General features: G+C 44.2%; 4 protein-coding genes and 1 long non-coding RNA gene across 7 annotated transcripts in view; 2 read left to right on the top strand and 3 right to left on the bottom strand.

Moving 5' to 3' along the window:
* Positions 1-571: 571 nt before the first annotated feature.
* Positions 572-36,660, top strand: RIPK1 (receptor interacting serine/threonine kinase 1; the record flags this gene model as incomplete). The annotated part of the gene is made up of 10 exons (XM_059179130.1): positions 572-753; positions 1,523-1,679; positions 4,652-4,789; positions 6,118-6,346; positions 8,106-8,255; positions 18,996-19,072; positions 29,402-29,498; positions 30,370-30,933; positions 32,125-32,268; positions 34,541-36,660. Coding segments are annotated over 10 exons (2,025 nt in total), but the record flags the coding sequence as incomplete, so codon positions are not given.
* Positions 36,661-40,251: 3,591 nt separating this feature from the next.
* Positions 40,252-75,927, top strand: BPHL (biphenyl hydrolase like). 3 transcript variants are annotated; one of them, XR_009354888.1, is made up of 8 exons: positions 40,252-40,490; positions 46,867-46,970; positions 49,168-49,334; positions 50,730-50,883; positions 62,843-62,974; positions 66,306-66,429; positions 66,788-66,899; positions 75,619-75,927. XR_009354888.1 is itself a non-coding variant. In XM_059179132.1 (8 exons), exons 1-8 carry the CDS (start codon positions 40,384-40,386, stop codon positions 75,716-75,718), a joined length of 927 nt encoding a protein of 308 aa, XP_059035115.1. In that variant the 5' UTR covers positions 40,252-40,383; the 3' UTR covers positions 75,719-75,927. The 3 variants fall into 3 exon arrangements, 2 of the variants coding, with proteins under 2 accessions (XP_059035115.1, XP_059035116.1); XM_059179132.1 differs by having other exon boundaries at positions 66,788-66,826; XM_059179133.1 differs by lacking the exon at positions 66,788-66,899 and having other exon boundaries at positions 40,254-40,490.
* Positions 75,928-76,431: 504 nt separating this feature from the next.
* TUBB2A (tubulin beta 2A class IIa) lies at positions 76,432-80,568 on the bottom strand. Its single transcript, XM_059179134.1, has 4 exons — positions 80,417-80,568; positions 79,034-79,142; positions 78,595-78,705; positions 76,432-77,687 (listed from the first exon to the last, which is right to left on the bottom strand). Exons 1-4 carry the CDS (start codon positions 80,471-80,473, stop codon positions 76,627-76,629), a joined length of 1,338 nt encoding a protein of 445 aa, XP_059035117.1. The 5' UTR covers positions 80,474-80,568; the 3' UTR covers positions 76,432-76,626.
* A 47,142-nt stretch (positions 80,569-127,710) lies between these two features.
* LOC131834464 (tubulin beta-2B chain) lies at positions 127,711-130,894 on the bottom strand. The gene is made up of 4 exons (XM_059179135.1): positions 130,724-130,894; positions 129,788-129,896; positions 129,385-129,495; positions 127,711-129,028 (listed from the first exon to the last, which is right to left on the bottom strand). The coding sequence occupies exons 1-4, from the start codon at positions 130,778-130,780 to the stop codon at positions 127,968-127,970; spliced, it is 1,338 nt and encodes a 445-aa protein (XP_059035118.1). The 5' UTR covers positions 130,781-130,894; the 3' UTR covers positions 127,711-127,967.
* Positions 130,895-141,950: 11,056 nt separating this feature from the next.
* LOC131833242 (uncharacterized) overlaps positions 141,951-143,515 on the bottom strand; it is a 7,109-nt gene continuing 5,544 nt past the window's right edge. The window contains exon 4 of the long non-coding RNA XR_009354367.1: positions 141,951-142,765. This is a non-coding gene — a long non-coding RNA (uncharacterized LOC131833242). The remainder of the gene's footprint in view (positions 142,766-143,515) is intronic.

A 143,515-nucleotide genomic window follows, 5' to 3' on the forward strand; every position in this document is an offset into this window, starting at 1 on the left:
GAGAGCGAGCTCTTATATCTTTTATAAGGACCCTGATCTCACTTGTGAGACTTTCACTTTCATGACCCAATTGTCTCCCAAAGACTCCACCTCCTAAAAATATCACAGTGGAGTTAGAGCTTCAACAAATGAACAAATGACAAACGTTCAGTCCAAAGCAGCCCCCATGTGGGACATTGCCCTAGGCCCAGGGTCTGTTCTTTTTTTAGTCATAGAGTTAATTCTCCTTTCTCTTGGGCCTGTCTGTGCATCTGAATGATGTTTGTGTTATGCTATCCTACACAGATAGGTCTTTTGCAGCAGGGAGGTTTTAAAATTTTTGTTTCTCCATGTTGCCAGAAATGGAAGCTTAAAGGAATAAAACTTGTGGTTTTCTCTGATTCTTGAAAATACGACAAACAGTTCATCTTACAATGTCTGTCCTCAAAAAAAAAAAATTTAAGGCACACTAAGCACGTGGTAGAACTTTGCATGTTTTTTGGATAATGACTCTTTGCACTGAGATGCCTTCTTGTTTTTGTTTTGTTTCACAGGGCACAGCTCTGAGTGGGAAAAAGTGGTACATTTCTGAACATTCTCAGGATCCACAAGGAAACCAACCATGTCCTTGGATGACATTAAGATGAAAACTAGTGACTTACTGGAGAAGGAGTACCTGGACAGCGGGGGTTTCGGAAAGGTGTCTCTGTGTTTACACAGATGCCATGGACTCGTAATACTGAAAAAGGTGTACACGGGCCCCAAGCGCACTGAGTGAGTCAGGAGCAGAGGCGGTTGGGCCAGATTACAGCCTGGCCATGGGAAAAATTACTGTGGAGATGCAGGGCAGGGCAGTGGATAAACATGGCCCAGGCGTTAGAGGGAGACAGACCGTGGTGTGTCAGTGGGCACAGTTTTTGTCCAATAACGCTGAGAGCTGGTTATTATTACCCCTGTACTGCTAAATGGGGATTCTGAGGCTGGTTAGCAAGAAGCTCCCAGCTAACAGACAGTGGAAGAGAAGCGAAGAGAAGGAGTTAGAGAAAGGGAAGGAGATGAGGAGTGATGAGGAAGGCAATGAGATAGACCCCTGTACTTGCTGCAACGTTTTGGCGGGGACCAGCCCTACCTATAGAAAAAAAAAAAAAGGGCCATTAATTAGAAGTTCCAGAAGCCCTCTCTTTAAAGCAGTTGGTAGATTTGTTTTACTTCCCTCTTTTCTTTTCAGAGTTGTTACCAAGAGAGGCTGCATTTTCTCTTGTGCCATCTGCTCAGGCTGCCTCTCCTTGTGGCTCTCCGTGTGCTTTGCATTCATTCTTTCTTTGCTCTGATGTTTCTCAAACGCTCACTACCCATCACTGGGAAGGACTGAGAAATTCCTCTACCTGTGGATGCCCACTGTCTGGGCCTGGAAGAGATCAGGGCACGCACAGGCATCAACACCAGTGTGTGATGCGTTGGAGGCGTGCACTGCATTTCTTGGGGGCACAAGGGACAGGGGTGCGAACTCTGCCCATCTTGACAGCACCTTTCTGTCCCACAGGTACAACGAGTCCCTCCTTGAGGAGGGCAAGATGATGCACAGGCTGAGACATAGTCGGGTGGTGAAGCTGCTGGGCGTCATCATAGAAGAAGGGAACTACTCCCTGGTGATGGAGTACATGGAAAAGGGCAACCTGATGCACGTTCTGAAGGCGGAGGTAAAGAGGGCTTCGCTGCGTGCTCAACCCGCACCGTGCCCTAGGCGCTGCTCTTCTGTGATGGTTCTCACTGTCATAGTTGTTGGTGTCAAATAACCCCCTTATGAGTTTGAATTTTCTGAAGTCAATACCGGGTGAAAAGGTCTCAAACTTTCCCTGCCCAGAAGGTGGTCTTGCTTTCCTGTCAGTCATTGCAGATAGCTGTCTATACCCCTCACTTTGCGGGGGGGGGGGGGGGTCCTCCCTGTGTCTTAGTGCTGGTGCTGGCCTTGGTCAGCCAGTACAGCATCTACAGTTCAGGGGTAGGCACTGTCTTCCAGAAGCCCGTGGTCTGACCCGAGGCAGATGCCTGCTGGGTAGCCAGGAGCTGACCGACTGACTGAAGGATGTATACTAGACATGACTGTCTGTGGAGACAGAATCTTAGTGATTGCTCTTTGATGCCAACTGAGAAACCTAGAGGCTTAATATAGAACATCAGAGGCAACAACACTGGATAAGTAAGACTTACAATAAAAGAAAAATTGTGCATGCAAACCACATCACTTTAATAAAGCATTTTTTAGCGTTTATTTACCTATTAAGGACAAGGCCTCGTGCTAGTTGCTGGGGAGGCAATAGCAAATAGAGCAGACACATACCACGGACAGTTGAGGAGGGAACAGTATGGCGTAATGGGGTTTCGGTAGACATCTCCCAGCATGCTGTTGGGAACACAGGGGAGAGGCGCTCGCTTTCGTGTGGAATAGATAAGAAGGGATTCCAGAAGGAGGATGCTTGAGCCAAAGCCTGAAGGACAAGCAGAGATTTAGGAACATGTGTTCCGGTGAGAGAATGGCAAAGCAAAGAGACTATGCCAAATTTGGGACACTGCAAACAACTGGATTTGGCCAAAGCATAGATTGCTTGTGGGAATGGTGGGCTGTAGCAGTCTGTAGGGCAAATATCCCCCCCTTTCCCCTCACCCTACAGCTCTTCTCCCTCACCCTACAACTGCCTGAGGTTATGTCCGTTCTTCAGGTCTTCAAAGCCCCAGACATCTCTCGCAGACAGTTGTGGGAAGGGTAACAGGTGTTCACTGATACACATTGTGTTATAATTGAGTTAGACTGTTCTTCTCGCCCAAACTAGGCGAGACCAGCTGCTGCATGAAGTAAGTAGGCATCTTGATTGGGAGATAAATCCTGTGTGACACCAGGTGTCCTGCAGGATGATGTGAAGATAAGGTGGACTAGTTTGGGCTCCAGAGGAATTCAGGAGGGTGTGAGGGAGAAAAGCAGAGCAGGGAATGTGAAAGGGATTTCCTTTGCTTGCTCAGAATTTGTTCCGAAGGTCAAAGTTATACCAAGGAAGAAGGGAAAATCTCTGACTCTTTTTTGGATGGTGGTGATCATTGTGGGTTTTAAATATGGTTTGGGGGGATTCACTTGAGATTCTAACTTCCGCCATTTAAATTTTGGTGTTTACCAACAACCAACATATACATAAATTTTTAGGAGACAGCCCGTTTGTAAACCAGAGACTGCACGTGTGCATGCACACACAGTTTGCACTTTTCAGTGTTAAGCAAAACTAATGTTTTGGAATGCTCTACATTAACATTGATATTTGTGTAACTAGAATAGAATTGTTCAGTAAGAATGACTTGCGAATTTACAAGGACCTGAAGTATCTGATAACAGATTACCAAATAACTAGTAAATTCACTTCCGCATTCTTTTAACATCATGATATCTCGCATGTTAATCTTTCTATGTTTGTAATCAGTGTGAGCACACTGAGAATCTCTTGTATTCTTTTTTCTCAATATTATTTCATTTACACACTGCTGTGACATTGTTCATCCATTTAGTATATAGTAGCATATATTAATGCACTGTGGAAAATGCCTGTTTTTTGTTTATTTATTTATCCCTTCATTCAACAACAATTCTAGGCACTATGCTAGGTAGTAAAGATGCATATATTCTAATCATTATTGTGTTCCTCTCTCAAGAGGCTTAATTTAAAAAAATTTTTTTTAAGATTTTATTTATTTACTTGAGAGAGAGAGAGTGAGAGAGAAAGCATAAAAGGGGAGAAGGTCAGAGGGAGAAGCAGACTCCCCATCGAGCAGGGAGCCCGATGCGGAGCTTGATCCCAGGACTCCAGGATTATGACTAAGCTGAAGGCAGTTGCCCAACTAACTGAGCAACCCAGGCACCCAAGGGGCTTAATTTTATAGCATTTTAATATATTACCATATTGGCATGAAAGTTTTATTTTTACATGACAAAACACAGCATTAATACTGTTAGCATGTGGAAGAAATCTTTATTTCAAAGGGGGCCTCTTTTAAAATGATGACATTGTTGCAGATCATGATAGAAGGACTCCTGGTAGCTACAGATGGACCCTAACCTGTGGTTCCACTTAAGATTTTTTTTCACTTTATCATGGGCAAAGCAATGGGCATTCAGTGGAAACCATACTTTGAATTTTGAATTTGGATCTTTTCCTGGGCTGGCAGCATGCATTACGATCCTCTCTTGTGAGGCTGGGCTGTGGCAGTGAGCCACGTGATGACATGGGGGACAACTGATATCCTCACAACCATTCTGTTACTCACACAGCCATTCACTTTCTCACCTGCTGTTCAGTATCAGTCAATTACATGAAATAATCACCAGTTTATTGTCAAATAGGCTCTGTGTTAGATGATTTTGCCCAACTAAGGCTAATGGAAGCATCCTGAGTAGGCTTAAGGTAGGCATAGGCTAAGCTATGATGTCCAGTACGTTAGATATATTAAACACATTTTTTACTTACGATATTGAGAATGTATGATGTGTTTATAAGGATATATCCCCACTGTATGCTGAGAAAGATCTGTATATCCTCTAGTTCAGGTCCCACTACTTTGGAATAAAACAGTTGCTTTGGCCCATTTGACTTACCTTTCCTTTTCACAGACTTAATGTCACTTGTTTTAGGTCAGCATCCCCCTTTCTCTAAAAGGAAGGATAATTATGGAGATCATTGAAGGGATGTGCTACTTACATGGACAAGGCATAATACACAAGGACCTAAAGCCTGAAAATATCCTCGTTGATGATGACTTTCACATTAAGGTAAATCGTAATCTGAAGGTTTCTAGAAGATTGGGGTGATTTGATTTTAATTCTCCATTGTAAATCCACTTCTGTACCTGGTAGACCTCTAAAGGAAGACCTTATTCAGCTTAGAGCTGGCAACAGTGGAGCCAGTGGAAGGGTCTGCTGAGCATTGACAAGAAAGTTATGGACTTGATGGAGTTCATATTACTTATTTACTTATTCTAATCTACATTTTTTATCAGTTTTTTAAAATTTTAAACTGTAACTTACTCCATTGTAGTAAAGGGAACAAGGGGAAGAGGTTTTCCTTTTGTTTACTCAAGAGCAAACTTAACTAGGTGGAACGTCACATCTAATTGGTTTTGGCAGCAGGAATCCAAGCATGAGAATCTGAAAGGGGAAGCAGCACTTGGGGGAGAACTCAGGAACTGCTTACGCAGGCATCTTTCCACTACAACGTTCTGCTTCTAACACTTCCTTCTAGTCTTGGACAGATTTTATTCCTACAACATTGAAAGAAGCTTCCTTCTTTACATTAGTAACATCTTTTATGTATCTCCTGTGTTACAATCTTGGGATTTTAGATCATCACACGCCAAAACCCATACCCATAGGCTTGGATTCCTAGAGGTGAAAGTGAAACTCTCATCTTTGATCTCTTCTTAACTGTATTGTTCTATTGTTCCACACTTTTGCCCTTGCCTCCTCTCTCTGTTCTGTGTCTGACCTTTGTATTTTTCATCTTGCTTTCTTCTCTGTTCCCCCCCACCCCTTTCCTATCCCATCTTCTCTTAGGTTCAGGCTACCCACTCAAAACAACTAGCACTGCTGTCCTTCTCAGGACTTTGGAGTCCTTAGAATCTTGCATCCATGGGCTTCAGGACACCCTTTGGGAAAGCTAAAGGTGTGGTATGTTGTCACCATTGGCTGTACAAATTTGCTGAGAAGAAAATACGTTTTCTTCCTAGCCCCCAAAATAGTTGAAAAAATATGCAGAGTAAATGAGGAATTCAAATAAACATGTTTTGCTGTAGTTCATGTCAGAAATGACTTCTGCTTTTTCTCTCCCCTCCCCTGCCCCTAACCCCACTAGCAGATTCCATGGTTTTATTGCATAAGACTCTGAGATACCAGAATTTCACATGGACATTTCTTAGGGGACATTGTCCAACTAGTTGAAGAAGCACAAAGTTTCTATGAATTTGTTAAGAATTAGCTGCTCTACCTAGTGGAAATTTCTGGAAATCCACTCTACCTCCCATCTATTAGTTAACCCCCAAATTTAAAGACAAGTCTGATTTGCCTGTGGCTCTCACAGAATAATCCCATTTGCTCTCTTGCAGATAGCTGATCTTGGTGTTGCTTCCTTTAAGATGTGGAGTAAACTGACTAAAGAGGAACATAACGAGCAGAGGAAATTGAATCGAGTCTCTAAGAAAAACGGTGGAACCCTTTGCTACATGGCCCCTGAGCATCTGAATGACATCAACGCAAAGCCCTCAGAGAAGTCAGATGTGTACAGCTTTGGCATAGTACTTTGGGCAATATTTGCTAATAAGGAGCCCTACGAAAGTAAGACATTTGTAGAGGAGTGAGGTGTTAATCAGACCTGCTGAGTAAAATAGCGGCCTTCAGTGAAGTCGGTTAAGACTTATCATGTCTGTTCATTTCACATCTTTCTCACCCACTAGACCATAAGCTACACAGGGTCTGGGACCATATCTGATTTCTTCAGTGCTACTTTACCAGTATCTGCCCACACAGTGCCTGGAACACAGTAGGTGCTCAACACAATGAGGTTGAATAAAAGTAATTTCAGTTTGGGAATCAGGGATCATAGGACAAGTAGGAGACTTGATGATGTATCTGAGTTCGGAAGGTGCCATAAAATTCCGGGATTCTTCCTGGACAAGAAAGCTTGCTTGCTTCTGCTTATGAGACATGTACTTCATACTTGATTCATTCACTTGCTCCCTTACTCGAGAATCATTTCTTTTCAGTACTTACTGTGGGCACTTTAATTCAAATTAAGAATGAAGAGGTGAGAAAACACATGGTTCATGTAGGAGAACAGATACAGAAGTAGTCATTCTTTAGATTAATGGATATTCTCTGGTCCCATTTTTTTGGGGTGATTATCAGCTCCCCTGGTTTAATGATCACCCATTGCCAAGGCCTCTAAAATCTCTTATATTTAGCCCTGGCCTGGATATCCACTTATCTGTTATGTCCATTACACTTACCAGAGGAACCCCAAAGCAACATCCCCTAAATAAACTTATCTTCTACATGTTCCCCTTGTAGTCCACTCAGCTTTGCTCTTCTCATGTTCAGAAAATGGCATTACCATCTACCTACCAAGTTGCTGGACCAGAAACCTTATGCATCCCAGTCTCAGCTTTACCCCTTGTTTCCCACATCCAATCAGGCATCAAAATCTATGAGTTCAAGGTATTCATTCACTTCTACCCCCACCAAACTCTCTGCTGGCCACACCCTCTATTTCTGCTGAAGCCTGCTTATGCCATTCCCTATTCACACTGCAGCCGAGCTGGTCATCCTAAAAGGCAAGTATGACCATCTCTCATCTATTTAAATCTTTCCAAGGCTCCCTGGGCCTTTAGGATAAAGTTCAAATTCTTCAGTATGGAATACAATGCCCTCTCTGATATGGCTTTTCTGTCTTTCTCTATCCTTATTCCTTATCTCTCTTTTCTTAGTCCGTATGTCCAGTGAGAATGAACTACTCATAATTCCTGGGACACTTCATGATTTCGGGGACTTCCAGTCTATTCATATCCTGCTTCCCTAGCCCGGAATCCTCCTCTCTGAGTCCTCCTTCCTGATTCTTTACGTGGATAAATCCTGCTTATTTTCTTGAGTCAGCAAAGCCTTCTCTGACCTTCTAGTCACAGTTGTGTTAGAAGAACCCTTTGTACTCCTTGAATAGCAGTTAACCACTCTATATTCTCAGTCACTCTCAATAGACTGAGCTCCTTACAGGTAAGAGCTATACCATATTTGTTTTTGTATTAAAATCTGGAGTATGCCTTTGGTTTTATTTATATATTCTATTTGTTCTATCAGGTGGCCACCTTGTGATGAATTCTGTCTCTCCTTGCCAAGGTTAAATGTTGTTTGATCATCTGGACAGTAGACTATGTCAGTGCCTTGTCAGGGGGTCATTCTGCCTCTATCGGATGAGGCATCTGGACTAAAAGCACAGCCTAGGGAGAGAGATTAGCAGCTTTGTCCAAGTTCTGCCACCTCCCTACCTGAGACACACAGGACTTGAAGAGAAAGTCAACTTAAATCCTTCTTTGCTTTATAGATGCGATCTGTGAAGAGCAGTTGATAATATGCATTAAATCTGGGAACAGGCCAAATGTGGAAGACATCCTTGAATACTGCCCAGAGGAGATAATTAGCATCATGAAGCAGTGCTGGGAGGCGAAACCAGACATTCGACCAACATTTACTGGTAAGGGCATCTTTCATGACCTGAACATTGCCAGTGAGGCGATTTTTTCCTAGGAAGATGTAATCAAGAAGTTGCTTTAAGTTTTCAGAAAACTCAGTTCCACTGGTGATTTCAAATTGATTTTCTAGATTTCAAACATTTTGTTCAATGAAAAGATACCATCCCTCTCAAAAGCATGAAGGCCTACAAGGTGCTCTTATTTCTTTTTTGTTTCATAATTAACTTTTTAAAAATTGTGTTAAGATTGGGGCATCTGGGTGGCTCAGTGGGTTAAGCCTCTGCCTTCAGCTCAGGTCATGATCTCGGGGTCCTGGGATAGAGCCCCGCATCGGCTCTCTGTCAGCGGAGAGCCTGCTACCACTGCCCACACTCTTTGCCTGCCTCTATGCCTACTTGTGATCTCTCTCTGTCAAATAAATAAATGAAATCTTTAAAAAAAATTAAAAAATGAAATTTCTAAAAACAAAAAATAATTGTGTTAAGATATACGTAACATCATTGACCATGTTAACCTTCTCTTAAGTGTACAGGTCAGTGGCATTAAGTACATTCACAGTGTTGCGTGTCTCTCGCCACCACCCATCTCGAAAACTTCTTCATCTTCGCCAACTGAAACTTTGTACCCATTAAATACCAACTCCCCATTCCCCTTCCCCCAGCCCTTGGCAACCATTCTAACTTTTCATCTCTCTGAGTTTATTGTTATTTCTATTATTACATAAACAGAAAGGTACTACTCTGCGTACCTCATGTAAGTGGAATCATATAGTATTTGTCCCTTTGTGCCATGCTTAGTTCAGTCAGCATAATGTCCAAGCTTCCTTCATGTTATAGCCTGTGTCAGAAGTTCTTTCCTTCTTATCACTGGATGGTATGTATTCCGTGGTGTGTATAGACATTTTCGTTACTCATTCATCTGTCGATGGATACTTGGGTTGCTTCCACTGGCCTCTTTGTCTCTTAGCTTCTATTATTTCTTCTCTCTCCCTTTATGTAGCTGACATAATTGGAAATGTATGTTCTCATTTAGATTGGGCCTGTAGTAGAGGAAGAGGAAAAAGGACATGGATGTTTTGTCACATCCTTGCACTTCTTCCCACTCCCCTAGGTTACCTAGGATCTTGCTAAGATCCTAGATGCAGAGGAAACATGGAAATTAGAGGAAAGACAATCAGTTGAGCAAAAAATAAATAGCAAGAAGTCACTTAGGAGCCTGTTTCTGCTATGAGAAAACAGAATTAAAGCCCCGCCTACAACTACTACCAAGGATTAGAGGGTTAACTTTGGTTTATTTGCTTGTTTTCTTACTCTCTTAGTTGGTCAATCTTCTCCTGACTTGGTCTTGTCTCTTGTTTTATGCCTTTTTCACTTTTTTAAAATTAAAGTTCTTATTTTGAGGTAATTGTAGATGTACGTGTGGTTGTAAGAAAAACACAGAAGGGTACTGGCTGCCTCCATTGGTAGAGTGTGGGACTCCTGATCTCAGGGGTTGTAAGTTTGAGCCCTAGGTTGGGTAGAGACATTACTTTAAAATCTTTAATTAAAAAAAAAACAAAACAAAACAAAACAGGGGCACCTGGGTGGCTCACTCAGTTAAGCCTCTGCCTTTGGCTCGGGTCATGATCCCAGGGTCCTGGGATCAAGCCCTGCATTGGGCTCCCTGCTACGTGGGGACCCTGCTTCTCCCTGTCCCTCTGCCTGCTACTCCCCCTACTTGTGCTCTCTCTCTGTGTGCCAAATAAGTAAAATAATATCCTAGGGGGGAAAAAAGAAGAAGAAAAGAAAAGAAGTAACATAAATATTCCTTATCCTTTTACCAAGTTTACTACAATGATAACATCTGGTCAAACTATAGTATGGTATTACAAGTAGGATATTGGCATTGATACAGTCAGATACAGAACATCTCCATCACCACAAGATTCCCTTATATTGCCCTCTTATAGCTACACCCACTTTCCTCCCCAGCCCCACCCCCCTTCTTCACCTTTGTCAATTACTGATCTGTTCTCCATTTCTATAATTTTTTTTGTCATTTCGCAAACATTACATAAATAGAATCATAAAATACTTTTTGGAAACACTTCAGGATTGACTTTTTGCCACTCAGCATAAATCCCTGGAGATTCGTCAAGGCTGTTGTGTGTATTAATGATTTGTTGCTTTTCCTTGTATTGTATGGTGTGAATGTACCACAGTTAGTTTATTCTCACCTCAAAGGAAATTTGTTCCCAGTTTTTGGCTGTTAAAACAAACACTGCTGCAAATATTCATGTTACAGGTTTTTATGTGAATATAAGTATTGACTTCTCTGGAATAAATACCCAGAAGTGAGATAGCTAGGTTGTACAGTAGTTTCATGATTTTTTTGTGTGTGGGGAGGGTTTTTTTTTGCCACTGTTTTTCAGTGTTTGTACCATTTTTTGTTCCTGGCAGCAGTGTCAACCACCAGTGATCCAGTTTCTCTGCATCCTTGCTAGCATTTGATATTGTCACTATGTCATTTTAGCCATTCTGATAAGTATGTAGTGAAATCTCACTGTGGTTTTAATTTGTATTTCTCCAATGGCTAATGATATTGAATATGTCTTTTTTTGTGCTTATTTGCTATTTGTCTATCTGCTTTGGTAAAATATTGCTTTACTAACTTTTGCCCATTTTCTACTTACATTGCTTGTTTCTTTTTAACTATTGAATTTTGAATGTTCTTTATATATTCTATATAGTATTCCTTCATTGGATATGTGGCTTGCAAATATTTAATTCCAACATGTAGTGCTTCTTTTTAATCCTCTTAGAAGCATATTTCACAGAATAAAAGTTTTTGATGAAGTCTAGTTTATTAATTTTTCCTCTTATGGATCGCACTTTTGGTGTCCAACCTAAGAACACTGTCAGGTTTAGCTTTCAAAGATCTTATAATGTGTTTTGTTCTAAAATTCTTAAAGTTTTACATTTAAGTCTGTGTTAAGTATTTTTTTCTATAATTGTCAAGGAAAATTTTTAATTGATAACCAAAGAACAATAGCACAGAACTAAATATTTGATTTGTCTTTCTTACCTGTTACTCAATTTATATTTTATTGGAAAAATAACACAATCCATTTTGAGTGAATTTTTATATAAGATGTGTGGCTTAGGTTAAATCTCATTTCTTGCCTATCAATATCCTCTTGTTCAGCACCACTTGTTGAAAGTCTTTCTTTCCAGGCTCAGTCGGTTAAGTGTCCACCTTCAGCTCAAGTCATGATCCTGGAGTCCCAGGATCAAGCCCCACCTCAGGCTCTCTGCTCAACGGGGAGCCTGCTTCTCCCTCTGTCCCTCACCCCACTCATTTATTCTCTTTCAAATCAATAAATAAAATCTTAAAAAAAAAAAAAAAAGAAAGTCTGTTTTTCCTCTATTGAATGGCTTTTTCTTCTTTGGCAGAAATAAGTTGGGAGGGCGCCTGGGTGGCTCAGTGGGGTAAGCCGCTGACTTCGGCTCAGGTCATGATCTCAGGGTCCTGGGATCGAGTCCCGCATCGGGCTCTCTGCTCAGCAGGGAGCCTGCTTCCTCCTCTCTCTGTCTGCCTGCCTCTCTGCTTACTTGTAATCTCTCTCTGTCAAATAAATAATAAATAAAATCTTTAAAAAAAAAAAAAAAAAAAAAAAAAAAAAAAAAAAGAAATAAGTTGGGATATTTATATGCACTTATTTCTGAGTTCTCTATTCTGGTCCATTGATCTGTGCATCTATCCCTCTGCCAATACCCAGTCTTAATATAATGGTAAGTCTTAAAACCGAGTAGACTGATTCCTCCCATTTTTTTTTTAATTTAAAAAGTTCTTTTAGCTATTTTAGTTCCTTTGTCTTTCCATATAAAATTTAGAAAAAATCTTGTCTATAAAGAAATCTCACCCCGAGTTTGATAGAAATTATGTTAAATCAGTATATCTATTTGAGGAGAATTGAGATCTTTACTATATTGAGTTTTGTAATTCATGAACACAATATGTCTCTTCATTTATTTATATCTTCTTTGATTTGTTTTATTGGTGTTATATAGTCTTTAGCAGACCAGTCCTATATATTTCTCTTTTTTGAGCAATTGTAAGTCAGTTGTATTTTAAATTTAGGTGTCCATTTGTTCATTGCTAGAATATTGAAATATAATTGGTTTCTTTGTGCTAATCTTATCTTATGACCTTATTGAACTGACTTATTAGTTCTAGGAGTTTTTTGGGATATCTTCTTTAGATTTTCATGTCATCTCCAAATAGAGACAGTTTTCTTTCTTCCTTTCTGATCTGTATGACTTTTATCTCCTTTTCTTACTTTATCACATTGGCTAGAATTTCCAGCATTATCTTAAATAAGAGCAGAGAGAGCAGACATCCTTACCTTTCTCAGTATTAAAAGAAAGCACTCAGACTTTCAGTATGAAGTATGTTAGCTGTAGATATTTTGTAGATACTCTTTATTACTTGATGAAGTTCACCATATTTATTCTTATTTTTCTGAGAATTTATCATGAATGCGTTTTGAATTTTGTGAAATGCTTTTCCTGCATTGATTGGTATGGTGGTATGTTTTCCCTTCTTTTAATTGTTAATATGGTGAATTACACTAATTGTTTAATACCTAACTAGCCTTGCATCCCAGGAATAAAACCTATTTGGTAATGGTGTGTGATTCTTCTAATATATTGATAAATTCCATTTACTAATATTTTGTTAAGACTTTTCCAAGTATAGTCATGAGGACATTGATCTATAACTTTCTGCTTTTTGTATTATCTTTGTCTGGTTTTGATATCAGATTAATATTGGCTTCACAAAATAGACTGAGAAGTTTTCCCTCCTAATTTTTGGAAGAGAATGGGGGTAAGTGATGTTAATTCCTTTAAAGTTTGGTAGAATTCTCCCAGGAAACTATCCAGGCCTGGAAATTTCTTTCTTTCTTTTCTTTCCCTTCTTTTTTTTTTTCTTCCTGGAGTTTTTAAATTGAAAAGTTGATTTCTTTAGTAGTAAAGGAGCTATCAAGATGATCTGTTTTACATCAGAGTAATCTGTTTTATATCAAAGTAGTGTATCAAATGGTTTGGTAGTTCTACTTGTGGTAGTTTGTATTTTTTGAGGAAATGACATTTCAATTAAGTTATCAAGTTTATATATGTAAAGTTGTTTGTAGTAGCTCTCATTATTGTTTAGATATCTGCAGTGTTTGTAGTGATATCCCCTGTTTCATTCCTGATACTGGTTATGTATGTCTTCTGTTTTCTTTTGTTAGTCTTCCTGTTGATCTTTTTAAATAACCAGCTTTTTGTTTCATTGATTTCCCCTATTGTTTTTGTTTTCCATTTCATAGATTCCTGTTCTTCATCATTTCCTTTCTTCTACTTTTTGTTTGTTTTGTTCCTCTTTTTATAGGTTCTTAAGGTTGGAACTTAGATTACTGATTTTGATTTGAGACCTTTTCTCTTTTCTAATGTGTGTCTAATGTCCTTCTCAGCACTGCTTTAGTTATGTCCTGCAAATTTTGATATATTGTTATTTTCATTTACTTCATTGCATTTTTAAATTTTCCTTGAGACTTTCCCTTAGATCTATGCATTATTTAGAAGTATGTTGTTTAGTTTCCAGGAGTTTGGAGATATTCTTGTTATCTTTCTGTTACTGATTTCTGGCTTAAATTCATTTTAGTCAGAGAATATGTTCTATGTGTTTAACATCTCAAATTTATTGAGGTTTATTTTTTGGCCCAGAATATGGTGTATCTTGGGATATGTTCTGTGGACACTTGAAAGGAATGGATTATTCTGCTGTCTTTGGGTAGAGTGTCCTGTAAATCTAGATTAGATCCTATTGATGATGTTGTTGAGTTCTTTTATGCCTTGGCTGATTTTCTCTCTAGTTCTTTGAATTACTGAGAAAGAGATATTCAAGTCTACAACTATAATTGTGAATTTGTCTATTTCTGCTTTTAGTTTTATCATCTTTTGCTTTATAGATTTTTCCATCTCTGTTGTTTGGTGCATATATATTTAGGATTGCTGTGTTTTGATGGAGTGATCCTTTTATCATTATATAAATGTCCCTTTTGTATCCAGCAATGATCTTTGTTCTGAAGTCTACTTTTTTGGATATTAATATAGCCACCCTTCTTTCCTTTTATTAATATTTATTTATCTTTCCCCATCTTTTTACTTTCAATTGTGTATAATCATGTGAAGTGAGTTTCTTGTGACAGCATGTACTTGGGTCATGTTTCCTTAATCTGTTCTGTCAATGTCTGTCTTTTGATTGGTGTTTTTAGACCATATTAATTTAGTGTAATTTTAATATGTTAGAGCTCACATTTGCCATTTTATTTTGATTTTTATTTGTTCTTTGTTTCTCATTTCTCTGTTTTCTTTTTGTTGCCTTCCTATGCATTCTTGAACGTATTTAGAAACCCATCTGAATTTATCAATAGTATAGTATTTTTTTTTCTTTCTTTTCTTTTTTTTTTTAGAAAGAGAACATGCATGTATGAGCAGGGAAGGGGCAGAGGGAGAGAATATTTTTTTAAAGATTTTATTTATTTATTTGACAGACAGAGATCACAACCAGGCAGAGAGGCAGGCAGAGAGAGAGGAGGAAGCAGGCTCCCTGCTGAGCAGAGAGCCCCATGCAGGGCTCGATCCCAGGACTCTGAGATCATGACCTGAGCCGAAGGCAGCAGCTTAACCCACTGAGCCACCCAGGCACCCCGAGGGAGAGAATTTTAAGCAGGCTTCATGCCCCAGCACAGAGCCCAATGCGGGGCTCTATCTTACAACCCTGGGATCATGACCTGAGCTGAAATCAGGAGTCAAACACTTAACTTACTGAGTCACCCAGGCTCCCCTGAACTTATCGATAGTATATTTGAGGATAGTTTTTCCAATGGATACTCTAGGTGTTAACATTGTCTGCACATAATTTATCACAGTATATTGATGTTATTTTACCAGTTTGAGTGGAGTATAAAAACTTTACTTCCTTTATTTTCCTTTACCTTCCTCTGTATAAAATTGCCTTAAATATTTACTCTACATATATTTAGAATACATTGACATTGTTACAGTTTTGCTTCAACTGTCAGTGATAGGTGGTGGGTATTATGGAGGGCATGTATTGCATGGAGCACTGGGTGTGGTGCATAAACAATGAATTCTGTTACACTGAAAAGAAATTTTAAAAAAACGCAGTCCTTAAATTAAAACAACAACAACAACAACTCAAAAAGAGAAAGAAAGCCTATTGCATTTACCCATGTTTTTGATTACTGTGTTTTGGGGTGTTTTTTATAGTACTACTTCTGACACTAAATGTGTCACAACTAGAATTCAATTAAATCTTGACATTAACCACCTGGAGTTATTATTAGACTCCACAGGTTTAAGGGCTTAGCCCAGCTGTAAGATTGTCTCCACTTTAGACACCAGGTGCAGATAGTATGCCCAGGTTACCCACACTTCTGCTCCACAAAATACAAATTTGAGAGTCCTCATAAAACCGTCTTAAGGTTCAATAATTCACTAGAACTCACAGAACTCAGGAAAGCATTTTATTTACATTTACTGGGGTATTATAAAGGATACAACTCAGGAACAGCCAAAGGAAGAGATTCATTAAGTTATTGGTGGTGGGATTGGTGTGCCACATAGCTCCCATGCCACTTTCCCAACAGTGTACTCAACGTAGTCACTACTGGAAGCTCTCCAAACCCCATTTTTTAGAGGTTTTCATGGAGGCCTCACTAGGTAGGCAATATTAATTAAATCACTGGTCATTGGTGACTGAACTAAATCTCTAGTCCCTCTCCTCTCCCTGGAGGTCAAAGAGCGGTACTGAAAGCTCCAATCTTATAATCATAACTAGGTGTTTCTGGTAACAAGCTCCCATCCTGAAGCTATCTAGCCTCTCTACCTCATCCCTCTAGCCAGGAGCTGTCTCATTAACATAGAAAAGACATTCTTACTGCTTAGGGGATTCCAGGGATTTTGAGAGCTCCCTGCCATGAATCAGCTGAAGCTGGGAGAAAGAACAGATATTTATTTTTTAATTACACCACATGTGTTCTTTCTTCCTCCCTGATGTTCCAAGGTATCATTTTTTATCATTTCCTTCTTGTTTAGGAAGTTCCCTTAGCCATTCTTTTTTTTTTTTTTTTTTTTAAGATTTTATTTATTTATTTGACAGACAGAGATCACAAGCAGGCAGAGAGGCAGGCAGAGAGAGAGAGAGGAGGAAGCAGGCTCCCTGCTGAGCAGAGAGCCCGATGCGGGACTCGATCCCAGGACCCTGAGATCATGACCTGAGCCGAAGGCAGAGGCTTAACCCTCTGAGCCACCCAGGCGCCCTCCCTTAGCCATTCTTTTAGGGTATGTCTGCTAGGGACAAATTATCATAGTTTTTCTTCATTTGAGAATGTCTCGAGCTTACTTTCATTTCTATAGGATTTTTTTGCTGGGTATAGGATTCTGGGTTGACAGTTCCTTTCTTTTAGGACTTAATAAATACTGCGCCACATACTCTGGCCTCCATGGTTTTAGTTAAGAAATCCTTTTTTTTGTCTGGGTGCTTTCACAACTTATTCTTTATCTTTCAGAGGTTTAATTATTATTGGTCTTGGTATGAATTTGTTTGGGTTTATTCTGTTTGAGTTTTGTTTTGATTTTTGAATCTATAGGTGTATGTCTCTTCCTAAATTTGAGAAGCTTTCAGCCATTATCTCTTAGAGTACTTTTTTCAGTCTTTATCGTTTCTGAGATAGGGATAACAAAAATGCTAGATCTTATGTTATAGTTTCACTTGTCCCTGAGGCTCTCTACACTTTTTTTCCCACAGTTTATTTTCTTTCTCTTGATCAGGTTGGTTTATTTCTTTCATTCTGTTTTTCAGCTGACTGATTGTCCTTTTCCCCTTTATTCTGCTGTTGAACTCATCCATTTTGGTTTACTATATTTTTCAGTTCAAAAATCTCATTGAACTTTCTTTTATATCTTGTTTCTTTCTTAAGACTTCCTATTTTTTTTAAGATTATTTATTTGATAGAGAGAGAGAAAGAGAGAGAGAGCATAAGAAGGGGAATGGTGGGCAGAAGGAGAGGCAGGCTCCCTGCTGAGCAGGAAGCCCAATGGGGGACTTGATCCCAGGGTTCTGAGGTCATGACTTGAGCCGAAGGCAACCACTTAACTGACTGAGCCACCTAGGTGTCCCTCTTTTTTCATTTGTTTTAAGCTTATTTGTAATTGCTTATTGAAGCATTTGTATCGTGGCTGTTTAAAAAGTTTTAAACAGTGAATTTTACTATCTCTGGTATCTTGGCATTGGGATCTATTGATTGTCTTTTTACCTTCAGTTTTAGATCTTCCTTGTCCTTAGTGTGATGAGTGATTTTTCTTTTGAAACTTGTACATTTTCATATAATGTTAGGAAATTCTGGATCTTCTTCAAGCTTTCTCTTTTACCTGGCCATTTCTGACATGGCTTTGGCAATGGAAGGCGCTGCCACCCTGTTTGACAGGTAGAAGTCCAGGTTTTCTACTGAGCCCTGTTGACACCTGAGTTGGGGCGGGGGCTCTTTATTTGTACTGGTCAGGGCGGAAGTTCCAGGGGAGTCCACCTGGTCTCTACGGACACTGCAGTGGATGTGAAAGTTGTGACTCCCTGTGGGGCCTCTCCTGACACTTCTCCATTAGAATGGGTGGGAGTGCCTTATTACTGCAAAGTAAGGTTTTGAGTCCAGTTTACGCTCATAGTCCATTGATACCGTGGAGTGGAGGGGCTCGTTACCATCTGGCAGGAAGGGTAGCCCTGGTTTCCCATTTGGCCTTCTCTGACATCACCCTGGGGGGGTATTGGAGTATCCTGTTACTGTTGCATGAGGTTGGAAGTCTTAGGTCTCCTTACTTGGCCTTTGCTGGTGAGTTAAGAGTGGAGCCACAGTGTTTTCTGTGATATTTGGCTGGAGAATGGTTATTGACTAAAGGTCTTCTGTCTTCCTAGGCTACCCCTTGCTTTGTCCTTTGGCTAGAAAGAGCAGGTTTTTGTTAGGGGTTTTTTGTTTGTTTGTTTGTTTTGTTTTGTTTTTATTGTTTTGTTGTCAGCTTCCTTGTCTGGGATCTTAGAGGCAAAAAGAAATCCTGGTGAAGTCATCACCATGTCTTTCCGATCCCAAAGTCCCTAGTTGGTTTGCTCTTTCCTTTCCTCCTTTCAGACTCTTTTTTATGTTTGTTTTCATGTGTGATATCAAGGGGGTTCTTGTGCTTAGAGGGAGAAATGAGGAAAAGTATGTCTACTCCATCTTCCTGAAAGTGGAAGTTGCCTTTTTCTTTTAAGACTAGCAGCTTTTAAGTCTTTATATCAAATCCCTATACTAAGTATTCTGTCCTATAATAATTCTGATTCCAGAGAGAGAGAAACAAACAGTCTGTCCACCCCTGTTGACTTGGAGAGGAATTTATATTAGATAGGATTTTGTGTTACAGCTGCAGAAACATGCTATTAGGCAGCATCTCCTGGTTTCCAGTGTTATTTTGTCCCTCCTTCTGTACCCCTAGTTATTAGGCTTATTAGTCTCTTCATGTAAGTTAGTGATCTGGCATTAAAATTTTGTTTTACTGCTCTGTCCACAGATTAAGGTAAGTAATTCAAAGATAATAGATTACTAATATTTAAATTTTACTTTAGAAAATACCTAAGAAGTTTAAAGTACTATTTTTTTAATACAGGCCTTGAAGAAAAATTTAGGCCTTTTTATGTAGATCAATTAGAAGAAAATGTAGAAGACGATGTGACAAGTTTAAAGGTAGGTAACCTAGCAGGTACTCAATGCATTAACAACATATTAAAGCATATATATTATCAATCTTGAAAATCAAAGCAATATAATTTGTTACCAAGCTTTGAGGTAAGCGAGCTTGATAACCACTTGTAACAAAATTAGCAATTTTATACAGAAATCATCAAGTTGGCATATTGGACCCATTCACTGGAATAGAATTAAAAGTACCATAGGTGGATTGGTCATTTTGAGGAATTCTTGAATGACAGAAAGCCAACAGAATTATATTTGCTGAGTCATAGAACAGAAAAAGAAAATGCTAACCCGGGAGGAGTCAAGATGGCGGAGAAGTAGCAGGCTGAGACTACTTCAGCTAGCAGGAGATCAGCTAGATAGCTTATCTAAAGATTGCAAACACCTGCAAATCCATCGGCAGATCTAAGAGAAGAAGAACAGCAATTCTGGAAACAGAAAAACAACCACTTTCTGAAAGGTAGGACTGGAGGAAAAGTAAATCCAAAGCGACGGGAAGATAGACCCCGGGGGAAGGGGCCGGCTCCCGGCAAGCGGCGGAGCAACGGAGCACAAAATCAGGACTTTTAAAAGTCTGTTCCGCTGAGGGACATTGCTCCAGAGGCTAAACTGGGGTGAAGCCCACGCGGGGTCAGCGTGGCCTCAGGTCCCGCAGGGTCACAGAAGGATCGGGGGTGTCTGAGTGTCACAGAGCTTGCGGGTATTGAAACGGGAAAGCCAGCTACAGAGACAGAGCCGACAGTAAGCTCACAGCTCGGGGTTACCTTGAACCGGTCGCAGGCTCGGTGAGCTTGGAGCGCGGCCGGAGGTCAGGCAGACGGGAGTAGCTGGGCGCTGTTCTCTGAGGGCGCACTGAGGAGTGGGGCCCCAGGCTCTCGGCTCCTCCGGGCCAGAGACCAGGAGGCCGCCATCTGTAGTCCCGTCCTCCGGAACTCTACAGAAAGCGCTCAGGGAACAAAAGCTCCTGAAAGCAAACCCGAGCGGATTACTCAGCCCGTATTACTCAGCCCGGCCCCTGGTAAGGGCGGTGCAATTCCGCCTGGGGCAAAGACACTTGAGAATCACTACATCAGGCCCCTCCCCCAGAAGATCAACAATAAATCCAGCCAAGACCAAGTTCACCTACCAAGGAGTGAGGTTTCAATACCAAGGAGAGCAGCAGAATTCCAGAGGAGGAGAAAGCAAAGCATGGAACTCATGGCTTTCTTCCTGTGATTATTTTAGTCTTGCAGTTAATTTAATTTTTTCTTTTTCATTTTTTTTCTCTTTTTCTGCTAAAATTTTTTTAACTTTTACCCTTTTCTTTTTTAACGTTTTTTAACTAGTTTATCTAATATATATATTTTTCTTTTTTATATTTTTCTTTATTCATTTTCTTTTTTAAATTCTTTTCTTTTCTTTTTTTTTTCTTTTTCTTGTTTTTCTTTCTTTCTTTTTGAACCTCTTTTTATCCCCTTTCTCCCCCCTCACGATTTGGGATCTCTTCTGATTTGGTTAAAGCATATTTTCCTGGGGTTGTTGCCACCCTTTTAGTATTTTACTTGCTCCTTCATATACTCTTATCTGGACAAAATGACAGGAAGGAAAAATTCACCACAAAAAAAAGAACAAGAGGCAGTACCGAAGTACCAATACAGACATTGGTAATATGTCAGATCTAGAGTTCCGAATGACAATTCTCAAGGTTCTAGCTGGGCTCGAAAAAGGCATGGAAGATATTAGAGAAACCCTTTCGGGAGATATAAAAGCCCTTTCTGGAGAAATAAAAGAACTAAAATCTAACCAAGTTGAAATCAAAAAAGCTATTATTGAGGTGCAATAAAAAATGGAGGCTCTCACTGCTAGGATAAATGAGGCAGAAGAAAGAATTAGTGATATAGAAGACAAAATGACAGAGAATAAAGAAGCTGAGCAAAAGAGGTACAAAGCTACTGGAACACGAGGGGAGAATTCGAGAGATAAGTGACACCATAAGACGAAACAACATTAGAATAATTGGGATTCCAGAAGAAGAAGAAAGAGAGAGGGGAGCAGAAGGTATACTGGAGAGAATTATTGGGGAGAATTTCCCCAATATGGCAAAGGGAACGAGCATCAAAATTCAGGAGGTTCAGAGAACGCCCCTCAAAATCAATAAGAATAGGCCCACACCCCGTCACCTAATAGTAAAATTTACAAGTCTTAGTGACAAAGAGAAAAAACTGAAAGCACCCCGGGAAAAGAAGTCTGTAACATACAATGCTAAAAATATTAGATTGGCAGCTGACTTATCCACAGAGACCTGGCAGGCCAGAAAGAGCTGGCATGATATTTTCAGAGCACTAAACGAGAAAAACATGCAGCCAAGAATACTATATCCAGCTAGGCTATCATTGAAAATAGAAGGAGAGATTAAAAGCTTCCAGGACAAACAACAACTGAAAGAATTTGCAAACGCCAAACCAGCTCTACAGGAAATATTGAAAGGGGTTCTCTAAACAAAGAGAGAGCCTACAAGTGGTAGATCAGTAAGGAACAGAGACAATATACAGTAATAGTCACCTTACAGGCAATACAATGGCACTAAATTCATATCTCTCAATAGTTACCCTGAATGTTCATGGGCTAAATGCCCCAATCAAAAGACACAGGGTATCAGAATGGATAAAAAAACAAAACCCATCTATATGTTGCCTCCAAGAAACTCATTTTAAGCCCGAAGACACCTCCAGATTTAAAGTGAGGGGGTGGAAAAGAATTTACCATGCTAATGGACATCAGAAGAAAGCAGGAGTGTCAATCCTTATATCAGATCTATTAGATTTTAAGCCAAAGACTATAATAAGAGATGAGGAAGGACACTATATCATACTCAAAGGATCTGTCCAACAAGAAGATCTAACAATTTTAAATATCTATGCCCCCAACGTGGGAGAAGCCAACTATATAAACAAATTAGTAACAAAATCAAAGAAACACATCAAGAATAATACAATAATAGTAGGGGACTTTAACACCCCCCTCACTGAAATGGACAGATCATCCAAGCAAAAGATCCACAAGGAAATAAAGGCCTTAAACGACACACTGGACCAGATGGACATCACAGATATAGTCAGAACATTTCATCCCAAAGCAACAAAATACAAATTATTCTCTAGTGCACATGGAACATTCTCCAGAATAGATCACATCCTCGGTCCTAAATCAGGACTCAACCGGTATCAAAAGATTGGGGTCATTCCCTGCATATTTTCAGACTACAATGCTCTGAAGCTAGAACTCAACCACAAGAGGAAGTTTGGAAAGAACCCAAATACATGGAGAAATCCTTCTAAAGAATGAATGGGTCAACCGGGAAATTAAAGAAGAATTGAAAAAAATCATGGAAACAAATGATAATGAAAATACAACAGTTCAAAATCTGTAGGACACAACAAAGGCATTCCTGAGAGGAAAATATATAGCGGTACAAGCCTTTCTCAAGAAACAAGAAAGGTCTCAGGTACACAACCTAACCCTACACCTAAAGGAGATGGAGAAGGAACAAGAAAGAAACCCTAAGCCCAGCAGGAGAAGAGAAATCATAAAGATCAGAGCAGAAATCAATGAAATAGAAACCAAAAAAAGAATAGAGCAAATCAACGAAACTAGGAGGTGGTTCTTTGAAAGAATTAATAAAATTGATAAACCCCTGGCCAGACTTATCAAAAAGAAAAGAGAAAGGACCCAAATAAATAAAATTATGAATGAAAGAGGAGAGATCACAACTAACATCAAAGAAATACAAAGTATTATAAGAACATACTATGAGCAACTCTACGCCAACAAATTTGACAATCTGGAAGAAATGGATGCATTCCTAGAAACATATAAACTACCACAACTGAACCAGGAAGAAATAGAAAGCCTGAACAGACCCATAACCAGTAAGGAGATTGAAACAGTCATTAAAACTCTCCAAACAAACAAAAGTCCAGGGCCAGACGGCTTCCCGGGGGAATTCTACCAAAATTTTAAAAAAGAACTAATCCCTATTCTCCTGAAACTGTTCCAAAAAATAGAAATGGAAGGAAAACTTCCAAACTCATTTTATGAGGCCAGCATCACCTTGATCCCAAAACCAGACAAGGATCCCATCAAAAAAGAGAGCTATAGACCAATATCCTTGATGAACACAGATGCGAAAATTCTCACCAAAATACTAGCCAATAGGATCCAACAGTACATTAAAAGGATTATTCACCACGACCAAGTGGGATTTATTCCAGGGCTGCAAGGTTGGTTCAACATCCACAAATCAGTTAAAGTGATACAACACATCAGTAAAAGAAAGAATAAGAACCATATGATACTCTCAATAGATGCTGAAAAAGCATTTGACAAAGTACAGCATCCCTTCCTGATCAAAACTCTTCAAAGTGTAGGGATAGAGGACACATACCTCAATATCATCAAAGCCATTTATGAAAAACCAACCACAAATATCATTCTCAATGGAGAAAAACTGAAAGCTTTTCCGCTAAGGTCAGGAACACGGCAGGGATGTCCATTATCACCACTGCTATTCTACATAGTACTAGAAGTCCTAGCCTCAGCAATCAGACAACAAAAGGAAATTAAAGGCATCTAAATTGGCAAAGAAGTCAAATTATCACTCTTCACAGATGATATGATACTATATGTGGAAAACCCAAAAGACTCCACTCCAAAACTGCTAGAACTTGTACAGGAATTCCGTAAAGTGTCAGGATATAAAATCAATGCACAGAAATCAGTTGCATTTCTCTACACCAACAACAAGACAGAAGAAAGAGAAATTAAGGAGTCAATCCCATTTACAATTGCACCCAAAACCATAAGATACCTAGGAATAAACCTAACCAAAGAGGCACAGAATCTTTATTCAGAAAACTATAAAGTACTCATGAAAGAAATTGAGGAAGACACAAAGAAATGGAGAAATGTTCCATGCCCCTGGATTGGAAGAATAAATATTGTGAAAATGTCTATGCTACCTAAAGCAATCTACACATTTAATGCAATTCCTATCAAAGTACCATCCATCTTTTTCAAAGAAATGGAACAAATAATTCTAAAATTTATATGGAACCAGAAAAGACCTCGAATAGCCAAAGGGATATTGAAAAAGAAAGCCGAAGTTGGTGGCATCACAATTCCAGACTTCAAGCTCTATTACAAAGCTGTCATCATCAAGACAGCATGGTACTGGCACAAAATCAGACACATAGATCAATGGAACAGAATAGAGAGCCCAGAAATAGACCCTCAACTCTACAGTCAACTAATCTTCGACAAAGCAGGAAAGAATGTCCAATGGAAAAAAGACAGCCTCTTCAATAAATGGTGTTGGGAAAACTGGACAGCCACATGCAGAAAAATGAAATTGGACCATTTCCTTACACCACACATGAAAATAGACTCAAAATGGATGAAGGACCTCAATGTGCGAAAGGAATCCATCAAAATCCTTGAGGAGAACACAGGCAGCAACCTCTTGGACCTCAGCTGCAGCAACATCTTCCTAGGAACATCGCCAAAGGCAAGGGAAGCAAGGGCAAAAATGAACTATTGGGATTTCATCAAGATCAAAAGCTTTTGCACAGCAAAGGAAACAGTTAACAAAATCAAAAGACAACTGACAGAATGGGAGAAGATATTTGCAAATGACATATCAGATAAAGGACTAGTGTCCAAAATCTATAAAGAACTTAGCAAACTCAACACCCAAAGAACAAATAGTCCAATCAAGAAATGGGCAGAGGACAGGAAGAGACATTTCTGCAAAGAAGACATCCAGATGGCCAACAGACACATGAAAAAGTGCTCCATATCACTCAGCATCAGGGAAATACAAATCAAAACCACAATGGATATCACCTCACACCAGTCAGAATGGCTAAAATCAACAAGTCAGGAAATGACAGATGCTGGCGAGGATGCGGAGAAAGGGGAACCCTCCTACACTGTTGGTGGGAATGCAAGCTGGTGCAACCACTCTGGAAAACAGGATGGAGGTTCCTCAAAATGTTGAAAATAGAACTGCCCTATGACCCAGCAATTGCACTACTGGGTATTTATCCTAAAGATACAAACGTAGTGATATGAAGGGGCACGTGCACTCGAATGTTTATAGCAGCAATGTCCACAATAGCCAAACTATGGAAAGAACCTAGATGTCCATCAACAGATGAATGGATCAAGAAGATGTGGTATATATACACAATGGAATACTATGCAGCCATCAAAAGAAATGAAATCTTGCCATTTGCGACAACATTTATGGAACTAGAGCGTATCATGCTTAGCGAAATAAGTCAGGCAGAGAAAGACAACAATCATATGATCTCCCTGATACGAGGAAGTGGTGATGGAACATGGGGGCTTAAGTGGGTAGGAAAAGAGTCAATGAAACAAGATGGGATCGGGAGGGAGACAAACCATAAATGACTCTTAATCTCACAAAACAAACTGAGGGTTGCTGGGGGGAGAGGGGTTGGGAGAAGCGGGGTGGGGTTATGGACATTGAGGAGGGTATATGCTTTGGTGAGTGCTGTGAAGTGTGTAAACCTGGCGATTCACAGACCTGTACCCCTGGGGATAAAAATATATGTTTATAAAATATAAAAAATTAAAAAAAAATTAAAAAACAGAAAAAAAATAAATGAATAAGTCACAGGAAAAAGAAAATGCTAACCTAACACAGTTACAAGTGTTGGCTCCTCCCCCTGGTTCCCTCACACTAAGCAACAGATGGGAGCCAAATCTGCCTCAACCTGAAGTGGATTTGGTGTCTGAGGCCCAAGAGGTATGTCAAAGGTTGTTAACAGCTAAGTAAGAGAAGCAAAGACCTTCCCTACATGCATACTTAGGAAACAAGTTGCTGGCATAAGTCTTACAGCAACATGCTGCTATAATCATGAGGGGAAGACTACAGTAAATAAAACAGACAGGTATATGGAGTTTTAAAATCAAGATACAAAATGAGTCAAGAATTACCACTTTTGAGGGATACCTACTCCAAAAGGAGAGGTATCCAATGGAAACTATTCTTGGGCATCCAAAGGCCATCAGGAAGGACAGATAGTCCCTAAAGCTAAAAAGCATTACCATAGTAGTCAGGAATATTTCATAATGATAAAAAGTTCAATTCACCAGGAAGGTAATAGCAGCTTTAAATATGTATATGCCCTTAATAACATGGTTTCAATATATACAAAGCAAAACTTGACAAAACTCAAAGGAGAAATAGACAAATTGGAGATTTTAATACAGATTTCTTACTGATAGAACAAATGGACAAAAAAATTAGTAAGGATATAGAAAATTTGAAGAACATGATTAACATTTGACTGAATGGAAATAAATAAAACGCTGCATTTAATAACTGCAGAATGCTTACTTTTAAAGGCTTTTCAGGAACATACAGAACATACTTTACAATTGACCATGTCTTGGGAAATAAAACAATTATCAACCAATTTAAAAAGATTGTAATCATGGGGCATCTGGGTGACTCAGTGGGTTTAAGCCTCTGCCTTTGGCTCAGGTCATGATCTCAGGGTCCTGGGATCAAGCTCCACATTGGGCTCTCTGCTCAGCAGGGAGCCTGCTTTCTCCCCTTTCTCTGCCTGCCTCTCTGCCTACTTGTGATCTCTGTCTGTCAAATAAATAAATAAAATGTTTAAAAAACAAATAAAAAAATAAAAGATGGTAATCATATAAAGAATTTTCTCTGATTCTATTTTAGTTATACTCTGATTTAGTTATTTAGTTATGCTCCAATTTTATTTTAGTTATCTTAAAATTAGAAAATCTCGTGTGATTAGAAGTTAAGAAATATATTTTTTAAATATTTTATTTATTTATTTGTCAGAGAGAGAGAGCGTGCACAAGGACGCAGAGTGGCAGGAAGAGGCAGAGAGAGAAGCAGGCTCCCTGCTGAGCTAAGAGCCCTGTGTGGGACTTGATCCCAGGACCCCGGGATCATGACCTGAGCAGAAGGCAGTGGCTTAACTGACTGAGCCACCCAGGTGTCCCAAGAAATATATTTTTAAATGCCCTGTGGATCAAAAAGGAAATCACAATAGAACTTAGAAAAATTTAAAACTGAAGACTAACAGAAACACTACATATTAAAACAAAATGAAAATATGACTAAGAAAAAAACTTAAAGGAAATACCAAAATGTTAATTTTGTGCTTGAAATGGAGGCAGTAAATGTAGTTTCTTTTTAAATATAATTCTGTATCTTTTCTATATTTTCAATAATGGATAATACCACTTTTATAGCAAAAAAGAATTTATCTCCTTTTTTTTTTTAAGATTTTATTTATTTATTTGGGAGACGGACAGTGAGAAAGAGCATGAGAGGGGAGAAGGTCAGAGGGAGAAGTAGACTTCCCATGGGGCTGGGAGCCCAATGCAGGACTCAATCCCAGGACTCTGGGATCATGACCTGAGCCTAACTGAGCCACCCAGGCACCCTCTTTTTCTACTTTTTTATATTTTGGTAAAATATATGTAGCATAAAACTTGCTACCTTACCCATTTTTTTCTTTTCTTTTTAAACGATTTATTTATTTTAGAGAATATGTGTGTGCACATGATGGGGGAGGGCAGAAGGAGAGGGAGAGAGTCTTAAGCTGACTGGGTGCTGACAGTAGAGACTGACACAGGGCTCGATCTCATGCATGGAGATCACGACCTGAACTGAAACCAAGAGTCAGTCGCTTAAAAGACCACACCACCCAGGCACCCACCATCATACCCATTTTTAAGTGTACAATTCAGTAGCATTAAGTACACTCACAATCTTGTACAAACACTGCTAGTATCCATTTTTAAAAATCCCAAACAGAAACTCAATTCCTATAAAATAAGGGTTTCCAGCCCCTGGGAATGCTTAATTCCAGTTTCTGTCTATGAATTTGCCTCTTCTAGGTACCTTACAGACATGGGGATCAGACAATATTTGTATTTTTGTGTTTACCCTGTTTCACCAAGCATAATGTTTTCAAGGTTCATCCATTTTGTAGCCTGTGTTAGAGCTTCAGTCCTTTTTAAAACTGAATAATTCTACATTTTATGTGTTTATCACAGTTTGATTATTGATTCAACTGTGATGGATACTGATTTGTTTCTACCTTTTATCTATGAATAATGCTGCTATGAAACATTGGTGTACAATTTTTTTTTGAGCTCTTCCATTCAGTTGTTTTGGGTATATACATAAGAGCAGATTGCTACATTGTGTGATAATACTATGTTTAACTTTTGAGGACCCATCAAATTGTTTTCTATAATGGCCCTGCCATTTTACATTCCACCTGCAATGCACCAGGTTCCAGTTTCTCTACATTCTCAAAAAGACTGTACATTCTCTGGGTTTTGTCTTGTTTTTGAAATAATAGCCATTCTAATGAGTGTGAAGTCATATATATCTTACATGATGGTTTTGATGAGTATTTTCCTAATGACTCATGATGTTGAGTCTTTTTTCATGTGCCATTTGTATATCTTCTTTAGAGAAATGTTTAGTCAAATCCTTTGGTCATTTTTGAATTGGGTTATTTATGTTTTATTGTTGAATTGCACGAATTCTTTATATAATCTGGATATTCATCCCCTATCAGAGATATATGATTTCAGATATTTTTCTCCTATTCTGTGGGTTATCTTTTCACTCTCTTGATAGTGTCCGTTGATGCACAGAGGTTTTAATTTTGATGTAGTCGCATTTATTTATTTTTATTTTGTTGCCTATGTTTTTGGTGTCCTATCTGAGAAATTATTGTCAAATTGAATGTCATGAATCATTTCCCCTATGTTTTCTCCTAATGTTTATATGGTTTGGGCACTTAAGCTTCAGTCTTTGGTCCATGTGAGTTAATTTTTGTATGTATTAAGGGTAAGGGTCCAGCTTCATTCTTTTAGGTGTGGATATACTGTGCTCTGCCATTGCATGGTCTTGGTACCCTTGCTGAAAATCAGTGGGCTATGCACCGGTTTATTTCTGGGTTCTCTATTATCTTCCATTGGTCTCTGCCTGTCCTTAGACCAATACCACACTTTTTCGATAACTGTAGTCTTATAGTAAGTTTTGAAATCAGGAAGTTTGAACCCTCCAAATTCGTTCTTCTTTTTAAGCTTGTTTTGGATATTTGGGGGGGAAAAGTTTATTTTTTAAAAAAGCTTTATTCCTTGTAAGAGCTATATGAAATCTCTACCATTTGAAAAGATTCATTTTTCTTATAAGAATTTTCTGGAACTATTTTCTACTATTTATACTAAAGTATACATTTATGCTGTTAATTACAGAAACAGTATCCAGACCCAGACCAGAGTTCATTTGTGAAGAGAATGCATTCTCTCCAGATTGACTGTACAGCAATACCTCCAAGCAGGTCAAATTCAGGTAACATCCTATGATTGAAAGTAATGTATTCACTTGCTTGTTCATGCATTCACTCTCTTCTAGAAAATACTCTTCATGACTGTAAAGAAACAGAAGAAGCTATAAAATTTAGGCCCTGCCTTAAAGGAATTTATAATGTATTTGGGAGTAATATACATATATTTGAAATACTAAATAACAGTGTATTCACCAAAATCACAAAGCATCCTGAACCTAAGAGGCCTAATATACCAGATAGGGAGAAAGCGACGGCTCAGGAACAAGAGGGGACATGTGTCCTTGAGGTCCTTGAGGTCAGGGATAATAGATCCAGAGAACAAGCAGAGAAGTTGATCTCAGATTCAAGGAGGGATACTTTTTTCATTATAACAAAAGGAAAAACAGAGTATAAGATATTGAAACCACTTATTAGCTATCTGTTCTAAGGCAAATTAACCTCTTGTAAACCCTGTCCATCAAATCATGATAATAATTGCTCCTACTCTTACAGGGCTTTTAAAGAATAAAAGAACCCATGGGAAGTACTAAACACCAAGCTGCTCCTGTTCTCATTTTGTAGCCCTGCATCACACCAAGGAGACAGCCACCTTCTCTGCTACAAAACAAGTCCCTTTCTTCCTTGGTCATTCCCATGAAACTCACGTTTGTTGCCTGTTAAAATTTCTCCAGCACTCTTTCACCACCATGCAGGGACTTCTACAAATTACCTATATAGCTTATAGGAAGAGGACCATCAAGTAAATGCTTTTTTATTTGTTGTCAAAGGTTTCAGTATTTTATTTTGAGATACAGATGTGTGATGGTGCTCAGCTTTTATTTTACTTCTTGTTGCCTTATGAAACTCTTTCCAATGCTGATCATTTCTTTTCAGCCCCAGAACAGCCCAGCTCACTGCACAGTTCCCAGGGACTTGGGATAGGTCCCGTGGAGGAGTCCTGGTTTGCTCCCTCCCTAGAGAACCAGCAGGAGGAGAATCAGCTCAGCTTGCAGAGTAAACTCCAGGAGGAAGCCAACTACCATCTTCATGGCAGCCGCATGGACAGGCAGACAAAACCACTCAGACAGAATGTGATTTATAATAGAGAGGAGGAAAGGAGACGAAGGGTCTCCCATGACCCTTTTGCACAGCCAAAACCTTATGAGAATGTTCAGAATCCAGGAGTAGGCCTTCCTTACTCTAGTGCAACCAGTCCTGGTAATGCACTACACCAACCAACAGGGCCAACCAGCCAACCCCAAGTACTGTACTGGAACAATGGATTGAACAATCCATTCTCTTTTGGAACAAGACCACAGGATCTGGGAGCAGCAAGTTCAAGAGCTTGGTATGGGCCAAATCCAAACCATATGCCAAGTGTGCATAAAACTCCAGTGCCTGAGACCAACCTACTGGGAAACACACCCACCCTTTCATTCGGCTCCTTCCCATCAAGAGGTAAGCAGTTTTTTAGCTACACCATTTTTAAAAAATGTTTCTGAAAATAAAGCTCTCTTGTAGACTGTAAGTTGACAAGGGTGAGTTGCTTGTGGCCTTCAGCTACCAGATGCAGTATGCAACTATAGATAGTCTCCATGAGATCACTTGGCCTCAGTTTGGGTGGGATTCATTGGAGCTGCCCACAAGTATTGGGTTACAAGTCCTTGTAACCAGTAGGTATCTTCTTCTATAATCTGCATCACAGTTATACCCATTATACCCAATCTCTGATGGAAGTGAAGGTCACTGCTTGAGTTCTTTTACTTGCTTGCTGTTTTCTGAAGGTTAAGAAAGAAGTCTTGGATATTTTAATTTTTATCTTATAGAACTCAAAGACCACCATTTGTGATGAAAGCAAAATGTTGGGCTACCGTCCCCACCATTTATCTCCAGAGCTCTTTTCATCTTCCCAAACTGAGACTCTGTACTCATCAGACACTAACTCCCCTTTCCCCTCCCTCTAGCCCCTGGTAGTCAGCATTCTACTTTGCATCTTTATGAATTTGACTACTCTGGGGTACGTCATGTAAGTGGAATCATACAGTCTTTGTCCTCTTGTGACTGGCTTATTTCACTGAGCACAGTGTCCTAAAGGTTCATCCATGTTGTAACATGCGTGAGAATTTCCTTCCTTTTGAAGGCTGAATAATATTCCATTGTCAGTATATAACACATTTTGTTTATCTGTTCCTCTGTTGATGGACACTGGTGACTTCCACTTTTTGGCTCTTGTGAATAATGCTGCTATCGATATGGGTGTATAAATATCTGTTCGAGGCCCTGCACTTAGTTCCTTTGGGGTAGATACCCAGAGGTGGAATTGCTGGATCTTAAGCTAATTCTGTTTTTAATTTTTGAGGAACCTCCATACTGTTTACCACACCATTTTGTATTCCCACCAGCCGCACACAGGGATTCCAGTTCATCCACATGCTTGTTACTTTGTTTGTTGTTTTGTTTTTTATAGTAGTTGTCCTGATGGATGTGAGGTTGGTTCAGCTACATTTTAAAGAAGAAAATTTCAAAGGTTGGCATAGGATAAAGAATTTAATATATGTCTGGAGTAAAGCTCTGCCCTTTTACCATGTTGTATTTATTTCTCTTGCTTTCGATCTAGCTATACTTAGCTGTGTGTTTCACTCCTTTCAGATGAGTCTGTGAAATGTTCCATACGCAACAGTGCTGGCATTCAGATTGGAGACCATAATTACATGGAGATTAGTGGAATGAGTTCAGTGCCACTGGACATGAACTTTAAAGAAGAGCCAGCTGCTAAGTACCACGATATCTTTGGTAAGATTTCCTTTAAGGACCTGTTGTCTAGCAGCCTTGAACTTTCGTACTTGTTTAGAGGGGTATTGTGGAATCCTGAAATTTCCCTGATTATTCTCCCTGAAAGTTGCCCCATGTTTTCTCTATAACATGTCTCTGTAATTTCTGTATAATTCCTTTGTGATTTATTTATATTTATTATGTTTATTATTACAATATCTAATTAACTGATTTGTTAAGAAAATTAAATGAGTCAATATGTATAAGGAGCTTAGAACACTGCCTGGCACGTAGTAAGGTCTATGAAAGTGTTGAACTCATCACCATCATCATCACCATCATCATCACCATCATCATCAGGATCAATATCACTACTTAGACCTGGGAGAGGCAGCTCCCTCCGATCTCATCAAAGAAGGAATAGTCTTCTATCTTGTCAGAAGATAGAAGACTATGCCCTCAACAGCACCTCTGTAATAAAAACAAGAGAGCTTTCTCTTAGAGGGTTCCACTATGTAACTTACATGTAACTTATGTAACTATGTAACTTATATGTAAGTCTTATAGGGTTCCACTCATAACATTAATCCCAAAACACAAAGGTGGGGGTGGGAGGGGGGAGGAACACAGGCATGAGGCCCAAACAACAGGATTTAAGAACCTGGTCTTAAGATTAACCCCAGGATTGGTAAAATGTTTCTATCATATTTACTGGATAGTAAATATTTTAGGTTTCACTGGCTCTGAGGTCTCTGTTGCAACTACTCAGCTGACATTGTAGTGAACAGCAGTCACAGACGATAAGTGCATATGTACATGGCTGTGTTCTAATACAAATTTATTTATTTATTTATTTATTTATTAAGATTTTGTTTATTTGACAGACAGATCACAAGCAGGCAGAGATGCAGGCAGAGAGAGAGTGGAGGAAGCAGGCTCCCCGATGAGCAGAGAGCCCGATGTAGGGCTTGATCCCAGAACCCTGGGATCATGACCTGAGCCAAGGGCAGAGGCCTAACCCACTGAGCCACCCAGGTGCCCTCTAATACAAATTTATTTACAAAAACAGGCAGCAGGCCAGATTTGGCCCACAGGCCATCGTTTACCAATCCCCAGCCTAATCCAATTGAAGACTAGGCCGCCGTAGAGAGGAGGTTCCTTTTTTTTTTTTTTTTTTAAAAGATTTTGTTTATTTATTTGACAGAGAGAGATCACAAGTAGGCAGAGAGGCAGGCAGAGAGAGAGGAGGAAGCAGGCTCCCTGCTGAGCAGAGAGCCTGATGCGGGACTTGATCCCAGGACCCTGAGATCATGACCTGAGCCAAAGGCAGCGGCTTAACCCACTGAGCCACCCAGGCACCCGAGAGGAGGTTCCTAAGTTTTCAGGTGACACAGGTTCCTTTGAGAATCTGATGAAACCAGGGTCCCTCTCCCAGAGAGGTATTGACAAAACTTGGCAAATATCTTGGGAGGTTTTTGGACTGCTGCCATCCAGTGGTGGTAACAGAAGCTGCATTGTGGGGTGCTAAGAAAAGAATGGGAGATGGTGGTGGGGGAGTAGAGCAGGAATGAAATGTCTTTTTCCTTATATTTGGTTATTGGGGTGGGCTGAGGATCAAGGAAAATGTGTGTGGTGGTGGTTTTATACTTTAGTTTCTTTTTGTTATTTTTATGAAGGCCTAAGGAGAAGGGACCAGTAGAAAGCGAGGGTATGGCTGTAGGAGAAGAGAAGATAGCACTTAGGGTAGAGGAGAGAAGAGTCCCAAAACAGACCTTGAAAAGTAGATACTTCATTCCTTAAAAGACAAGGGAAGGCAGTGTAATTGAATGAGTTCACCCTTGATGGTCTTGGCTTCCCTAAGAGGAAAGTGAATTGTTGGGTGCAGGGGATCGAGAGTTGGATGACCTTGATTCTGGCCAGATATAGGTAGACAATACGAAAAGGAACAAAAATGGTGTTTTTCCCTCTTCACATCAGGAAGGTCTGATATTAACAGGGCCACTGGATAAGGATGTATAGAACAGCTTCATAGCCAAGCTGGGCTTTCATTCCCAAAGCCATCAGCTGTGGCTCAGAGAGGAATCTGCTAGGAGGAAGAGGTTCTCTATTGTCTTCACATAAACACCCCAGATGGGCTTCCAGAAACATAAAGTATCACCTCATGGGTCAACAACTCATAATTAAGAAGTTATCTTTATTTTACTGTCTCCCGATACTCTTTATATGGGTTTTTGAAACTAGAATGTTCAAATGGATTATAGCCTGATACCTTCTTCTCTTTTCTGTTTGGCAGAAAATATCACTAGTCTGACTGACAAACATCTGGACCCAGTCAGGGAAAATCTGGGAAAGCAATGGAAAAACTGTGCCCGTAAGCTGGGCTTCACTGAACCTCAGATTGATGAAATTGACCATGACTATGAGAGAGATGGACTAAAAGAAAAGGTTTACCAGATGCTCCAAAAGTGGCAGATGAGGGAAGGTAATAAGGGGGCCACAGTGGGAAAGCTGGCCTATGCGCTCCACCAGTGTTCAAGAATAGACCTCCTGAACTATTTGGTACATATCAGCCAGAGCTAACTCCTGGAGGGGCTATGGCAGCATGAGGTCATCTCCTCGCCAGTAAGTAACCCACTGAAAGTGTGCTGCCTCCGATCCTGCAGAATTCTTTCCTCACTGATATAGGTTCTCTGCATGAAAATCTCCCGCATTCCATAGCTGGAGAATGGGAAAGAAATCTACAGCAAACAGCTTACTAACCAGGAAGACCTATTAATGGCCAAGGCCCAATCCAGAAAGAAGCCTAATTGGGTTTTGAAAGAGAGAGAGATGTTTGAGAAAGATAATTTTCTTTCAGTTCATTCCATAACCTTCAACAACACCATTCATTTACTTTTCTGGAGTTTTGTTCCAGCAAGAAAAAAAAAAAATTCAGGGGACACAAACAAAGTCAACCTTCTTATTTTATGCTCTCTTTTCCATATAGACTCCTGTTATAACCAAAGTATGGTGAAATTGTGAGTTCTCTTCAACTAGGGTTTTGTTTTTTTTTTTTTTTGGTTATGTTTGTTTGTTTGTTTTTGTATTCTAGCCACAGTTCATTCCAAAACTATAAGATCTTTTAACTTCAGTATCAAATGTTGTGTTAGGTAGTACAGGCTTCAAGAATTACATATAGTCTCCACTCCATAAATTAACTGAAGGGATTTTCAGTACTAAAACAGAAAAAAAAATAATAGAGAACAAAAATATCAGAATTTTCCAATGGCTGTTGCAAGGAATTGCTACTAATTGTGGTGACTACATCAATTCTTAATGAAGTGTTTAAGTTCTTTCCTAGCATTCTGATACTTTCCCAACTTTTGTGCCCTGCGAAAGGAGCATGTATGTATTGATCTCTTCATAGCTGGTTGTGACTGGAGCCTCAGGGCTGATCACTGTCGAGCAGCTTCCTCAGATTACCCCAGGATATTGTAGAAATATTTTCACTTTTTTCTGTGAGCACCTGTGATGTTTAAAAAAAAAAAAGGGTGCTTCAAAGCCTGATAATTGTGCCCCTAACACTCAACCTTTCAAAGCCCACTCAATACTCAGACCGGAATACTAGAAGACTGAAGGCAAGCAAACCATTCAGAATCATTGCCTGCACGTGGCTAAACAGAGAGGATGTGTCATTGTCATTGTGCTCAGCCCTTCCAGGAAGGAAGGAGTGATGAATGCAGTATGGTGCCTCGGGATATCCGAATAGATTCTACGGTCTGGTGGGCTGATAACAATTTTGTGGTTCTGATTCTAAAATCCCGCTAGCCCCAGCTGACAAACACATACACATACACACACACACACACACACACACACACACACACCTCTACACTTTAAGTGGGACTATAAAACAGAATTTCTTAACTTTGCACTATTGGCATCTTGGGCCAGATAATTCTTTGTTGTGGGGGCTGTCCTGAGCACTGTAGGATCCGGATGTCTGAAAGTGTCCTCTACCCACTAGAAGCCAATAGTGCCATTCTTCCCTCCTCCTGTCCTGGGTTGGGACAAGCCAAAATGTCTCGAGACATTGTGAATGCTCCTTGGAAGCGCCCAGTTGCCCCAGCTGAGAAGAGCACTGCTACAAAGTAATGAAGCTCAGTCTCTTATCCATACATATCCAGGCCCACTACTTTGTTGCCACATAGCATTAGGTCATGTAGACCAAAACAAAAATTGGATGGAGAGAGTCCCAGGCTTTGTTAGAGAGGAGTGGATGGATGACTGCTTTTCTATATGTATCCCTTGTACCTCTGTCCTAAGTGTCTAAATTCTCTAAATTCCAAAGCAATTAGATGATCAAGTTTAGAGGCAAAAATGGTATTTTTAATGGACTTTTAAAAATAAAATTTTGTACCTCAAATACTGAAATGATGTGTTTGTATAAATGAAACCGTTTGGGCTTCTTCACTTAGGTTGGCATTTCCTATATGTATTCTCCGTTTCGCCCTCCTCTGTTAGCAGGCAAGAGGAAGCTGATAGTAAAAAGAGAAGTTTCTGGACAGCTTTTTGGATCTCAGGATGAAATCACACTGCCTTGAGAGCCTGCAGCCCCACTGTCTTTCAAACACAGTCGGAAGGCTTTCCTTTAGCCCCCACTGTCTTAAAACTGGGCTGAAAAGAGCCAAATTTATATCTAAAGAGTTTCAATACAAGAAAATCAGTTGGGCAGAAAATTAAGTAAGTGAGATGACACAGACTACAAAATGAGAAGACTATCCATACTTGGCTTCAGAAAAGATACTCACACCCTAAGGTTTCTACTGGTAAATAATGCTCACTCCCAGCTCTTACAATCTTGTGCAGTCAGTGGCTTTTCCACTTGGCTATGCTTACAATATGTGTTTGGGGTCCATCATATGACATTAGATCTTCCAGAATAGTTCTTTCTTTCTCAGAAAATGTTTACTTTTTATTTTTTTAACTTAAATATTTTTATAATTTTAAATTTTAAATATTTTTTTTAATTTTAAATATTTTTTAAAAAATATATTTTTTATTTATTTGACAGAGAACTAGCAAGAGCAGGAACACAAACAGGGAGTGGGAGAGGGAGAAGCAGGCTTCCCATCAAGCAGGGAACCCAATGTGGGGCTCCATCCCAGGACCCTGGGATCATAACCTGAGCTGAAGGCAGATGCTTGGACTGAGCCACCAAGGCGCCCCCAGAAAATGTTTTAAATCGTATTTCGATGTACATTTTAATGTGTCTTATTTATGAAGGTTTTTCTCTTACAATAATATAAATAAAAGTAGGTGTTTACTAAGATAAATGACTTAGCCAGTTGCAGATAAAAATGGGCTATGTCAGCAGCAGGCTGTGACCCTACAATGGAAGACAAGCTCAACCTGACTTTATGTAAAAACTTCCTTGCCAGGAATATTGTTAATATTGGTTTCTCGCCATACAAGCGTAACCATGTCAACAAGATTATTTTAGTCACATCTGTTCTTGTTGGATTAAAAAAAAAAATCTACTAACTGCCAAAACTGATTTTAATACATCACGGTTTAAATTTCAAGTTTATTTTAACCCATTAGGTTTTAGTGTTTTAAGAGTAAGAAGTGAAAGATTAATGATTTTTACCCATTGCAGTCAGGCAGGGTTAATGTGCAATTTCACTGCAAGGGACTTAAGTCAAGAAAACAACAACAAAAGAACAAATCAAAGCAAAACTAGGTGTCTATTTGGTGAAGATTTTAGAAGTATCTGATCACAAAGAAATAATCATTTAAGTCCTAATGTTATTCTAGTGAGTTCCATAACATAATCCAAGTACAGGTTGTGGAGCCAAGCAGGCTCCACAATCTCCTCTGCTACTCTTTTGCTGGGTACAGAAGGCCTGCTTCCTAACCTCTCTTAGCCTCAATTTTCTCTTCTAGAAATAGAGCAATAAAGTTGATGTGAGGACCAAAATAATGCATCATAAGGTGCCGGCACAAAGTTATTTTTAAAACTATATGATAGTGGGGCACCTGGGTGGCTCAGTGGGTTAAAGCCTCTGCCTTCGGCTTAGGTCATGATCCCGGGGTTCTGGGATCGAGCCCCTCATCGGGCTCTCTGCTCAGTGGGGAGCCTGCTTCCTCCTCTCTCTCTGCCTATCTCTCTGCCTACTTGTGATCTCTGTCTGTCAAATAAATAAATAAAATCTTTAAAAAAAACTGTACAACAGTGTTATGCATAAAGGACTAGTTCTCAAGTATGCACTTAAAAATCAACTGTGACACCAATAACCTAAAGCCTCATAGTGCTACCACTTTTGCTTCTCGGTAGGGTAACATGTTAAAATTGTATAATTGTTTTTACTCTCATGATCTCTGACCAGAAATCCCAAATCAACATCTCAGGAAAAAATAAGAATTGTTGACCCACCAAAGGTTTCTAAAGTCAGATGATAGTAGACAGCTGAAATTATTTCTCTTTCCTTCTATGCGGGAAATTGATGTGACACATTAATGTTGAGAGAATATTTTTGCATAATCCATTTGTAGGCCAGCCTTGCCTTTATTGCTCAAGAAACTCAAATGGCCAGTGAGGATACTGCTATTACAACAGCGGAGTCTTGTGGAGGATAAAGAATGCCATATGCAAGGAAGCTATTGCTATCCTGAATAATTGGAGCCAAGGATAAACAGTGATGGTGAAACTGCCAGTTATTTCCAGTTTTTTCTCCACTGAATTGTGAATGCAGGCAATGTTTTATAACCTTTAGAAAGCTTGAATTATATGATCTGAAGAAGAAAAACACTTTGTGATAAAATACTAATAAAATTTACCATCTTAAGTGGATAGTTAAGTGGCATTAAGTACACTCACATCATCTTGCTACTACCACCATTTCCATTTCCAGAACGCCTCTCATCTTACAAAACTGAAACTCTGCACCCATTAGACACTAACTCCCCATTCTCCCATCCCCACCAGCCCTTGGCAAGCCACCTTTCTACTTTGTCTCTCTGAATTTGCCTACTCCAGTTACCTCATACACATGAAATCATACAGTATTGGTCCTTTTATGACTGGCGTATTCACTTAGCATCATGTCTCAATGTTCATCCATATTATGGCGTATGTCAGAATTTCCAACCATTTTAAAGAATAGTATTCCATTATATGTATACACACATTTATACCTTCATCCCTCCATTGACATTTGGGTTGCTTTCCGCCTTTTCGCTGTTGTGAATAACGCTATGACCATGGGTGTATAAATATCTTTGAGGCACTGTTTTCAATTCTTGAGGGTATATAACCAGCAGTGGAATTCCTGGATCTTATGGCAGTTCTGGGTATAATTTTTTGAGGACCCACCATACTGCTTTCCATTGCCACTGCACCATTTTACATGGTGCACAGTGTTCCAATTTCTCCACATCATCGCCAATACTTATTATTTTCTGGATTTTCTTCCTTTTTTTTTTTTTTTTTTTTTTTGTAATAGCTATACCAATGGGTGTGAGATGAAGAAAAATTTTATGAAGGAAAATTTTAACCCCAACATTCTTAGAAACAAATGCATTTCACCCCACCGATAGCAGCCAGCCTGAGCACCCCCCTTTCTCCACCCACCCCTCCCGAGCCCCGCCTTGCCTGGCCGCCCGCCTCCCGCTCCCCGAGAGATGGGCGGAACGGATGGATGAGGGCTCGCCTCCTTGAAGGGGCGGGTCACCGTGGCAACGAGTAAGGTAGAGCCGACTCGGACGCGCTCCTCGTGAGCCAGAGCTGGCACCCCGAGAGAAGACGATCTGTGTTGTAGTATCCGTGGGACCCAGAGTCCAGTTTCTGTCAAGGGTCAGGAATAACCCAGTGGGCTACGCGGCCGAGCACCCCGGAGTGACAAGACTTAGACTGGCGAAATGTCACCAATGAGAGCATGTCCCGGCAGAAGTCCCTGCGCATGCGTGTTCCCGGGCAGCCGAACGGAGCGGTCTTCGGCGCATGCGTGTTTCCTAGCGACTACGCGAGTGGGGAGGGGCTCAGGCAGCAAGTGGGGCGGGGCTCAGGCTTGCTCCCCCGCCGGGCAGCCGAGGCTTCCCAGGGCGGTGGGTGGATCCCGGCGCAGGCGTCCTGCGCGCTTGGCGCCACCTCTGAGCATGGCTGCGGCGCTAAACAGTCAGGTTTTGCGGAGGCTGCGGATTCTCCTGTCGGCTCTGAAGCCCGGGAACCAGGTCTCGCGTGCCAGGCCTGCAGCTGCGTTCGGGTAATGGTACCCGCTTCCCTCCGGGAGCCCGTGCGGTCTGGTCCAAGTTCTGCGGGGCGGGGGGAGAGGAGCGCGCTAGCCTGGGGGCAGGCTGGGCGGTGCAGGTGGCGGTCTGGAGCGCCGCGTCTCCGCCTTCTGGCTTTTACCCTGCGACCGGGAGCCTGCCGGAGGTGGGTGCGCGGGAGGCGGTGGAGCTAACGTCCACCTCTGCGCCTCCGGGACTGAGCCCTTCAGCCATGCATCGGCTTCAGTTCTGTGACTCGGGAGCTTTAAAGGACTTGGGTGATGGAGTTCAAGCCCTTCACTGTGCAGACCAAAGAGACCCAGGGAGGTAACGTAATTTGCTTTTAGCCGCAGACACTCTCACGCCAGAGATTAGAATTCCAGACGCTTCATTCTTATTCGATGCTCTGTCCAGTCTCTTCACACCTTCATGGCTCTGATCTCTCATGCTTCTTATATAAAAAACCAGCCTGAGAATGTCCGTGACCTATTAGCTCTCATAGTCACGGGTCTCGGGTCCGAAGTCTTCGCGTCGTCCTTTTTCTTTTTTTTTTTCTTTTTCTTTCTTTTGCTGATTTTGAATTTTAAGGTGCAAAAGAATCCCCCTGAGCGCCTGGGAAAATTCAGAATCCTTGGCCTGACTCTGAGGTTCCGATGTAGCCGGAAAGGCCAAGAATCTGCCTTTTTTTCTTTTCTGACTCCCTGTCCCCCATCCTCACATACACTTCGAGACAAAACAAAACAAAACTAGATTAATCTCTGGCTTACTGTCTTAAAAATGGGTGCCCTTGGTCCCAGGAGATACTAAGCAGAAAATGTGGCTAGAGCAGCGTGAGGCTTACTCTACTTTATTCCCTGCACACCTACTCTACACTACACACATGGGTACACGGGGCATGTATGCAGTTAACTGGTGAGGGGTCAGTTCCGTTTATAACTAGGAAAAGCCAGATCCCAAATGGGTACCTGGCATTTAGAACTTCAGTTGATCCAATGGGGAAGTGTCTCATTTGAAATTTTAATTTGGAAGGAGAAGGGGAAAATCTGACCAGCTTTAAATTTTTATGTTGTGATCAACTAGTCCCTGAGTTTCATATTTGATTTAAGTTCTTTTTTATTATTATTTTATAACTTTTAGACTTTCAGGACTGTCTTAATACAGGTGGGGAAAAAAATAGGCCAGTGTTCATAGCTGTGTTAATCAACATTGAAAAGTGGCAATTTATCCAGTTTCCTATTTGGAGAAAGATTGAAATAAGGTTACTATATACCAATACCCAAGTTAAGATAGGTTAGTTAATGGTTGCAGGAAGGCCCCATCGATTCAGTGCAAATCATTCTTCCCATAACTCTGAAAGACAGGTTTCTCTGGATTTTGAACTGCCATTTTGTAAATGCAGTTGCAACTTGATATTACATGTAATCAGAGGAAACCAGCAGTGGTATCGGTCGTCCTGAAATGAAGCTGCAGCCCAATACAAGGAGGAGAAAACACCCCTTTAAAACCTTTGCTTCTGAACAGCCAGTACCCATCCTACACTTGAGTTGTGTTCCGGAAGCTTGTTTTGTCTGTGTTTTGGAGCTCTGACTCTTTTTTATTATCTGTGACTCTCTTTTTTAGTTTGTAGTCTGTAAACTGGTTTGTTCCGGGACAAGGTTAAAAAAAAAAATAATAAAATAAATAATAATAATAATAAAATTTTAAAGAAAAAGCCTTTCATACCTGCAGTTGTATATGGAGTACAGTTCTAGTATTGATGATTTGCAGAACCTAACAACCTGCCAGAAGAAAAATGTCTTTTGAGTTCAACCTTGGGATGCTCTGCCTAAGAACCAGAGACCCTCCTTTCCCTGGCACCTGCCACCACCTTCTTTCTGCTGGCAATCAGGGTAGGTGGGGCCCCTTTGGAAGACTTTGTTCACCCATGAGGTAACAAGAGCATGGAGTCTGGTCTTTTATGTGGCTGCGTTGCCACTTCTAGCTGCACAACTTTGAGCAAGTTACTTAACTTCTCTAAGCCTAGTGCCTTGCAGTTTTGTTCTGAGCATTGGAGACAATAAATGTGAAGGGCCTGGAATATAATAAGAATTCACTAATTGGTAGCTGCAGTTAGCACTGATATAGATTTGACTATCTTAGTAGTAATGCAGTGTAAAAGGTCCAAAGTAAGTCATCAAAATTCTTTTAATTCCAAGCCCTAGGGGTAGCTGCTACTCTGTTGTAGCTGATGGTTAGTTACTTTGGAATAAGTATACAAAATAATTAGCTGAACATAAGATAAACGGAGAACATGTAGGACTTTCAGAGTGAGGATGTGTCGTATTAATTGGCTCCATTTTTATTTCTTTTTTTTTTAAAGATTTTATTTATTTGACAGACAGATCACTAGTAGGCGGAGAAGCAGGCAGAGAGAGGAAGGAAAGCAGGCTCCCTGCTGAGCAGAGAGCCCAATACAGGGCTTGATCCCAGGATCCTGGGATCATGACCTGAGCTGAAGGCAGAGGCTTTAACCCACTGAACCACCCAGGTGCCCCTCCATTTTTATTTCTAAGCAAAGGCAAAATGCCAAAGGTGCTGATGTCAGACACTTAGGTATAAATTGCCAGTAATGTGACTGGGGCCAGTTGTTGAAACACTCTAATCCTCAGGTTTATCAACGATAAAATTAGGGTAAGTGTAATGTACATCACACGGCAAAACAAGTGAGATAAGTAAGCTCTTAATAGAGTTGGTTACTGAGCTTAAGTAATGAAACTAAGTGTTAGTTTGTTTTCCCCAAGTTGTTAGATTCTTAAAGGAAACTTTCCTTCTTGGAAGGGAGTTAAGGCCCCCTCCGTCAAGGAGTTATTATCATTGTATTGCTTGTGACCTCTGTCCCATTCACATAATTGCTTATCCAGCTTCCCTGAGAAAGAGAGTCAAAGAATAGAAGATAAGGCGATTCTAGATGAGTATGCCCTCCTACAGGCTGTTTTTATTTTTATTTTTTTAAAGATTTTATTTATTTGACAGAGATCACAAGTAGGCAGAGAGAGAAGAGGAAGCAGGCTCCCTGCTGAGGAGAGCCCCCGATGTGGGGCTCGATCCCAAGATGCTGGGATCATGACCTGAGCCGAAGGCAGGGGCTTTAACCCACTGAGCCACCCAGGTACCCCTAAAACTCCATTTTTATGCTCCGAGTTAGTGAACTAATTACTAGCAGGGAGAAAGTGGTGGTAAAGATGGATGGACACCCCGAAGGAAATATTCATTTTTGGTCTTTCTGAAGTTTTATATCCTCTTTCCTGTGTGACAGTTTGGGAAATTTGGTCTCTTGATTGTGGGTCAAGTAATAATACACATTTCAGGGCCACTGTAGCCAGATTTTCTATCAACAGACACATAAAATGAGGCCTGACATACTGTCTAAGAGCCCCTTGCTAAGCTGGAGAGAAGAATGCTTCCCTCATTTCAGTGTTCTATTGATGATAAATAAATCTTATTCAGTAAATGATTTGATAACTATTTTTTTAATTCAGCAACTTTTTTTTAAATAAAATTTTTTTCTTGCATTTGAAATTGATTTGCTTTGATTTACTTTTGTTCATAAACACTTCCCTGTCCTGTTTCCCTAACCTGGAGATCCATGAAAGGTTGTTGATAGCCTCCATTAACCCCATGGTGTGGGCTGATATGACAGTGGGGCAGGTACCTCTGGTATGGGGACACATAGGATGTTGATGACAAGGCACTAGGGACATGTTATTTTTCCTTAGCCTAGCTGCGGACCTCTTCAACATTCAGCCCAAACCTTCCTCTCTGTCTGACTCCACACTCCTGTCAGGCTGAACATTGCCTTGTCCCCACATAAATATGTCCTTTGCTCTGGGCCTTCGATCATGCTATTTCTTCTTCCAGAAAAACTCTCCACACCATATTTTTTTCAAAATTTTACTCCTTTTGGAAGTTCAACCCAAATGCTACTTCTTTCACTCTTCTCCAGTTACCTCTGCTACCCCATATGGTCTCTGTCTTTCTTCTAAAACTATCTTCAAAGTCTTCTGCCTTAGTAACCTCCCTGACATTGAGTTCCTATTAAGCCAAATTCTAGACCACATGGTTTTGTTTTTGCCTTCATCTTGGGCAACGAAAAGATGGGATGGGGATAATTCGGGGATGAATTTTGGAATGGGGAACCAAAACACAAATACAGCAAAACGCAAAGGGAGGTTAGAGGTTTTTTTGCATTAGAGACTTTGGAATGATCATGAAAGCTGAAGGAAAGGATGCCTATTATGGCAGTGCCCTTGCCGGAGACCCGAACACTTGCAGACAGGGAGAGTCAGCAGTGTCCAGCCACAAAATCCTACTGTCTCGGATGTTGAGAAAGATGCCGTGGGGAGTGGGGTTCCTCTCATTGTATGTGCCATCTTCCCTGCACAACAGGATTCCTATATGCATGTCCTTGAATGCGGCAAGGAAGGGGAACCCCTCAAAAATCTTAGGACACGAGGTACAACAAAGACACACATCATCGCTAACATTAGCCATGTGAATACAGGTCATCTCTAGCTAGTTGCTGCCTCATTCCTGGGTGGTGAATATGGGAAATCCTACTAACTAGTTCTAGCCATGCTTGTTGTGCTCCTGGCCTTGGTCATCACCTTCTCTCCCTGGTGGTTTGCAGAGGGAATCTCTTGTCTCTTTATCTTCTCTCCCGCTAGACTGTGGGCAAAAATGAATATGTCAGTTAATGTTTGCAGAGGTGAATCTTTATTCCCGGAGTATTATTTGCCTTTATCTGGATCCTAGAGCCACCTTAACAGTGAAAATGAATGACTCCGAAGAACTTGGCAGTGACAGTATGATAGCACAGTTGCTCAGTGGATTTATTATTGCTCTTCATGATTTTTCTGTAGATAAGGAGCTTATAGTTATGTCAGGCTTTATTACCACCCAATTCTGTTACATTTGCAGAAATTGTGTTAAGACTTAATGTACCCGTATACAACACATTTGTTTCTGCATTCTCATTTGAAACTGGTGATGAGAGGAAACCAAAAGAGGAAAGAGAAGCTCATTTTTTAAAAGAAGTTTTTATTTATTTGAGAGAGAGAGAGAGAGAGCATGAATGGGGGGAGGGGCAAAGGGAGAAGCAGACTTCCGGCTGAGCAGGGAGCCCAATGCAGGGCTCAATCCCAGGACCCTGGGGTCATGACCTGAGCCAAAGGCAAATGCTTAACTCACTGAGCTACCCAGGCGCCGAGGACCTCATTTTTAAAAAAATGCTTAATTTCTGTAAGCATTTTGACTAATTGCAGTCAGGTAATAGGGATAGAAAATACATAAAGAAAAGGGGGACAGTGGTTAATTTAAATTCCTTAACATTCTGCCAGGAGAAGAGGAGCACCTCCTTCCAGCATCTGTCCTGGCATGCCAAAATGTCCTTTCCGCACGTCACCCAGCCACCTGGGAAATCCGTGGGGAGGCTTTTAGAGCCTGATTCAGGAGTCTTGTGTGTGTTTATTGCTATGTATCCCTGCATAGTCATTCTGGAGGTTCTGGAAGAGCCGCAGAGGAGAGGTTCATCAGAGCGGTACCCTTGATGTGGTCGGTACACGCATCAGTCCAAACAGACCTGGGCACACTCCTATGCCAGCATGTCCAGTTAGATACTATGTCATGGGTGGTGTTGGGCTAAGGAAGGTCAGCAGCCCAGGGAGCACTCTTGACACGGAAGGTTATGGACCCCCGTGTTTAATCATCAACACACATATTGCAACATGTTAAAAACCAGGCCAGCCGTAGCAGTGCAGACAGGCATTCCCTCCAAGAGCCCTGCAGTGACTGGCCAGAGAACACGACAAGCCATATGCCTAAAGGACTGCCTAGGGACCAAGGCCTTCTCTGTGGACTCCTGAGATCAGACTTGCCCCAAGGAACACTGCCATGCAGCAGAAGTCCCAGGCCACCCCTCTAGATCTGCAAAGGTCCTGACCAGTGACTCCAGGCTCTATGTCCTGGTTGCTCAACCTCGCATGTCATTGAGTGAAGCTAGTGTCCGCCTGCATTCTTGGCACCACTGGCTTCCAGCTCACCAAGTGTGAGCCCTTGAGGGTGTATGGCTATTGATTTCAGCAACCTTTCAGTACTGTCATAGGGTAAGCCCTGGGCTGGCGGTGTAGGGCATTCAAACATGAAGGCATAGTTCAGACCTGCAGTCTAGTGAGTGGTCCCCTGTTAGGTTTGGGAAACTTAAGCACAAATCAAAGGAATCCAAGAAGACTGAGAAGGGTACTGGAGGTGACTCGGGGATAGGTAAGGGCGGTTTGTTCACATTACGCTTATACTGCTAAGTAATCTTTCTTTGGGGGTGGGATTTTTCTCTTGCAGCACCTCAGTAACCTCTGCCAAAGTGGCTGTGAATGGTGTCCATTTGCATTATCAGCAGACGGGAGAGGGAGAACATGCAGTCCTCCTGCTTCCTGGAATGCTGGGTCTGGAAGTTTTTTAATGGAATTTGTGTGCTGTGTAGTCTATGATGCATTCACATTATTAGATGCCAAATATTATTTATTGATTTTAGTGCTTTGTTAAATGCTTTAATATTTGCTACAAATTTAAGTGACAGAAAAGAAAGGTAACTTTCTACTATATGTATTCTTTATTCCCTTAAATACCCAGGTGTTTTTTTTTCATGCAGTTACACCCTGTAGTTACCTATAATTTGGGAGAATGACAGGAGTCCAGGAGAAGGGTGTGGGCAGAAGGGATCGACTAACTAGATGAGCTACTAACCAACCATCCCAGTGAGCCTGGAATTGAGGGATTCCAGGATGCAAGACTGCCAGTGCTAGAAGGTGGATTAATCCCCTTGTTGCAGTTGATTATATGCTCAATTAAAATAAGAGCTAAGAGCAAGACTTAATTTAAAGCTTTTTGGAAATCAAAATTAGATTGGCATGAATGGAGCATAGTAAAGCCAACTGGATCTCGATTTTATCTTCCAGATAAGTAATTTACCTGTATCCAGCTCAGGGAGATAATATTCAGTGATTCCAGGACACTCAAATTTGGTTTTAAGGCTTTGGGTATTGTTTTAATTTAGTTAAAGAATACCAATATGTATTATTTCCTTGTGATTTATTTTCTTGTAAAAGTTAAATGCTAAAATGCCTTTTCAAACTTATATACACACGTGTGTGTGTGTGTGTAGAAGACATATATATGTGCAAAAACATATGTATACTATGTATATATATACACGAAACATTGTATACACATATAATGTATGTATTATAGCAACATTGTAGCAATGTGATACACATCTAAGTTTTGTTGTTTTTTTTCAAGTAGGCTCCATACCTTGCGTGGAGCCCAACACAGGACTTGATCTCACAAACAGGCCAAGACCTGAACTGAGATCCAGAATTGGACATTAAACTAACTGAACCACCCAGACACCCTCTCCATTTATATTTTTGCCTTAGGTTTTCTGATATTTGCCTGATATTCAGAAAGGTAGATCTTCCCAGAAAAAATCGTGGTCCTTGATATTGTTAAATACCATCTTAAAAGACATTTTGTAATAATAACTACTTTATCAAACAAGATGTTTAGTATCTGTGTGTGGCCTGAGCTACAAGCCCTTACCAGCTAAGCAGACTTTAAAAACAAAATGCTGACTCGCCCCTGGACTGGGCTCCTTAGAACCTTCCATGCCACACATGGTAGGTGTTTGCACACAGTGGCCATGACCTCGTGGGCAGGCTGGGAACTGCCAGTCAGCTCCACCACAGCCTCAAGAACGGGGTTCTACTTGTTAACATGCTGTTGTTTGAATGAAACAAGCGAATCTGATTACTCCCCTCCACACCCTGCCCTCCCTCTCATTTTAATGTTTTAGTTGAGTTTTCTGGTGCTTACTTATAACCAGAAAATAAAATCTGCAGGGCTGTTCACATTAGCCTAGTTAAAAAAAACCTGGGAATTTAAAATTCTACTTTGAATAACTTGGATCAAATCATATAAATTCGTTGACAGATCATATTAGGATCTCTCTCATTTGTAACAGTCACTTTTTATTTTTTTTTAAGATTTTATTTATTTATTTGACAGAGAGAGATCACAAGTAGGCAGAGAGGCAGGCAGAGAGAGAGGAGGAAGCAGGCTCCCTGCTGAGCAGAGAGCCCGATGTGGGACTCGATCCCAGAACCCTGAGACCATGACCTGAGCCGAAGGCAGTGGCTTAACCCACTGAGCCACCCAGGCGCCCCGTAACAGTCACTTTTTAAAAAGAAAAAAAAAATTACCCAGAAGCATACCATATTAGTAAGTCAATTTCTATGCAGTTTCATGAATTTCTTTTTTTTTTAATTAAAAAAATTTTTAATGAAGATTAACTGGGAATATATCAAAAGTGCTGAAGTAATAAAGGATCAAATGAATCCTCAAAGTAGCCACTAGGAGGAGACAAAAGGCAAGTCTGAACTCTACCAGGAAAGGAAGTCAGCGTCTCAGGAAATGGATTTTATTTATTATCACAAGGCTACTTTGCTGACTGCATCCTGCTGTCCAACTTTTGAGTAGAAACTAGTTACTTTGTTTTAAGATTGCAGTTGTTTCTGCTTTTACCTTAACATGCTTGAAATAATGAAATCATTCACCTGAGGGTAACCAAGTGGCTATTTTTAGGAAGTGGAGAGACTGATTTTGGACCCCAGATCCAGAACCTGAATAAGAAGCTCTTCACAGTGGTTGCCTGGGATCCTCGAGGATATGGACATTCCAGACCCCCAGATCGAGACTTCCCAGCGGACTTTTTTGAAAGGGATGCAAAAGATGCTGTTGATTTGATGAAGGTGGGTCTCTTAGGGAAGAGCCCAGAGGAGGGAGGAGGGCTGGGCATGTCTTCATCCATTTTTTTTTTTATTTTATTTCTGTAAGAGTAATACTGTGTAATTCCTGCAGAAAGTTCAGGGAGTTCAAATAGGTATGAATTAGGAAGTAGAAATATCCCACAATCCAACTGTTTAGAGATACTCTTGCTATGACTTTAAGACTGCCTTTCCAGTCAGTCTTTTTTTTTTTTTTTTTCAATCTAGTTAACATATAGTGTATTATTAATTTCAGAGGTAGAATTTAGGGATTCATCAGTTGCATAAAACACCCAGTGCTCATCACAGTTGTACCCTCCATCGCCCAGTGACCCCATCCTTCCACCTACCTCCCCTCCAGGGACCCTCAGTTTGTTTCCTAGAGTTAAGAGTCCCTTGTGGTTTGTCTCCCTCTCTGTTTTCATCTTATTTTATTTTTCCTTCCCTTTCCCTCTATTCATTTGTTTTGTTTCTTAAATTCCACATTTGGAATCATATAGTATATGAAATCATATAGTATTTGTCTGTATTTTGCTCAGCATAACCCCTGGACCTGTCCCCTGGTGCACAGGTGTAGGAGTTCCTTGCATATCTAGGGGACAGTGCTGGGGTGTAGAAGACACAGATGTTCCTTTTACAAGATAGAGCCAAATGACTATCCATGCTACTTACAGCAATGTATAGTCCCCTCAGCATCTTGGGCTGATATTTGTTAAATCTTTCATTTTCCAAATCATTCTATTTTTACTTCGAGGCAGCATCTCTCAGATGTAATCTTAATTCAGTTTCCCTGTCGAACACGTTTTCAGAGCCTGATTGATTTAAGGATGAACATAACCTCCCCGTGACACCATTCTCCTCCACCCCGTTCTTCCCACAGTTGCAGTCAGTGGTTTTATCAGATGCGATGACTTCATTCCACCCAGTAAATATTAAGTTTCCCTCTCTAATCTGCATGACTGTTCTCAAAGCCTTCGCTCAGGCGTGGGTGTGTGTGTGCACATGTTACTTGTCATTCCCAAGGACAGCTGATCGCTACTGCTTCCAGAGATTCTGTCCAACCAGAAGATGTGGTTCCCTCATTAATTCAAAACAATACTCTGTACTTAGGGTTTTTTTAAAAAATTAAATTTAATGAATATATACTGCATTATTAGTTTCAGAGTTACTTAGGATTTTACGATACTTATATTTACCCCAAAACTAATTTAGGAAAACACATTTGTATCATCAAATGACAGAGTCTAGCATTTTTCTTTAATTGCCAACGGCTGCTCCAAACCTCACAGCTGTATTGATTTTGATGATTGTCAGTTTCGGGATTCCTTTAGCAGAGAGGAGCAGTCGGCTGTGCTATGTGTTTCGCTGTATTCCTTGCAGACGCTGAAGTTTCAGAAGGTGTCTCTGCTGGGGTGGAGTGATGGTGGCATCACCTCTCTCATTGCGGCTGCAAAATACCCATCATACATCAACAAGATGGTGATCTGGGGAGCCAATGCCTACGTGACTGATGAAGATGAGAAGATTTATCAGGGTAGGTTTCACGAATCAGAGATGTCATGACAATGGCACCTTTGCTCTCCCCTTCTCGGGACTTAACTTCAATGTGTATTGACAAGTCAGTCCTGTCTCATCTGCTTCCAGTTCTCAACTCTGAGTTGGAAAAGTCATGAGGTCTCAGAAAAGTCCTGCAGTTCAACCAGCCTGTGTCTTAACACTTTCCACCCAGCTGTGGGATTTGCAGAAGCGACACCTTAGTGACTCAGGAGAAGGTTCTAGAAAATCCACGTTCACATTTCTGACTACTGATAGTGAACTACAAGGAGGGAGGGCTTGATGGAAAGTGTTCTTCATAACCTCATTTAAAATTATGGGAGCGTAAAAAGGAACATTGTATTCAAATATGAAACCTTATATTTTGATAAAGAAATTTTGTGCTGTTCACATCTCATAAGGTTGTCCTTCAAGCTTATCTTTGAAGTTTTTAGAAGCAAGAGAACGGGGCCTGGCAAATTACAGCCTGTGGGCCAAATCCAGCCCATCTGTTTTTGTAAGGCTAAGCAACGATGGAGAAGACCAGTGCCGTCAGGCCTAGAGATCAAGCAGGGGTGCCCCCTCCATCCCCGTTTCCTCCTCTGCACCCAGATTTGCTGCCCAGTTCTTGTGCTGGTGGCTGCTTACACACTGGTGACTGCTGGCCATTCCCCGGTACCCAGCTGTGGGATTGCGGTCAGCAAATTGGTACTTGCTTAGCCTCCAGCAGGCTGACCAAACTGAAACTTCTCAGCTCTTGGGAGAAAAGAAGGGCACATTGGAATCTGGAGGTGTCTGGGGCAAAACACAAAACTCCCCTGGGCTACTGCATCACCAGCATCTGCCAGCTTGACCCACCAGGACCCTCTTCTTCAATCTGATGGCTTTTTATTATGAGTATGTTTCTACTGGATCCCAGATGGCCAGGCTCAGGCAGTTGGGGTCAAGCGGGTCAGAGGTCTCTCACCTTAAATCTACCTACCTAATACCTTTGATTTTGCCTTTTGGCTTGCAAAGCCAAAAATACTCTCTGGCCCTTGACAGAAAACATTTGCAGACCCAGGCACTTGAATATGACAAGTCTAGTTTTATTCAGCTAGTTCTGCAAGTTACCTGATTTTAGTAAGCCATGAAATGGCAGTGTTCTGTTACAGAATCTTAGTTCTTTGCACTGTTTGGGAAAGGACAGTGAACCTCTTAAATGATGAGTCTGAAGCAGTCACCCATCCTAATCAGTACTCCTGCTTGTCCTTGTTGTATCCCTACCAGGTTCAGAGGGAAGAAAATCCTGTAAAGGGAATGGAGATGCCTGTGACAATGCCTGCCTTCTCTGTCTGATAATGCCGATGTCTGGGTCATCTTAGGGTCAGCATTTGCTCGTTGTCTTTTCCCTTGAGAATTGGTCAGATTTGCTTCTTTAGGGGTTGTAGAGTTTCTTCATTTATTTGTTGGTTTTGTACTTTGCTTAATTTGGGATTGTTTTTACTGTACTATGTTGTGACTCCATATCCTGTTAAAACTCTGAGGAACATTGATATATATATATATATTTTTTTTTGTGTGTGTGTGTGTGTGTGTGTGTGTGGCATGCAGTCAGCCTAGGTAGGTTCATACCGCAAATTCTGTTTAGCCTTCTGTGGGCTGTAGTTCCAGCATCAGGTCCATTCTTGAGGACTGGGCTACACTTCCTCGTGTCTGCCCCACACAAACCCCACTCAGGCTATGCTGGGACGTAGGTAGTGGTTCATATGGTTGTTCAGTTCTTGACGCTTATGCTGAATCCTTTTTTGCATCTTTCCCAGGCACAGAGAACTCAGGGGTGATCCCAGGACTTGAACCATTTGATCAGTTCATATGCAGAATTAGGGACCCAGCTCCTATGACCAGAAGCACAGACTTCCCTCAGAAAGACAGGTCTCAGCCTCCCCCTGATCCCCTGCTATTGTGCAGTTCATGCAACTGGAGCCATCTTTAGGGAAAAACAGCCAGAGAAAAGAGATAGAAGAAATAACAGGGATTTTGATTACTATGGTCCCCTTTTTTCTGGTACCTTCAATCAGAGAGATAGTGTTCTCTTGGGGCTTTAGGGGCCTGCCAGCCACCAGACTAGTAGTGCAGGCCCATGGACTAGAGTAGGAAGAAAGAGAGAGAGAGAAACAGTTTTCCTCAAGCAGGGGAACCTGGTTCCTGGTCCCTGGCTAACTCTAGGGGTCTTCTCCTGAAGTTTCGCTTTCAGCAACCCCCAGCCACATGTGTGATTCTCCCCTCACCTGTGTCTCAAAGTTGAGACTCGAAGGAAGAAAAGGGAAATAAGAAACTCATCCCCTTTCTGGGTCGTTACTTAAGGTTTAACTGTCCAGCCTCCTGCTTTTACCCCTTTTAGTTGCTCCTTGTTCCGTCTGGAATCCAGCTATAATCTCTGAGCTGGGGGCTCACGCCAGCTTAACCAGCACACACACCCAAAAGATACTGGGTGCTCGCTGGAGCAGACATCTTACAGCTTCTGCTATGACTAGGGGTGATGTTCTCTAAACCACTCTTTAGCCAGACTCCTCCTGAGCCCTTGAGCCAGACTTCTATCTACTGGCTGAGCACCTTCCTCCAGATAGCCTGTAACCAGTGTGTCTGCCTTGAACTCACTACCTCATAACTCTCGACTCTTCCCAACCCCAGCCCATAATTTTTGTCTCATGAGTGGGGTCAGGTCCCCCTGGGAGGCAACCCCTCCTCTCTTCCTGCCCACCGTTTTCCTGCTTCAGACCCTCGGCCTCTGAGGGCGGTTGGTCTTCCACAGAAGAGTCTCCTCACTAAGGCAAAAGCCTGGTCCTTGGATTCTGTGACTTAAATTCCTTCAGTGACTTCAGTGACATCCAAGCACCTGGGCCCGGCCCGCCTCATAGCCAGCTGCTCCTTTCCCCTCAGCCTTCCTGTGCGGCTCCCACGTTGAACAGCTGCCATTCCTGAAACAGGCTTGCTCCTTTGTGCCTCTCCGCCTCGGCGTCTGCTCCCGTGCTTGCCTACGTGCCCTCCTGTCCAGCCCAGTGTCCTCACCACACACGGCTGCTTCAGCCACCATCTGAGCTCTCGCGGCCCAGCGCCAAGCACCCAGTGGATGCTTGTGCCTCTCGGGCTCTGGAGCGCTTCACACATCCTGTCACAGGGCCGATTGTCCTGGGCGCTGTCACCCTATGACACCTTTCCCTCAGTCACTACTGTGTGAACTCCACATGTTCAGTGACTCTGACTTCCCTCCTTTATGCAGACAAATCCTGAGAAGCTCCCTCTTCACCTCCAACTCCTCTTTCTGTTACTTTCTGCTGTGTTTCAACTGTGTTTTGGCTGCCCTTCCTGGCCGCCAGGCCCTTCCCTCACACCCCACTCTTTCCCTGACTTTTGCCGGGGCTGGGAGGTGGCGTCTGACCCACCAGCCTTGTGGAACCCGGGCCTCTCTGCTGCCAAGCTCCTCGGATGCTTTATGGCCCTTCAGCTCCTTGGTCGTTCTGCGGCATTTGAAAACACACACGTGCTGTAATATTGATCCCAGCCTCCTCCTCCTCCCCCTCCCCCCCCTCCTCCTCCCCCTCCCCCTCCTTCTTCTTCCTCTTTTTTTTTAAGATTTTATTTATTTATTTGCCAGACAGAGATCACAAGTAGGCAGAGAGGCAGGCAGAGAGAGAGGAGGAAGCAGGCTCCCCGCCGAGCAGAGAGCCTGATGCAGGGCTCGATCCCAGGACCCTGAGATCATGACCTGAGCCGAAGGCAGAGGCTTAACCCACTGAGCCACCCAGGTGCCCCATGATCCCACCCTTCTTCTTGAAACTTCCTCTGGCTTGAGGTTCTCACCTCCACATGCGCAGCTTTCCCCTTACCTCTGCCTGTTCTCTGGTTCAACACCTTCCCTGCTCTATCTGCCGGCCACCATCCAGAAAGGAGCTCTCTGTTCCTCTTCCCGTTCTTACAACCAAGAAACTTCCCTCGTCCCTTGGCGTCCTCAGACTCCCAAATTCCAGATATTCAACTTCGTGTCCATTCTTCTTACCTGGTTGCCCCACTGGCCCCTTACCTTCAGTGTGTCCAAAGTTGAAGTCATAATCGTTCCTCCACACTTGCTCCTCCTGCTGCATTTCCCACCTTGCTAAGCGACAGTCAGTTGAATGTATTTTTTCTTCTGCAAAAGAATATTTGAATTATGATGCATGGAATGGCTGCTATGAACTCACATTAACATAGCTACTTATGACTCAACTTGAGGCTCAGACAAGCGAAGAAACCTGTGTTGATGGCCCCGCTGGGAGGTCTGCCAGTAAAGCCCAGCGTTTCATGTCTGCAGCGTCGTGTTCCCGTCCTCCGAGTTCTTCCAGCGTTCTGCTGAGCTCTGTCTGGAAGCCATCTCACCTTTTCCGTTCCTCCTGCCAGGCCCCAGGTCCAGGCCTCCCCATCTGTCTCCACTTAGCTCCACCAGCACTTTCCAACCTGCCCTGTCTTTACTGCCTTTCAGTCTACTTTCCAAACTGCTTGGATGGTAGTTTGCTAAGATGTAAATCTCATTATATCTTACTTGAAAACCCTCCAAGGTCTTACATAGCTTTCCAGTTAAGTAGAGTTCAGACTCCTCTGCTTTGCTCACAGAGTTTGAATGAGCCTGGATACCCCGTCTTTCCAGGTCCTTCTGTGCTGCTTGGTCTCCTCTACCCCCACGTGCCCATCCTTTTCTCTGGACACCTGGAAACTCCTGACAGTAGTAGATGGCATGGCTCCCATATTTGCTTGCTGGCTTCTGTTCTCACAGACTTAGACCTCCTCCAGGAAGCCCACCACCACTGCCACTTCCTGCCATTGCCCCTCTGAGCTCACTAACCCTCCACCATCCTCCCCCAGCCTCTTCCATCACATCTATCCCACTCTTCTACAGAGGTTGTTTATAACTCTAGACAAGAAGGCTCTTGAGGGCAAGAGACCAAATCTCATTGAAATTTGTACATGCTGTGACCCACGCTCAGCCCCCTTCAAATAACGTTTACTGGATTAATTCACTAATTAATAGTGAAGGAGTTTTCTTCTGGTGCTTAGCACAAATTATGCTCAAAAAAAGAAATGTATCCATTTTGGGGGTGATACAAATTATATCTATTTTGCATCAACAAATAGTTTGATTCAAATAGTTATTTTAGGAACTTAACTGTGAAACATAATTGCTACTTATTTTTTGGTGGAAATTATGCTTTGGGGTAAAACTGGCTTCCTCTTGAAAAAATAGTTAACAGAAGTAAGTATATAAATACATAGAATATTTTCGAGTGTTTGTTATGTGCTGGGTACTGTTGTTGCCACATTTCATATGTAACTTATTTACTCTTTTTTTTAAAAGATTTTATTTATTTATTTGACAGAGAGAGAGATCACAAATAGCCAGAGAGGCAGGCAGAGAGAGAGAGGGGGAAGCAGGATCCCTGCTGATCAGAGAGCCCAGTGTGGGGCTTGATCCCAGGGTCCTGAGATCACAACTTGAGGTGAAAGCAGAGGCTTAACTCCCTGAGCCACCCAGGTGCCCCACTTACTTACTCTTTATCTCGGGTTATTATAATTCTCATATTTCAGTTGAGGAGACTGACACAGAGAGGTTAAGGAAATTAATTGCTCAGGATCACAGAGGTAGCAGGCACGAGTGCTGGATTCAGACCCAGCCAGGCTGACTTCTGAGCCTGTGTGCTTAACCACAGTTCTTGGGGTGAACATCTGCTTGCCCAGCTACTGCTGGATTTTTCTGCCCCTTGAGATTTAGATAGTAATGTCCCTAAGAGTCTGAAGCCATGCCCCAGAATTTACATACTAATAGATCCCCCTCACTCTAGTGCCTGCTTTTACTAAGTTAATTCACTTGGAGAAATCTCTCGTTATCCTGAGGAGGCATTTACATGTTAGCAAGAAAAATGTCTTCACATTGAACATTAGCCAACTTGGATCTTGAAAGATCTTGGCCTTCCTGTCACAGCAGAATTTTTTTATTTTATAAAAATATATATAATTTTGTGGAAAATGTTACACTTACAGTACAATTAATAACATTAAAATATAATAATAAAACATTGTATTATATTAAATATAGATATATTTACATTAAATATATTTGTGTATCTTATAAATATATAAATTAAACATGAATAATATATATAATACTATATATTATATAAGGCATATAGTATATATTTAAATTTTATTTTGTAATTTATTATATAATATTTTATGTAAATTTATTATTTTATAATTGAATTTTATTTAATTGATTGATACACATAATGCAACACATGTGACCCTGTAACTTATGGACACCCATGAGCCCGCCACACATTAAGACTAATCACTGTTCGTACCTTCACTGTATGCTCATGCTTCCTCCCCAGTCCACCCCTGCCTGTAGCTGAGGCCTATGATCATCCCTATGCCTTTTGGAAAACACTTCTGTCACAACTGTTTATATTCCTAAACAATATGTAATTTAGTTTTATTTGTTTTCGGGCCATACAAAGTGACTTCATACTATGATCATCTTCTGTGACTCACTGTTTTCAATGAATGTTGAATTTCTAAGCTTCCTTCCTGATACTGCTGTATCATATTCTACTGGGCAGCAGTATTTTATTTTCCATCTCTTTTATCAATGGACTGTGGGTCTGTTTTCACTGTCACTGTGAACATTCATGCGCATGTCTCCTGGGGCCTATGAGCCGCAGTGTCCATCTGGGGTATAGGCCCATATGTGAGATTTGCTGAATATTGTCATATGCAGATACACCATGTTGCAAGTAACCAGCTGTTTTCCAACTACATAAATGCATTTCCACCACCAGCATATTAGATTCCTTAATTTACATCCTCAACAAAAACTTGGAATCATCAGACTTCTTAGCAGATGTGAAATGGTACCTTACTGGGGGACAGAATCTGCATCTTCCTCTTTCTGAGGATTGAGAATCTTTTTTTTTTTTTTTTTTAAGATTTTATTTATTTATTTGACAGAGATCACAAGTAGGCAGAGAGGCAGGCAGAGAGAGAGAGGAGGAAGCAGGCTCCTCACTGAGCAGAGAGCCCGATGCGGGACTCGATCCCAGGACCCTGAGATCATCATGACCTGAGCCGAAGGCAGAGGTTTAACCCACTGAGCCACCCAGGTGCCCCGGATTGAGAATCTTTTTTCACATGTATGCACCACTGTGGTTTTTTCTCCTGTATTGTACCTATTCATGTCTTTTTGTTTCTTCTTGTTGATTTTTATATATCAAAGGTTACATAAAAGTTTTAAAATGGTATGTTTAACAGGCATACCGTGTGAAGTCTAACAACAGGACATACACCCAAGGACCCTCCACCCAGCCTGAGACTAGACCACTTCCAATATTATGATGATGTTACTGATTTGCAGGATGTTTGCTGTTGGACAGTCTGATTATCCCCTTGCTGATTAGTAATTGCCTTGGTCCTTAGGCAGCATAGCTTGTGCCTTGTCCTTTCGCTTCCTTTACACACAGAACTAATATTAACATAAAAAAATGTTCCAGCATTCTGTTTTCTCATTAGTTTGGCATGTTTGTGTGTTTTCACTCTTACGGACACATTCTTCAGTTTCTTGACTCTCCTTTCCTTCTTTCGTCTCAGATATTCTTCCCAAGCTCACCTCTCTTTCTTCTCGAGTTATTTTTTAGAAGTTTTTCAAAGGCAGTTCTGATTTTTTTTTTTATTAACATATAATGTATTATTAGCCCCGGGGATACAGGTCTGTGAATCGCCAGGTTTACACATTTCACAGCACTCACCATAGTACATACCCTCCCCAGTGTCCATAACCCCAACACCCTCTCCCTACCTCCTACCCCCAGCAACCCTCAGTTTGTATTTTGTGAGATTAAGAGTCTCTTATGGTTTGTCTCCCTCCCGATCCCATCTTGTTTCATTTATTCTTTTCCCACCCCCCAAACCCCCCACGTTGCATCTCCACTTCCTCATATCAGTGAGATCATATGATAGTTGTCTTTCTCCAATTGACTTATTTCGCTAAGCATAATACCGTCTAGTTCCATCCACATCATCACAAATGGCAAGATTTAATTTCTTTTGATGGCTGCATAGTATTCCATTGTATATATATACCACATCTTCTTTATCCATTCATCTGTTGATAGACATCTAGGTTCTTTCCATAGTTTGGCTATTGTGAACATTGCTGCTATAAACATTCGGGTGTACATGCCCCTTCGGATAACTACATTTGAATCTTTACAGTAAATACGCAGTAGTGCAATTGCTGGGTTGTAGGGTAGCTCTGTTTTCAACATTTTGAGGAACCTCCATGCTGTTTTCCAGAGTGGTTTCTCCAGCTTGCATTCCCACCAACAGTGTAGGAGGGTTCCCCTTTCTCTGCATCCTCGCCATCATCTGTCATTTCCTGACTGGTTGATTTTAGCCATTCTGACTGCTGTGAGGTGGTATCTCATTGTGGTTTTGATTTGTATTTCCCTGATGCCGAGTGATGTGGAGCAGTTTTTCATGTGTCTCTTGGCCATCTGGATGTCTTCTTTGCAGAAATGTCTGTTCATGTCCTCTGCCCGTTTCTTGAATGGATTATTTGTTCTTTGGGTGTTGAGTTTGATAAGTTCCTTAGAGATTTTGGATACTAGCCCTTTATCTGATATGTCATTTGCAAATGTCTTCTCCCATCCTGTCAGTTGTCTTTGGTTTTGTTAACTGTTTCTTTTGCTGTGCAAAAGCTTTTAATCTTGATGAAGTCCCAATAGTTCATTTTTAAAGATTTTTATTTATTTATTTATTTGACAGACAGAGATCACAAGCAGGCAGAGAGGCAGGCAGAGAGAGAGGAGGAAGCAGGCTCCCCGCTGAGCAGAGAGCCCGATGCGGGACTTGATCCCAGGACCTTGAGATCATGACCTGAGCTGAAGGCAGCGGCCTTAACCCACTGAGCCACCCAGGCGCCCTCAATAGTTCATTTTTGAAGGGCAGCTCTGTTAATAGTGATCTCCATTTTCACCTCAAAATGTCTTTGATTCCACATTCATTCTTGAAAGATTATTTGGCTAAGTGCAGAAATATAAATGGCAGATTATTTTCTCTGCCATTCCACGGTCTTCTGCCTTCCTCGACTGCTGTTGAGAGGTTTTGCCCATTTAGCTTCTCCCCCTCTGGAGTGATGTGTCTCATCTCTGGCTGTCCCAGGTTTTTTCTCTCCTTGATGTATTGCTGTTTTACTATTGCGCGACTAGATGCGAATTCCTTTTTATTTATCCAGTTTGGGCTACATTGATTTTTGTCTGTGGACCCTTACCTTTGATCAGTTCTGGAAATCATTCTTGCCCATGTCCTCCCTCCTGTACTGCATCTCCTCTGTTCTCATGTGCTATTTCCCACTCTCCCCAGTCCGGGACTGATCGGACTTTGTGGGCCTTGCCTTCCCATCTTTCCTCTCATTCATCTTCTTGTCTCTCTGTGTGGTGGGCTCCATCTTTTCGTAAGCTTTCTCTTCCAATATTCTAGCTTTTTCATTAGCTTTATGAAGATTCTGATTGTTTTGTGACCTGTGATTACAGCGAATATCGGCTTACTCTTAATCTGAAAACACACACACACAGACCATGCGTACAAATTGATGATACTTTCCTTTCCTTCACAGAGGATTTACATTTGCTACTCTAGCGAAGCACAGGATCATACCAGGTTGGGGCCATTCTCATCTCCATTTAATCTAGAAATCTCATATTTGGCTCTACCCACCCAGTCCCAACTACCAGTTCCATTTCCCTCAAAAGCAACCCTGCCTTTTGAGTAGTCTCACCAGTCTTTGCTCTCTTCTTAGGTTCTCTTTCTCACACACACACACACCTCCATATGATAGTTTCCATTAATTGCTGCAACTCCAACAATGCAACAGTAAATTTGTTTTATGAACAATCTAGCCATAGGGACACCTGGGTGGCTTAGTTCATTGAGTACTGTCTCTTGATCTCAGCTCAGGTCTTGATCTCAGGGTCATGAGTTCAATCCCTGCATTGCGCTCCACATTGAGCATGGAGCCTACCTTAAAAAAAAAAAAAAAAAAATCTAGTCATTCCCCAGAAGGGCACGTTGCAGAGGGTGTGGTCTGCAATAGAGCCCAAAGTAGAAATACCTGTGGGAGAGTTCTTTATTGGCCATCTTTATGACCTCTTGCTGGCTCCTCTTTCCTCTCCCCTCTTCCACCTCTCCTTTTTCTGCACCCCTCTGTGAAGTCTTTTCACTCCTGTGCAGAGCAGCTCAGCTTCCCTCGGCTTCCAGGTGCACCGCTGGGCCTACTTCTGCAGGCGGGTACCGATCTGGCGCTGGCTGTCACAGCATCTGCCAGTTGTGGTTGTAAACAGCACTTTTCCCTCCACTCTGTAATCTGCATTCACTGAGTGCATACAGGCTGCGTGCCCGGGTCCTCACGCTGTCGGGAGCTCTGCGGAGGGGTTATTTTCAGTATGAATTCATGTCATTAGTCATGTGTTGTCTTTTGAGGTATGTTGTGTAGGAGAAGCACCATGTTAAAAGCTGACATTAAGCAATGTGTAATAGGCTCAGAAGCATTAGAATTATCAGTGTGTTTAAAGAAATATGGAAAAGGGTGGGCTGAGTAATTGAGTTTGTTCATGAGGTTTTTTTTTTTTAATATTTTATTTATTTATTTGACACGGAGAGAGAGAGAGATAGGGAGAGAGGGAACACAAGCAGGAGGAGTAGGAGAGGGAGAAGCAGGCTTCCCCCTGAGTGGGGAGCCCGATGCAGGGCTCGATCCCAGGACCCTGGGGTCATAACCTGAGCTAAAGGCCAACACTTAATGACTGAGCCACGCAGGTGCCCCAAATTTTATTTTTTTGAATATTTATTTATTTATATATTTGAGAGAAAGCACAAGCACAGGGAGGGGCAGAGGGAGAAGGAGGAGCAAACTCCCCACTGAGCAGGGAGCCAGACCCCAAGATCATGACCTGAGCCAAAGCCAGACACTTAACTGAGCCACCCAGCTGGTCTGTTATTTCCTTTTCTGAGAGTGAATCATCCGTAATATAGTTTCAAGTTTGTAGTTAGCCTTTTACACCCATATTTCTTCAGAAACAGAAACTAGAATGAATAATTTGTCTGTTTTTAGTGTACCTGATCACACTTCAGAAAAAAACTTTTTCTTTTATAAAAACTTTTACTCAGATAACTCTAATTGGGGAAAATCTTTTTTATATATCTTTAACAGAAAGCATAAAAGCAGATCTAATTTCATTTAGTGGATAAAAACTTATTTTGTGCCTCTTTTGTGCCAGGCACTGGTCTAGGCTCTGGGGGTAAGTGGGAAACAAAACAAAGCCAAGTTCCTTAATCTGGAGCTTTTGTCTTAGTAAGGAGACAGACATTTGGCCATGGACACAGAAAATGCTACAAAGCACTGATGGGTGCTAAGCAGAGTAGATGGAGGGAGGGTGCTCTTTGTGCGTGGGTGTGTGTCGGGGGGTGCTGTCAGGGAAAGCCTCACTGACCTGGGTGAGGTGAGGAGTAAGCCATGTGAGAGCACACATGGCTCTGGAGTGGACTGTATTTGCAATATTTAAAGATACTTTATTTTTTAATTAAAGTTTTAATTAAATTTAATTAAAATAAATTTATCTATTTAAAGATATAAAAGATAAACCTTACTTATCATTAGACTAAACCTGTTTTTATTTTTCTTTAAGGTCTTATTTATTTGAGAGAGGGAATGAGAGCATGGGCGGGGGGAGGGCCAGAGGGAGAGGGAGAAGCAAACTCCCCACTGAGCAGGGAGCCCCACGGGAATCAGTCTTGGGACTCGGGGCTCATGACCTAAGCCGAAGGCAGATGCTTAACTGACGGAGCCACCCAGGCACCCCTAGACTAGACCTGTTCTTGTCAATACTTCTATTTTTCAGGTATCCGAGATGTTTCTAAGTGGAGTGAGAAAACAAGAAAACCTCTCGAAACCTTATATGGCTATGACTACTTTGCCAAAACCTGTGAGAAGTGGGTGGATGGCATAAATCAATTCAAACATCTCCCAGATGGTAGGTTATGTGAACTGTTTAGCTGTCCCTTTGCTTGCATTCCTCCCCTGGTGTTCCAGAATTCCCTGGCGATGAGTGCCCTCAGCCACTGTCCTTTCATGCTGATGTGCCAACAGAGGATGCCAGCGATCGTGCGCCATACACGCTCTTGTGTAGTAAATCTGCCTTAGCAATGCTGTACATACAGCATACACACCTGCTCCATGTATCAGGGTTCACAGTGGGAAGTCTTAAATAGCAGACAGTTCCTTTCTCCTTCTGATCCTTTGTGTGTGTGATGACAGACATTCTCCAGAAGCCTCAAATAGCGTTTGTTTCTTTCTAATTCTGGAGTGGGTCGTCAGAAAACAAACATGCTGTCCTGTGTACTACATTTTTTTTTTCACATTTAGGCCCATTACCCTGCTGTATCCTCTGTTCCCAGGACAATAAAGAAGGGCCTTTGTGTCATGACCTTCAGCCCCAGCAGAATTTGCCTGAGGAAGAACGTTCAGTTTATTCCCCACCTTCAGAACTCGGTTATGTGACTGTACTCCCTGTCTTCGGCTGAAAAATAGCAGGAAGAATTGACATCATTTAAGAGAAATTCTGAAGTAAAGTGTTTTTCAGTAGTTTTACAGTGCTTACCTCTCACTCTTCTATTTTAACTGCTGAAAGAAAAGCAGGGGAACTAAGATCGAATCTGGGAGCACATTGGTGACAAAATGGCGACTGCTGAAGGATCAGTTTGATCTATTAGGTAATCATTTCCAGAGTGAGTCACCTATCAAAACTTTCACAATGAAAAGGACATTTGGAAATGTTACTTTTCTGGTTCAAGCAAATATATCCTGTTCCAGGGCAGTACCCAACCGTGGAAACAGGTCTTTGAAAAATGTGTCTCCCTCAACTCTTAAAACAAAAAAATGCCATAAAAAATGTCTAAGACAATCCTCCATTAAAGAAGGCAAATTTTGGAAATGTAACCTTTTATGCTTTCCTGACTGGGGAGCGGAAGGGGTAGGAAGACTCAAGGGTAGAAGCAGAATTAAATCAGCAGCTCAAAAATATGTCCTATGTTTGTTAAAATTTAAAGTGTCCCTTCTGCAAAAGAGCCTGTTAAGAGTATGAGAAGACAAGCCACAGACTGGGGAAAATATTGGCAAAAGACATGTCTGAGGAAGCACTGTTATCCAAATGTACACAGACTCTTAAAACTGAACAGTGAGAAAAGAACCTCATTAAAAGACGAGCCAAATAATAAGATCCCAGTACTCACCTGTTAGAATGTCCAGAACAGAAGTTTTAGGGATGAGAAGACACTCTGTGATCCTACAGTGATGGCTACATGTCACTACACCCTTGGTTGCACAGAATGTGCAACCACCAGGAGTGAAACCCAACATAAACTCCAAACTCTGGGGGACAATGACGTGTCTGTCCATGCAGGTTCATCAGTTGTAAAAAAGTCCCACTCCGGTGGGAGGTGTTGATCCTGGGGAAGTCTGTGCATGTGGGGAGCTGGGAGACAGGGGAGATCCCTAAACCCTCCACTCAATTATGCTGTAAACCTGAAATTTAAAAAAAATCAAATATAGTTTTTTTAAAAAAGAAAGAGAGGGAAATATGTCAAAACATAGAGGAGTTAGCGGTGTATAGCAGCAAGTCTGTGAATAAACTATTTCTCTCCCCTGCACACATTGATAGGAGGCCTTTTTTTCATAATTGTTTGAAATTATTCTTGTAGCATTCTTGGATACTTGGTTTAGCGTAGGGGTTAAGGAGTCAGGCCTGGGTGTGAGGTCTGGCCTCACCGCTTGGTTGCTGTCAGAGTGACAGGCAGACTCCTCAGCGTCTCCAAGCTGCCGTTCCCTGTCTGTGAACCGAAGAAGCTAAGAACTACCCTGTAAGGTGCTGTGAGGACCAAATGGGCTTCTGCACATTCAGCTGTGGTGCCCTACCAAGTACAGGGTCAGCGCTTGATGAAAGGTTATTAGGACCCTTATTATAAAAGTACTGGGCCTGCCAATAGTTGTACAGACCCGGTGAGCTAAAGCAGGTGAGGCCGTGTTTCGTGAACATCAAAGCACATGAACAGTGTCTGACCCGTAGTGCTCAGCGATGAGTGCTCTCTCCGTCCTCTGAGCATGCGGTTAGCAGGTGTGTGTCATCCCAGGGACAGAAGAGGGCAGCTTCTGAGTCCTAGAGAAGTGTTTCTCAGGCCAACCCATCATCTCATTCAGCTGGTAGTGCCCCCTGCCCCAGCCACTGAGGGGGAGGGACAGGCCAGGTGCCTGGGCAGCACCCCAGTGAGCTGGCTCCCAGCTTTCTCAGGGCCCCAGTGACCCCCAGGAGGAGGCAGAGGAGGAAGGAGCTCCCTTTATGGAGTACCTGCCCGCTGCCCAGAACTGTAGATAAGACATCTCTTTTTGGCCTCCCGGCCACTGCAGAGAACTAGAATTATCCCTTCTTTGCCCAGGGGGGAGGCTGAAACTCATCCCTGAGGAACCACCAAGATTTCCCAGCCAGGAAACAGCAAGATGGACCAGAGCCGGTTGTTCCTCATCTGCCTTAGAAATGTTGTTACAAATGGAGAGGGGGGTCCTATCGTCCCCAGAGTTGGTCAGTCAGGAACATATGGAGGCAGGAGGAATGAAGAGAAGCCCATTTGCTCTGTGTAAATTATAACTTCCCAGGAGGTACAGAAGCTCCGAGGGCTGGCTGGAGCCTCAAGGACCACTTAGGGCATTATTTAAAGGGAAAACTTTTTTTTTTCTTTTTTAAGATTTTATTTATTTATTTGACAGAGATCACAAGTAGGCAGAGAGGCAGGCAGAGAGAGAAGGAAAGCAGGATCCCTGCTGAGCAGAGAGCCCGATGTGGGGCTCGATCCCAGGACTCCAGGATCATGACCTGAGCCGAAGGCAGAGGCTTAACCCACTGAGCCACCCAGTTGCCCCTCAAGGGAAAGCTTTTCAGATGCCAAGCATCTGCCTTCTTTTTGCAAACTGGGATCTACTCTCCATAATATAAAGAGTTGTGGGATTTTTTGTTTGTTTATTTTCCTGTCTTGCATGCATTATGCATATAATCAGGCAAAACTTGTTTACTAGCAGAGCTTTCCAAGGGGGTTGGGGGGGGAGGAAACCCAGCAGAGAACCAGAAAAGGAGGCCCACAGATTGGGAGAGCTAGAAGACCCCTCAGACCCTGTCTAATGCAGACCACCTCTTTTAGGGACGGGGCACCAAGTCCAGAGGGAGGATGGATGAGCCCCGGCTCTCTGCTGCTCCTCTGACTCCCCTCACGGGATGGTCACAGGGAAGCAGAGTCTCAGTGCTGTTTGTCTTGCAGGGAATATCTGTGGGCACTTGCTGCCGCTGGTTCAGTGCCCCACCTTGATCGTGCACGGGGAGAAGGATCCGTTGGTCCCACGGTTCCACGCCGACTTCATACACAAGCACGTGAGAGGGTCGCGGTAAGTGTGGTCCCTGCCCCAGAGCTCTGCCTAGAACCTGAGGATGTGCATGCATGGAGGGAGCTGTGGAAGGAAAGGAGACCTTTGGGGTGGGGATTTTTTTTTTAAGATTTTATTTATTCATGAGAGACAGAATGAGCAAGCACAGAAGCAGGGGGAGCAGCAGGGGGGAGAAGCAGTCTCCCTGCTGAGCAAGGAGCCTGATAAGGTGCTGGATCCCAGGACCCAGCAAGCAGGACCTCACCCAAAGGCAGACGCTTAACCAACTGAGCCACACAGGTGCCCCCAGGTTGGGGGTTTTTAAGGTCCCCCCCCTTCCCAGTTTCCCAAAATCAGTAAATAATATTGTTCTGTTTAGGGTTCCAGGAAAACACAAGGGCACAAGAAGCCAGGATCTGTGAGTAACCGGAAACGAAAGGAATTCTTAGATGAACCTCTTACAGTTTCTAGGAAGACAAATGTGCTAATAGGTACTAAATTCTATAATACTGCAGACAGTTTAGATTTCTAGCTATCAGTGTTAACAAACAGTTTTATATAATTTGGGGATTTTCAGATGGGTTTATCATTATAAAAGTACTATCTACCGAGGAGAGAAAATGTGTAAAATCAAAAGAAGAAAACAAATTGCCTGCTGCTTGCCACTCATTTAAATAATTCTGCTATTAGCATTTTTTAAAGATTCTATTTATTTGAGAGAGAGCACACAAGCGAGGGTTGGGGGGCAGAATGAGAAGCAGACTTCCTGCTGAGCAGGGAGCCTGGGATCAGAACCTGAGCAAAAGTCAGACCCAGGTGCCCCCTGCTATTAGCAATTTCAATGTGGTTCTACTTTCTAGTATTTTTTAAGCATAAATATAATACTATTCTGTAGTCAGCTCTGAATCCTGCTATTTTCCACTTAAAAATATGTTGTAAACGTCTCGTGTTGTTTCATCCTTAAATATGTACACATCAGATGGGAAGCCTGTATTCAGAATCACAAAACACCAACATATACCAAGCCATGCTGGTGGCTGACTCGATTAGACAGCAGATACCTGGTACTTGCTCTTTGCGTTCTTGTTTCTGCCAACCAGCCTTGGACACTGATGAAGCTTATTATACATGTCAGCAGAAATTCTGGTCTTCAGTCCCGTGCATTTTTGTGTGGAACAGAAATTTGTATTTTAAATACTTTGGCAGATGCAGGACCAGCTTTTGCTGGTACTTATATAGAGACGAAAATTTAAAGTTGAATAAATTTGGTATTTCCTTTCCATGCAGTGGATGCATCCCCTGAAGGAGAAAGTGAAGTGTGACCAGGAGATAGTGACCTGCTTTTTTTTTTTTTTTTTAAACCAAACATGCCAGAGGATCAACACCCAAGTGAGCCTTTCTAAGGGGGTGTATCAGTTCCAGGGATACTGTCATTATTCTGGCCATCTTTAGAATTCTATGGAATTCTTTTGAAATTGGCTTTATTAATGACTTAAGAAAATCCTCTTTCCCTCCCTCCCTCCTTTTCTTCCTCTCTGCCTCCCTCCTTTAACCCTTTCCCTCCATGAGCTGATTTCTGATGCCCACCTTGGGCCAGCACTGCCTATCCCTGTCCTGAGAGCTCACACAGTCTGATAGGGAAACCAGACTCAGAAAACAGTTCCACTACTGCTTTGTTTTGTTTTTTAAATTCCAATGTAGTTAACATACAGTGTTATATTAGTTCCGGGTATACAGTATAGTGGCTCAACAATTATATATGTTACTCAGGGCTGATCATGATTAAGTGTCCCCTTCATCCCCATCACCTGTTTCGCCCATCCCCCCACCTGCCCTCTGCTAACCATCCACTTTTTCTCTATAGTTAAGAGTCCGCTTCTTGGTTTGTCTCTTTTTTCCCCTCTTTGCTTGTTTCTTAAATTCCACATATGAGTGAGATACTGTGGTATTTGTCTTTCTTTGACAGACTGATTTCACTTAGCATTATCCATTTACAAATGACAGGATTTCGGGTTTTTTTTTTTTTTTAATGGTTGAGTAACATTCCTCTGTGTACAATATCTAACTACACTTCACAACAAACTTACGAAAAAAATGTAGTCCCCATATATAGATGAGAAAATCAAGATTGAGATAAGTAATCTTCCAAGGTTGCATAGCTAGTAAATGACAAATCCTAGATGTTTTTACCTCCTAATATAGCACTTTCCCCCCACAGCGCAGCTGCCTCTCATAAACATACTTGTATTTTCATACGATGTTAAGATGCCTGGATTATATACTTGCTGACCTGGTTAATTGTCTTCTAGTTTCAGAAATGACAGGTTTTTGCACACTGACGCTCGTGATAAATGCAGTGTGTTCTTTTAGAGAGCCAGATTCAATAAAAGTCAGTCTGCAAGGAAGTTTAATTTAGGAATTCTGTTCCAAACCCATCTCCTAGCAACAGAATACATCAATATAGGGAAAAAAAATAGCCCCTTCCCGTTCAGATGTTAATTATTTCAGGAGACTATTTGGTGGAAGATCATTTTCTTAGAGCAGGAGCCTTTGGAACAAATGAGTGGAAGGTGAAGTGCTGTTGGCAATGATTGTCTTAAACTGGCTTGCATTTTACACCTGCTGCCTTCCTCTGCTAAAATGGGCCAGAACCCACCTAGAACATAGGTGTTTTTTTTTGGACCCCAGAAGAAGGAGGTAGATGCCTTGAATACCAAAGTCCTCCTGAGATTCAGTACCACAGGTCACATGACAATAGGAAAGCAAGGTAGAATGGCAAGTTTTCAATGACCTGGGTGTCTCATTACCTCACCAGGTACATTTATAATTAAACTTAAGGATACGGTCTATCCCTTCAAAGATTCTACCAACAAATAGATAATCACATATGAGACCAATGCCTTTCTCTCCTGAGAAGGAGGCCAGCTGAAGGGTGGGGTTGTTCAGGCCTGCCGAACAGGCCTGGGTTAATTTGTCTCTCTTTTTTCTCTTTGTGAGGAACAATGGTAGAGTCTCTTGGACAGAAGAGGCCTTCACAATCATTCAAGTTCAGTGGTTTTAAAGTTTGCTTTTAGGCAGCTGAGCCCTTCCTCCTAACAAACTCTTATGTAGAAGTCCAAGACATAACATAGTCCAAGACATAACATACAAAATAAGAGCTACTCTGATTAGAGCTGGGGTTGGGGGGTGCACCCCTGCCCCTCTGATTCCAGCCCCTGTGCCTTCTCTGCTCATCCGGCCCTCCCTCCTAGACTGCAAAGCCCTGACGCTGCCCTCCACCTCCTTGGCTAGCTGCCTGCTTCTGGGGCACCATCTCGCGTTCAGAGGATTTGCATTGAGCTGAGGCTGACAACCAGGAGACCCTTTGGGGTTGTAGCAGACAAGCCTTGGGAGGTCGTGGGGCTGAGTCAGCTCAGAAGACGATGTGACTTCACAGCTGGCCAAGCCACATGTGTGTCACTCTGTGTATGGGTCAACAAGTGCCACTGTAATAAATATCAGCCATTGAGTGGCTTAAACAGTAAAAATGTATTTCCTCTCTCAGTTCTAGAGGCTCTAAGTCTGAGATCGAGGTATCAGCGGGCTGATTTCTGCTTAGGCTTCTTTCCTTGGCTTATAAATAGTCCTCTTCTTATAAGGACACCAGTGCCATTGGATTAGGTCCCACCCATATGATCTCATTAGTCACCTCTCCAAAGATCTTATATCCAAATAAGGTCACACTCTGGGGTGCTGGGAGTTAGGACTTCAACATATGGATTTGCAGGACATGAAATTCAGTGCATGAGCCTGTGTTTCTGTGGAGGTGCTCAGATCTCAGGAATGAGAGGACCACAGAGACCAGGACCCAATTCTAGACCCAGCTGCAAATGACCAGCACCATGCCCGGAACCCCTGTCCACAGCCCTCCCCTCCCCTCAACCCCTCCCCCCTGACCCCAGCCATTGCCCAGCCAAGTGCACTCATCCCTCCAGTAGCCACTCAGATGTATCCTCCTGCAGTTACTCATCGTTTGGAGACCTCACGGTCCTCTTTAACAGTTGTGAGCATATGAATTTAATTTTCCTCCTATTGAGCATGTCAACACTGGTCCCAGGATGTGGTTTAGTGCATTTTAAAGTGCTTAGTACATTTTGAAAGAAAGAGAACATGAGAGGCACACAGAGGCCATTGACCGGTGACTCAGCCCCAAAAAGTGTGGTGCGGTGTCCAGCTTCATGCTCTGGGGCCCGGGCCAGAAAGCCAGATCAGGTGGGAAAGAATAAGGGGTAAAGTCCACGTGTGCAAAGACTTGGTGCCAAGGGTTCAGTTGAACTAACAGGGAGCAGTGGGAAATGGAGTCTCGCCTGGAGAGCTGGCTTGGCCCATTGGGATCCTGAGAGGCGTTCACAGTGGGGTTAAGAGCACGGGCAGGGACTCCAATAGCCCTGGGTTTGAGTGCTGTCGCTGTCCCTAAGTGTGCTCTTCAGCAGCGTGCATGTATTTCTGTACTTCTGTTTCCGTGTGTGTAAGATGGGGATGATACCTACCATTTCAGAATATTTTGTAGATTTAGTAAAAGGTCAATACACGGTAGCTGCCACTGGGGCGGGTGCAGGTGATCCGGGTCCCAGGAGGCAGCTGGGCTGTTGCCTGATAGGAGGTCAGTGGCAAGCTGCTCTCTGACCTGACTTCCAGACCATTGTCAGGATAGCTGTGGGGGGGGGGGGGGTGTATTAGTGTTCTCCAGAGAAACAGAACCAATAGATATACACAACAGACACATATACACACGAGGTTGATTTATTTTACGGAATAAGGAATTGGCTTATGCAGTTATGGAGGCTGAGAAGTCCGAGATCTTCAGTGGGCCAGCTGGAACATTAGCAAGCTGGGGTCCCAAGAGAGCCAATGGTGCAGTTCCAGCGTGACCGAAGGCCTGAGAACCGGGGAGAGCCAGTGTTTCTGTGTGACTTTTTCTCTACCTCTCCCCATCCCTTCGCCCGCCCAGTACTGCTGTAGTTCCTCATCCCTAGCTGCTTGCTGCTTCCCTTCAAGGTTGAAGGGAAAGCAGTCAGCTCAAGACCTCACTTTCGGGGGCACCTGGATGGCTCAGTCGGTTAAAGCCTCTGCCGCTTGGGTCATGATCCCAGGGTCTTGGGATCAAGCCCCGCATCGGGCTCTCTGCTCAGCAGGAAGCCTGCTTCCCTTCCTCTCTCTCTGCCTGCCTCTCTGCCTACTTGTGATCTGTCTGTCAAATAAATAAATAATTTAAAAAAAAAAAAAAGACCTCACTTTCCGCCGGAGACCAAACAGGATTAGCCTTGTCCTTACAAAGCTGAGTCCTGAGTACTTTAGAGAAAGTGGGGTCTCCTCCTTTCTGGACAAATCTTACCCAGGACATTTGTAAAACCTCTCTTGAGAATCTTCCACTTGGAGTGGATTATTTCAGCCAAACGTAAATAAATTATGATCCCAAATCAGAGCATTTCATACATCCAGAATTAAAATCACTATGAGGATTTTTGCATATTGTAAAATGTTAACTCAAATAGAATAACCAAATAATAAAAAAAAAAAAAACAATTTATTGCTCACTGTGTGCCCAGAGATCCCGTACATTGTGCTTTATGTGCATTTTATAACTTTGTCCGGAATAACCCTGTGGGGTTAGAAGCTATTTCTTGTCCCCCTTTTTCCAGACGAGAAAGTATAACTCAGGGAGATGAAATAACTTGCCAGCCTGAATCCCACATTGATCAGACTGGACATGTCCTGACCCCATACAGGCCATGCCTTTAACCCTGTGGTACAACCTCCAGTTACATTCTGCTGTGACTCCAAGCTCTCAGTCCAGTTGGAAGGCCCCAGCGTGGCCCCTGCCATCCCACAGGTTTGGCAAGGCTTGCTTCTCTGTATGCAAGTTAAAAGCATCAATCTGGCAGACCAGGACAGCCCAGAGTTGGCCCCTCCTAGATGTGCCATTGCCAGAAAAGCTGCCACTGAGACGGTTTGGTTTCTTTCTAATGCTTGAGATGTTGGTTGCATTTGAGAGAAGAAACTTCTCAGAAGTCTACTTCCCTTTCCCAGACCTCTGCTGGGCTCTCAGGCTGAGGGGGACAGCCTGCTGGAGAGGACACAGGCTGGGAAGCTATGATCTACATGCCCTTTTTACCAGCTTGAGGGGGATTGTGGCCTACCCACTATTACCCTTTCCTTCGATGGGCTTTCTGAAAGGAGCAGAGAATTAAGAATATTTATTTAATTATGTATTTGTTTGTTCGTTTATTTATTTAGAGTGCAACGTGGGGGAGGGGCAGAGGGAAAAAGGAGAAAGAAAATTCCAAGCAGGCTCTATGCCCAGTGTGGAGCCTGACGCAGGGCTCTATCTCACGACCCTGAGATCATGAGCTGAGCCAAAGTTAAGAGTCGAATGCTTAACCAACTGAGCCACCCAGATGCCCCGAGAATGAAGAGTTAAAAAGGGATGTTGTGGGGCCTGGGTGGCTCAGTGGTTTAAAGTCTCTGCCTTCAGCTCGGGTCGTGATCCCGGGGTCCTGGGACCAGTCCCGCATAGGCTCTCTGCTCAGCGGGGATCCTGCATCCTCCTCTCTCTCTGCCTGCTTCTCTGCCTACTTGTGATCTCAGTCAAATAAATAAGTAAATCTTTAAAAAAAAAAAAAAAAAAGGGATGCTGTTAGCAACCAGGTCTGGATAGCCTTGGAAGGAATGTCTAAAAGTGACCAAGCCTCCCTGTTAGCGACGTGGCTGTCCAGTTGTCACCGTGGAAGAGATCAAGGTACAAAGAACCCACAGCCCACTTTGGTTTGCAACTAAAACAAAAACGCTCACAGACTGGACTAGCAGCTCGATGGGTTCAGATACCACTAGAGTTTTATCACATTGAAAATGAAGGGAAAAAATGCTATGGCACATCACTTAGGGGCTGCTCCTGTCTGTAGCTCCCACAGCTTAATTTGAAAGCTGTCGAGGGTTAGACTGAGGAAGGAAAGGTTGTATGGTGCAGTCACTGTGTTTGTCCTTGGCCACCTCATCTGTAAGGAGCATCCTAGGAGGACCCTTCCCAAGCCCAGGTAAAGTGACCATTGAATTTACACTGTAAGGTCAGACACATTTTAGCTCCTCCAAAGATCTAGAATCAAATCTCTTCTTCCAAAGGTGCCAAATGCAGGTAGGAACCTGCCCCCAGGAAATAGGTATTTGTATTTGCCCCCACGGAGGCCCCTACATTTCCAGTTGCACCATGTGTCTGATGGTGGGGGACTTGCTACTACTTTTCCTGGAAAATGCGATTGTTTGAAAGCCACTCTCCATGGAGCATGTGATTAGTTCCTTTTGTTGTTTGGGTGAGAACCTACCTCAGCAGTACATCACTACATTGCCCTGACAGCTTGTCCAGGGGACTGTTCCCGAAGAGGAACACATGACAGGTTTTAAGTATAGTGACTCTTGTGTCAGACCTAAAGAATGAGGATATACTGAGGACCTTGAAATGACCCCCAAAACATATCAAGAAGAAGAGGAATTTTCTTTATAGCCCCATCCATCCATCCATCCATCCATCCATCCATCCATCTACAGTCCATTGCAATTCTAAATGTAGATGCCTGAAAATGGGCCTCCCATATTTTTAATGAAGAGGACCTAGTTTTTTATTTCCCTAAGACCTAGAGATTACCATAGGAATAGTGCAGAAACACTGAGGCTAAAAAGAAGAGATGTACAGCTGGTATCTCACCTTCCTTTTTGGGAATTGAGCAAATTGTAGAAATGGGGTAGGACCTGTGATAGCCAGCTTGGCTACCCACAGAGAGGATGTCCAGCTTTGGTAGGTCAGGGTCCCTCTGCTTCAAAGTTCAGCTTAGCACACATTAGGGGACACAGTTATAGCCTAAACATGTCCTTCTGTGAGCTCTCAGTATCCTTGGCAGTTGCTTATTTTCTGCCTTCTAAAAATGGAGGCCCTTGAGCATCCCGACCAGCTCTGCTCCTTATGTAGGGCAACTGGGATCCTGTCTTTGGGGTTGGTGTGGCTGATCCTTTTTTTTTTCCTGAACAACATAAAAATTGACTTTGGAATGTTCCAGCTGTTATTAATGGCATTATTAGCTTTTCCAAGGGCCTCAGAAAATGCCAGCGATACATCCTTCTTTCAAGTAGATAATCACGTGTCTAGGTACCCCTACCCCACACCCCATGTGGTTGAGTTACAGGGGACCCGACATTGTCCAAGGACAGCTCGAATCCCCCAGCTCCTTGACCCTACAAATCCTCCCTGAAGTTCTTAGAGCTCTCAACCCCCAGTTGTTGAAAGGTATAGTAACCAGCATTTGCCCCAATAGGATCCATTTAATGTCCCATTGTTACTATAGACAAAAGAGCTTGAACTTGTACCTATACCCTAGAAGCTTTGATGAACACTTTGTTTCTGCACTTTTACAGCCAATAAATAAAACACAGAACTCAAAGAAGACTGCCTATATTCAAGAAATTGCAAACCAGCCACATTTGACCAAAAGCTTATGAAAGAAGTCTTATGAACACAGTGAGGTTTGCCACAAGACATGTTGTGACAGCTGCAGAACAAAGAGTTGCTGAGGCCGGCCCCAGCTGCCCTCATGGGCCCCAGAACACTTACTTGCCCTTTGTATGTGGCTTCTATTCAGACTTCTTCAATCCTGCAAAAGTGACAGGGTGGTTCTGAACCTTAAATGGCAAGCTGCTGGGAGCTGCAATTTCAGATCTAGGCTTTCACTCTAGGATATCCGAGAAAGCTCACCTGTTACAGTCCAGTGGATTCTGGACATTTCATATTTTTCTTGGCTCTCCAGCCTGCTCTCTTAAAATCAACCTTATTAAAATGGGGTTTCCCCTCTTAGGTAATGACCAGATCACATCCCCTACTCTCAGTCAGATTTAAAGTCAAACCATTTGCTACATGATACAGCTCCAAATTCCAAATACAATGTGTGTGCACTGTTAAGTCAACCCCAATTTGGCTGTAAATGCCCCAAGCAGCTCTTTCCCTCAACATTTATCTATATTCAGGGAAAGTTTATATTGTGTACCTTACCTTTCCTCCCTAGTAGTCATCATGAAAAAAAAAAGATCAGGCAGGTTTTTACTTGAGACTTTCACCAAATGTTAGAAAGGTTTAGAGTTTTAAATGATGTGCCATTTAATCACAAACTTTTTTTTTTTTTTTTTTAGGTTGCATCTGATGCCAGAAGGCAAGCACAACCTGCACCTACGTTTTGCAAATGAATTCAATAAGTTAGCAGAAGACTTCTTGCTGGGAAAACACACCTGAGAACAGCAGGGACCTGGGGATTCCTTACTGTGGGGCTCGAGCCTGTTGTTGCCTTAGAAACACACTGCTGTCCCTCCTAAGCTCACCTGCCTCCCCATGCTTTCTATACCTCCCTGCAAACTGCTCCTGGTCACATAGATATAATGACATATTAAAATGTTTTCTAGTTCTAAGTGCTACAAAAATTAAAGCTGATTTTTTTAACATTAGAGTTGTGAATTTCTACCATTCTGATTCTGATACACTTTCTCTCCAGTGAACCTTAGGTGAAGCCTTTGGAGTATGTAAGACTGTGATTTCAGATCCCTTGACTCTAGAATTACGTTGTCCCTTTCATCTGAGAGGTATTCACTGGTCTTTTTACTTCAATTTATCACATTGTCGAAGTAGAGAAACAGAAGAAAGCCCTTGATACTTCATTTTCACAAGAGTTGCTGGAACTACAGCAAATAAGGTAGGCAGGTTTGCTCTGTCCTTAAATCTCCATTCACTCAACACATTTCCTGGGTTCCTTTACTTTCATGTTGGGCCTGTGAAGATGAAAAAATGTGCCTCTTCATCTGTCTTCCCTAAAAGAGCAGAAAGGCTATTAATTAAAAACATTAAAGCAGAAATCCTAGTTTTGTTAAAGTTACTAAACCCAGAAGCATATTTAAGAAGCATTCAGTGGAAGAATAAGAATTGCCTTAAATGAAATTAAAGAGACTACAAAGTTTTGGACACATGCTTTTTTATTAGTATAGATATCTTAGACAATACTTTAATTTTTAGGAGTTCCACATTATTACATCAACAGTGTGAATTTCTGACAGAGCAAAACGGAGCACCATAGTATACAAATAGAAAGACCATGCTTGATTGAGGACAACAGAAGTTCACTAAAGATGCACGATTTATCTGAGAAGTTCTTAAGCCTCGTCCTCTCCCTCCTCCTCCTCGAACTCCCCCTGTTCATCGGCCGTGGCGTCCTGGTACTGCTGGTACTCGGACACCAGGTCGTTCATGTTGCTCTCGGCCTCGGTGAACTCCATCTCATCCATGCCCTCGCCCGTGTACCAGTGCAGGAAGGCCTTGCGCCGGAACATGGCCGTGAACTGCTCCGAGATGCGCTTGAACAGCTCCTGGATGGCCGTGCTGTTGCCGATGAAGGTGGCCGACATCTTGAGGCCGCGCGGCGGGATGTCGCACACGGCCGTCTTCACGTTGTTGGGGATCCACTCGACGAAGTAGCTGCTGTTCTTGTTCTGCACGTTGAGCATCTGCTCGTCCACCTCCTTCATGGACATGCGGCCGCGGAAGATGGCGGCCACGGTCAGGTAGCGGCCGTGGCGCGGGTCGCAGGCGGCCATCATGTTCTTGGAGTCGAACATCTGCTGCGTGAGCTCGGGCACCGTGAGCGCGCGGTACTGCTGGCTGCCCCGGCTGGTCAGGGGGGCGAAGCCGGGCATGAAGAAGTGCAGGCGCGGGAAGGGCACCATGTTCACGGCCAGCTTGCGCAGGTCGGCGTTCAGCTGGCCCGGGAAGCGCAGGCAGGTGGTGACGCCGCTCATGGTGGCCGACACCAGGTGGTTGAGGTCTCCGTACGTGGGGGTGGTCAGTTTCAGGGTGCGGAAGCAGATGTCATACAGGGCCTCGTTGTCGATGGAGTAGGTCTCATCCGTGTTCTCCACCAGCTGGTGCACGGACAGGGTGGCGTTGTAGGGCTCGACCACCGTGTCGGACACCTTGGGCGAGGGCATGACGCTGAAGGTGTTCATGATGCGGTCTGGGTACTCCTCCCGGATCTTGCTGATGAGCAGCGTGCCCATCCCGGACCCCGTGCCGCCCCCCAGCGAGTGGGTCAGCTGGAAGCCCTGCAGACAGTCACAGCTCTCTGACTCCTTCCTCACCACGTCCAGGACCGAGTCCACCAGTTCGGCTCCCTCTGTGTAGTGACCCTTTGCCCAGTTGTTTCCCGCACCACTCTGGCCTGCCAGACGGAAAGGAGAATATTAGGCACTTAAACATTAGGAATTCTGAATTCTGTCATCTGACTGTAGACGAATCTTAAGTTTGAGATTCATCTCTTTTAGATACCCTTTTTTGACTATGGAAAATTTTCTAATACATCAATGATCCTCAAAAACACTGGACATCATAATAAGATAACAAGCAAGTTTGGTTCAGATATGCAGTTATTAACTGATCAACAAGATGGTTTAGCAAAACCCAACTGGGTGTTTTGTTTTGTTTTGAAAGACAGATTGAGCTAGAGAGAGAGCACAAGTAGTGGCACAGCGGGAGGAAGAAGCAGAATCCCCGCTGGGCAGGGAGTCCGACTCAGGGCTCAATCCCAGGACCCTGGGATCATGACCTGAGCTGAAGGCAAACGCTTAACCAAGGCATCCCAAAACTGGACTGGTTTTAAAATTAGGAACAGGAACCTTCTGTAAATATTTACATTAGGTACCCTAAATGGGCAAGGGCAAGGGCACATTATGATCCGAAGAGAACATGGGCTCCAAGCCGCTGGTCCCACTCTGGTCATAACCTGTGCCTTTGGCCTTTGGCTTCCTGACATGGTTACCTGCGGGCCCTGGTCCTCTGACATCACCAGCAGCCCATCAACCCCTGCAGCAAGGTTAGCCACTGCTCTGTATTCTTCATGGGTCACAGGCTCCTCTGCAGTGGTGGTGGTGGGGGATATGGGCCCTCTGCAGGCTGACACTGTTCCTTGAGCTGCCCAGAGAAGGAGCTGCCCCAGGATTCAGTGGAATCAGGCCAGGACCCAGGGTTCCCTGTGGACACACAGTCTCCACCTTGGCATTCAACCCTAAGAGCAGTGACTCAGTGAGGGAGACTCACTGAGCCAGCTGCCACTGATCACGACTACATACCGAAGACAAAGTTGTCCGGCCTAAAGATCTGGCCGAATGGCCCAGACCTGACGGAGTCCATGGTGCCCGGCTCCAGGTCCACCAGGATGGCCCGGGGGACATACTTGTTACCTGTGGGGAATAGAGGCGGACTTAGATGTGCAGCCGCAAAGGCATCACAGACAAGGCTGTGCCTATGCGCCTTTCACAGCAGTATCATTAAAGAAAAGTCTAGCATCTGACACAAAAGTGAGCAAACAGAGGTGCTTTTCTGCCTCAGAAGAGGGGATAATGGCATGCTTAGTCATGGCCAACATGCAGGAGTCGTGTCGTTTTTAGCAGTTGACATTTAAAACGAATGCAAGAAGCATCTCTTTGTCATTTATCTGTTCCTCATCCATTCTGTCTGCCACAGTATGCAAAGCAAGCTTGACTGGGCAAAAAACATTCAAATAATCACCAGCAGCTTCATTGTAGTACACGTTGATTCTCTCCAGCTGCAAGTCACTGTCTCCATGGTAACTGCCAGTGGGGTCGATCCCATGCTCATCACTGATCACCTCCCAAAACTGGGGAGAAAGAAAAAAAAAAATCACATGATGGGCTGACATCCTAAACCTCAGTAGGGATGGCCCTTCTCTCCCTCTCTTGTCCTTGGAACAGCGGCCACTGTGGTCAGCCAGTGAAGGAGTCCTAGAGCTGCACCCCCCATTCCTCCAGGGGCTGCTGCAGAGGGGCTTGGAAATCCGCAGAGCACTGGCCATAGGATGGCGACAGACTGAAAAGCTGGGAAGGGCGCGGAGGGTGGGCACAGCAGCTGCCCTCCTCCAAAAGCCATGGATGCTGGGGAGGCCAGCAGCCCCAGGCAGGGTGAATGTCACAACATCCCAGCTGATGGGTGGGTCCTGGGAGGATCCAGGACCACTTGGACCCCGCCCCTCGACTGCCTCCAGGGATCCAGGTCTCCTGGTGCAAACCCCACCCAGCCCTCCAGGCAGAGCGGTTTTAGACCACTGACATCCACAAAGTCTGCCGCCCCTACCCAGGGGCAGGGGTGGGTGGGGAAGGACAGGTTGGAGCAGTCTGGGATCCCCACCGGGGACAGTGGGTAGAGCTGGGCACGGTGAGGCACAGGCTTCATTGTGAATTAGTAGCAGGAAAGGGGGCGGGGAGGTCGGGGTGGGCAATATGGCGGTTGTGAAAGAGACCACGTCCTTGTCCAGGGGCCCGCCCACACCCCTGCACCAGGCTGGCTCCTGCCTCACCCACTGTGGTCGGCAGTCTCAGCGCCGGGACGTCACCTGCCGCCTCTTAGACAGGAAGCCAGACTCCGACATGATGTCTCATCATGTCGGTGGTGCTCATATTTGGGAAATTATCTAACATCCTCGACTTTGAAACCCAACAAGAAGTCTCTCTACCATGTCACCTCAATGACACTGCATATTTTTCATTCACACTACAGAGGAAAATGTAAAAATTAAATTCTACATAAGGCCACTGGATTAATATGAGCGTTCTCCCTATCCAAATTCTAGAGAGTAATACACCCAGGGAAATGCCGACTACCTCTCGCATAACGCATGTGTCCGAGGAAATTTCAAAGGGCCTTGATTAAGGCACACACCACTGCGTTGCCGCGCGCATCGTGGCAGGTTGTGTGGTTTCCTGGGCCCCGCCCGGCGGCCCCGCCGAGAATGCGCCACCGGGGCCGGCGAGAGCCGCCGCCACCTCCCCGCAGCCCCTGCTCTGGCCCGCGTCCTGGGGTCCCGCCACCCCCGCCCAGGTCGCACCCTCCGGGCCTGCCTCCCCTTCCCTGGCCCCTGCAAGGCGACGCGCCCACCTTGGCGCCGATCTGGTTGCCGCACTGGCCCGCCTGGATGTGCACGATCTCACGCATGGTGCCGGCTGCGGAGGGGGTGGTTGCGCTGGCCCTCGGAGCTGTGCGCGCGGCGCGACCGGCGGACTCCGCAGCAGAGACCAGTCGCCGCCCCCCAGCCCGGCTTTTTATAGCAGGGAAGTCGCCCCTCCCCGGCCTGGCCCGCGTTGACGTAATGGAGGGCGGGGCTGGGGGCGGGGCCGCGCAGACTGCGGCACCACGAGGGGGAGCTGGGGCGCGGTGCGAGGTGCGGGGGCGCTCGGGCCCGAGTCCGCGCCTGTAGGCTCGCGAGAGGGCTCCAGCCCCCGCGTCCAGCCGCCGAGGGCGGTGTCCCGGCCTCCAGCCCCGCCAGGCCGGGTCGGCTTGAACCACGGACGCGGCCCCGCCCTTGCACTGACTTCTCCAGTAACACCGCATCCCCACCCACCCTTCCACTCTGGACACCCGAGAGGGGCTGGAATCCTGGGTTCTGGGACGGAGGCGGGGGGCTACCTCCAAAAAGGTCCTCGCCTCCGGGGGGAAGGTGAGACGCAGCCAGGACCCTCTTGGAGTTGGGAGTCTAGAATGGTCCGTGGGCCCTACAGCTGTTCCTTAGGTTTCCTGACTCCCTTGGGCAGGGATCCTGGACTCCGGGCCACGTTCTCTTTCTGTTCTGGGTGGGAATAGTCTAAATGTGGGGAGGGGATGGAGGATGGGGGAGGGGGGGCTCCCGGTGACGGCAGATGGGGACTATGTTTGAGGAAAGCGAGGGTGGGGGAGGGGTCAGCTTTTACTTCCACTTGTGAGAAAGATGGTCGGTTTGGAAGATGCTGGATTTGTCTCATGTCTGCTTTGGGCTCTTGGGTCCTTGTAAAGGGCATCTAAATGTGGAAAATGCTGCGTGCGTTCGTGTATGTCAGAGAGGACAAAACAGCGGCACTTCAGCCCCGACGTACCCTTACCTTACGTTCAATATGTCACCTAATTCTGAGCAGCACAGTCCCTTCAAAGGCGACTAGACACGTGTAACTACTGAAGACTTGAAATGTGGGTAGTCTGAATTGAGATGTGCTCTCAGTTTAAAACAGTCACTGGATTGCACTGGATTAACTTAACTCAGTTAAAAGGCTGTAAAATACTCCATTACTAATTTTGTATATTGATTACAGATCAAAATAACATTTTGGATATATTTTTAAAATTAATTTCACTGGGGTTTTTTGTTTTTGTCTTTGTTTTTTACCTTTTTCAATGACTTCTACATTAGTAGTGACTACTGGAAAAATTTGTTACCTGTGTGACTCACATTGTATTTCCATTAAACAGTCCTGCTCTAGAGTATACATAATTACTATCCCAGTTTTGCAGCTCAGAAAAGGAGGCTCAAAGAGCTGACTAGCTACAAAGCTAGTAAGTGAAGGCATCTAGATTCCTTCTACAAAGACAAAGCCCAGGTGAATTTTAAAGGCTTGGTCCCAGTGAGGTAACACCCAATCTTAATTGTTCTCCAAGATGATGCTGAACATTGGGCTAGGTGAGCGGGGACCCGGGGACTGTTTTTGTTTGCTTCATATACTCCTTTTCCTCTCTGGGGCCAGTTTCTCCAACTATAAAATGATGATAATTATAGGTGCCCTGCAGCCAGCTTTGTGAGTAGGAAATGAGAAGCTCTCTATGAAAGCAGGTCAAGTTTATGGAGCAAAAGTGCCCCCATAAACCCAAAGGTGATGCTGTCGGAGGTGGGCAAAGTCATGGCTTCATCACGCCAGCTTAAGGGAACCAGTTCATTGGGGTCCTTTCAGCTCTGGTCAGGTGCCTGATTCCCTGTCTCAGCAGGGAGTGGGGGCGTGCTCCGGGATGGGTAAGGTTTCCTGGCTCTCTCCTCTTCTCTCCCCTCCCCATACAGCTGGGCCCCCAGTCCATCCCACTGATGCTGCTCCCATGTTGCGAGTGCTTGGGCCTCCACCCTCTCCCCATCTCTACCTCCAGTTCCTATTTCTTGGGCTGTTCATAGCAGCTGGAGCCTTCTAGTTGCTCTCCAGAGAATGGCCCTGCTCCAGGTGACTTCACGGATAACATAGCATGCATGCCATAAAGATTTTCTGGAGGTAATTGCTTCTTAGTCTTTGTTGTTTCCTTCAAGATGGGGATTTGGGACCAAACAGGTGCAGAAGATACGACCTGGAAGGGATGATATTAGGATATTAGGTGGGCATTTCCCTACCTGTGGAAGGAAAAGATTCCCTTCATGGATGGTGCCCACTCTGCTTTGTTCTATTTGGGTCCAAGCAAGTCACTTACCCTCTCTGAGGCTCTGTTAGCACATCTGAAACATGGAAATCTGGTTTTGTTATGCGGTAAGCCTGAGAGACATGTCTGTGAACTGGACATTCGGTACACACGCAGTCAATAAATCAATGATGGCATTGATTACAGCAGGCCCGGGGACAGGAGGCCCACCCAGGGCTTACAGGCAGCAGATGTCCTTGCCATGGCTGCCTCCTCCTGCCTTCCAGTCTGCACCAGCCTGCTTTCTCATCTGCTCACTCCTCCCCCAGTACCCACCCTGTTGTCTGTTGGAATATAATCAAAGAGGCACACAGGCAGATTTTAAATAATGCCTGCCCAGCCTAAGGTGACTCATCCGACGGCTGTGAGCTCCTACTCCACTCCATGTGGGCTCTGCCAGCACCAGCCCGCTGTCACACAGCAATGCTCTGGGGCACAGCACCTGGGGTGGGAGAGAATAGGAGGGAATGGGGCCGGCGGATCCTCCCCTCCCCTAGAATAGGCTTTTGGCAAGCTTTGGGGAAAGGTGGTCCCCACCCCCCCACACACACCCCCTGCACGCCTGTCCAAAAAGGAGCAGCTATCCTGGCAGGGTGGCAGGGGGAGGGGCCCCAACATCCTCCAGCCACATGTCATTTCCTGCTTTGGACCTGATGTCACTGACATCACATGTGTGAGCCCTCCCTTCCCAGAAGGCACTTTGGGGTGATGATGACAAAATTCAGACCATAAAGGAAAGGAGTGAATTCCCGGTAGAAGGCTGGGCCTTGCCTGCATTTTATAGACGGACTCAGGATCTTCCTTTTCGCTCTGTCTGCCCTTCATCTCCTGCCATCTGTGAGAGGATTCTAGCGAAAGTGCCCTCTGGGATGCCCTTTCTAATGGGACATGTGCAATCAGGTTCAAAGAAATTTCACTGGGATCCTGACATTTTGAAAGTATCAGTAGGTAGAATGATGAAAACCCAGGAACCATTCCAGCAATCAAGTTGCTTGAATTATTCTGGAACAGTCTCCCAACCTATTTGTGCCCCCAAAGAGGGTCCAGCGGGCAAAGCACCTCAATTTTTCTTTCCTGTGAAGTTCTTTTAGAACAGTCCTGCCTGCTCCTTCAACTGTGAGCAAACATTTTCAAGCTTTTAATAAAAGCATCTCTTCATGAAGATGAAGGAATTTTATTTAAAGCATTAAAATGCTTTCTTTTTTAAAAAGACTGCTTAAAGTACAGTCTGAACCCCAATTTCACTTACTTTGAAAATATCAATTCCACTAAGTTATAGTTTGTAAATTTTTGCACCAGAGAATAATAATTTGGAGTAATATATGGTAATGTTTTTCAGCCCCCTTCTGGAATGTTTCATGTCCCAGTATGTGTTATTTTTACCAGAATTGTCAATCTGGGCCTTTCAAAATTGAAAACAACAAATTATGTGTGTGTGTGTGTGTGTGTGTGTGTGTGTGTGTGTGTATTATACACACACATTATATATACATACATATTTTATTATGGTAATAAAATTTATTTTATATATATATATATTTTCTGACTATGAAATCAGAAACTTTAGAAAATACCAAAGAGCATAAATATGTCTTTCTACTCTTCCCTGTATGTACTTTTTTTCACTGTTTATGTTTGATGCATTACCTTCTTTTCTTCTTCCTTTTCCTGGTCATTTGGATGTTTTTGTTTGTTCTTTTTTACCATCATTTCAATTACGTTTGCCTTGGACATTAAAAAATGAAGAAATACTGCATTTTCTTATGCCATTAAATTTTCAAACATGTGTAACCTTGTCCCAATTGCTATCATTTTCCCTATAATCCAGAGCATTTGGAATGTACCATATTCTCTAAACAAATGCTTCATACAGCCAAGGCTGTTCACATGACCAGAATGAATGTCCCCCCATTCAGCCCACTCCCACATTCCCTGGATGGAGTTAAGAGCACAGGCCGTGGATGGAGTGGGTGCAAATCCTGATTCTGACACTTACTAGCTGTGTGAATGAGAGGAAGTTACTTATGTCTCAATTGCTTCATCTGTAAAATGGTAATAATAATAGCACCTACGTCCTAGAGTTGCTACAAGGACTGGATGAATAGATACGTGAAAACACTTAGAATACCACCTGCTCTGTAGAAAGTGTTTCATTAATCTTAGCTATTGAAATTAGTATTATTATTTCCTTCCTTCCTTCCTCCCTCCCTTCCTTCCTTCCTTCCTTCTGGGGGAGCTCCTCTCCACAAATCCGGTCTCAACTCCAATGTCTCTTTCTCTGTGATACTCCCTCCTTTATACCTCATCATATGGTGTACACACCTTCATATTATAATCCCGACCCTTCATCCCTGAGATTAATTTAGCAAGGAAAAGCACTACTGTAGAAAAAAACACGTAGAAGAACTGAGCAGGCAGTGAGCTGAGACTCTGTTTGGATGCTCGCTCTCCCCCTCCCAGTCCCAAGGGTCTGCAGGTCGGTGGATGTCGCCACACTCTGCCAGAAAGTCGGACCTGAGCACCCCCACGGGACTGGACCAGCTCCTGGAGGAGGCGTGGAACCCAAGAGAGCCCAATTCCCATCATTTTCCAACTTTCTGGTTTCCTTGCTACCTATTTTCTGAATATAGGTTTTTTTCACCCTCAAATCTGAGTTGCAAAGAATCTGGGCCAACCACATGGACTCCCTTGAGGCCAAGCGAGGTGCACAAAAGGTGTGAGTCATTTTCTTGGAAGCTCCAGGGCTCAAGTGATGCTCTTTTTCACTGTCAAGGCGAGTGGTGGTTACGGAAAGGTTGACGTCAGCATTTTCCTCCTGGTGGTGAGAAAGCCATTAGGTTGTGCAGAGCCTAATAATTCTGCCTTCTGCCCCAAGTGTGCTGGGGAGAGGCTTCCAATGGTGGCCGGTGGGGAGTGGCAGGAGTTGCTGCTGTGCAACAGGAACTTGTCCCGTGCATTCTCAGTGCCCCGCCCCAGACTGCCAGTGTTTTAGCCCATAATGTAGGAGCCACCCCTTCTCTGCCCACCACCAGCATGGTCTGCCCAGCTTGCTCGAGAACGGGCTTGGCACTAAGAGCAACAACCACCACCACTCATTAAATACCCAGGGTGAGGGGAAATGCACTCAATGTATGAAGTGCCTATTTTTTAGCTGTAAAATACTACTGAGGTACATTTTTGCCAAGTGTTTATTGGATCGAGCTCATCTAAATTGTGGAAAACTACAGCCTGCTGGGGTCTGCTACATTATATAGCTCGGACTCTTCAGAGAAACCCTGAAATTGTTTCTCATTCCTGCTGCCCTCTTTTTTCCCAACTAAGTGCCAGAAGTGCTTAATTTGTCTGTACAGAAATATGGTCATTTATTTGTAATCAGTTTTGCTTTATTTTATTTTTACTGGAAGCCTGTGTGTGTGTGTGTGTGCGCGCGCGCACACACATGCTCGTGCACGCGCACGCTCACATGCCACATCTTCCTTATGCATTCTTCTATGAACCCTCAGATTGCTTCTGTATCTTGGCTGTTGTAAGTAATTCTGTAATAAACAGGGAAGACCAGTGTTTTCATTTTCTTTGGATAAATACCTAGTATTGGAGTTATTGGGTCGTATCATAATTTTATTTTGAATTTTTTGAGGATCCTTCCTACTGTTTTCCACAGTGGCTGCACCAATTTACATTCTCACCAGCAATGCATGGGGGTTCCTTTTTCTCCACATCTTTGCCAACATTTGTTGTTTCTTGTCTTGTTGCTTTTTGCCATCCTGACAGGTGTGAGGGGATAGGTCATTATGGTTTTGATTTGCATTTATCTGAGGATGAGTCATGTTGAGCATCTTTTCATGTGTCTTCTGGCCATTTGGATGTCTTCTTTGGCAAAATGTCTATTCAAGTCCTCCGTCCATATTCTAATTGGATTTTTTGGGGTGTTGAGTTTTATAAGTTCTTTATATGTTACAAATATTAACCCTTTATCGGATATCTGCAAATATCTTCTCCCATTCAGTAGGTTGTCTTTTGGTTTTGCTATTTCCTTCACTGTGCAGAAGCTTTTTAATTTGATGTAGTCCCAATGGTTTATTTTTGCTTTTTTTTCTCTTGCCTCAGAAAACATTTCTAGAAAATATTTTTGCAGCTGATATCAGAGAAATTGCTGCCTTTGCTCCCTTTCCGGTTTCAGTCTCACATGTAAGTCTTTAATCCATTTTGAGTTTATTTTTGTGTGTGCTATTAAACAGTGGTCCAGTTTTACTCTGTTATGGTTTTCCCAACACCATTTATTGAAAAGACTGTCTTTTCCCCATTGTATGTTCTTGTAATCAGTATTCTTTATGTCTAGTTGTCATGTAGCACAAAAATAGTAATAGCCTGCATTTCAAATATGTGGTAGATTAGGTTTGTTAAATTTAGTATTTGACTGTACCAAATTTCTGGATAACATGCTGCCAATATTCTTTGGTTTTTCATAATTACAAGGAATATTTATTTCCACTCTTTTAATCTCCCCAGCAAGGCCAATTTTACCCATTTTACTATTTTACCCCTATAAGCATTGCACTTACTAGTTTTCAAGACCTGAGAAAATGTTTGAGATGAGGGTGGGGGGAGATAAAACTCCAAAATGTGAATATGAAAAGAAAACTGCAGTAGTAAAATTAGTAAATGTTCAAAGACATGTCTATCAAACATAGCATATCAATTAATCAAATGCAACTTAACTTCTATATTATAACATAAATTACAATTAGTGTAAACGTTTTACAAAATAGATTATCTTCTGTAAATAACTGATTATTTACAAAGAAATAATTAGGGTTTGTTTTGATAGCTAGAAGAAAGAAGGAGATTAAAGAACATGGAGGAAAAATATGTTCGAAAAGGCATCCTCTGAGAGAGATCTAACAGAGTTGTGAACATTGATAGAGGAAAGGGAGGAAGGGGCATCAGTTGGTTAAACGCCTGCCTTTGGGGCAGATCATGACCTCAAGGTCCTTGGATGGAGCCCTGTGTCCAAATCCTTGCTCAGTGGTGACTCTGCTTCTTCCTCTCCTTCTGTGATCTCTCTTGCTTTTGCTGTTTCTCAAATATATAAGTAAAATCTTAGAAAGAGAGAAAGAGTGAGAGGGAGGAAAAAAGAAAAGCAAGAGAAGCAAGAAAAGCAAGCAAACTAAAAAGAAAGGAAGGAAGGAAGGGAAAGAAAGAAAGAGAAAGAAAGGAAGGAAGGAAGGGAGGGAGGAAGGGACATGTTGGTGCACAACGACCTTGGTGAAAATAAGGATGTGTGATCCTTGACCAGTCATTTCCCCTCACTGGTTGGCAGGGGGCGCACTGGCCAAGGGTAGCTTGGTTGTGGGGGGTGTGGGGAAAGAGGGGAAGGTAAGCCCTTTGGTGAGTTGTAGGATGAGAAGCAATGTGTAACCAGAAATTCCTATGTATTGGGTGTTTCAAAGTCAAATTTTTGTTAACTCAGGGAATACTGTACTGATTCACAGATGACTTCTTTGTTGTTGTTGTTGTTAAGATTTTATTTATTTATTTATTTATTTGACAGACAGAGATCACAAGTCGACAGAGAGGCAGCCAGAGAGAGAGAGAGGAGGAAGCAGGTTCCCTGCTGAGCAAAGAGCCTGATGCGGGGCTCGATCCCAGGACCCCGAGATCATGACCTCAGCTGAAGGCAGAGGCTTAACCCACTGAGACACCCAGGTGCCCCTCACAGATGGCTTCTAAGGTTGGATAGTTTTGCAATTAATGAGGCATCTGGATCCCATTGAGATACCAATACTGATATCAGAGCAAGGAAGCTGAAAATCGGGCCAGGGTGGAGAGTCTCCGCAGTGGGAGAGCCCCCCATAGGCTGAATACAGGAACAGTAAGAGAGGGAAAGGGCCCGGCAAGACCGGGAGATAAGTCAACAAATGAACTGTCAAGTCTGACGGCATAATGCTGGGACCAGAACCTGCAGTCCAGTCTGTAGCTGGAGCCGAAAGGAAGTGATGGGAAAGCCAGACAGGGAAACAGGGAAGTGCATGTGAGAAGAAAGTTAGAATGGGCTCTCGACCTGCAGGGCTGCCGCAAAAAAATCTCATGTTGCTACTCTGAGCCCAAGATAGAAATTGCCACGGTAGCCGCCTGCAGTTGCAAATTTAACTTACCGAATTGGAACTAGTTCTAAGGCACATTGTAAGAGGGATTAGGTTTCTCTTTTGATTCTTTCTCCACTTCTTGCTACTCTTTCCCAAATTTGAGCACATGGGCTCCATCCCCTTCTGAAATTCTGTACCAAAGAAATGATTTAATACTAGTCAATTAAGGCCTTATTTTGATGCGTATATTAATTCTTCCAAGAATATTCACGTAGATCCATAGATTTCCAAAGGGACCTGGTCAAAAGGGACCTGAAAATCACATATACTAAAGTTAAAAAATATTCCAAAATCTATCTATCTTGGTTCCCCCTCTCCTGCAGAATTCCGAACAAGAAGTCATACAGTCTATCCTTGAACACCTTCGTTAAGGGGACACTCATTACAACATCCACTGTTGTACTGTTGTGTGACAAGTACTTTCTAGTGGTTACTTCATTTAACCCTTACCTTGACCCTCTGAAGTAGATACTATTAGAACCATTTGTTTGGAAAAAGAAGCTAAGGCTTGGAGAGATTGAATACTTGCCCAAGGCCATACAGCTAGTAAATAGAAACATCACTCAGTCCGTGAACATAGGTTCAGATGTTGGAACCCATTTCAAAGACCACGTGTTTTCAATTCCCCCAAACGGCCCATTCGTGGTACGCAGAATTCTAACACAGCCCTGGGAGCCACCCAGCCCTGGTGTGCACATAATTTTCCCAGTTTTTCTAACACTCATATAGGTACCCCGGTGAAGGGATTTTGCAGATATAACTAAGATTCCAAGTGCGTTAGCCTTAAAATAGGGAGATTATGGGGGTGGGCCTCCTAGAATCCGATGAGTGCTTTTAGAGCAGAGAATTTCTTTCTGGCTGGTGACAGAAGAGGACATCAGAATTTCAAAGCAGTAGAGACACTCTCCTGCTGGCCTTGAAGGAGCAGCTAGCCTGTTGTGGAGAGGGCCATGTGCAGGGAACAGCAGGCAGTCTTGCGGAGCAGAGAATGGCCTCTGATCACGGGCCAGCAAGCAAACAGGAAACTCAGACCTACGACCACGGGGAACTGGATTCTGCCAACCACCCGAGGGCCATGGAAGAAGGCCCTGGGCTCCAGATGGAGCAGCTCAGGGTGGTCAGTTGAGGACACGAGCAGGAGACCCGCGACTCATGACCACAGACACTGTAAGACAACTGTGACACTTTAAGCCACTGAGTTTGTGGTAACGTGGTACATAGCAATGAAAAACGATAGCATCTCCTTTTTGGTGAGTGTCTCAGGTCAGTCCCCCAGAAGCCAGCCTGAGACAAGGGTTTGAGTGAACTTTACCCCAAGAAGCAGGTGGAGGGTAGTAGGAATTGAGCCAGGAAGGGAAAGTCCCTAGATTGCATTTGCAGGCAGGTGCCGGGGTGGGCATAGAGCTCCCTGTAGGGGACGAGGAAGACCATCACCCAGAGTGGTCCCACCAAAAGCCGGGGAAGCTAAGCGATTTAGCCCCTTGTCTGCCCTTCGGTAGTCCTCCTTCCAAAGGGGGCATGATGGGTAGGACGCACAGCAGGGAGTCTAGGAAGAAGGGACTAGGGAGTCCCAGGAACATGGGCAAGTACCGACAGCATCTGTTATAAAGACATTACTTAGAAAGTTCCTTCATACCTATTGACACATACCCTTCAGCCATTGGTCCCCGTTTGGTTCCTTGGTTAAAAATGTCTGTCTTCAGTATCCTCTGCAGATGCCTATGATTTCCATACTCCGGAGGTGTTGCTTCACTAGTTAAAATTTCCAGTCCCTTCCTGGACTCCCAACCCACAGCCCCATGAAACAGGATATTGAGTTCAGAACTAGTTCGATGGTCTTGATTGCGAGCTATGAATGCAGCCCTGACCTCATCAGCTTCTGGGCAGCCTTGTCCTGCTGATGACTCATGGGAGGCTGTCCTCGTTCTGTTGGGGAGCTGCTGAGAACCCTCTCACCCTGCCTCTTCCTCTTATTAGTGTTTAGATTGTAGGGAGGGACGTTTCACCTGGGGGAGCTTTGGCCCCTTTAGGGGATTGCTAAAGGCACTGTGTTCATGACTCATTTGCGCAGGTCTGCATTCAGTGTTTAACAGACCTAAAGTAGATAAAATGAATGGGCGAGGGCAAAGGCACATTATGATCCAAAGAGAAGATGGGCTCCAAGCCGCTGGCCCTACTCTGGTCATAACCTGTGTCTTTGGCCTTTGGCTTCCTGACATGGTTACCTGCGGGCCCTGGTCCTCTGACGTCACCAGAAGCCCATTAACTCCTGCTGCAAGGTTAGCCACTGCTCTGTATTCTTCACGGGTCACAGGCTCCTCTGCAGTGGGGGGCATATGGGCATATGGGCATATGGGTATATGGGTATATGGGCCCTCTACAGGCTGACACTCTTCCTTGAGTTGCCCAGAGAGGGGCCAGAGAAGGGGCTGACCCAGGATTTGGTGGAATCAGGCCAGGACTCAGGGTTCCCTGTGGACACACAGTCTCCATCTTGGCATTCAACCCTAAGAGTGGTAATTTGCACAGTGCTGAGAAGGGAGACTCACTGAGCCAGCTGCCACTGATCACGACTACATACCGAAGACAAAGTTGTCCGGCCTAAAGATCTGGCCGAATGGCCCAGACCTGACGGAGTTCATGGTGCCCGGCTCCAGGTCCACCAGGATGGCCCGGGGGACATACTTGTTACCTGTGGGGAACAGAGGCGGACTTAGATGTGCAGCCGCAAAGGCATCACAGACAAGGCTGTGCCTATGCGCCTTTCACAGCAGTATCATTAAAGAAAAGTCTAGCATCTGACACAAAAGTGAGCAAACAGAGGTGCTTTTCTGCCTCAGAAGAGGGGATAATGGCATGCTTAGTCATGGCCAACATGCAGGAGTCGTGAGGAACTATCTAACGTGTCGTTTTTAGCAGTTGACATTTAAAACGAATGCAAGAAGCATCTCTTTGTCATTTATCTGTTCCTCATCCATTCTGTCTGCCACAGTATGCAAAGCAAGCTTGACTGGGCAAAAAACATTCAAATAATCACCAGCAGCTTCATTGTAGTACACGTTGATTCTCTCCAGCTGCAAGTCACTGTCTCCATGGTAACTGCCAGTGGGGTCGATCCCATGCTCATCACTGATCACCTCCCAAAACTGGGGAGAAAGAAAAAAAAAAAATCACATGATGGGCTGACATCCTAAACCTCAGTAGGGATGGCCCTTCTCTCCCTCTCTTGTCCTTGGAACAGCGGCCACTGTGGTCAGCCAGTGAAGGAGTCCTAGAGCTGCACCCCCCATTCCTCCAGGGGCTGCTGCAGAGGGGCTTGGAAATCCGCAGAGCACTGGCCATAGGATGGCGACAGACTGAAAAGCTGGGAAGGGCGCGGAGGGTGGGCACAGCAGCTGCCCTCCTCCAAAAGCCATGGATGCTGGGGAGGCCAGCAGCCCCAGGCAGGGTGAATGTCACAACATCCCAGCTGATGGGTGGGTCCTGGGAGGATCCAGGACCACTTGGACCCCGCCCCTCGACTGCCTCCAGGGATCCAGGTCTCCTGGTGCAAACCCCACCCAGCCCTCCAGGCAGAGCGGTTTTAGACCACTGACATCCACAAAGTCTGCCGCCCCTACCCAGGGGCAGGGGTGGGTGGGGAAGGACAGGTTGGAGCAGTCTGGGATCCCCACCGGGGACAGTGGGTAGAGCTGGGCACGGTGAGGCACAGGCTTCATTGTGAATTAGTAGCAGGAAAGGGGGCGGGGAGGTCGGGGTGGGCAATATGGCGGTTGTGAAAGAGACCACGTCCTTGTCCAGGGGCCCGCCCACACCCCTGCACCAGGCTGGCTCCTGCCTCACCCACTGTGGTCGGCAGTCTCAGCGCCGGGACGTCACCTGCCGCCTCTTAGACAGGAAGTCAGACTCCGACATGATGTCTCATCATGTCGGTGGTGCTCATATTAGGGAAATTATCTACCGTTCTGATCTGAGAAATCTGCAAGCATCAGACATCAATCAGAACAGACCTTTACAGGCAGAAATGGTCAGGACTGGCAGGGATTGTATGGATGAGAAGGGAAAGAGACGTGGGGCTGTAGGTGCATAATCAGGTTGCCCAGCCAGAATATTTTTTCTCCATAGTCAGCAGATTCTCAAACTGAACTGTTAAGGGGACAACAAGTTCACCGGTATGCTTGTTTAAACTTGGTGCAAGCCAAAATTTATGGGCTGTGGGTGGGGGAAAACCTGCCTACATTTGGGTGAAGCAAAGCAGAGGGTAAGAAATGGGCAATTGTGAACAGCCTCCGTTGTTTCAGAGCTACCATATGCTATTAAATGCTGTGGGGGATGGAATAATGGTCTTGTGAGGTTGGTGTTGGTTCAATTAGTTATCAGGAGTGGGATGACTCCCACTGTTGGCTCTGAAGGACTAGCTGTTATCATCGGCTGGGCATGTCCCTATACTGACAGGTAGGTGTTAGAAGTCTTCAAAATCAGGGGTGGTCATAAGAAGTATACTTGGGAAAATACTAAAAAGAATAATGACTGAGGGTTAAATTAGGGAGTAAACCACAATTCGGAGTTTGTAAGGGAGTTTTTCGAGCAGGTTCTGAGATGTTGGTCTTCAAGCATACTTAATGGAAGAAATGAAGAGGACGGTGGCAATTTGATGGATTTCCTGATGTGCAGTAAATATTTCTGGTGGTGGCATAGACATTTGTGGGAACTCATGCACAGTGGTTACTTCTGCTCCTTTGGGAAGCCAGAATCATGGCCAATGCCAGACACCTGTTAAGGTCTATTTCACTGGGGTTCTCCATAGTTCTCTGTGATAGTGTTGGGTCTTTGGTAACACTGTCCATAGTTCTGGTCATGTCCTGAGGCAGAACATAGAAAATGGAGATGTTCTGCTAGACTTTCTGAATGGCTCACATAATCACAGCTCCAGGCACAAAGATTGCCCACATGTGATCTGCTGTACCAATCAAGCCCTCTGAGAGTCCTCTAACCCCCTAGCCTCTTTTTCTAAGGCTTCCTAGTAACCTGGCAAGGAACAAAGGTAAAGCCTCTCTGGGGCTGGGATTCCACCTTCAGGCTTGTAGATGTAACATGCTTTTGTAAGCCTTTTGGATCAACTAGTGCCTGCAAAACTGAAGTCAGAGGGGAGAATACAGCTATGGGGAGAAAAGCAGGCAGTCCACCTGAAGATCTTCTATGGGCTCATACGATTAGCTCAGTAATAGATACTAGATCCTCAATAACAGAATCTATTCCAACTATAGGCATTCTTCTCTCTTTCTTTTTGAATGCCCCTCCCGCTGGGAGACATTTGTCTAACCAAGAGATCATATGCACCCAGAGCTTGCACCCCTCTTTTTGACCATGTCCCATATCCTAGGATGTCTGAATTTCCTGCCCAAACTTCTCTGAGCCCACTTCTAGTGAATGTATAAGTCCCTCTTCCAAGTCTTCCTGCGGACAGATCATGCCTGCTGTACGCGCCTTTAGGACCAGGGGAGACTCCAAATGAAGAGGGATGATGAAGTTTGGTTGTGTGCACCGGGACATCCACAAACATGCACATGAGACACAACAGAAACTCTGAACCCTGTAGTTCAAATGAGCTTCCCTGGTTGGCGATACTCCATGCACATTGTCACACATAGCGGTAAAAGTAACATGTCCTGACTCCATGGAGTGACAACAGAAACTCTGTGTATAGTCTTCCTCTGGACTCTGGCTTTTGTACCTTTCCCTTGGTTAATTTAATCTGTAGCTTTGATAGACGTTACCTATTAAAAAAAATCTGTAACTGTGAAGATAAGAGCTTTCAGTAAGTTCTGTGAGTCCTTCTAGTGAACTATCAAACTTAAGGGTGATCTTGGAGATCCCTGACCTTGTGGCTGGTGTCAGAAGTAAAGATATTCTTGGGGACTGTTCCTTCTGACTTCACAGTTGGCTCAAATGTTTCTCAGTTTGTGTCAGAAGTGGGACTCGCTAGCCTGACTCATGAAACATGGTTCAAGAAGAGAAGGAAGAATGGGTGGGGGTTATTCAGGTGGACACAGGGGTCCCTAGAATACAGGAGAGCTGTGCTGCCTAGATATTAGAGGCAAAAGTTGGCAAAAGAGAGGCGCCTGGGTGGCTCAGTTGGCTAAGGATCTGACTCTTGATTTCAGCTCCAATCATGATCTCAGGGTTATGGGATCCAGTCCCACGTTGGTCTCTGTGCTCAGCACAGAGTCTGCTTGCTCCTTTTCCTCTGCTCTTCCCCACTCCTGCCCCCCATGGCACTCTCTCTCTTTCAGACAAATAAATAAACAATAAAAAAATTTTTTTAAGTTGTCAAAAGAATTTAGAAATGACAGCTGCAACTCCTGAGAAGTGGGCTCACTGGGTGTATAAGGAAATGCAAAGTAACAAGAAGCAAGCAAATATTAATCCCTTGGTTGTGATTATTGCCAATAACCAAAATGAAAGGTAGATGTTGGGTGGATCTTCAGGCGGAGCCAAGACTGGAATCTGAGTTATCACAGGACTACCACCAAAAGAAATAGTTTTAGTGAAGCCACAGATAGGCAAGACTTGAAAGATAATGGGGGGGAAAGGCAAAGGGGTGATGTGTGGGGTACAGACAGAGGCTCATGGCAAAAGCCTGGGAGTGCCACTGAGCAATGACCCCTGGGATTGCTGTTTGAAAATTCCAGAACATTCTCATTTAAAAGACAATTATAACTTGCTATTTGACATTGATTGAAATTTTTCCTATGACTGAAGAACATAAAATAATCTTTAAATGCTTGAAATTTTGAAATAATGTCCTGGGTAGTGTCAAAAATTACTGTAATGGGGAGGGGAGTGCTCAGAAATTTTCCATATAATAAAAAGGACGTTTGCATAGGAAATGGTACCAAGGGAATCCAAGGAGAGGTACTCATGAGCAGAGAGCTCCTTCTCCTTTAGAACTGACTTTGGAACCATCTGACGTGCTGCTGGACACTAAAGCCACTTAGGTGTAGTCATATAAGCAACTCTCTATTGATCAAGAAAGAGCTGCTTGATTTATGGATAGCAATTCCAAAGTGAGCATTTCCAAGCATCCTGTTTGGAAAGCTGCCACTCTTATCAAAGAACGTAAAAACAATTCAGCTTAGTGGGATGGAATGTATGCTATTTGCCTCTGTGTTTGTGTTCTGATTCATGATGGTGGCCAATAGCTGGGCCATGGGATCAGACAGATGGACTATGGAAAGCTGACCTATTAAAGTAATACCATATAGGGCACAGCCATATGAAAATCACTATGAGAATTTGAGAGGGTACATCAAAGTAGGACACGTCATTGCCCATGAGAAGGACCTCCTCCTGGTATTGGAAGTGGCCGGAGTTGGCAAGTAGCAATCCTTGAGATGACCATAGAATAATACATTCATAGGCCCTATACCAATGCAGAGATGGGCAAATTTAGACACATTTCTCCTCTACCCTATAAGGCACAAAATGCCAAGTATACAGTCTGTCCATAAGAAAGAAAGAGGCTGTAGGTGGTTCTGAGGCAGCCTCCAAGGGGAAGGCACACACATAGCTATCAAATCGGACTGATGTGAGCAGCCCCTGGGGACTACAGCCAGGTTCCTGCTGTAATAGACACTTGCTCTGGATTGGGTTGTGGATACCTGGTGGTTGAGGTGAATGTTCCAAATACCAGAAAAGCACTGGACTAGAAGATTTTGTACCAATTTGAACCATCAAGGCACATTTCCTCAACTTTGATCAACTGTGAATATACTTTGATCCTGATAGTTTGAAGATGATTAGAACAGACAATGATTAAGGCACGAAGGGCAGGCTTACATGCCCTCATGAGTCTGTGCTGTGTTACTACTCTACAGTTCTTCCCCATGGAACCTCCACTTTATTTTTTCCTACCTGATATAGTGGCCCTGGGAGCACAGCCACAACCACAGGTGCCAGTGGCAAGGATGATCCCTAAACAAAAGACTGTCACTATACCTTTAAACCTTCTGTCAGAATTACTAAGGGCCTGATGGAGCAGGTGGTACATTTATCTCATCTTGCAAAATTGAGAAATTGAGATTAACAGTGAATGCAGCTATATTGCCTAGGGGTGAAGAAAGTCCACTATTCCTGTACGTATGTAACCCTATGTACCTGTATTGGAATGAGAGTGGATTGAGGGGAGGTACTTGCTGAACTGGTATTCCAATGGCAATCTAGACCAGCACATTAGCCAAACCCAACATATTTTCCCAAAAGAGGTGGAAACGCCTGGTAAAATTAAACTGGTAAATGTGGAGTTCTATACAATGAAGGAAATGCAATATTATATTGGTGCCTTGAGAGACACTCTGAGCAAGAGATGGTATTGTCTCTTAGCTCAATTATACTTGATGCGTTGAAAGGTGGTCCCATACACTGATGGACTACTCTTGCCTTTGGAAGCTTGACAAGGTCAAATGGAAACCTACAAAATGAGAGCGGTGCGACTCAGGGAGACACCATGAGATAGCACAATGGACTGGACTAATTCCTAATGACTCAGTGGGGCTCTGGTAGTGTGGCATATTTCTGGCTTGCCACGCTGGGATATGACGTACCACTGGTCCTGTTGATGAGATTCAACCATCTAATGTAAACAGGTCTTCCAGTAATACTGATACTCATAATCAAATATATTGAGAAATTGAGTTAAAGCCTCATTGGGATTAATAAAATCACTATTTTGGGGAATAGCTGGATTTAACTCACCATAAACCAATATTTCTGCTAAATAGTTCTGTACGAGGTTATTATAAGGTACAAACAGCAACACATCAAGAGAGGACAAAGAGTAATCAACCTAGTACAAAATGTGAATATCTATGTCATGGTTTTATAGGGTGAATTAGTTGTTTGCCATTGCTTTGTCTAGTAAATACTGTATTAATCATGGATGCCCAGACAAAGGTGATGGTTTTGCTATAATAGAGTCTTAGCTAAAGGTCAGGGGGTGGTCTGTATAGTGAAGACTCAATCTTATCTGAAGAGGGGTCTGGCCTTCTCTCTTGGCTCCTGGGAGGTGATTTTTTGGTCCTTGGAATGTCTAATAGGACCCTCTTTATTTGCTTGAGGGTTTTGGCCATCGGACAGTCTGTCAATGTGCTTTATGATAGGGGCTTTGGTACTAGTTCAGATCTCCAGGAACTAGAGACTGAAGGTATCCGCTCAACCTCCAGGATGGGCTGGAGACTAACGGTTGGCCACGTGAGCAGTATGTGTCCCTGGTGGCAGGAGATAAAAGTCCTCCCCAAAATTCTGGACACCAGAGGCTCAGGCGAACTTCCTTGGTTGAAAATCCTTGGTGTATGTGGTCATACACAGATGCTAGGAATGAGCATTGTCCCTGACACCGCAGGGAAGGGATGACTGGAATCTCGACATTCGGATCCTTTGGGACTCTTCCCCAAGTGCCTTCTTTCTTGGCTGATTTTAATCTATATACTCTCCCCATAAGAAACCATGAACATAACAACTTTCAGTGAGTTCTGTGACTCCTTCTGACTGGCCGCACTTTGTTCAGTGGATGAAGTGAATATTTACACTATGAATGCTGAAACTTCCAGCCTTCTACTCATCAAGCAGAAGACTGGTGGCCAGGCAGAAGAAGCAGGATATGGGTGGGGATAATCTGGGCTATATGATCATTTCAAGAACAAAGATGTCATAGTAGTGATTATGTAGGCTATCTTTTGCTGCACGAATCCCACCCCAATACTTTGTGGATTGAGACAAAGTATTTATTATTAATTATAGATTTGAGGTCAGCCGAGTGGTTTTGTGACAGGCCAGTTCATCTGGGACTTGATGTTCTGGGGTAGCTTCACTCACGTGTCAGTTGGTTGGCAGGCTTGTTGGTCTAGTGAGGGGCTTATGTCATGTCTGGCAGTTGGCTTGATGCCAGCTGGAAAAGCCATGTGCCTTGCCTCATCAGGCTAAATACGCTTGTTTATATGGTGGCAAAAGGGTCTCCAGTGGCAGGAGAGGGCGAGCCCCAATCCACAAGTTCTTTTGCTACTCTTCCTTGTATCACACTTGCTAATGTCCTGTTGGTGAAAGTAAATCATGTAGCCCAACCCAGATTCAAGAGTCAGAGAAACTGACTCCACCTCTTGATTGACAGAGTAGCAAAATCACATTGCAAGATTGTGTATTCGTCGGTTTCTCTAGAAACAGAACCAATAAAGCCTGAACTCTGTAGAGCAGGCTGATGTGCTGGAAACTCGAGCAGGTTTTCTAGGTTATGGTCTTGAATGGATTCATCTGTGGGAAACCTCAGTCTTTGCTCTCAAGGCCTTTGACCATTTGGATGAGGCTTATCCCTATGAAAGGTAATCTGTTAAAATGTTAAGTAAACAGATTGCAGTGTGAGTCATGACAAAATACCTTCCCAGCAGCATCTAGACTAGTCTGTGACTGGATAGCTGGGTTACATAGCTTAACCAAGTCGACACACAGAATTTCACCATCACAGAGCAAATAGTCAGTTCTCATTCAGTCTTGTATGCTGTTGCTGATAGTTCCCAGACCATATAACCAGACAGACTGCTCTTAATTCACCCAAGGAACCCCATGCTCAAAAGGCTCCGTGAGGGGGCCTACAGATTCCAAATAGCCTCTTAGTGTCTCTCTCTTAAAAATGAGCACACAACTGAAGATGACCGGGTACCTGGAAGACAGAGGCTCAAACAAGTAAGCCAAGATTAAGAACAAAGAAAGAAACATGGAGAAAATTATGAAGGGAAAAGGGAATGTCCTTTAAAAATCTTATGAATCTCGCCCGAGAAGAGATGATAGTGTACCCATGAAATAACAGAATACGTAGAAAATGAAATTAAAGAATTGAGAAATAATCTTAGAATTTAAGAAGTATCAAGAGTGTGATTGAAAACCCAGTTGAGATACTGGAAGATAAAGCCAAGCAAATCTAAAAAGTATTGGAAAGAAGGGCACGGGATAGAAACTAGGAGAGAATTTGATTAAAAAATTAGAGGATTAGCCAGAGGTCCAAGATCAAATGAGTAACAGCTCCGCAGAGAAGCAGCTAAAGGGGAAAAAAAAGGGGCGGGGGGAATGATCATACAAATATATGAAGAAAATGACAGAAGAATGTGAGTTTCCAGATATAACTCTGTATGGTGGAGTCTACCACCTCCTGACGATCTGAATGCATGATCCAGTTACTTGAAAATACCTTGTCTCCCGTTGGTCTCTTGGGAAACAGACTCGGAAAGATTTGCACAAGGAGCATATTGGAGAACGAAGGGAGCCGGATTAGGCGAAAAGAGAAGTTGAGGTGTGGAGTCAGGGGAGGCTCTGGAGCTCAGATGACTCTTCAGGGACGTCCCAGTTTGAGGCAAGGGGGCTAAACCTTCACACCCTCCCCTCACCAGGCCTTGTATATGCAGCAGGTCCCCAGGGAAGGGACCACGCCTGTGGGTGAGGCAGTTGGCTAGCTGAGGGCAGCTCAAAGAGCAGAGCTCTGCTGAGGCCGCATCAGGGGCCCAGCCGCCAGGAGCCCCAGAGTCCTGAAGGGGGAATTCACTTCCCTAATTCACCTGGAAACTTCTACTTTTAAGTCCTTTGAAGTTCTTAACGCACACATGGTCAGCAACCTCTTGTTCCGCTGCATGGCTTGGGTGGCGGTCTGCCTACTGGGGGAGTGTGGTATGGGGTGCCTGTGCCAGGCCCAGGCTTGGCAGGGAGACCCAGCCCTGGCCGGGGTGCCAAGGCGAGGAGCGGCCCCAGTTATGGGCACTGCCTGGGGTGGGAATGTGAAGTCTCTCCAAGGAGCGGCATCAAAAGCCCCATTGTTGTCACACAGTCAGTAATACGGTTTTGTTTTGTTTTTTCAAGATTTTATTTATTCATTTGAGAGAGTGAGAGACAGAGACAGAGAAAGAAAGAGCACAAGCAGGGGGAGAGGCAGAGGAAGAGGGAGAAGCAGACCCCCTGCTGAGCTGGGGGCCCACCAAGGAGCTCGATCCCAGGACCTGGAGATCATGACCTGAGCCAAAGGCAGACACTCAACCGACCAAGCCACAGTTGCCCGGGCGCCCCAGTAAGATGGTCTTTATCAGTAATAATGCTGCTATTTCCCCGTCAATATGTCCGACTCCCGCAGCCAGCCCTCACTCTGTCTGAATCCAAGCAGACAACAAGGGAATGCTATTGATGGGCTCTTCAAAGCCTACTGTGCGGCTGTGCTGATTCAAAGAGCATCGAAGACATTTTAAACATTTCAGATTTATGGAGGGGATAAGCTAGTAGTATTTGCATTTTTTAAAAGATTTTATTTATTTATTTGACAAACAGAGATCATAAGTATGCAGAGAGGCAGGCACAGGGGTGGAGGGGGAGGGGAAGCAGGCTCCCTGCTGAGCAGAGAGCCTGATGTGGGGCTTGATCCCAGGACACTGGGATCATGACCTGAGCCAAAGGCAGAGGCTTTAATCCACTGAGCCAACCAGGTGCCCCAGTATTTGCATTTCAAGTGATTTTTTCCATTTGCAAGAGACTGATCATCTAATGCCACATAATAACATTCTTATTACGTGTTAAATACCATTTCATTTACAAAAATTGAAAGACCATCTCATTTCTTACCAAAATGTTTCTGTATTAGATCTCTGTGCCATTTATTCAGTGGTGCCTATTCCGTGCAACATGGTTGAGAGATGAAGGGAAAAGAAGGGAGATCCACACTGAGCTCCTTCTGTACTCTACAATCAACTAAGACAGACGCTTTACACACGCATGCACACGCACACACGCATGAGGTAGAGATAATCTCCTCCTGGTGCATGAAGACATTGGTTCGGAGGGGTTAAGAAAATGGCCTGGCATCATGCAATGCCAGCAAAAAACTCAGCACTTCCCTCTCGTGCCGCCTGACCGCACATTTTCTGGAGTTTCACATACATAGTTTCCTAGGTAACCAGCACACAGCCTCCAGGACTGCCTGCATGAAAGGGAAGGGGGGGGAATCCATTTACTCTTCCCCTCATTTCCTGCATCAGCAATGCCACAGCCCTTTGTTGGGGTGTTAATGTGGCGAAAACAAAAAGCCCAAATGCTTGCCTGTGGGATTCTGCTTCCAATGAGATATTTCTACTCGCTGAAGGACCAGATGCATTAAGAAACTTGCCTGTCAGAGCAAGGAGCCTGTTTCTGTTTTTATTCACTCCCCTGCTTTTTCCTTTTCTCTTGGGCTTTTTGTCCTTGTAGCAAGTTCCCTTTATTAGTGGGCAAAAGTAGTGAGTACCCCTTATTCAAATGAGCCTGTGCCCTTGAGAAATGCTAGCATCTCTTCCGCTTTGGGCAAAGGGCTCTGGAGCGTCCTTACAGTTTTGTGGACCAGCCAGTGACCAGGACAAGGGCCAGGGCTGGCAAATGTCTGTGTCACCTGACCCATTCACCCTGACATGGAGTCTTTGCTTATTATCTTCCGTCTGTGATGGTCATTGCAGATGGCCCTTGGGACCGGAAGAATTTGCTCTCCTTGGCCTGCTGCAAGAGACAGGCTTAGGCTGGGAGATTAAACAAGAAAGGGGAAGGAGAGTTGAAGCAGTTCACTCCTTCAGCACCATCAAGAATTTGATCTTCATCAATTCAAAGCATTCCCTTTACTAAAAAGCTGAAATGCACTTGGCTTTTATGAGCAGCTCTCTTATGATAGAAAGAATAATGAAATTTAAGCTCATGGGTGGTACTGCTAAAAACCATTTTGTTTCAGTAGTGTTGTGCTCAAGGAATAAATTGGAAATGTCTATGCCCAGCCCTATTACATATGGTTACATCTTCCCTTGTCATTTGAAATATCAATGAACAGCTATAGCATGGCCACAGGTCAAGGTCAAGAGGCATCAGCCTAGCTGCAGGGCAAGCCCGCAGAGATAGGAAATGTGGGCTCAATTTTTAGGGATGTGGGAAGGCATCAGCATCCAGGGGTCTGAGCTGATGGATGAAGGTGGTTGGCACTATCTCTGAGCACGGACTGTGCCACAAGTCAGACTTCTAGTTTTGAACAGGCAGTGGACAGGGCAGGGACAAGGCTCAGTGCCCAGGCGGGTGGGGCTGGCAGCCAGTTGCAGCAGGAAGATGGGTGGAGCCAGTTCACAATCCCAGGACTCTGCAGCTGGCAGCTGGATATTAGGCGATCCTCTTGAATTAATGATGTTTCCTGGGAGTGGTAATAGCATTATGCTTATATAAGAGAATGTCTTTGTCCTTAGCAGGTGTATACTGAAACTTTTAGGAGTGAAATGTTAAGATTTCTATAATCTACTTTCAAATAATTCAGCAAAATAATGTACACACGCACACAAGCAAATGTTACACAATGGGTAAAACATGAATAACTGTTGAAATTAGAAGAAGGGTATTCAAGAATTTACTGAGCTATTCCTTCATCCTGTAAATTTTTAAAAAATATTTTATTTATTTATTTGATGGAGAGAGAGAGCACGCGCACAAACAGGGGGAGCAGCAGGCAGAGGGAGAAGGAGACGCAAACTCCCCGTGAAGCCGGGAGCCTGATCTGGGCTCCATCCCCAAACCCTGGGATCATGACTTGAGCCAAAGACAGATACTTAACTGACTGAGCCATCCAGGTGCCCCCATCTTGTAGGTTTTAAGTGTTATTGTTTAAACACTTTTTTAAAAAAGGGTTAATGATTAATTCCAGACCTGAAACATAAAAGAGACTTTTTAAAATACTAAGTGGTGCAGTTAGTTAATGTTTTGCTGACTTCCCCTTTATAAACACGGTATAGTCCAGAAAGGATAGAATAAGGTAAAAATGCTATGGTTAAATCCACCATTTAAAAAAATGTGTTGCATAAAGCAGGCTGGTGTGTTCTATTTTTAGCTTGTGTTTCCTTGTTCTCACATTTTCAATGTTTAATTGTTTTCCTCATTCAGAAGAACGTTTTATCTGACTACCCATCCTGTGGCAGGAAGTAGAAGGGAGTGCTGTCTGGAGATTAAACCACAAAAGAGGACAGCAAGTCTTCCAGATCCCTGTCGTGGTTCTGCTTTTCTAACCCTGAGGAAATAACGCCATCAACCAAAACACACAGAGCTGCCACATTTGTACCTAATTAGCAAGATCATTAAAAAAGGGGGGAGGGCATTTCTATTTGGTTGCTTATGTGGACAGAACACGAACACACGGCTCAAATGGGTCAATGTGTGACACTCACATGATGATATCTGTCTCTCCTCCTGGACTTAATATCCTTAAGGGCAGGAACAGTGTCTCTTCTACTTATATTTGTATTCTTATTGCCAGCTCCATAAATATGTGTTGAGTAAATGAGTAAGTAAATGAACAAATGAATGAGCGAAGAAAGTAGAATTAGGAGATGTGACAATATTTAAATTTCACATTAGCCAGGGATTGTGCAAATCCACAATACGATTGTTTTTATGTTTTATCACATTCGTAGACTCAATATAATAGACCATTTAGGAGAAATGCTTAGTTAATGACATAGCATGATACGCATTTAAAATATCTGTGGAGTGGGGCACCTGGGTGGCTCAGTGGGTTAAGCCTCTGCCTTCGGCTCAGGTCGTGATCCCGGGTCCTGGGATCGAGCCCCGAATTGGGCTCTCTGCTCAGCAGGGAGCCTGCTTCCCTCTCTTTCTCTCTCTGCCTGCCTCTTTGCCTACTTGGGATCTATCTCTCTGTCAAATAAATAAATAAAATCTTAAAAAAAAATTTAAAATATCTGTGGAGTTAAGCAATGATGAAAGCTAATATTAAAGAAATGAAACTAACTTCTGTTAGAGCAGTGGGATTTCAGGCAGCCTTCTTTAGTCTGTGTACTGTTTGTTTTTAATCAGAACAATTTATAAATGGGCATGACCCCTGCAGGCAAGCAAACACAAACTATTTAATATATAAGAAAATTGCACAACATGGAAAATTAGATTCAACAACATGAGGAATGCACAACATGAGGAATGTAGATTCAAAGGACATGTTTATTTTTATTAGGATATTGGGAAGGAGAAGAGAGATTCGGGAAGTAACAAAATCCTGAATCACATGGAGCCTAGTGCCCTGGCCTTGGTTCCAGAAGCCAGAGTTGATTCGAAGGCATAGGCAGGGCAGTGCATATAGGAAAACCAAATGTAACTTCCATGATAAATAGCATCACCAACGAGAGGGTAGAAGGTCAACTTGAAATGGAGGAATATGTCTCATGAGTGGTCTGTTTGATGCTGGACAGACTGTAAGGCTCGTCATTGTGAGGGTTAATGTCGTGGTCCCCAGGTGGGCACAGGTGAGCTCATCTGCAGATCTGAACCCGCAAATGTGAGCTGAACTGCACTCAAAGGCACTGTGGTGGATTCCGGTATGATGTCCCCAACATCTGAGTGATGCTCATCCTCACCCATAATTAAGAAATAGAAATAAAAATAAAAATCGGGGCATCTGCGTGGCTCAGTGGGTCAAGTGGCTGCCTTGGGCTCAGGTCATGATCTCAGGGTCATGGGATTAAGCCCCTCATCAGGCTCCCTGCTCAGTGGGGAGTCTGCTTCTCCTTCGGCCACCCTTCCCCCACCTGTCGCTGCTCATGCTCTCTCACTCGCTCAAATAAATAAAATATTTATAAATAAATAAATACATATGGGGTTGAGGTATTTTTCATCAGGTTGGTCAAATTTTTAAATCTGATTGTCCATTGTTAGAAAATACAAACTTTTAGAGACACCTGGGTGGCTCGGTTGGTTAAGCGTCTGCCTTCGGTTTGGGTCGTGATCCCAGGGTTCTGGGATCGAGTCCAGCATGGGGCTCCTTACTCTTCTCCCTCCGCATCTGCCTGCTGCTACCCTTGCTTATTCTGTCTCTATCTCTCTCTGACAAACAAATAAATAAAATCTTTTTTAAAAAGAAAGAAAATAGGAATTTTAGGACTTGAACACAGGTATACAAAAATTTTTAAGTTTTCCTAAAATTCATCTTCATTTCTAACTCAAGAGCTGTTGTTCTGTTTGGGAGAAACAACAACTTCAACATAGCCCATGTAGGTTTGTGTTTGTCCAGTTGGGAGAACCTCAGTCACCTCAGGGCTCTTCCCCTCCCACGTCCAGTAGAGGTGGTGGTGATGCCAGTCCGGGGTGGGGGTGCGGGGGTGGGGCTTGCCAGAGAGGGGCGTCCTGCCCACCCTCTCTTCTGCCCTCCATCCAGCGTCACCCGCCTTTGGAGTCTCACATTACAGAGTTCTCCCTGACCTATCCTGTCTCGACTCATTGTGATGGTTAATTTTATGTGGCATCTTGACTGGACCGTGGCGGGGGCAGGGCAGATATTGGGCTAAATGTTATTTCTGGGAGGGTGGGCCTGGATGAGATTAGTGCTTGAGTCGGGAGACTGAGCAGAGCAGATTGCCCTTCCCGGTGTGGGCAGGTGTATTCCATCCACTGGAGGCCCAAAGAGACGAAAGAGATGGAGGTTGGGAGGATTTGTTCTCTAGCAGACTGTGGGGGCCGCGATGTCTGCCTTCTGCTCTCAGACACCGACTCGCACCGTGGGCTCTCTGGATCCTCAGGCCTTTGGACTCAGACTGGAACTACACCCCCGGCTGTCCTGAATCTCCAGCTTGCAGATGGTGGACCGCAGGACTTTTCTGTCACTGTAATCTTGTGAGCCAATTTTTTAAAAAAGATTTTATGTATTTTTGAGAGAAAGAGAGAGAGCATGAGCAGGGGGAGGGGCTGAGGGAGAAACAGGCTCCCCGCTGAGCAGGGAGACCAAAGCAGGGCTCTATCCCAGGACCCCGGGATCATGACCTGAACCTAAGGCAGATGCTTAACCGACTGAGTCACCCCAGGTGCCCTGTGAGCCTCTTTCTTTCTTTCTTTCTTTCTTTCTTTCTTTCTTTCTTTCTTTTTTTTTTTAAACAAATGTCTTTATGTACATATCCTATTGGTTCTGTTTCCCTGGAGAACCCTGACTCACATACCGCCTGTATAGATAATGAGGACTCTGGCTACTTCTGTTCCTCCTGTGAAAACATGAAATTTTCTGAGACTCTCTTGCAATATTCTGGGGCCCCACAAGGCTCCCAGGGGCTGCCTCAGGACCTCTCAGTCCTGACATACAATGCAATTTCTACTCTACTGCTACACATCAACCTGGTGGGAGGGAACGTGGCTGGGTATGATGTGCCATTTCTCAAATCCAAAATAGAAGCCAGTATGCAGATTTCTGGCTTGTGAAACTACCTAGGACTTCATCGGCTAGGATGTTTTTGTCTAGGGGGAATGGAAGATACAACTGAAAATGCCTTTCACAAGAAGAAATGTGTTATCCCATATAACAAAAATATTATAGGAGTGGTTCTCAAAGTGTGGTCTAGTGACCCCTGGAGGTCCCTGAAACACTTTCAGGGACCTCTGCATGATCAAAACTGTCCATTCCCAGTGCAGGATAGACCAACGGGTTTTAATTGTCATAAACCAGAAGTCATGAGTTATTTACGAAAAGCTTATTTCAAAAAAGGTTCTGTAAAAGTTTTATTGAAATACAACGACACTCATGTGTTTATGTATCATTGTAGCTGCCCTTGGGCTACACGAGCTACTTGAACAGTTGTAACAGAAACGTCAAGGCCTGTAGAGGGGAAAATACTTATTATCTGACCCTTTATGGAAAAATGTGTACTGAGCCCTGTAATAAAGTATAGGTATTTTTGGAGATCATTTCGGAGTCTGCATTATTAATAACCTTTAAGGAATTACAACTTGTTAAGTTTTTGGTGTCTACCAAAGAAGAGTACCCACAAATATCTGAACACAAATAAAAATACTCCTCCTTTTCTCCACTATGGATCTGACTGAGGCCAGATTTGTTTGTTTGTTTGTCCTTCAACTGAAACAACAGATGAGAACAGATTGAATGCAAAAGCAGTTACAAAAATCCAGTTGTCATGGGACTTATGAAAAACCAGACATTAAAGAGACTCGCAAGGGATGCCTGGGTGGCTCAGTGGGTTAAAGCCTCTGCTTTCGGCTCGGGTCATGATCTCAGGGGCCTCGGATCGAGCCCCGCATTGGGCTCCCTGTTCAGCAGGGAGCCTGCTTCCCCCTCTCTGACTGCCTGTCTCTCTGCCTGCTTGTGATCTCTGCCCGTCAAAATAAGTAAATAAAATGTTAAAAAAAAAAAAAAAAGGATTCGCAAAAATGTAAAACAATGTCACTCAGATCCCTAAGTTGTTTTTTTTTTTTGTTTTATAAAACACTGTTTTTCATAAAAAATGTTTGTTAATGGTAAAATGTAATGGGTTTTCTATGCGACCATAAATTAATTATCTATTTAAATTCATAATCATTACACCTTTTTAAATGTTCTCAATTTCAATTAATAATATGGTAAATATTGACGGCGATAACCTGCATTCACAAAAACTTGTTGGGATTTTTGGTAGTTATGAGGAATGTCAGGGGGCCCTGAGGTTGACAGGTTTGAGAACAGCTAGTTCAGAGCTAGCACAGGTCCAGGGTTGGTTATTCCATCTCACTGTCTTTACCACAGACCCAGGTGTTTTCTAGACTCTTACTCTCAGCACGCTCTTGGCCTTCCCCTTATGTTGGCTTCCCTCATGAAGCCTATGGCAATGTTTCGTGACATCACATGCTTTCAGAGGCAGAAAAGGCACTACTTATTTTTGCCCAACTATTTTTTTAAAAATATTTTATTTATTTATTTTACAGAGAGAGAGAGAGAGATCACAAGTAGGCAGAGAGGCAGGCAGAGAGAGAGGGGGGAAGCAGGCTTCCTGCTGAGTAGAGAGCCCAATGCGGGGCTCGATCCCAGGACCCTGAGACCACAACCCGAGCCGAAGGCAGAGGCTTAACCCGCTGAGCCACCCAGGCGCCCCTGCCCAACTATTTTTAAGAGCAAGGAAAACCTCCCTCAGAACTAGAGTACTCTTTGGTTTTTATTTATTTTTTTCTTTTTTAACCACATAATAACCACCCCTGCAAAAAAAAAAAAAAAGCCTCATTAAAAGGAGTGTATGGGAAGTAAATTGATTCCAGACCAACCCTTGTGCCATAAACAATGAGAGTACTGGACAAAATCTGTGAAGCAACGGTTTTCAGTCCCTGGAAAACAGACCCAGGAGGACTGATTGTACCTTCTGGAAAAAAAGAGAAACAAATGAGGTGAACCCTCCAATCACTTGTGCTTTCTGCCTCAAGAACCTTCTGAACCATGGCACAGAGAGAAGGTATCCACTTGGAGCCCAGCTGTCTCGCTGAGCTGAGAAGACAGAGACTCCCTTGGAACACTGAGGGAGGTCAAAGTGGCAAAGCCATGCAAAGAAATTGCCCCATAAATCTGCAGGGCACCTTTGAAGGTTCTGGCTGAAGGCTGGCTTTGTGATAACAGGTGAGATTCCCCAAGGTCAAGCAAAGATCAACCACCATGGGAAAGATCTGCTATTTGGTAATTATTGCTCACATGGGACTGGAGACGTTTGAGTTGGGACCAGCCACACAGAGATATTTCAGTGAACTACCCAGGATATCCCACAAATGTCCCACCCTAGGACTAGAACTCAAGTAGCACTGAAGGAAAGGCTACTCCAAACCCACCCAACAGAGCTTGGAAACAAGGCTGGGAAGGATCACGCTGATCTAGAAGTACATTAACTACCTGCAGGGGCAAAGCCCAACACTCTTTGCAAGAAGACAACCAAATCCACATGCTTAAAAGTGAAACATCTGCAATGCCCTACATTCAATTAGAAGATGCTAGACGGGAAAGGAGGCAAATGTGATCCGTAATCAGGGAGGGGGGGAATCAAGACAATAGAAAGAGAGCCAGAAATGACAGATTTTTTAAAATGTCAGTATGAGACAAGGATCTAAAAACAGCTGTTATGAATATATTGAAGGATTTCAGCGGTCGGCAGAGCAGGGCTTGGGCAAGAGGCCGTGCTGTTCTGGCAGCCAGTTAGGGGGCAGCTCTGTGTGAGATTGGTGGGGGCCTGCAGGGCCGGCGGAGCCTGGGCTGGGGCTTCCATTGGTTGTGGAGCTGGGCACCACATCCCTATGTGCTGCAAGTGCGTGTGCCCCTGTGCAGTCTCACCACGATGCCTTCCACTGAGAACTCTTTCTCCTCTGCTACCCAGAGCCATGGGGGCTAAGCCCGCTGTGAGTCTTTAGGAATCAGCTACCCTAGAAAAAGTTTTACTCATCTGAACCCCCTTCTGAAAATCATCTCCCACAGACAGGAAAATCCTGGTGCCTCCAGCTGGGGTCTGGTGCTCCTCTCTGCAGGGCCTGTGGCTGTCGGTTCCCCCAGACGTGCCCTAGCTGTCACAAAGCACATTACTGCAGTAGGTAGCTTCCTAGTCTGGACCAGAGACTAGGACGCAAGCAGGCTTATTCACCAATCATCTGGACAGGAGAATTCCAGACTGCCACCTCCTCTTTCCAGGACTTGAAACCAGAATGGAAACAGAAGATGGGGTTACACCTGAAGTTGTAGAAAAGGATGATGCTGCAGAGATGATAGAAAGCGTGGGAGAAGCGCCTGAAAGAGAACTGGATGCCCTAGCAAAACATGAATCCAGGGAAAATAGCACTTTGCAGAAGTTAAACCCAGAATAGCTTCTGAATCGGGACAAATTCTCAGAGATTGGCAGAGGGATTGTCCTCATCTGGATTCCTGGGGAAAAGAGCTCTCAAGTAAAGGGTATTCCAGATTTCCCCTTTTGTGCCAAGAAAGTATTTGAATTCCAGGCCTGTCTCAGTGGCTCAGGTGCCTTGGGGCAGACACATGGGGCACGCATGTTGACGAGGCCACCTGGCAGGGCTCCCTGGAGCTCAAAGCTATAGACTGGGCACTGGCTACACAGAGAAATTCATAGGAAGCAAGATGTAACAGATTCATCTTAAAGACATTGTTGTAAAACCTTTAAAATGCTGCTAATCTCTTTGTCTTCCAAAAATTCCATGTCTTGGACTTTATCCTAAAGAAAAATGATGCCATAGACACAAGTAAAAAATGTTGTCTTAGGTATTGCTTACAATGCCTAAAAATTACTGAAACAGAAATTTCCAGTGACAGGGAATTAAATAAATATTGGTATATCCATGCAGTGTGAGGCTATGCTTTTTAATCTCTTTATTGTAGAGATTTAATCTCTTAATTGTAGAGACCTGTATGGACACCACATAAGATATGGATTTAATTGACATCAAGATACCATTATGAATGGTAGTTATAGTATGATCGTATTGTCGTAAGAATATTTATACATAGGTATGTGCGTGGAAATAAATCTGTAAAGATCAGCACTAGGCATGAACTGGTTACCTACAAATGGTGGGACTGAGTGAAATGATCTTTTCACTTACATGTATATGACTATCTACAGTAAAAATGCATAATGTGGGGCACCTGGGTGGCTCAGTGGGTTAAGCCTCTGCCTTTGGCTCGGGTCATGATCTCAGGGTCTTGGGATCGAACCCCACATTGGGCTCTTTGCTCAGCAGGGAGCCTGCTTCCTCCTCTCTCTCTGCCTGCCTCTCTGCCTACTAGTGAAATCTCTCTGTGTCAAATAAATTTTTTAAAATGTATAATGTGTCTAATAAGGGAAAAAGAAGTCTTTGTTTTGTGGTGTTGTTGGGATGTGCGTGTGTGTGAGGTTTTTGAATGGGGGTTGTGATTTCAAAAGTGGAGCAAGAAAATTAAGTATTTTCCAAAACCCTTTGGAAGAATGGATTTTTAGCAATCCAAAGATGTAAAATGAAATGGTTTACAAAACTGTCAAACTGGGAAAAATTAGCCATGCCAAACATTAGGCGAAGCAAGGTAGAACCAGTTTAGAAGGTGCAAAGCATTTAGATTCCTTATCCATTGAATTATATCCAAAGTTGAGAAATTTCCAGGGCAGGAACAGATCGAAAATTCCTGACCCTCTCTGTCTCTAAGTGCTTGGCTTTAGACATCAGCACCCTTCCCTCCTGTCTTTCCCTTGCTACTTTGTATTCTCCTCACCCTGCACTGACAGGGTTTTAATTGATCCTGTCCCAACAGCTGGGCTGTAAAAGCCACATAGCACGGATGACGCACGTTCACCCTGGAACATTTTTCATTCCTCAGCAATCTGTCATCCAGCCCTTCACCAGCTGCTGTGAGGCCAAAACTAATGACTTGGAAGCAGGTCAAAGTCCATGGGCATCTCAGATGGAGAGACCTGCCAGCAAGGAGTTCCTACCAGGACGCATAGTACTTAATACCAAAATGCAGTTCAGCAAAAAGTGGCCGATGGGGCAATGGTTGAGACATTTCTCTACGCTTAAGAAACTTCAAGTTTAGCGAAGAGAGAACTGGAATTTCAATATAAAATTGTCAGAACAAGGGGTACACGAAATCCACCTGGTGTCCAGAAAAGAATTCCTGAAAAAAGTGGTGGGGAGTCACTTCTGGAAGCAGGTAAGTTAGCCGTGAATATTAGATTGGATTCTATAGATGGTCTGTAGGAAAAGGGAGCCGCTCAGCAGGAGACTGTGGGGACAGGTTTCTAGAACTGGGCAGGGCTTGAGGTGGGTGAGTGGACTGTGAGAGGATACCTGTGAGCAGGTATCTGAAGGGCCACATTAGGGCCCTTGCACTTTATATTTGCAGAAATAGAATTGTAAGAAGAGAAATCATAGGGTCAGATTTCCTTTCCAACAATTACTCCTACCACAGTATGAAGCCTGGGTTGGGATTTTTCTTCATTACACAGTACCTCTGACATGGTAGAGGCTCAGGAAAGATTTGATGAATGACAGATCAGTGAAGAAAGGAAAGAAAAAATTCTTTTTTTATAGGCTTAGTGGGTTTACAAGAACAACAACAACAAAGTGGGTATGGAACTCTCCAGACCCGTGGGGTGGGAGTGGGGAAATGGGACAGGGATGTTATACGCACAACTGGCTGCCACTTGGTTTTGTTTTTAGTATGCTAATGTTGCATGGGAAGGATTTGTTCCACTGGCTTCAGAGCTGGAATGCGTTACAGCTCTACCGAGGATGTTCTAGAGCCTGCTCTGCACGGGATGGTCTGGCGGCAGAGGCATCCCCAGCTTGCCTGTTGGAAATGTAGAATCGCCAACCCCACCCCACTGACTGAGTCAGAGTCTGCATTCTAATGAGCTCCTCGGGAAGAGTAGGCAGTTTCATGTTGGAGGTGCCAGTCTGGATGCAGAGACTCTGTCCTACGGGAAGAGTCACCAGGAGAACCTGGGAAGTGAGAAGATCTGGGAATCTCCCTTTGCCCAGTTCTCTGCTTGAGGTTAAAAGTGGGACCAACAGGAATCTACGGTTTTCTGCCCAAGCTCCAGCAATTCCACATTGCTGTTCAACCCCATACTTGGTCTGTTTTTTATTTTGCGCGTGTTTTTTGGCATATGAATATTTATTACTGTCTGTGTGCACCACCAAACCTATGTTCTTGGTCTTTCCTTCTTGCTTTCTATGAGGCCAAAAGAGAGACACTGGCTACGTTGACATCTTTAAGTCTCCAGGAATGTCACTGACAGCATGACTTTTCCAGCCCAATCCAACAACAAGAACCTGTTCATTTTCTTCCAATCCAGCAACCAGACTTGCTCATTTTCCTCGATAAAATTAGAAAAACCATCATTGGGTACAAAGGCTGTGGGTTTTGTTTGTTTGTTTGTTCATTTTGTTTTGGGCATTTTTGCTCAGCTGGACCCTGACATACTTCCTAGTGGTGGAATCTGCGTCACCCACGTACTGCTCAGCCCCCAAACCACCCGGCAGGCCGTCCATGCGTTGGATGCTGCCGCCTGAGACTCCTGATGGCGGAATCTGGCTGTTTGGCTTCAATCTCTACTTTTTCCAGCACAAGTCCCTTTGTGTGGGAAACACCTCCAAAAGGGTTGGCCTTTAGAGCTGTGCCCAAGTGGCCTTTCTTGTACTGTTTATAATGCCACTTCTGATCTCAACGGTGGCTACAGAGCGCACTGGCCTTATGGAGACCGCAAAAACTTGCCCGTCTGGCCAGCACCACAGGCCTGAGCAAGAGAGCTCAACCTCATACTTTGGAAGCGCCCAGAATGAGACCCACGTGTCCATGATTTCTCCTCACGCAGCTACGGTGCGCTCATGCGTGCACGTACAGGTTGTCACCCTCCTCCTGCTCTCCGACCTGAGTGCCATGCCTCTTGAGGAGACAGGTAGGAGGCATGCCTAGAGGATCCCTCTGTCTAAGAGATGACAGTTTTCCTGCACTGTCTGTAATGCTCTCCAGAGCTGGTGACCACAACCAATAATGGTATCAAGCCTGCTGTGTAGCAGGCACTGTTCTAGGAGCTCATGTGTATGTCACCTTATGGTACCAGCATAATAACGGTTCCTATTTTACAGATGCAGAAACTAAAACCCAGAGAGGTTACGTAACTTGCCAAGTCCCACAGTTTGAAATCAGAATGATGCCTGTTTATCACCAGAGCTGCTCAACACGCTAGTGGACAGAACCTTTAGCAAAAGAGCTTTTACACTTATTGCTGGACCTAGGAGCTACAAGCTAGAGAAACCACTCAGAAGGAACTAGGGACTTAGTGAATGGTTTAAAAATGAGTTAAAACCAGGATATGAAAAGAATCTGGTTATCCATGCTCCTGCAGGGGAGATGTGTTCCCAGGAACCAGAGTGCTCTGCCGAAGTCCCCGTAACTGTAGCGTAATCAGTTCCAAACTCCAGCCCATGCTACTGGGGACGAATGGAGGGGTCTTACTGAAGGATGCAGTTATCATGAACAATCAGTCAGCTGTGTGTGCGGAAGGCTGGAGAGCACCAGGAGAAATGGAGGGAAGGTGGGGGAAGAACACCAGGTCAAGGTCACAAAGCCAAAGGATTTGTTCAAGAAGGTTTAAAGCCCCGAAGAGGAATACTGACTGTCCAAAGGGGAAGTATCTTCTGCACCACTGGCTCAGGGATCCCTGAGAGAACACAACAGAAATTCCAGAGGTCCCACCTCAGGCCACGCCCAGAAGTGAGAGAGAAAGAAGGAAGCCAGTACCTGGGGGGACAGAGGGTTTTGTCTCAGGTCCACTGTACCCCAAATGACTGAGTCCTTCTGCTCTGTGCCCAACTCAGGAAGGGCTGAAGTAAGGAATACATGGAGGAACCCGAGTGGGTTGTGCCAGCTGAGCCAAGCTGCAAGACAGTTGAATTAGGACAAGAATATTGTAGCTCAGGGCACCCAGGGGATCAGTCGGTTAAGCATCTGACTCTTAATTTCAAATCAGGTCATGTTTTCAGGGTCCTGGGATCAAGCCCTACATCAGGCTCTGTGCTCAACATGGAATCTGCTAGAGATTTTCTCTCCCTCCCTCTCTTGGCCCCTCCCCCACTCTCTCTCTTTCTCAAAAAAGAATCTTGTAGCTTCTAAGTCTTTTGCTTCTAAGCTTTAAAGTTTCTAACTTCTTTTGTGAAGTTTCTAAGATCATCTTTTGGAACTGTCATGCAAAGGGGCTCCCTACCTGGTGAGGAATTGGAGTGTCAGTGAGCCCCTAGATTGTAGGAGCAGTGGTGAGCCAGCAGTGACTGGCCTGAAGGCTAGGGTAGGGGAGCTGGCATAGGGACAGTGGGGTCCCCAGAAGGGCCAGGGTGAGAAGCAGGTGGGAAGGCTGCTAACCCCTTGCCTCCAGGACTTTGAATTGTCTTCCCCTTCCTTCTCTTTTAGCTTTGGGGTATGCTTATCCTTAGCAGGCTCCCCTTTCTGGAAGGTCATTACTGGGGCTCCCAGAGAGAAGGCCTTCTTTGGCCACATCCTCCTTTTTCCCACCTCTTGCCTGGCCTCAATGTGTTACTTTTGAGCCTCTGGTTCTGTAGGAAGCAACAGCATCACAGACCAGAATATACTGCCAAAAATAACCACATCTTCTATGTTTTTAAAGAAATTTCTAGTTGAAACCTTGCGTAATTGAATACAGGACTCAACACTTAAAAAAAAAAAAAAACATTCTTATGAATAGAAGTGAGACACATACATTGGTACTGTATAATGAATATCTTCCCCCAAAGAGTGCTGTAGGTAGAAGCTGGGTAGATGGCAGCCTTCCCTCCTCCTGCGCCAGCACACACATCAACCCATTGGCTTTATGAGCAGATCCAAACGAAGGGACTCGACTGTGTGAAATGCCAGCCTGGCTCCTTTGCCAGCCTGCAAGTCTCCCCAGGTGATGGGGTGGTGCTGGGCTGGAGGGTGGGGGTGAACATCACAGGTCAGGAGAGCAGGACTGCTTAGTACAGGACTTCTCTTCCAGCAGAGGAAGGGAAAGCTATAATCTGCTGTGTCTCCCACGAAGAGAACGAGATAGGATCTACACCAAGCCCCAGCCATCCTGTCTTCCTCCCAGAGAACTGTCAGCATTGCCAGGGGAAGAGGAAAACAGATAAAAGAGGAGGCTAGGCTGAGGCAATGAGAAGCACGCAGCTCTAATTACCACGCCACGAGTTCTTTAATAACATAGCTTGGCTATTTCAAAGCTGCTGTTTAAATCAGTCCACCCTCCTACAAGAACCCTGATTCCTATTATTAGGTGGATCGCATTAGACCTTCCAGTTTGGGGAGATGTTAAGTGTTGCTTCTTTATGAAAATTGCCCTGATTTCAAACCAATAAGAATTAGTCAGTGTCATCACTGTGTTTCCATAGCATCTATTTTTTTTTCTTTGTTCGTTTGTTTCAGCCTGAATTTAGCAATTCACCAGTCACGTATAACACCCAGCGCTCACCACAACAAGTGCCTTCCTTAATATTCATCACCCAGTTACCCCATCCCTCACCCTGCTCCCTTCTGGCAGCCCTCAGTTTGTTTCCTAGAGTTAAGCATCACTTATGGTTTGCCTCCCTCTCTGTTTTCATCTTATTTTATTTTTCTGTCCCTTCCCCTATGTGTATTTCCTTTGTTTCTTAAATTCCACATTCTGAGTGAGATCATATGGTATTTGTCTTTCTCTGACTGACTTGTTTCACTTAGCGTAATACCCTCTAGTCCTAAACACATTATTGCAAATGGCAAGATTTCATACTTTTGATGGCTGCATAGTATTCCATTGTACATATACACATATACACATCTCATTTACCCATTGACCTGTCAATGGACATCCGGGCTCTTTCATATCTGGGTTATTGTGGACGTTGTTCTTATTCTCTTGGATCTTCACAGCAGTGGCCACAGCCTGGCTGTGCCTAATTGTGCCTGTATTTGCCTTCCCAGCTAACTCCTTGTAGGCTAGAGCTTATTTACTCATATTTTTAACTTGAGCACTGCGTCATGCACAGTGGGTACCCTATAAACACTTGTTGAAGTACATGAGTGATGAAATACAAATGTGACAGTCAGAACTACAAGACTTTAGGCATGATTGGGTCCTGTAAGATCTGGAAGATCGTGGAGGTGGGACCAAAAGTCTGAATCTGCCTGGACCATTGGCCCCTACCAGCCCCATCAAAAAACTGACCCAGAAGCTAACTAAATGAATTCTCAAATGAGAAAATCAAAGTTCCCTTTAAGAACAAGCCTTTCAGTGAGTGCAAACTTCTGGACAAGGACTCCACTGTACAGACGATAGGATTAATAGCAGCAAAGGAAAAAGAATCCCAGTAAAAACAGAGGAAGCATTAAGGATCTCTAATGTAGAGTGGTTTCTGAAAACAACAGAAGGGGGAGCTATAGAGCCACGCAGCTCTTAAAGCTATCCTGGCCTTTCCCTTACTCCTAAAACCCCAATAAAACTTGTTTCACTTAAGCATGGGCAACAGAAAGGATCATGAGCAAATCGGTACAAAATTATTAATAAAATTAGGAAGAATTAGGAGCAGAAATGTGTCTCTGCAGATGATGGGAATATACCAGAAAGACAACAGATACAAACTGGTGAAACCTATAACCTAAAATTTCAAATTAGCTAACAAAAGAAAAAGTCAAGCGAAGAGTCACAAATGCAAAAGAAAAAGATACATTAAAATTAGGAAAACTCTGAAATGAGATTCTGGGAGAACAGAAATACTTGTAAATCTGTGAAGGAACTGAGAAAAAAGATAAAGAAAAAATTATAAATGAAGTCCAAATTAAAAGAAATGCAGAAACAAACAAACAGGAAAGACACTAAGAGAATTAGTAGATAGAAGGAAAGAAAACACATTTTGATTGAAAGAAAATGAAGAGAAGAATTCTACTTCTGGCTGAGATGGAGCAGGAGGAGTTGGACTTATCTTCCTGACCACAATAACTGAAAAAGGGGGGCAAAATATATGAAACAATGGTTCTCAGGACATTGGACAATAGGCAATGAATGCATAACCCTTGAAGAAAGGGAAGCACATGAAGTTAGCTTATGGTTGCTCCAACAGAATTGGGAGTTGCAGTGCAGGGAGGGAGCACCCAAACAGAGCTTGGTGGGTGCACTGAGTTGAGCAGAGAGAAAGCAGAATTCAGAGTACCCAAGTCAAGGGGAGCTATAAGACAGCACACGGACTTGGGAAGAACTTCACAGACAGGGGCTCTGGAGATCCGCAGAGAGGCCCTCTCTAGGCTTGGGCTGAGAATTGATATGCACATGCAAAATTAGAAATTACTCAAGAATAAGGAGGAACAACTGGAAAGCAGCAGACCAAACAATTCCTTGAGCTCAGACAGGGCTAAGAATGATTTGTGTTCCTGTTGCCTGGAATGGAAATGCCTCAAAGACACTGCCTTCATAGTGAGGTTAAATTATCCCTAGACCAAAGAGTGCTTTGAACCTGCCCTAGTAAAGCTTAAATGCAAGCTTTGAAAAGATCCAACCAATTCCAAGTAATGTCATTGTGTGCAAGGATGAAGTACAACTACATTTAAAGAACTACAACATATCCAGCACTCAACAGTGTAAAACTCACCATGTCAGCCATTCAGTCAAAAGTTACAAAGAAACAGGAAAGTATGGCCCATAATCATGAAGAAAGTAAGTCATAGAAATAGACTAGAAATGACAAAGATGATGAACAAGGCCCATCAAGCCGCTGGTCTAAATATATGCCACACATTCAAGAAGGTAGAGGAAAGCATGGACACAAAGAAATGGGCTCGATCCCAGGATCCTGGGATCATGACCTGAGCGGAAGTCAGACGCTTAAACGACTGCCCACCCAGGCACCCCGAGAAATGGAAAATTTTTTAAAAGACAAAAATAAAACTAGAAACTAAAAATATAATATCTGAGATGAAAAATACTTGTACTAAATTAGCAGTCGATCAGACACTGCAGAAAACATCAGTTTTTGAAGGCACAGCCATCGAAACTGAAGCAAAGACAGGAAAGTCTGAACAAAAAAGGAACAGATCTAGGGAACCTGAGTGGCGCAGTTGGTTAAACATCAGACTCCTGGTTTCGGCTCAGGTCCTGATCTCTGTATTATGAGCTCAATCCCCGCCTTGGGCTTCACCCTCAGTGAGGCGTCTGCTTGAGCTTCTCTCTGCTCTCTCTGCCTTGCCAAAATAAATCAATAATCTTTTTTAAAAAAAAAACAACAACGAATCATCAATAGACTATGAGACTACGTCAAGAAGTCTAAAATACAGGGCGCCTGGGTGACTCAGTGGGTTAAGCCTCTGCCTTCAGCTCTGGCCACGATCTCAGGGTCGTGGAATCAAGCCCCGTGTGTAGGGCTCCCTGTTCGGAGAGGCGCCTGCTTCCCCCACTCTCTGCCTACCTGTGATCTCTCTCTCTCTCTCTCTCTCTCCCTGTCAAATAAATAAAGTCTTTAAATTATATTTTTTTTAATTTTAAAAAAGAAAAAAGGGATCATCCAGTAAAAGCAGCTAGACATAAAAATGGAACATGGCATATGGGGAAACAAAGCTGAAAATCACTAGTGACTGTGCATACAGCACAAATCTGGGGACAATGGAATGGCATCTTTAAAGGGTTGGCAGAAAACAGGTCATCTATGTAAAATTACTATAGCCAGCAAAAATATCTGTCAAAAATGAGGCAGAATAAAGACTTTTTCAGCCACACAAAAGCTGAGATTCATGCCAGGAGATCTGTACTACAAAAAATGTTAAAGGAAGTTTTTCAGGTGGAAGGAAATGTGACTCGCCCAAACAGGTGAAGAGACCCTAGCTGTACATACGTGAATAAATATGTTCTCCTTAGTTTCTTCCCCCTCTGGAAGCACACTGCTGTAAAAATCTCCCCCTGTGCACGAAGCAAGACAGTATTATCTGATGGCAGATAATGGCAACTTTAAGATTTAAATTAGAAACCCCAGAGTAACCACTAAAAAAATACACATAACTAAGCCAATAGTGGAGATAAAAATGGAATAAAAAAAAAAAAACCACTCATGATAGAGTACCAATGAGCAATAGCCCAAATTGAAGTTGAAACTGTCAGGATGGAAACTGACATTGCCTGGCTCCTAGAACTGGGCTCTCAGTGTATCAAAAATGAGAGGAATGTGCCAAATGAGGCATCAGAGTAAAGAAAGATTTCTGAGAACAAGTGAAATCTCAGCATAACTCTAAGAGCTGAAAAGCATTTGGGGGAAAGAAGTGAAATAAGATAGTCTTGGGAGGGAGAATGGAAAATGCAATGATGAAGGTAGGAGAAGAGGAAGTATGACATTTTTTAGTTGGAGAAATTGAAATGACAAAGTGTTTATGTAGAAAGTAACCAGAGAATATTGGAAAATAAAAAGAGAGGTAAAGAGGTTAGTCAGATGGTCAAAGGCTTTGAATTTAGACTTGAGGGGGCGAGATGGAGTCTCTGAGGGTTGCTTGTCTCTGATTCAGGCATGCGTCCTCAGCTGCAGCCCTGGATACCCCTTTTTAATGGACTATAATCACTTTTTTGCCATTGTATTGCAAATATCATGCACTTTAGAGTCAGAAATCCCTGGGGTTTGTATCCAGGTCCTCCACTTAGAACAGACTTTGGGGGCAAAATGCTTATTAATCTAAGCCTGAATTGTTTTCGAAACTGTCAGTTCCCTAAAAGATGAGACAGCCAGTCACGTGGTAGTTGATCACTGTCCCTTTTCCTCTGCCCACATTACTGATTCAGAGATGGACACGTGACACAGTTCTGCCCAGTCTGTGTTCTTTTCTCTGGGTCTCTAGCAATAGGGCGCTAGGAGCCTAAAATTGTCACTATATGGGGAGAGGCTGCCAAAGGTAGAATCCAAAACAGAAGAATGCAGAGCCCAGAGAGTGATAAAGGAGAAAGTTCTGGTAACATATTTAGAGGCTCCAGAATTAGTCATGGTAGAACTTGAAAGATCTACCCCTGGACTTTTTGATTATGTGAGTCAATAATTTCCCAAACTTACCTTTTCATAGGCAAACCTTTATATGATTTTGGACACAGTCGAAAGTACCTAAACTGGGGGTGCTTGGGTGGCTCAGTTGGTTAAGTGTCCTACTTTTGATTGCCACTCAGGTCATTCTCTCAGGGTCATAAGATCGAGCCCTGCCATGGGTTCTGCTCTCAGTGGGGAGACTCCTTAGGATTCTGTCTCTCCTCCCTCTACCCCTCTCAGTGCATGCTTTCTCTCTCTCTCTCTCTCTCAAATAAATAAATCTTTAAAAAAAAAAAAAAAAGTCTAAAAGCACCTAAACAGGGCATCTGGGTGGCTCAGTGAGTTAAGGCCTCTGCCTTTGGCTCAGGTCATGATCTCAGGGTCCTGGGATCGAGCCCCACATTGGGCTCTCTGCTCAGCTCTCTTCCTCCTCTCTCTCTGCCTGCCTCTCTGCCTGCTTGTGAACTCTCTCTCTATCAAATAAATAAATAAATAATTGAAGAAAGAATAAAAGCACTTACACTATATAGCATTTCTGTAGGACGAAATGAGACAAATGTGTAACAAATAGCACACTTTCAATAACACTGGCAACTATCATTTCCTTATCACTGTATATATCTTAATGACATTTAAAACTCTGAACAAGTAGGTATTAAGAACTCACTTTTATAGAAGGATTTAAGATTTTATTTATTTATTTATTTGTCAGAGAGAGAGAGAGAGCACAAACAGGCAGAGTGGCGGGCAGAGGCAGAGAGAGAAGCAGGCTCCCTGCGGAGCAAGGAGTCGGAAGTGGGACTTGATCCCAGGACCCTGGGATCACTATCTGGGCTGAAGGCAGCAGCTTAACCAACTGAGCCACCCAGATGTTCCGAATTTTATAGAAGGATTTAGAGAAGGGAGATAACTTGTTAAGTTCCCGAAGTCAATGAATGACATAATTGAGCTATCTCTCCATTCTACATTATAGTCTCTGCTGTCACATTCCCCGCACATAGTAGGCATTTGGTAAACATTGATTCCTTTCCTCTTTCCTGTACATGAGAGCCTAAAATCCTGCCTTTCTACCCAGAGATCTAAAGGAAAGCAGAACCTGAAAAGTTGTTTCTCTAGATTGGGGTCACTCTGGTATAGTTTGCATGAACTCTGAATGATCTTACTTCCTTAATGCTGACTCTTTCATCTTAACCTCTGAAAGTTCATCCCTCTCAGCTGACCTCTCAGATTCCCATCTACTTCTGGATGTGGGCATCCCACAGAGTCCCTGGCATGAATGGGCTGGCCCTCTGGTCCTTTGACTGCATTAGTCACTGATGCCTACCAATATCCTCCTGAGCAGGTGTGTCCCCTAATCTCCTCCACGTGTCCCATGTGGTCCCATAGCTGCTCATGCCTGGAGGGCTCCCTGGTGCCCTCTCTTCCCACCCAATTCATCAAAGTAGTCTTGGTTCTTTCTCCTCAGTGATCAGGTTTGTGAGTCCCAGTGAAATATATTTGTGAAAAAAAAAATCCCATTGCTTTAGCTGATAATGTTCATGATCAGCCCAACCTAATATGGCCATTTCATTATAGGTCATTGATAGGAATTTCTCTCGAAGTCACGGACATGTGCTGTCCTCAGTTGACTACAAGTTAGAAATGCTGAAAAGTAAGTAAACATTTTGATTCAGAAATTTGAATCAAGAAATGTTTCATTTAGTCTTCAGCTCTCTGTTTTAGAAAACGAGGACTCTTAGCTTCATGACAACCCTTGCAAACTGACATCTTTGGAGAGCACTGGATGAGGAGTAGAAAGATCTGAGTCAATGTCACTTCTTAGCCATTCTTTAATTACGGAGAAAACTACCACCTTCCCACTATTCTATTCTCCACTGCTTCCTTCCTAATAGCACCTCTGCGTGGTTGGGGGGCTGGATAATGCGCCCATCTAAAAGCCTCCTTTGTTCAGCCTTCCCTGCAGAAAAGGAAGTACAAGTAGAAGCCATTGGTGGGGGGGCAGGGTACCCTTGACATAATCTTTAAAGTAGCTGACTCAGCTGGAAGGTACATTTTTGTCCTTCTTCTTCCCACTCTTCCTTGCTTAGAACTAGGTATCATGACCAGAGCTGCAGTGGCCATTCTGTGGCCTGAGGGGAACGTGAGTCTGAAGGCCAGTGACAAGGATCAGTAGAGCAGAAAGAGGATTTCTGGAGCCACATGGCCTAGACCGTGTGTCTCTACACTTTTTTAAGTGAGAGGAAAAAAATAATTCAGAGTCACTGTTGCTAGAAACCAAATATCAGCCCTAATAGAGACAGTGACCAGGGAACATTGCTAATTAAGCAATGAGGCTTCATTTCCTCATTTGTAAACTGATGGAGTCATGTTAGCTCCCTACAGTCTCCTCCATTTCTATAACTATAATTTTAAGAATCTATATGGATGCCCAAATGCAAAAGCCAGGTCTTGCCTGATCTCTGTTCTATCCTGGTATTCTGGGAAAATTCGAAAGCATTTCCATCCTTAGGTGGAAGTCAAAATGATTGTGAACATAGAATTGCCACCACATGACCCAACAATTCCACTCTGAGATGTATACCCAAGAGACATGAAAACATATACACACATGCAAACTTGTACATGAATGTTCATAGTAACATTAGTCTTAATAGCTAAGAAGTAGGAACAACCGAAGTGTCCACCAGTTGATGAATGGATAGACAAAATGTGGCATATCCAGACACCACAGTAGTATTCATCCATAAACAGGAATGATGTACTAAAGCATGCTACAACACAGAAGACCCTTGGAAACATCATGCTAAGTAAAAAAAAAAAAAAAAAAAAAAAAAAAAAAAAAAAAAAAAAATCCGGACACAAAAGACCACATCTACTGTATGATTCCATTGATATGAAAAGTCCAGAACAGGCAAATCCATATTAAGAGGAAGATTAGTGGTTGTGCAACAGATGGAGGCAGAGGGGCTGGGGAAGGACTGCCAATGGGCATGGGGTTTGAATTTTGGGTGATGATTCTGCCATGACATAGTGGGAATAGTTGCACAACTCTGTGAATATACTAACACTCACTCGCTTGTACACTTCTGCGTGGTGAGTTTTATGGCATGTCAATTTTATCTCAGTTAAGAGAAAAACTCAACATTTTGAGTGAAATAGGCTGCACTCAGATAGGCTTCTCTTGGGTATGTGCTAGCAAGGGCACCTTAAGAAAAACATGATGAGGGGCACCTGGGTGGCTCAGTGGGTTAAGCCTCTGCCTTTGGTTCAGGTCATGATCCCAGGGTACTGGGATCGAGCCCCGCATGGGGCTCTCTGCTTAGCAGGGGGCCTGCTTCCTCCTCTCTTTCTTCCTGCCTCTCTGCCTACCTGTGATCTCTGTCTGTCAAATAAATAAATAAAATCTTAAAAAAAGAAAAGAAAATCATGATGAAAGGGGCGCCTGGGTGGTTCACTCAGTTAAATGTCTGGCTCCTGATTTCAGCTCAGGTTATGATCTTAAGATTGAGAGATGGAGCCCCATATTGGGTTTTGCACTTCGGGGGAATCATGGGATTCTCTCTTCCTCTCCCTCTGCCCTTCCTACACCCCAGCGTGTGCACTCTCTCTCTCTCTAAAAACCAAACCAAACCAAACTAAAAAACATGAGGAATAGGATGGATAGGCAAAAGGCCTCTAAGAAACAAAGGTATGAATCAGCTTTGAGGTACACTTAAAAAAGCATGACTACACAATAGAAGATCTCTTAAATAATGGGAAGAAATCGGCATTAGAGTAAATGTCAAATAGCTTTGTCTAGTATATGTCACATCTTAACTAAAATGGGGATGTGTAAAGGGTGGCACTCCAAAGTGTTATTTCTTACTCATTACTTTCTTACTCATTTTCACAATAACCATGCCCCAGAAGACTATCTTGCAATCAGGATTACATTAGGATATTGTATATATGGTATTTTTAGAACTAGGAAATTCAGCATAGTCTGTCAAACAGTGACCCCACTAGAAACAAAAGCCTTCAGCACTTCATCTCTGCCCAACCCATCCAGGGATGTTGAGCTACAGACCGAGGGACATCTTTGGACTTTTTTTTTTTTTGGAAGCCAGGGAATTTCTCTTTCCTTTCAAGTGGCCTTGTATGTAACAGGACCTGAGAGAGGCAGCTGTAGAGAAAAGAATGCTAAGTCCGTGATCTGATTTGTACGGAAAAAATTAAGTGATCTTAGACAAGACTCTGAGCCTCAACCTCTTTCCTTACAAAGTAAGGAGGTCAAACCAGATGACCTCTTAAGGTTGCTTTTGGTTCAAATTTCTATTAATCTAGCAACCTTGTGATGAAGCAGGAAATCTAACGTAGTCTAAGATCATCTCTGAGTCTGGTGTAGAGGTGCAGGCAAAAATTTGGAATATATGTTACTGTTCCTTCTAGACTCTTGGGAGGACCTTAAGGCAACTCCAGCTCCTCCTCCCTCATTTTAATCTTCGGATTTTTATCACATCCCAATACCTGCTATAATTTGGATGCTATGTTGGCCTCAAAGTGAATATCCTCCTGGTGGTACATTGGGGAGTGATAGAACATTTCCTTTGTAAAGGGTTGAAAACACACACACACACACAAACACACACACACACCCCACCATCCCCACCCCCTGCCCACCACCACCACCATGACCATGACCATCACTCCAAATTCCATCACACAATGGTAATGTAACAAAGAAAATTAAGAGTTTCCAAAAGAATCTTTTAATCTAAGTGTTAGTCCGCATTTTCTTGTTTTTTGAACTGTTTTTCTAAGTATGCATCTCAAGTCGTCTTGTACAACTGTGCTTTGAAAGCTTTGCCTCGGAGCATCTGCTTGACAGGTCAGTCTGGCACCTGCTGTTTTAATCACGCTGAAGTGAGGCTCTAGCCGTGTGCACACGTGCGTATGCTGACAGGCTAGCAGGCTGGCCTGCCGGCTGCCTGCCTGTCCCCCTCTCACAAGGTGGGAAAGAGAAGCAGGATACTTACAGTATGCCAAGGAGCACCTGGCAGCAATCCCTGCCTTCTCCGAAGTAACCGATCATGAGTCTGACAGGTTGTGGGGAATGCATGGCCAAGGATCCAGGGGGCCCTGGCAGCTGACCCAGTATTCAGGGCATTTAAAACCAATGTTACCCTTCAATTAAGTTGTTGGAAGCTTTACATCAGCTCAGCATGAATGGTACCAGCCAGTTCACTGTTGAATATAGAAAATTGAAGAAGTCACTGACTCTGATCCATTTGACCCTACTCGTTACTAGGTCTAGTTTTTATAATAGCCAATACTTGTAAACTGCTGCTCTTTTCCATTTTGGAGGCCATTTTAACATTATGTAGATACTGTTCACACTTTTCCTTGGAACCCTCTTCATACATTCTTCAGCCTCTTTAATGTGGAAATCCCTTATCTAAACCTCATTTTTCCGCTTCCTCTTTCTTTTAAAAAACATTGATGCAGTAGAACCAACTAGAATGAAATAAATATAGGGTCAGATTTAGAGTAATATTTTTTCCTAATTTTGCATTTGTCTAAACATTAGAAAAATCCAAAGCCTACATTTTTTTTATCCTATAGGCGTATGTAAATAAATGTACATTTGTTTATAACTTAACACTCCACTTCTGCTTCCCAGATGAGAAACTGACTCACCCTATCTAAGACAAAACATGGTGCAATGGGGGCAGAAAATCTCCACAGAGAAATTTGCAGGCTAGCTGGTTTCATATACACAATGATATATGCACAAAATTATTCACTGGGGCACTATAAAAAAAAAAAAAAGCATAGACAACCTACATGGCCATTGGTAGGGAACTAGTGAAATAAAGTATGGCAAGATTACATAATGGGTACTGTGGGAAGCTCTGTATTTTAAACATACTTCAGTGAAGGAAAGAGGCAGCACAACAGTGTTACTATCATCATAAGATGTGTGAAGAGAGGAAAAAAGGGAATAACCTACATCCATTTGCAGATAAATGGAACATTTCTGCAAGGATGCTGAAGAGACAACAGTGGGAAGAATGGTCCCCTCCAGGGAGGAAAACTTGTAGGAAGGAGGAAGACACTTCCTTTCCACTCTCTATGCTTAAGAGTTGTGTTCTGTATGCAAGTAGTAACTATTCAAAAAAAAAAAATTCTTAAGAAGTAAAGATATAGAAGGATTTCTAAACAAATTATACTTAGTCTGCTTTCAAGGAGGCGTCCTTTCGACTAATAAAATATTTAAGGGTATTTACAGATTTGCACGGATGTCACATCTTATATTGGGTATGACTGTGGTTGGTTTGGTTTTCCCAGAGCGACAGAGTAAATTCATTTGAACTTTTACCTATCCCTCCCCTTTTCTAGAGGAAGAATTTAATATGATGTATTCTGAAAGTTAACAGGCAAAACCATAACAAAGAAGCCAAAAAGGAGAAGAAGGAGACAGAAGAGAGGACACCATTAGGACACAAACGTTTATGTGATTTTAGCCATTACAACAGTAGTTCAGAAATATCTCAAATGTTACATTGATGTCATCAATATTACAAAAAGAAAAAAAAAATGACAGGCAACAGTGAAGAGCACCAGAGAACCAGCGCACACACCTAGAGAAGACCATGCTTCTTTCCTTCAACTGCCAAGAGATTTTCACCACTAAGCCCCCCTCCCCCGTGCTTTCCTTCTGGACTTTCCCTAACCTGCTTTCCTTTGTGACTTTAGGCCTCGTCCTCGCCCTCCTCCTCCTCGAACTCCCCCTGTTCATCGGCCGTGGCGTCCTGGTACTGCTGGTACTCGGACACCAGGTCGTTCATGTTGCTCTCGGCCTCGGTGAACTCCATCTCATCCATGCCCTCGCCCGTGTACCAGTGCAGGAAGGCCTTGCGCCGGAACATGGCCGTGAACTGCTCCGAGATGCGCTTGAACAGCTCCTGGATGGCCGTGCTGTTGCCGATGAAGGTGGCCGACATCTTGAGGCCGCGCGGCGGGATGTCGCACACGGCCGTCTTCACGTTGTTGGGGATCCACTCGACGAAGTAGCTGCTGTTCTTGTTCTGCACGTTGAGCATCTGCTCGTCCACCTCCTTCATGGACATGCGGCCGCGGAAGATGGCGGCCACGGTCAGGTAGCGGCCGTGGCGCGGGTCGCAGGCGGCCATCATGTTCTTGGAGTCGAACATCTGCTGCGTGAGCTCGGGCACCGTGAGCGCGCGGTACTGCTGGCTGCCCCGGCTGGTCAGGGGGGCGAAGCCGGGCATGAAGAAGTGCAGGCGCGGGAAGGGCACCATGTTCACGGCCAGCTTGCGCAGGTCGGCGTTCAGCTGGCCCGGGAAGCGCAGGCAGGTGGTGACGCCGCTCATGGTGGCCGACACCAGGTGGTTGAGGTCTCCGTACGTGGGGGTGGTCAGTTTCAGGGTGCGGAAGCAGATGTCATACAGGGCCTCGTTGTCGATGCAGTAGGTCTCATCCGTGTTCTCCACCAGCTGGTGCACGGACAGGGTGGCGTTGTAGGGCTCGACCACCGTGTCGGACACCTTGGGCGAGGGCATGACGCTGAAGGTGTTCATGATGCGGTCTGGGTACTCCTCCCGGATCTTGCTGATGAGCAGCGTGCCCATCCCGGACCCCGTGCCGCCCCCCAGCGAGTGGGTCAGCTGGAAGCCCTGCAGACAGTCACAGCTCTCTGACTCCTTCCTCACCACGTCCAGGACCGAGTCCACCAGTTCGGCTCCCTCTGTGTAGTGACCCTTTGCCCAGTTGTTTCCTGCACCACTCTGGCCTGCCAGAGGGAGAGACTTAGTAAGTCACTGATGACTGGATTAAATTCTTTTTTACCTTAAACCCCTTAATATAGATCAATGACTCAGTGTTCAGATAAGATTATCTCACATTACCACCAAAATGGTCAGACATTAAAATATTTGGTTAGAGATGTAATTATAAACAAGGGAGGCCAGAAATACCTGGCAATTAAAGGTTGAAAGGTAAATTTGTTTTAGATTATATTAAGACTGAATGGGCCCACAAGGGGATGTTCTTCATACAGTACTCTCCCTCAGGCGGCCATACACCTCCACCCTGAGCTGTACTGTGTCAGATGAGCCTCTCATGCCATCAGCCATGTCAGTCACTCACCAAACACGAAGTTGTCTGGCCTGAAGATCTGGCCGAATGGCCCAGACCTGACGGAGTCCATGGTGCCCGGCTCCAGGTCCACCAGGATGGCCCGGGGTACATACTTGTTACCTGGAGGGAACAGAGCTAGACTTAAATGTGCAAGCAGAGAGTTCTAAAGAGAAAGCCTTTTTTCCCTTTTCGCAGGCACTACTGTTGTTCCCAAACAAAGAAGGACACAGAACCTATCACATTCTCAAAGGCCTTGGTTGTGAAAGCCTCCCTGAAATGCTCCAGAGAAACAGTGGGAATCCTAAATCCGCTGGTCCACCCTCCCCTGGGGCCACACTCCTGGAGTAAGTCCTGGGGAAAGGAGAGTAAAAAATTGAAATGGGGGAGGGGGGCGTGCTGGAAAGGCAATTACCAGTGGCTTCATTGTAGTACACATTGATTCTCTCCAGCTGCAAATCACTGTCTCCATGGTAACTGCCAGTGGGGTCGATTCCATGCTCATCACTGATGACCTCCCAAAACTAAGACACAGAAAAAGTTTGCATTTAGCCATGCCCAGCCCTCAAAGGGTCTCACAATAAAAAGCCCCCGACTCAGTTCCAAAAACCCCAGCTTTCAGGCAGCGTGACCGGGCTCAGCCCTAAGGCTTGTATTGTGCAGGGTCAGAAAGTTGAAATTGGGCGTTTCCCTGGCGAACAGCTGCCGGCGGCAGGAGGCGGGGGTCCCTTCGGGTGGCGGTGGGCGGGGAGGGTTAGAGCCGCAAGCCGAGGGCTCGCAAGCCGAGGAGTTTCGCGTTCAGAGTCGCAGTCGGGCGGCGGCGGGAGGCGGGCGCGCAGGGACTCCAGGCGGCGCAGAGGGGGTGGGCTGGGGAGCAGGGAAAGGAGGGAACGGAAGGAGGGTGGTTTGAGATTCAAAGCACGTCCAGAGACCTCAAGACAATCGCTCTTCTCCCCTCCCCCACAGCTCGACTGCGGGTCTAGCGGATAAAACCATTTCTACCCGCGTCCGGGCCCCTCCTGTAAACCCGCGCGCAAAACCTCGCGGACACACCCGCGCCTTCTGCAGGCGAGCTTGCCTGGCCAAGGGAGGAGTAGGGGATAAGCGGGCGCTGAGGAGTGGCCGGGATTCCAAATGAGTTACAGCAAAAATGAAAGCGAGGTTCCTCCCCCCAACCCCCACCAAGTCGCCTCCGAGCCCACGCCCCACACGGCCGCACAAAGCTGCCGGGAAGGTCTGTGCCTGGGGAGCCCCGGGCCGGCTCAGGTCGAGGCTCTCGCGGAGGAACTCCGAGGGCCTTCAGGCCGGCGCACCCCACCCCTCTGGACCCCTCCCCTCCCGGCGCGCCCACCTTGGCGCCGATCTGGTTGCCGCACTGGCCCGCCTGGATGTGCACGATCTCACGCATGGTGCTTGCTAGCTTCTTCGGGCTCTTGTCGGCGTCTGGTCAGTCTGTCCCGTCCTCTCTTAAACACCCACTGTGGGGTCACCGGCAACGCGCTCGGGAACCTACTGGCTGAGAGCGCTGGCCCAGAGGACTCAGCCTTTTATGCTAGGAGGGTGGGGCGGCCCGCGTAGGCCGCGCCCCCAGCCCGAGCCCCCCAGTCCTCTTCGCGCTAGAGCTCTTCAGGCCCGGCTGACGTAATGCTCTGAGCCCCAAGGACCATCCTGGGGGCTGGACATTGGGCCCGCAGCCAATCAGCACAGACTTGCGGACCGGGTGAGGAGTGGGGGTTTGGGGTAGTAGGGTGGAGGCGTGGGCATTGTCTAGGACTTTGGGCAGGGGGAGGTGAAAGAGCTGGGAACTGAGAATTGGGGGTAGGTGAAGGAACTGAGGGTGGGAGGGTGGCGAAGCGAGGGCGACCCCTGTGGCAGGCCGGTGAGGGGTGGGGAGAGCTGGCACTGGATGGGGTGAGCAGGGACTGGAGCAGGTGGAGAGGCCCTCAGGTGCGCTGTGCTCCCGGTGCTGGCAGGTGGAAGGGTAGAGGGTGGCGTACGTTGCACTGCCAGCGCTGACTGAGACGCCTCCTAGGCCAATGGCCGGAAATCCCTAAGCTACCTCTTTCCCCGGCCCTAGAAGCCAAAGACTGTCCAGCCGCCGAACGCTGGTCACACAGAGCCTTGGACGAGCCCAGGAGAAAATTGTGTGTGATCAGGCTGTGGGGTCTGAAGAGCCGTGACCCTGGACCCCCAAATCCCAGGAGCCCCGGGGGACCTTCGTCCTGCCCCCAGCATCCGCCTGCTCTCCGTTTTGTCTCTGTCAAGGGCTTGCTCCCTCTCACTGCGGTTGCTGCATCCAGGGGTGGGGCAACCTCCGCATCCCCTCCAGCCCCATCCGACTCTGTCCAAGAGTCCCCAGCTTCCTGGCTGGTACCAAAGACCCCGCCACCTCTCGGGCTGGCTTTTGTTTCTTGGGAGTGGATGGGGTGGGTGTGGCTGTCCGCTCAAGGGTACAGTCCAGCGGTCAGAACGAGGGTGGGGTCCGGGGGGCGGGGCTGCGGCAGAACAAAGGGCTCACAAATGTATGGGATAACTCCCACAGCCGAGTTTTTAAAAATCACACCCCCGTCGCTCTCCCTCTCTGGGTTTCGTTCATCTATTGTCCCGTAGGGAAATGGGTTCCGCGGGTGATCATCGCCCACTACACCGCTAACACTCTTATCGTTCATCAGGTGCCGGACCCTGAGGCGGCCACGAGGTCCCCAACCTTCGTGCTGTTGGTGGGGATGAGGGACACGCCTAAAAACTGCGGCACAGCGAGGAAGCAGCCACCCGAGACCCTGACGCGCACAGAGCGCGTGCGCAGTCTCCGAGCACTGACACTTTCAAATCCGCAGTTTCCAGGTGGTCGAAGGAGATGATTGATCTCTTTGTTACTTTTCGTGTGTATGTATGTGGGGGCTGGGGAGAGGGTGCGCGTGCTCATCCTGCTTGCGTTCAAGGGTAGGAGAGGAAAGGGTAGCTGAAATGTCCGCTACTGACCTGGAACCTGGCCCCTGCAATTCTATGGGTGAAGCGCCCCTCCCCCTCTGAACTCGGGACGGGTCGTCGGCGAGGTGACGTGACCCCTTTTCATCCTCTGGCGAAAGGGCCGAATGACTCGGGTTCCCGTGGCGGAGAGGAGACTGCAGCTGTTGAGTGAGACCCTCCCACAACTATCAGCAAGCTGTCACCGCCTTTCTCTCCCGCTGGGAGGTGGAAGGGGGGCTTTCAACTCAATTCCAGTGCACAAAGAGAAACCGGGAGAACAAAAGCCCAGCCTCCCCAAACACCCATGGCGCCCAGACTGAACCTTCGGGACAGAATTCCCCAGACGCCGCTTCCCTTCTTGGGGTTAGGATGGGTTGGGCGAGAGGCAGAGGAGCAGAAGAGCCTCCCACATGCCCCATTTAAGGGTTCCAAGGACCTAGAACCCCGAGTTTCTAACTCAGCTCCTACAGACGCAGAAGCGTCGAGGGTGAACGATTCCCAAGGTCCCACGACAAGTTAAAAACAGGGTTCAGGCTGGAATCCCGGCTTGCAGGCGGCCTAGCCCTCGGGGGTGGTGACCATTTTCAGGCCAAAAGAGCTGTGGCTGGTGTCCGCACCTGGACCTGGGGGTGGCAGCTCCCGTGGGAGCGAGCCGCGCGGGAAGGCCCCTAGCTGGGGCTGCACGCGCGCTCTGTGTAAACGTGCGCCCAGCAGTGAGCACCTGGCGGCCAGCGCCAAGGGGCAACCCCGGTACGAGGCGCTCCAGGGGCTCTCCTCCAGGCCGGGAAATTTGAGCCGGTCGCCAGCCTCCCTCACCTAACGGTTTATTTGCTCAGCTTCGGTTTCAGAGCCAGATTGCCGCGGAGTGTCGGGTGAAAACGCGAGTCGAGATTATGTGGATAAAAGGCCATTTCCTCTCGGGTTTATTTTAGGGGAGAAGATTTGGGATAGGGGGAGGCTGCAACTCACTCTTCGGAAAGCCCGGATGCCCTCCCTTTCATACTTCTGCGGGTACAATCACCCACCCCAGCCTCTGCGGAGCCGGCGCTTCTGTTAAGGGCTTTACGCCTCTGCATGTCCCCCTCCCCTTCCCAATTTGGAATTACGCTGCCGCACATTTTTATTTTCGCAAGAAGCTGATTTTGTGTCGGTAGGCTGAGCGTTGATGACAGCCAAATCTTTCCCCCGCTCTTTCCGTTTATCTGCTGCTAATCCTTATCAGCTTTATTCCGTACAGCTCCCGAGGAGAGGCTAGTAAGGAGCCTCCACAGCATAAATAGATTCGGTCTCTGTGAGGTCCTCCAGTCTTTCTTTTTGTGAATTATACACAATTCTTCTCTACCTAGATCATTGTATATCAGACGTGAAAGGTGTCAGGACAATATATTTCACCATCACTTACAGGCTATTCGCTTTAATCATGTACCAGTATTTCTAAAATTTCCTTCCGCAGACAGTTGTAGAAGTAAGGCAGCATAAAATAAAATCCAACATTTATTTTATGCCTAACAGATTGGGTGGCTGAGGTTGAGTGAGATATCCCTGAGGCTAATAAAGCTCTCACAATATTCAGAATATATTCAATGGCAAATCCTCAAGTGATTTTACATTTCTCTATGATTACACACAGACTCACTGTTTTAATTAATTGAAGTCAGATAGAGAACATTGTACTGCTGATTTGGTAGTGAATTTTTAAAAGCATTGTTTTCTTTTCTTTTCTTTCTTTCTTTCTTTTTTTTTTTTTTTAAGATTTCATGTATTTATTTGATAGAGAGATCACAAGTAGGCAGAGAGGCAGTCGGCAGGGGTTGGGGGGGGGGAGCCGGCTCCCTGTTGAGCAGAGAGCCCCATGCGGGGCTCGATCCCAGGATCCTGAGATCATGACCAAAGGCAGAGGCTCAACCCACCGAGCCACCCAGGCACCCCTAAAAGCATTGTTTTCTTAAAGCACGTTTTGTTTGTTTGTTTTTGTTTTTAACACGCTGAAATGACAAGACATGTAGCTTTCTGGTTTCCTTGCTGCCTGCCTGCATTCAGGCAGCCCAAAGCCGGGGTAGCCAGACAGCCTCCAACGCGGCGAGCTGCACGCGGTTTCCTAGGCAACCGACACTTGGCCAATGAATGAAGAGGAATTGAAAGAGATTGCAAATCCATCATTATTTCCCTTTTTCGCCCTTCTCAATACTCTCCAGCTAGAAATATTGGAAAGCTACCAGTCCGAACATCGACGTAAAGAAGTCGAATGCCCAGAGGAAGGGGTCGCAGCCCCATAGCGTGACTGAGGCGAGGAGGTGGTGCACGGGCTCCCTGGGCCCCACCGAGACCTCAGCTTTCTCAGCTTTGTCACTGTCTCTGTTCCTATGCCACTGTCCTCCCTCTTTTCTCTCTCAGGCCTTCCCCTTCCCCGATGAGGAGCCGGCAGCTCCCGGGAGAGCTGCCCTGGTGCTCTTTAGTCCGGGGGTTGCCGGGCTGGGAGTCTCAGAGCCCCTGCCCTTCCGAGTTCCTGGGGCTCCCGGGGAACCAGCCGGCCCAGGTAACAAAAGACTAGAATGAGCAGGGAAAATTCTGAGTCCGTGAGTGCGGTGCGGTGCGGAGACATTCACTTTTGTTTCTCGGTAAGGCTGGCTGTGTTCCCGATGTCCGAGTTGGAATTTGGGTTAAAATGGCCTCAGTCCCAGAGGAGAGCGCTGAGTTTTCATCAAAGAGATTTGCCTTCTTTGTCATACAAATGGACGGAGGGAGTAGAGCCCGAGCTTTCCGAGGCACCGCCTCCCTTTTATAAGCAGCCTCTCCTCCCCCACAGTATCTGTGCGATCCTTGGGCGGGGGGAGGGCAAGCTGGAGAATGCTCGCTCTGTGAATCCTAGGTAAATGGCATCTCACCACCCAGAGCCGGACTGTGCAGAAAACAGAAACAGAGAAATAGAAAGTCGCCTTAAATGGGAACATTACAGAATGCTAAGATTGACAGGATGCCTCTTGCAAGGTGTAGTTGGTGAAGTCCACAAATTTATAAAGGATCCCTTATGAAATGAACTGAGCGCACTCGCGCAAATAGGTTTCCGGAGCCATTTTCAGAGTCAGCGGCAGAGGCTGTGGACTAACGGGCTCGCAAGTCTGCCTCCCCACCTTCGGGGCTGTTCAACCAGCAGCTGCTTCTCAGCACGGTCTAGGCAGCTCCCCCTTAGTCTTGTACTTCTACCCCGAGACCTTTGCTTGCCATTTAAATAAAATTAAAACTGTATTGAGGGACATCTGGGTGACTCAATTGGTGAAGCCTTTGATTCTTGATCTCAGCTCAGGTCTTGGTCTCAGGGTCATGAGTTCAATCCCAGTGTTTGGCTCCATGTGAGGCATGGAACCTACTTAAAAAAAAAAAAAAAAAAAAAAAGAACAAAACAAAAACCCCTCTGTATTCTGATAGACAGATATACAGGTCCCTGTGGTAATACCCTTTGTCTCTTGGACTGAGATGCCTGGTGGTTATTAACTACATCTTCACTGAGAAAGGAAGCAGGTTAGCTTCTGAACAGGAACTTTTTTAAGGGCTTGACATGCCGAGCCCATGTTTCAGTGCCACCACATATCCGTGGTGTATTTTCAAAAATAAATGCATTAAGGGAATCTCTGGGAAAACTCACTGCCTCTTTCAAAATAACCCGGTAGAAAGGAAACTTACTAAGAGATACTATTTATCGCATATACCCAAAAGACTTGAAAGCAGAATTTCAAAGAGATATTTGAATACCCATGTTCACAGCGACATTATCTACAACAGCAAAAGGGTGGAAGAAGTTAAGTGCTCATTGACAGACGAAATAAAATGTGGCATACGCATACAAAGGATTATCACTCAGCTTTTAAAAAAAAGGAAATCCCTATACAACGTGGATGAATGAACGTTGAAGCCATGAGGCTAAGGAGATAAACCAGCTCTCAGAAGACAAATGTTATATGATTTCGTGTATATGAAGTCTGTAGAATAGTCAGATTCATAGAGTGAGAAAGAATGGTGGGGGTGGGGGATGGTGGTTGCCAGGAGCTGAGGGGAGGGGATAATGGGGAGTTCATGTTTAATGGAGACAGTTCCAGTTTTACAAGATGAAAAGAGTTCCGGAGATAGATGGTGGTGATGGCTGCACAGCATTTAGAGAATGTACTTACTACCACGGAATTCATACTTAATAATGGCCAAGATGATATGTTTTGTGTTTTGCGCATTTCACCAGAGTTGAAAATAAACAACAACAACAACAACACAGGATTAGTTTCTTAGCATCTCTTAAATATTAAGTGATATTTTTGTCTACATGCTAATATAGTGCTCTAAGTTTCTCAGTGAAAGGTAGATAATGTTAGATAGATAGATAGATAGATAGATATTCCTAAAACCAAGGACAATGTCATCATTTATCACTCCTTCTTTTGCGGGTGAACTGGGGAGTCCTGGGCCCTGGAGCCTGGAGCCAGCCAGACTGGAAGGAGTCACCGAAGGTTCTTGGTCTTGACACAAGAATGAATTCAAGGACGCAGTACAGTGGATGACTAACAGAAGCAGCAAAGTTCCTTAAAGCAAAAGGTACACTAGCCCAGCTCCAGCTGAAGAGAGAGTTGCTGGCCCTGGGGGTTGGTTTCCTAACTTTTATTGATAGTTGTTAACCAGGGGGCGGAATATTCATTACTTGGGGCAGGAAGCAGGGAGGGTTTCATAGCTTTTTCTTTCTAATTTTGTCAGGGGTTGCCTGTCACCATGGGCAGTGGCTGGCCATGACTGTGTTGTTGACTCCTTCCCCCACCCCACCCTGTGAGAGCCTGTATAACCGCCTACCTAACCGTTCACTGGGCCAGTTTACAACTGGAAGTGGTGTCAGAGACAACCAGACTAGTAACTGGACCATGGGATTTCTTTCCTCTACATCTCCACTGACTCCCTATAGCTCACACTGTCTGGTCCAAACTCTTAAGGTAGAATTCAGGTCCTCTGAATCTGGCTGTGATCCATCTTTCCAGGGAAACCAGCCACTCCTCCACCTAAACACAATACGTTCCAGGAGATTTGGACTTGCCCATTGCTCTCTCTTCTAGTCCATGTTCTCTGAGCCATGTTCTAGGCCTGTTCTCTGAGAGTCTCATAAACCTGGAATGGACCTCTCCTCTTCTTCCTCTGGTGACATTTCATTCATTCTTCATGACGCAGCTCAGGTATCTGTGATCTATCTATCCCCCCAGTTGCCAGGAACAATGATCTGCCTCTGCTACGCACACCCAGAAGTTTCTCCCTACGATAGGCGCTGCATTTATTACATGAAAGCAGTGGTCACCAAGATTTCCAGTAGAAAAAGAAAAGTTGAGCATACATTCCCAATATATGTGTATTTATTTACCATAAACTTTTATGTGTATTGCCATAAGCCAGTATTTCAAGATGTATATACTTGGTATGAGATACTTCATTAATGATACCAGGTGATAATATTTCAAATACACTTTTCTAGAATTTTACATATTATTTTGGTCAACATCTTGCCACACTTGAGTTCCTCCCTGGCAGTGTGCCTGACTAAGAGCTTATAGGACCTCCCTTCCCAAGGACTGATGCGCGACACGTGACCAGAAGATAGAAGCATCCTGTGAGGACAGCAGTGTCGTCTGGAACACTAACTATTTGAAGAGTAACTTATTTTTCTAGGAAATAGGTATAAAAAGGAGTTTTCATTGTTTCTCTTCACACTACGAAAGATGATCTTGCCAGTCCCACTCTGACCTTCAGATTAGATTAGAGAAATTTCTATAGATGCCTCAGATTCCCACTGCTTTGTGACTCCTTGATGTTGGGGACCACACCATGTCTTGTATTTCCCATATTGCCTGGAACTAAGTATAGGCAAAAAAAATAGTCCTTGAGTAAACAAAATACCTCAAAGAGATCGCCACCAGAAAAAACCTGGCTTCCCCCCACCCCCACTTAAGATTCTATTTATTTATTTGTCAGAGAGAGAGAAGTAAAAAGAGAGCACAAGCAAGGGGAGTGACAGGCAGAGGGAGAAGCAGAATCCTTACTGAGCAAGGAGCCCGATGCAAGACTTGATCCCAGGACCCTGGGATCATGACCTGAGCTGTAGGCAGATGCTTAACTGACTGAACCATCCAGGCATTCTAACCCGGTTATTTCTAACTTGAAGCAAGAGCAGGTTGTGCTGCAGGTAAGTAGTGAGAAACTGTTCTGCTTCTTCATCATTACCTCCCAGCCTAGCCAGGTCAAGTCCCATCCTTCTCAGACTCTGCTGTTCCAGCTGGAGGGTGGATACCATAGGTTCCAAAAACTGGGGCCTTCTCTGGAATGATCTTTTGGTTCCCTCCACGCAGCTGCCCAGTTCTTCTCTTGCATTTGCACCCTCTCTTACCCGCATTGGTAATGCCTGACTGACACTGCTGGGGAAGATTGCCTACTAGGGCAGAAGGGAAGGAAAGAAGAAACTCAGTTCTTAGAAATCAGCATTGATTGATCAATTGTGTCTTCTTTCTCAGCATATAAATCAGGACACTTAATCCGAGAGCTATCTTCTTGATCAGGTTTGGAGATGAAAGAACAAAGTGTGTTTCCCCCTCCCAAAAAGAGAAGGAGAAACAAAAGTGCAAATCCCATCTTTCATGCATGTAGGGGAAAGATGAAACAGTCAACTTCCTAGACCTCACCATTAAAGAAAGAATCCTTTGGGCTACCCGAAAAAAAGATCAAGTCATTCCTAAAGGTGGAAAAAATGCAGTTGTCCCAGACTTATCCAAACAATATTCAATACTAAAAGATAAGAGAAGAATTCTTATAAAATTTTCAAAGACAGTATGTCTCAATATTTGTATATTCAGTAATACTGCCTTTCAGTTTTAAAGGTAACAAATTTTTTTGAACATAGAAGAACTAAGGAACTATAATATCTGTGAGTCATCGTGTGGGAAAAGAAAGGGATCCCAGAGAATGTAGACATAGATCTTAGAAGGGTTGGCTTTTTGGTAGTTCTCTCAAAGAGAGAGTGAATGGCGCCTCTGAATATAGACTAGAAAGAAATACGGCAATCCTTGAGAAGGGGGAAGTTCTGCTTCTTTCACTGAAGGATGTTGGAAATGTTATTCCAAGATGCTGGTGGTGACCCTGGCCGAGGGCCTGAGGCTTCCAGACCTTTGAGTCTCCTGCAGACTGGAATTATTATTGCCTCACAAGGAATTGGTTGCTAGCCAGTTTATTATGGAGTGGAAGGGGAAATATGCCGGCCTGGGATGGAAATTCATGCAGCTAAACCAGGACGGCCCGGGAGAAATCCTCTTCACCGTGCTTCTCTTCTGCACCCACTGACTTGAGGCACACACAAGCTCTACCCCGTGCCCACATGGGTCATGTAGCCAGAGCTCTGAATTTCTCTTCTCTTATGCAAGACATATGCCCCCAGGTGATCTGTGGATGGTCGTGGGGGATCATATTAGGTTTTTAGAATGAAACTTCCTAGGATAGGGGCTCCAGGAACCTTCTTCGATAAAGCCAAGAAACCTCTTCCCTTTTACAGTGATGAGTTTCAAAGGTAATGTTGGTGTCAGAGCTCCTGGATTGTCAATGGAAAGATGTCCATGGAGTCGACTGGGACACCTGCTCCCTGCACGTGGTTTCTGGGCCTCTGTGCCCTCTTCCACGCCTCATTTCTGTGGGGCTTTTCCTTGAAACTTTCAGAATATTGCACCCTCAAAGCAGGCTTTCTCATGGACTTAAGGACACGACTTCCTGCCCTAAAGAGGGTCTGCCTCTGAGAATTGAGGCCCTCACATGCTCTTCTCACCGGAGAAGACCGTTCCACCTGTGGCCCATCCCAGACCAGGGACAAATTGTCTCCACCTCTTGCAAGATTCAGAACTGTCTTCAGGTTCCAGATCTGACCCTCTTCTCTGTTCGGAGGCTGTTTGGAGGACAACTCACAGGCCTCTCTCAGACCTTCACCACGACAACGAATGGACTGTGGGAAACATCCCCTAGGCTTTGACCCATTTCCATTGTATTGTTTTTACTGAATTTTCTATTTGCTTAGGCTGCCCTAAATAAATCATGCATTTTGGGCCACAAATAAAGAAGACTCTGAAGATAGAGCTAAGACCCAACCATTTTGTTTTGGTCCCTATAATGTGAGTAACTAGCAAATTAGTGTAAACATTATGAAAATGAAATACCTTTAATAAATACTTTTAAAGTTCAGAAATGTCAAGCTACTGGAAAATGGAGGAAGAAAACCTTACCGTAATTTGAAGTGTGGTGAGGAGGTCACTCCTCGACGACGGTCCTCCCTCAGGAAGTAGGTGGTCTGGGATGCCACCACCCATGACCCATTCCTTTGTACCCATCGTTGCCTTTATTCTAGAAATGGTTTGAAATCATATGTGCTCCTGACAGTGGTAACATGCTGTGCGAACTTAAAGGTGCGTGGACGTCTATGACCCGGTTTTCCTCAGGATCAGAAAAACCCAGGGAGTGTGGGTTAGGCCACAGTGGGAGGTGAGGTAGGGAAAACTTGGTTCTCGGTGTAGGACTAAGTGTGATATACTGGTGCTTTCCCTAGGTGGGCAGAGGAAAAAGGCCTGGTAGGCTTTCCAAGGAAAATGGGATGGCACTGGCCTCCCCTCCAGGTGAACCAGGAAGCCCATTGTAAGACCCTGAGGGCCTTGGAAAGCACAGTTGGCCCTTGAACCCGACAGCATGGGTTTAAACTGTGGGGGGTCCACTTACATGTGGATTTTCCCCCAATAAATACAGTGCAGTACTGTCAATAGATTTTCTCTTTCTAAGAATTTTAATAACGTTTTCTCTCTCTAGCTTACTTTATTGTAAAAATCCAGCACATAATGCATGAGACAAACAAAATATTTGTTCATCGATTGTTTATGATATTGCTAAGACTTCCAGGTCATTAAGTTTTTGGGGAATCCCTAACCCCTGTGTTGTTCGAGGGCATTGTCTTCCGGCCGGACAACTGATTACAGGCCGTCAACTTCATCCAACAGTTATTTTCTGTGTGCCAAGCTGTGTTCTGCCCACCAGAAGGACAGCAGTGCGTGAATCAGCCGTCAATCCTCGCCCTCCTGGGACTAGCACTGCGCTTAGCTTTGCCCACTTTCTTCCTTATTTCCCTTCTTGTTCGTTAGTGTTTTTCATCCCATTTTGGTTCTTTTCCGTGCCCTCTTCTTTGGTTTGCTAAGTAACGTGGGTGGTGAGAGGGAGTAATTAAAGGTTACGAAGGACATAGGTGGCATTGTAATAACACCGTGTGTGGGACAACTGATTACACGGGTGCAGTTGGGATTATCCAATCTCCCTGCTGCTTTTGGTAAGGACAGGGTTCCAGCCTTTAATACAGCTTCCATTCCTCCCCCACCCAGACTGCTCTGCTTCCTGACCCCCCTCTTTTCTCTGTCTGAATGACCTTAAATTACCTGATAGAGGAAAATGAAGTGACTGATTCTGGGATTTCATTGAAAACAAACAAAGAAACAAAACTTCAGCCTAAAAAATGGTGTCTTTAGTTATTATAGAATCATCACCACTTATTTTTTTTAAGATTTTATTTGTTTATTTGACAGACAGAGATCACAAGCAGGCAGAGAGACAGGCAGAGAGAGAGGAGAGAGGAGGAAGCAGGCTCCCTGCTGAGCAGAGAGCCTGATGCGGGGCTCCATCCCAGGACCCTGGGATCATGACCTGAGCTGAAGGCAGAGACTTTAACCCACTGAGCCACCCAGGTGCCCCAGAATCATCACCACTATTAAGGTGACCTCTAAATTTCTGAGAAAATCGTATTGGAAAACCCAGGCTAAACAGCACCCCCCACCCCCACTCCAAAATATTACTCCTTTATCGACTAGCTGAAGCCAGGACAGAGTAAAGTTTCAATGGTAAATGAATTCCGCCTGCTGGGCTCTTGCTCAGGTCAGATCACATAGAAAGACAAACATGTATCTACTTTCCTAGACATACTTATTCATTGTCAGCTGAGCCCACAGAAGCTTTGGAAGGTAGGTCCTCTTATCTCGCAACTATTTTCATAATGACCAATTAACGTGGAACACAAGAGGCAGCTTAATCACCAGGAAGGAGAAATGCCCATTCAAATTTGCTTCCCCAGCTTTTCACCCACCAGCTGGGAGACTTTGAACAAGCCAGCCCACCTGTCTCCCCAGTGCATCTTTCATCTGTAGACGGGAATAATAAGAATAATAACGTGCTTCCTTGAGATGCGATAACATCACCATGGGCTTTGAACTCTTCTCGCCTTGGCACCCAGGGTTCCAGTTGTGTCATTACAATCACAGGGGTGACACGTCTCAGCCCATGGGGCCGTGCGCTGGAATTTAACTTTGTTGAGTGTCTCTTCTTTCATACCCGTGGCCTGCACAAAGGCAACAGAGATTGGATTGAAAATTGTTCATTTGGTCTCACTGAGCTTTGCTTTTTTTCCTCTTTGCCCCACGATCGTCAGTCTCTGGTTCCTGAGTGAGTGCGATATTAGAGAGAGGCTAGGTGCACGGTTTCACCAAACTTGCAGTTTCATTGCACGCATGCGTGTGTGTTCACATGCGGACTGCACATGGTGAGCCTCCGTTCTGCTTGACCTTCAGGCCCGTCCTCTGTGGTGGAGATGCTTCCCTAATCTTACGTATATGAAATGTTTGCATTGTCTTTCCTTTTAATAAACTGTTGCCTGAAGCTGTATTGCCATAGGTAAATGTACAATTGAATACCATTGTCCTGGCCATGTCTCTACACATTACACATAATCCAACCCAAACCTTTGTTCATCAGTGACTTAATGTACTTTTTTCAGGTCTCTCCAACTACTATGCTTTTTTTTTTTTCCATTTAGTATGTACACTTTCCCCCTATAATTCCAGTATCCAGCACTGGTTTATGATACTTTCAGTCTCCTCTTCTGGTCAAACCCCAAGTCCTTCCTCCATCCATAAAGAGTGATTTCTTGCCCTAAGAGAAATGGATTGTTTGGGTGTGCAAGCTTGCCCTGAGTTTGACTCCAGGATGAAATCAGGCCAGGCCATGCATGCTCCCTCCACATCACTCACTAAGCTCTCTGTCTCTCTCTGCATGGGACTGGGACTCAGGAACAATTTAGAGTTTTCCATCC

Source organism: Mustela lutreola, chromosome 6, assembly GCF_030435805.1.
Source record: "Mustela lutreola isolate mMusLut2 chromosome 6, mMusLut2.pri, whole genome shotgun sequence".
In the NCBI taxonomy this organism is placed as follows: domain Eukaryota; kingdom Metazoa; phylum Chordata; class Mammalia; order Carnivora; family Mustelidae; genus Mustela; species Mustela lutreola.

Coding starts and splice junctions, on each gene's coding strand:
- LOC131834464 (XM_059179135.1), bottom strand. CDS start 130,780: ATGCGTGAGATCGTGCACATCCAGGCGGGCCAGTGCGGCAACCAGATC. Junction 129,897..130,723: donor GCAACCAGATCGGCGCCAAG/GTGGGCGCGCCG, acceptor TCTGTGTCTTAG/TTTTGGGAGGTCATCAGTGA. Junction 129,496..129,787: donor GTACTACAATGAAGCCACTG/GTAATTGCCTTT, acceptor TGTTCCCTCCAG/GTAACAAGTATGTACCCCGG.
- TUBB2A (XM_059179134.1), bottom strand. CDS start 80,473: ATGCGTGAGATCGTGCACATCCAGGCGGGCCAGTGCGGCAACCAGATC. Junction 79,143..80,416: donor GCAACCAGATCGGCGCCAAG/GTGGGCGCGTCG, acceptor CTTTCTCCCCAG/TTTTGGGAGGTGATCAGTGA. Junction 78,706..79,033: donor GTACTACAATGAAGCTGCTG/GTGATTATTTGA, acceptor TATTCCCCACAG/GTAACAAGTATGTCCCCCGG.
- BPHL (XM_059179132.1), top strand. CDS start 40,384: ATGGCTGCGGCGCTAAACAGTCAGGTTTTGCGGAGGCTGCGGATTCTC. Junction 40,491..46,866: donor AGGCCTGCAGCTGCGTTCGG/GTAATGGTACCC, acceptor TTTCTCTTGCAG/CACCTCAGTAACCTCTGCCA. Junction 66,827..75,618: donor GGCACAAGAAGCCAGGATCT/GTGAGTAACCGG, acceptor TTTTTTTTTTAG/GTTGCATCTGATGCCAGAAG.